The following is a 144,179-nucleotide window of genomic DNA, read 5'->3' on the forward strand; positions in this document are numbered from 1 at the left end:
GTGTAAGAAAATCATGCTTCTTTGGTTTTAATTTTATGTTGGTTCTTTTATTTATTCATATTTCAAATGCTATCTTCTTCCCAGCTTACCCTCCAAAAACTCCTTATCCTACCTCTTGACCCCTTGATTCTATGAAGGTGTTCCCCCTCCCTCGCACCCACTCCCACCTCACCATACTAGCATTCCCCTACACTGGGGCATCAACCTTCCACAGGATCAAGGGCCTCCCCTACCACTGATGCCACATAAGTCATTGCTCTGCTACATATGCAGCTGGAGCCATGGGTCCCTCATGTGTATTCTTTGCTTATTGGCTTAGTCCCTGGGAGTTCTGGTGAGCCTAGTTGGTTGATATTCATGTTCTTCCTATGGGGTGGCAAACCCATTTAGCTCCTTCAGACCTTTCTCTAACACCTCCATTGGGGTCCCCGTACTCAGTACAATGGCTGCTTCATCTTTTTATCAGTAAATCTTTGGCAGAGCCTTTCAGGAGACATCCATATCAGGCTTCATGTTAGAAAGCACTTCTTGGCATCAGCAATAGAGACTGAGTTTGGTGGCTGCATATAGGTGGGATCCTGAGTTGGAGCAGTCTCTGGATGGGCTTTTTTCAGTCACTCCTCCACTCTTTATCTCTGCATTCCCTTTAGACAGGAACAATAATAAGTTAAAATTTTGACAAGGTCAGGTGGCCCATCCCTCTATAGGGGGCAGTGCCTAACTTCTGGATATGGTCACATGGTCTCTACAGGTTTTCTCTTCCCTTTGTTGGATATTTCTGCAAATATCCCTGTTGGGTCCTGGGAACCTCTTGCTTTTCTGGTATCTGAAACGTTCTGTTGGCTATTCTAAGTTCCCCATCCCCCAATGCTATGCACCTCTGTTAAATTTCCTGACCCAATATACATCTCTCCTATCACCTCCCACACCTGACCATGCACCCATATTCTTGTCTCATATGCCTTTCTTTGTCCCAAGTCACCCCTACCCTCTAAATCCTGTGATTATTTTGTTTCTGCTTCTAAGACAGAAGCATTAACTCTTTAGTCTTCATTCTTGAATTCATATGGTCTATATGATTTATCATGGATATTCTGAGTTATTTTTTCTAATATCCATTTATCAGTGGGTATATACAATGTGTGTTGTTTCATGATTGTGTTACCATACACAGTATGAATTTTTTAGTTCCATCCATTTGCCTGTAAATTTCATAGTCATTGTTTTTGATGACTCAATAGTACTCCATTGTGTAATTGTACCACATTTTCTGCACACATTCTTCTGTTGAGGAACATTTGTATTCTTTTCAGCTCCTGGTTATTATAAACAAAATTGCTATGAACATAGTCAAGCATGTGTTTTTGTTATATGTCAGATAATTTTTTGGTTACATGCCTAGGAGTGGAATAGCTGTGTCCTCAGGTAGTACAATATCCAATTTTTTGAGGAACCACCAGACAGATTTCCACAATGGTTTTAACAGCTTGCAATCCTACCAGCAATGGAGGAGTGTTCATCTTTCTCTACATCCTGTCCAGCATCTGCTGTTATCTGAGTTTTTGATCTTAGCCATTCTGACTTGTGTAAGGTGGAATCTCAGGGTTGTTTTGATTTGTATTTTTCCGAGGACTAAGGATGTTGCATGTTTCTTAAGGTGCTTCACGTCCATTAGCTATTTAGTAGTTGACGATTCTCTGTTTAGTTCTGCATCTGATTGATAATAGGGGCCATTTGGTTTTCAGGTGTCTAACTTCTTGAGTTCTTTGTATATATTGGATATTAGCCCTCTCCTGGATATAGGGTTGGAAAGACCTTTTCCTAATTTGTAGGTTGCATTTTTTGTTCTATTGAAAGTGCCCTTTGCATTAGAAAAGCTTTTCAATTTTATAAGGTCTCATTTGTCAATAATTGATCTCTGAACCTGAGATTTGGTGTTCTCTTCAGGAAATTTTATCCTGTGTCTATATCCTCCTTCTGGCTTTCCTTCTCTCTGAGCTTCCTAAGTTCTGTGAATGATTACTTGGGTATTCTGAGCTTTCTGGGCTAGTGTCCGCTTATCACTGAGTACATACATGAGTGTTCTTTTGTGAGTGGGTTACTTCATTCAGGATGATAGCTTCTAGATCCAACCATTTGCCTAGGAATTTCATGAACTCATTGGTTTAATAACTGATGAGAATTCCATTGTGTAAATATACTATACTTTCTGTATCCATTCCTCTGTTGAAGAACATCTGGGAACTTTCCTGATTCTGGCTATTATAAATAAGGTGGCTCTGAACATGGTGGAACATAATTTCTTCATAGATGTTGGACCTCTTTTGGGTATATGGCCATGAATCATATAACTGAATACTCAGGTAGCAGTATGTCCAATTTTCTGAGGAACCATCAGACAGATTTCCAGAGTGGTTGCACCAGCTTAAAACCCTACCAACATGAGATGCAGTGTGGGGATGGTGAGATGCAGTGTGGGGTTGGTGAGGTACAGTGTGGGGATGGTGAGGTACAGTGTGAGGATGTTGAGGTACAGTGTGGGGATGGTGAGGTACAGTGTGGGGATGGTGAGGTACAGTGTGGAGATGGTGAGATGCATTGTGGGGATGGTGAGATGCAGTGTGGGGATGGTGAGGTACAGTGTGGGGATGTGAGATGCAGTGTGGGGATGGTGAGGTGCAGTGTGGGGATGGTGAGGTACAGTGTGGTGATGGTGAGGTACAGTGTGGGGATGGTGAGGTGCAGTATGGGGATGGAGAGGTACAGCTTGGTGAGAGATCCAACAGTAACTGTAGCTGCCGCCTTGCAAGGGAATAGTGGTTTCTGAAGTTTCTTGGTGAACATTGTTATACAATCTTGACCCTTATCACCAAATCTTTCTCTCTGGCTTCCTATCTAGAAATGTATCTGCCTTTCCAGAATGCTTTCACTATAACAACTCTCCATGAGGTAATGCAGATAAAGAGCCTCTGTTTGGACTTTCAGTATCCAAAATGTTATAGTTATCCTCCATAGAATATAGTATCACAGCAATGAAATGTTAACTAACACAGAGTGGCCTATTAGATTCCCCAGCATACAGTTCTGTTGGATAATAAGAGCAAAAGCCTACACTTTTATAGAACTGCTCTATGTAGGACTTTCCAATGTATCATATCAAATGATTCTCACAGGTACGAAAGTGCTCATGTAACAACTGGAAACTGAAGTTGTATTTGCTTTCAGGGCCATCTGGAAAGAAGATTAAACACTTCTCCTCTGATTTTCATTTCCACCAGAAAACACTTCAACAACCTACAATCATTATTTTTAATACAACAGAGACACATTGGTTGTAAAAGCTGTTCGGTGTTGTCTGGTTACATGTTTTGTCTGAATGATTAAAGATGGGATTTGTTTAAATAAAGAAATAAAACAACAACAAAAAAAAAAAAAAAAAAAAAAAAAAAAAAAAAAAAAAAAAAAAAAAAAACCCTACCAACAGTAGAGAAGTTTTCCTATCTCCACATCCTCGCCAGCATCTGCTGTCACGTGAGTTTTTTATCTTAGTCATTCTGACTGGTGTTAGGTGAAATCTCAGAGTTGTTTTGATTTGAATTCCCCTGATGACTCAGGATGTTGAGCAATTCTTTCAGTTTTTCCCAGCCATTCAATATTCAATTGAGAATTATTTGTTTAGCCCTTTTCCCCATTTTTAAAATAGGATTATTAAATTCTCTAGAGTCTAACTTCTTGACTTCTTTGTATATATTGGATACTATCCCTCTGTCAAGTGTAGGTAATACTTTTTCCCAATCTGTTGGCTGCCATTTTATTCTTTTGAAAATGTCCTTAGCCTTGAAGAAGCTTTGCAATTTCACGAGGTATCATTTGTCAATTCTTGATTTTAGAGCATAAGTCATTGGTACTATTTTCAGGAAATTCTCCCCTGTGCCTATGTGTTCTAAGCTCTTTCCCACTTTATGTTCTGTTAGTTTCCGTGTACCTGGCTTAATGTGGAGGTCTTTGATCCACTTGGTCTTGAGCTTTGTACAAGGAGATATGAAAGGATTGACTTGCATTCTTCTGTATGATGACTGCCAGTTGAACTAACACCATTTGTTGAAGAGGCTGTCCTTTTTTATTGAATTTTTTTTAGCTCCTTTGTCAAAGATCAAGTGACCATAGGTGTGTGGGTTCATTTCTGTGTTACCAATTCTATTCCATTGATCTACCTGCCTCTGTCTGTACCAATATCATACAGTTTTTGTCACAATTGATCTGTAATACAGCTTGAGGCCAGGAATGATGATCTCAGAAGGGAGAACAAAACACACATAGAAGGAAATAAAGAGACAAATAGAGAATCGGGGATTGGAGAAAAGATCATCTAGTGACTGCCTCACCTGGGGAACCACCCCACATGCAGCCAACTAAACCCAATCACTATTGCTGACGCCAAGTAGTGCTTACTGGCAGGAACCTGATATGGATACATCCTCAGAGGCTCTGCCACAGCCATACTGATACAGATGATGATCCTTGCTGCCAACCATCAGACTGAACCTGAGGACCCCAATGAAGGTGCTAGAGGAAGTACTAAAGCAGCTGAAAGGGTCTGCAACCCAATGGGAAGAACAAAATTATCAACCAACCAAATTCACCACAGCCCCCAGGGACTAAAACATTAACCAATGAGTTTGTATGGAGAAACCAATAGCTCCAGTTGCATATTCAGCAGAGGGTAGTATTCTCTGGCATCAGGGGGAGAAGAGGCCTTGATCCAGAGAAGGCTTGTTTTCCCAGTTTAGTAGAAAGCTAAGGCACTAAGGTAGGAGAGGGTGGTTGGGAGAGGGAGCACCTTCAATGAGGCAATGGGAGAGGGACAGGTAATGGGATTGAGGGTGAAAGGGGATAACATCTACAATCTAAATACAGAGAATATCCGATAAATTTTTTAAAGAATTAATCAATTTGCATCCTTCTACATCCAATTGCTGCATAAGCCATTTGCTTTCTTCTATATCCAACTGCCAAATAAGCTAGCACCACCATTCAAGAAACATGGTGTCTTATTTCCACTGGATGGTTGTAACTTCTTTGTCAAGTATCAAGTGACTGTAAGTGTGTGTGATCATAAACACTTCCCAGGTTCTAGGGAATGACAGCAATGAACATCCACTACAGTTAAAACATGTCTGTAACAAACAAATGAATAAGCGAATATTGTAGCAACTCTAGTACTACTGAGAAAAGTTCGTCTCTACAGTATTCAGCTATTTATTTTATATGCATGCATGTTTATTCTGCATACATATCTGTGTGACATATGAGTATCTAGTGCCACAGAGTTCAGAAGAGGGTATCATATCCTCACTACTGGAGTTATGGATATTTGTAAGAGAACTGAACTCATATCCCCTGGAAGAGTGACAAATATTCTTAACCACTGAAACTTTTCTTCATTGCCGAAATATACTTTTTGTTTTTGCTTTATATGACTAAGTCCAGTTTTAAAAGTAATTTCACAGGAAACAAAGTCTTTTATAACACCCTCCAGAATCTGCCAATCAAATGAAAGCATATTCTTTAATCATCTTCCTTAAATCACACCAGGTATTCCCATTTTTTTCATAATTTCATTTTCATAAACTCAACTTTCTTTTAAACAACAGGTCTGTGTAAAAGGGGTGTCCTAATCTCTCTTTTACCAAATATGCCTATGTTCTCTCATGTTGACATGTACTTTTTACATTTGTTACAGTGGACAGCTTTCCTTCCTCCATTCTTGTATCCATCTCTACTTTTCTCAGTATATAACACTGTGACCATCCTCATAGGGTTGTAAACTCTGTCTTTCCTAGATTCTCTTGCTCTTTCATATTGACTTATTTAGAGAACAAAATACATGTCAATTCTTAAATTCTTTTCAACATAATTTGTTTTTTGAATGAAAGTGTTACTGAAAAGTAACAAATTAGAGTCAAAATATAAAGACTGTGGCAGGTAACATATCCAGCATGATATGAAACCTTTTGTAAGAAGGGAAAGTGGTAATAAAATGGACAAAATCAGGATGAGAGGAGCATTGGAATAATCATGTAAAATTTACTCAATATATAGTCAACACTAACAGATACTATTTTCTGAACACTGTGTTTGCACATACCATCTAACATATTGAATATACCTAAGTATGAAACTAGTGGGTGTACAGATGTTAAAAGACTTTAGTGTCATAGATGTTTAACACAATTCCACCTGCTAATGGAGAGTCATAGATAATAATTTAAATGATTCTGTTGTGTTTACACTCTTTGGCCTCTAACACTGACTCCATAATGAGTGCAGCAAGAATTAAATCTCAGATAGTCTTAGAGATTACCTAGTTCCATGACAATGATCTAACATAATAAAGACCTTAGCAAACAGAGACATATTAACAAGTCAGGCACATATATGGAAGGCAGTGTGGTTACAGGGTGGTATTCTAGACTCCAGCTGCATTATTGCTCTATATTTCTTTCATAATAACTCTCTTCTTTTCACGTATTTTTATTGCTCTGACTCTAACCTTGACATTAGAAAAATCTCCCCTACATTTTCCACATATAAGACAGAATTGCTTTCTGCCACAGAAGATTAAGATAGTTGGCATTCTTTTATGCTTGCTTAGTCATTTCAGGCAATTACCTTCATCCTATCAGAACTTTAAGATTAAGCTGCCAGTAGCAACCTCATTAGAGTTCACACTTCTAATAAGCTTCTCTACAAATTGTGGAGAAGGCATTCTTGAGGGGGTATAGGGAGAAAATTGTGGACTCAGAAGCAAACAGTAAAGCTCATTTGTTCCAGTCCATGGTTTACAGGTCAAGTGACTTGGGACCAAATGCCAAAATGAAGTGGTGAAGAAAGCATGAATATCAAACGTGCCAAATTGTTACGCTTATTAAACTCTACCATGATACAGAGTTATAAAATGTTATAATATGTTCATTGAATATTTAATAAGACACCAATTTTTCATTTCTTATTTAACTCTGAAGACTTACAGAAAGAAGAAATGATTATTTAAGTTGATAATAAGGGCTTTTTATTAATTTGTTTATTTTAAGCAAAAAATGTTTAAAATCTGTACATTTATCTTTGTTTTGTAAAATAAAGTTGTTTAAAAAAAAGAATCGATATAAGGGACCTCATGAAATTGCAAAGTATCTGTAAGGCTAAGGACACTTTCAAGAAAACAAAACAGCAGCCAACACACAGGGAAAGAATCTTTACCAATCTTCTGAGATCTTCAAATTTCTTCTTCAGATATTTGAAGTTATTGTCATATAAATCTTTCACTTGCTTATTTAGGGTCACACCAAGGTATTTTATATTACTTGTGACTCTTGTGAAGGGTATCTTTTCCCTAATTTCTTTCACAGCATGTTTATATTTTGACTAGAGACAGTCTACTTTTCAGTAACCTTGCTTGAGTTAATTTTTTATCCATCTGAAGTTGTTTATCAGCTATAAAAGTTCTCTGGTAGAATTTTTGGTGTCACTTAAGTATACTATCATGTCACCTGCAAATAGTGATATTTTGACTTCTTCCTTTCTGATTTGTACCTCTTTAACATTGTTTTGTTGTCTAATTGCTCGGAGTCAGGCTTCCAGTACTATATTGAGTGGGTGGGGGAGAGTGGGAAGACTTGTATAGTCTCTGATTTTAGTGGATTGCTTCAAGTTTCTCACCATTTACTTTGATGTTGGCTACTGATTTTCTGTATATTGCATTTACTATGATTAGGTATGGGCATTGGATTCCTGCTCTTTCCAAGTCTTTTAAAATGAAGGGGTGTTTAACTTTGTTCACTGTTTTCTCAGCATCTAAAGAGCTGGTCATGTGGTTTATTGTTTTTTTGTTTTGTTTTGGTTTTTTTTGAGTTTGTTTATATGTTGGAGTACATTGATAAGTTTCTGTATATTGAACCCTCCCTGTATCCCAGGGATGAAGCCTACTTTTTCTTGGTGAATGATAATTTCAATGTATTTTTCGATTCGGTTTGCAAGAATTTTATTGAGTATTTTTGCATAAAGGTTCATGAGGGAGATTCGTCTGAAGTTCTCTTTCTTTGTTGGGTGTTTGTGCAATTTAGGTATGAAAGTAATTGTGGCTTCAAAGAATGAGTTTATTAGTGTTCCCTCTGTCACTATTTTGTTGAATAAATTGGAGAGTATTGGTATTAATTAGGTCTTCTATGAAGGTCTAATAGATTTCTGCACTGAACCCATATGAGCTTTTTTTTGTTTGTTTGGGAGGTATTTGATGACTGCTTCTATTTCTTTAAGATTATGGGACTACTTAGATGGTTTTTCTAATCTTAATTTAACTTTGGTATATGGTATCTATCTAGAACTTTGTCCATTTCCTCCAGATTTACTAGTTTTTTGTTTGTTTGTTTGTCTGTTTGTTTGTTTTTGAGTATAGGCTTTTTTTAATAGGTTATGATAATTTCTTGAATTTTCTGTTTCTGTTGTTATGTCTCCTCTTTCATTTCTGATTTTGTTGATTTGGATACTCTTTGTGTGCCATCTAGTTATTCTGGCTAACAGTTTATCAATCTTTTTCATTTTCTCAATGAACCAGCTCTTGGTTTTGTTGATTCTTTTTGTAGTTCTTTTTGTGTTTACTTTCTTTTCTGCTCTGAAATTGATTATTACATCCTGTCTATTCCTCTTGGATGTATCTGCTTCTGTTTTGTTCTAGAGCTTTCAGCTGTGCTATCAAGCTAGTAGTTTATGCTCTTTCCAGTTTTGTATTTTTGTTTGTTTGTTTTGTAGGTACTCAGAGCTATGAGTTTTCTTCTTAGTACAGCTTTCATTGCATCCCATAGGTTTGGCTGGGTATGCTGTGCTTACTTTATCATTATTCTAAAAAAATCCTAAATTTGTTCTTTATTTCTTCTTTGAATATGTTATCATTGTAGAGCTTTGTTCAGCTTCCATGAGTATATGGGCTTTGGTTGTCTTTGTTGTTATTAAAGATCAGCCTTAATTCATGGTGATCTGTTAGGATGAGTGGGAGTATTTCAATTTTCTTATATCTGTTGGGGCTTGTTTTGTGACCAACTATATGGTCAATTTCAAAGAAGGTGCTATGAGGTCCTGAGAATAAGGTATATTCTTTAGTTTTAAGATGAAATATTCTGTAGATGTCTATTAATTTAAACTGATTCATAACCTCTGATAGCTTCACTCTGTCTCTGTTCAGTTTATGCTTCCATGATCTGTCCTTTGGTGAAAGTGGAGTGTTGAAATCTTTCTGTATTATTGTGTGTGGTGCAATATATGCTTTGAGCTGTAGTAGAGTTTCTTTTATTAATATGGGTGCTCTTGTATTTTCAGTATAGATGTACAGGATTGAGAATTCATCTTGATAGTTTTTTCTGGTGATGAATAAAAGGTGTTTTTCCTTATATTTTTTGATAACTTTTGGTGGAAAATCTATTTTATTCAATATTAAAATGGCTACTCCAGTTTGTAGACCATTTGCATGGAAGTTTTGTTCCCAGCCCTTTACTCTGAGGTAATGTCTGTCTTTGTATCTGAGATGAGTTTCCTGTATGCAGCAAAATGCTGGATCCTGTTTGTGCATCCAGTCTTATAGTCTCTATCTCTTCATTTGGGAATTGAGTCCATAGATATTAACAGATATTAAGGAATAGAGGGTGTTGTTTCCTGTTATTTTTGTTGTTAAAGGTAGAATCATGTTTGTTTTTCTTCTTTTGGTTTTCTTGCTTGATTATTTTCTTGCTTTTCATAGGCTGTAGTTTCCCTTCTTCTGTTGAGTTTTCCATTTATTATCCTTTGTAGGGATGGATTTGTGGTCAGACATTGTGTAGATTTAGATTTGTCCTGGAATATCTTGGTCTTTCCATCTATGATAATTGAGAGTTTTGCTGAATATAGTAACCTGAGCTGGCATTTGTGTTCTCTTAGAGTCTGTATGATATCTGACCACGATCTTCTAGCTTTCATAGTCTCTGTTGAGAAGTCTTATAGAACTCTAAAATTCTAATTGGTATGCCTTTTTTATGTTTCTTTTTTTTTTTTTTAACTGCTTGTAGGATTCTTTCTTTGTTTTGAACATTTGGTGTTTTTGACTATTATGTGTCGGGAAGAATTCCTTTTCTGGTTCAATCTATTTGTAGTTCTGTAGGCTTCTTGCATGTTCATGGTCTTCTCCTTCTTAAGGGTAGGGAAGTTTTCTATGATTTTGTTGAAGATATTTACTGTGCCTTTTAGTGAATATTTTTTGCCCTCTTCTACACCTATTATCCTTAGGTTCAGTCTTCTCATTGTATCCTGGATCTCCTGGAAATTTTGGGTTAGGGCCTTTTTGGTATTTTAATCTCTGACTGTTTTGTCTACGTTTTCTATGTTGTCTTCAACCCCTGAGATCCTCTCTTCCATCTCTTGAAGATCTGTTTCTGATGCTTGTATCTATGATTCCTTATCTTTTTCTTAGGTTTTCTATCTCCAGGGTTGTCTCTCTTTGTGATTTCTTTATTGTATCTATTTACATTTTCAATTTCTTTACATGTTTAGTTTTGTTTTCCTTGAGTTCTTTGAGTCGTTTCTCCTGGTTCTCCTGTAGTTGTTTAAGGGAGTTGTTAGTCATGTGTTACTCGAAGATCTCCATCATCATTATGAAGTATGATTATATGTCTAAATCTTGTGTTTTTCGAATGTTGGGAAATTTACTACTTGCTGTTCTGATTTTGCAGGTTGTCTTTGTTTCCATTGCTTGTGTTTTTGGGGTTTCCTTTTGCCATCTTGTCGTCAATGATTGTAGGTCATCTTTTATTTCTGACTTGTGTTTGTCTCTCCTATGGGTTTGAAGGCCCATAGGCTCAGGAGGGAGACTGCTTCTTGGTGTTCAGCTCTTTTGGGGCAAGCAGTGAGTTCTGATGGCAGTGACTCAGTTCTGTCTTTGTGGGCTCAGGTGTGAGAGTTCTTATGAGGCTGTTCTGGGAGCTCACAAGTCCTGAGTCCCAATGGCAAAGACTCAACTCTTTTCTTTACCCCAAAATACCATTTTCTAGAGAACACCATACTCCCTGTGCTCAGAGAACTCCAGGCATTCTTCTGCTGGACATTTGGTGGGCTTCTGCATCAGGTTCATCCTTGGTCTAGCTGGAAAAGCTCATGTACAACTAATCTGGGAGCTCAGCCTCCTGAGTACAAACTCTGAGTCCTGATGGTGGAGACCAGACTCTCCCTTCAGACTAGAAAAAGCCCTTTTCCAGAGATCAATGTGATCCCTGTGCTCTGAGAACTCTTGTTGTTCCCTCCCTGGTCCTGGGTCATAGGCTCACCCTTGGCCCAAGTATAACAGTTTCTATCCACCTGTTCTGGGAGTTCAGCCTTCCATTGGCAGTTCCTGAGTCCTGATGACAGAGATCCAGCCCTCTCTGTGACCAGAAAAGACCATATTTCAGAGATCACTGTTGCTCCCTGTGCTCCAAGAACTCCCAGTGTGACTTCCCTGGGCCTGTGCCTCAGGCTCACTCTTGGTCCAGTGAAAAACCAATAAGAAGGCTTAAATATGTATTTTTTATAATTAACAGAGATGTTACTAAAAATTTGACTGATTTTACTTGAAAAGTTTCCATTTTAAAGATACTTATCTCGTAATGCTCAAATATTTTCATTATATATCCATAAAATTATTAATATAAAAATATTCAAAATATGAAAATAAAACATAAGTCCTATTTCATTTTTTCCTATATCAATTTAAAAACCAATACTGAGATCTTATATTTTAAATAGTATTTAAAGTTAAGGGCACATATAGTCAGGAATATATGCTAAATAAATTTTCCAAATTGGATAACTAACTTTTCAAATTGCCTTACTTTCTTCAAAAATATGCCTGTAATTAATTACTAATTATAACTTGTTCATTGACTACATAAGGTAAAGTTGCAAACATATCAAATATTTTGATATATTTGTTTAAACAAATAAACATTTGAAAATATACTTACTATTTGTATCTAACAAATTTTCTTGTTTTTAAAGAACTTTAGTAGATGATGATGTGAACTTTTTTCCTTTGAGTTTGTTTTCATTGTGGATTACATTAACGGATTCTTGATTTTTTTAATTGGATGTTCTCTGTATTTGTATTTCAAATCTTATCCCCTTTCTTCTCACTCTCATTCCCCCTTGCCCTCTACAATCTTCCATGGAGGTGCTCCCTCTTCCAACACCCCTCTTTCATGTTAGGGACAAATACAGGAAATAGAGTAGTAGGGATTGAAGATAAATCCAGAGACTACCTATCCAGCGGATCCACCCCATATGCACCCGCCAAACCCAAACACTATTTATGTTCATGGATTTTTCTATATTGAACTATTCTTGCATCCCTGTGATAAAGCCTAATTAATTGTAGTGAATAGTAAATGAGATTATAAGGTTGTTGCTGAAGTAAATTAATACGGCTTTCAGGTTAAAAGGGTATCTAAAAATAAGTTTAAAGGGATCTAAGGAATTCTTTTTTATTTTGTTGGCTTTTGTTTTTTGAACAGGGTTTTTTCATCTAGCCCTGGCTATCCTGGAACTGGCTCTGTATACCAGGCTGGATTCAAACTCACAGTGATCTGCTGACCTCTGCCTCCCAAGTGCAGGGATTAAAGGTGTGAACCTCCTCTTCTACCACTACTAGGCAGAAATTCTTATTTTACATAAGTAATTATGAAGGAAACTATATGTTTACTATAAACAAAATTAATGATTTAGTTTGTAGATTTTTTTTTCTGAAAAGGGATGAAATTGCTACATAGAGTTTTAACCCTGGATAATAAAAGACTTATGTGTGTGAATAGAGAAATGCTTATATTTCTAGTCTCATATTCCTATTAATGACCCTGAATCACTTTTGCCCCATTGAGACTTTGCATACTAGAGTATTAATGGTAGCTGAACTTCCATTCCTAAGTATTCTTTATGCATTACATGCTAAATTTTTTTAAACCTAAGATATTTTGGGATATAGTTTAGTAAAACATCTCTAAGAGTGGTACCACTTAGTTTGGAGGCAAAAAAAAAATGTGGAAATGGATTAAGGTCTGCTCAATACTGGGGAATGGTACATATGACAATAGAAATATAGCTAACTACACATGGCTGGAAAGACCATGGGCTGTAAAGGAAAAACTACTACTACTACTATTTTCCTAAATCAAGATAGGTATTAACTATTCTAAACACTGATTATTAAAGCCATAGATAAGTTTAGATTAACCCTTTTCAAAGAAGAGTCTTTTTGTTTTATTTTTTAATTTTTTATTGGGTATTCTCTGTATTTTCATTTCAAATCACTTTCCCCCCTCACTCGCAAAGCTCCCTCCGCTTGTTTCCATGAAGGTGCTCCCTCTCCCAATCTCCCTCACCACCTCAGTGCCTTGGCATTCTCTATACTGGGGAAACACACTGGACCAAAGGCCTCTTCTCCCATTATTGCCAGACTGTGCTGTCCTCTACTACATATGCAACTGGAGTCATGGGTCTCCCCATGCAAACTCATTGGTTGATGTTTTATTCCATGGGAGTTCTAGAGTGTTTGGTTGGTTTATAATGTGGTTTTTCCCATGGGTTTGCAGACCCTTTCAGATCTTTCAGTCCTTTCTATAGCTTCTTTATTGGGGGCTGATGGTTAGCTGCAAACATCCTCAACTGTATCTGCATGACTTTGGTAGAGCCTCCAAGGAGGCATCTATATCTGGCTCCTTCCAGGAAGCACTTCTTGGCATCAGCAATAGTGCATGGGTTTGGTGGCTACATATGTGGTAGATCTCCAGGTGAGGCAGTCTCTGAATGATCTTTTCTTCAATCCATGCTCCTTTATTTGTCCCTGCATTTCCTACCATAAATGCTTTATTCTCCCTTCTAAGAAGGACTGACGCATCCATGCTCTGGCCTACCTATATTTTGAGCTTCATAAGGTCTGTGAATTGTTTCCTGGTTATTCAGAGATTTGGGGGCTAGTATCCATTTATTAGTGAGTGTGTACCATGTATCATTTTTTGAGACTGTGTTACCCCACTCAGGATGATTGTTTCTAGTTCTGCCCAGTTGCCTAGGAATTTAATAGTTTCAATGTGTCTGTCTCTGTTCAATTTCCACATCCATGATCTGGCCATTGATGAGAGTGGGGTGTTGAAGTCTCCCATTATTATTTTGTGTAGTGTAATAAGTGCTCTGAACTTTAGTAGAGTTTCCTTTTTGAACATGGGTGCCCTTGTATTTGGAGAGTAGATGTTCAGGATTGAGAGTTTATGTTGATAGATTTTTCCTTTGATGAGCAAAAAGTGTCTCTCCTTATCTTTTTTGATAACTTTTGGTTGAAAATCTATTTTATTTTATAATAGAATGGCTACTCCAGCTTGGTTCTTGAGAACATTTGTTTGGAAAGTTTTTTTTTCCCAGTCTTTTACTCTGATGTAGTGTCTGTCTTTGTCACTGAAGATTCTATTTGTAGTAGATGAAGTTTAATACAAAGATCCACAATTAGTTCAAATATAGAGAAGAAGTAAGACTGTGATGTCTAGGAACCCTACTTAGTCCACTTATAATACAACTATTTGAGTACTAGTGAACAGGATACAGAAAGTGATATCGGGAAGATTGTAAAAGCCAAGGGATATTAATAAATATGCATACATATGTATATTTATTAAAGAGTAATAATTAAAGAAGAGTTTATTAATCTGAGTATGTATGTGTTTATGTATAAAAATCTCAGAAAAATATTTAAAATTATTTTGCCTTTGAAAATAAATATAATGAGTACTGTTCCAAAAAAATAATTCTAGGATACTAGCCAATTATTCTCTTAACTTAGAAATGTAATTATATATTTTTCTTCTCTTTGACTGGATAAACATATACAAATTTTCTTTGGATATTTACAGTTCATTTGAGTTTCTAAAATCAATTATTGTTTTAAAAGTATTTAATATATTTGTAAAACCACTTTTTGTTATCACACTCAATCACATTTTAACCATGTAGACATTGATGGTATTACTTTTGTTCTGGAAACAAACCCTTAAATTTCTTCTCTAACTTGAGTCATATAAGAGAAGATGTATCTGATATTCCACAGAAAAAACATAAATGTAACCATCATGATGAAATTTCTATTAATTAGAACTATTTGCCTGCTACATATTGATGGGGAAGGGAAACAGTATACTTATATAATAGATACCAAGCAGCCTCATAACACTCAGTTTTATTAAAATCTTTCTGATCCTGGGGCATAAATTCAGCCAGGCTGAGTAATTCTGGCAAGCAGAGAGAAGATCAAGGTCATCCACAAGATACTGACTTAGAAGGGTCTGAGTATGTGACCAAGTACTCCAGGGTGAATAATTATTAAGAAAAAGAATATTGACAAAAATGTGTGAAAAATACCTATAGCTATCTATTCTCTTGGTTACCTGGGTCTTGGGGGAGTTCTCTGGAAATAGTCACTCAGAACATTTGGTCAAATGAATACACTTATTCTGAAAAACCAAAGGAATACCAATTTCTAGACATCTCCCTAGAAATAATCTATGAGAAGAAATGCAGATTGTTAGCCAAAATTGTGAATGACTTCCAAACTTAGGCCATTTCATTTTCCTAAATCTCTTTGCCTGAGAAGACCCTGTCTGATTAGAAGATATCCAAGTACTGGATAAGACAAAAGATCCAATGAATTGACAAAGTTCATTGCAAAATGAACTTCTCTCCCATAGAAGAAAAAACAAGCAAACTAACAAAATCATTAATTTCACTGTGAAGAAAAGGCCATAGTCAAACAGATTACATTTCCTAAGTTTCACACTTGAAGGTAGATTGGTCCCTTAGAACTAAGTAGTAGAATGTATAATGTCTGCTTCAAGAAAAAAAGCTATCTAAAATAAGTAGTCTACTTTATGTCAAACTAGCAATGGTAAAGAAAGAATGAGCTAGCAAGCACATAGTGAAATGCCCACTGTGACTTTACTTTAGTTGTTTCAGTTGGAGTTCTTTCTACTCAAAATAAACAAAATGAACTTCTAACTCACAATAATTCATAATGTCACACTTCATAACAAAGGATGTGAAATTTTCAGGACATACCGTCTAGACACAGAGGTACTTAATTAAAATGAGGTGACTTGAGTGAACTTAAATACAAAGTACTTGTACGTTTTGTAGAAAGAAGACACTTTTTTTAAAAAAAAGGTATACATATGGAAATGGTATTTGATTGTAAATCAAGTACTTGTAATCTTTAAACAAATCCTTATTTACAAACTTCAGGTACAGTTTGCCTGAATTTGACCTCAGATTTTTCATATCTAATACTCTGAGAAAACATTCAGTAGTTGGTGTTGTGTACTTTACTATGAAATTCTTAGAAAAGTAATACTATGGTTTGAGTAAGTTGGTTATCTACACATGAAAAGACGTAAATATATAAGGGCTATATGTAATAAAATGGATAAATATTATAGATTACATTCTAAATAAGTAGTATATTTACAAATGTTAACTGAAATCCCTAGTCTATTTTGTGACAACATGAATTCATAATGCAATCAATCATTAATCAAAGACATTTAAAACCTGGTTTTAGTATTGTTGCTAAGGTATATCCAATAGTGTTCCTTTTAATTTCTACCAATAGCTACAATGCTTTAAGCTTCATAAAATAAGTTCAAAGAATAGGCCTCCAGCACCTTCCAAAAACATCTCTTTCGTTAATTTGATTTAATTTGTTTGAGACACAAACTCACTATGCTTCAAAGCATAATCTTAAACTTCTAAAGTGGACTACTGCCCTATACATTCAAACAGCTGAGACTTCAGGCATATATTCACTTGTCTTGATAGATTTATTTTAAATTGTTTCTTCAAATTACTGTTACATTGAAATAGGCTTGTCAAATACATTGTTTAATTTTGTTTTAATCCCAATGACTTAACGTGAATATATAACAACACTAGACTTTTAAATTGAAATGTCTGACTTTGAAAGTTTAAAAATCTGGATGGCAAACTCATGGTGATAAAGATAAAAATAAATAAATTGAAATCCAAGCCTTGTAAACAATAAAATATCAAGATGTTTGCAACTGAGAAGTGTAGGAGGCTGTTCAGGTGCTGCTGTGATTCAAATGCTAAATACTGTAGAAATCAGTCTGGTGGTTCCTCAAAAAATTTGACATAGTACTACTCGAGGACCCAGCTATACCACTCCTGGGCATATACCCAAAAGAAGCTCCAACATCTAACAAGGACACATACTCAACCATGTTCATAACAACCTTATTTATAACAACCTGAATCTGGAAAGAACCCAGATGTCCTTCAACAGAGGAATGGATTCAGAAATTGTGGTACATATACACAATAGTGTACTACTCAGCTATTAAAAACAATGAGCTCATAAAATTCTTAGCAAATGGATGAAATTTGAAGCTTATCATCCTGAATGAGGCAACCCAGTCACAAATAATCACTCATGGCATGTACTCACTTATAAGCAGATACTAGACCAAAAAGCTCTGAATACCCAAGAGACCATCCATAGAACTTATAAAGCCTGAAAAGAAGGAAGGCCAGAATGTAGTTGCCTCAGTCTTTCTTAGAAGGGAGAACAAAACACTCATGGGAGAAAATACAAGGTCAAATAGAGGAGCAGGGATTGGAGAAAAGATCATCAACACTGCCTCACCTGGAGAACCACCCCATATGCAGCCACCAAACCCAAGCACTATTGCTGGTGCCCAGAAGTGTTTACTGGCAGAAACAAGATATGGATGTCTCCTCAGAGGCTTTTCCAGAGACATATAGATACAGATAAGGATGCTTGCATCTAGCCATCAGATTGAACAAAAGGACCCCAATAAAATAGCTAGAGAAAGAACTGAGGGAGCTAAAAGCAACCTAGTAAGAACAACAACACCATTAACCAGCCAAGGCACTGAGGTGGAGAGGGTCATTGGGACTGGGAGCACCTTCATGGAAGCAAGTTGAGAGGAAGGAGGGAGAAGAGTGGGGGAAATGATATAACATTTGAAATGTAAATACAGAGAATATCTAATAAAATTTTAAAAACATGAATATTTCATATAGCCTACCAGGTATAAGTCTGAGTACTTTATAGTTGTACATGCCAGATAGTGTTGAAAGTCTTTCTGTTTCTGCTAAGGGAATAGAAGCTTTTTTTCTTCTTCTTTTTTTTTTTTTGTATGTCTCATACATGGTTATTAAGAGTGAGAATTTCTTTATAAGTTATAATTAATGAGGTAGTCATTGAAAGCATATAATAATCCCTAGGCTTGACTTTAAATATGAGGTACTACTACTTTGGCAGAAATAACAAAGTACTAGTGTGGGAAATGTCAGTGAGTGCCAGAATTGTTTTAAAAAAGCATCAAAATAACCTTGCATTGTGAAAGCTTTCAGAACGCACGTGTACCATATAAGCTCAGAATTTTATTTAGGAAATAAAGTTATCATGCCTAAAGGATGTTTTACCTATACAAGGTTATTTATATATCTTGAGCGGTACTATAAGGCTTTTCTATTAAAAAATAATGTCTGTGCGGTTTCCTTAAATCATACAAAACCCCTTTGCTAATTTATGCCTATATATACTTTGTCTATTGTTATGATTACTGTGGTAAAACATATTGAAGAAAGGTAACTAAGGGTGAGAAGGTTTATTTTACTTACAGTGCCATATCACTACTCATCACTGAAGGAGGACGCAGGAAATCAAGAACGGCAGGAACCTGAGAGCAAGAGTTGCTGCAAAGGCTATGGAGGAGTTCCCCTTACTGGTTTGCTCCATATGAATTGGTAATCATGCTTTTCAAGTTTTTTTTTTTTTTTTTTTTTACAAAAACCCAGGACAACCATCCCATATGACACATCTACAGTGAGTTGGATTCTCCTATATGAGTTAGTAATTTAATGTTCTACAAGGTAATAGAACAATTTTATGGTGACATTTTCTCAACTGAGGTTTCCTCTTTGCAAATGGTTTGACATAAAATTAGCCACTTTGCAAACAATGTTAAGGATCATTGATATAGTTACTCTCTGGCAATGGATAAAGAGAAACCTTGTTGATGGTAGTGTTTTATAGCAGATGGCAGTACTTAATTCATCCTAGCTTGATTACTGGCTTAGTGGTCAAAGTACACTTAAGCAAAGAACTTGCAAAAAGTCATATAAAGCAGCCCAGAGATCTGAGGACCATTTTACCACCCACAGATCTACCTTCCAGCTCCAGTGCGCAGCAAAGATGGTCCTCTGATTGTTGCCACAATATGTAGTATGGTAGGATGGATGATGTCACAAAGGGGGCTCCCAGCTTCATGACCAGCCTTCAGTGAGAACCTCCACAAAGTTTAAGTATGTGGCAGTCATATGGGAAAGAAGGAGAAGTAGAGTAGCTTGAGCATTATAAAGAAAGAAGAAACTGGAGACTAGAGGAAAGAGTAGCTTGTTATGAGTAGTCAGCCATGTCTCCTGGGGCCATGATGAAGTCTCAGCCTCACCTACCACTGAGAGCCAAGTCAGGGTCCTTGGTTCATATTATCGCTAAAGAACTTAGAGATGTCTCTTGTGGCAGTCAACAGGGACTGCATGGATGTCCGGGTGCTGTGTATAACTGGTCCCATCCCTCACAAGATGTAATGCTCTAGAGAGCTGGCTCCATCTCTCACAAGTGACATTATTCAGGGAGTTGTCCTGTGCCATGGCCAGGCAGCAGAGACAACTGACTCTTGTGACAGGAAAATAGTCGTGCTGATCTCTAGGTCGTGAGTATGGAAGAGCTGACCTGTCACTCATCTCCCATGGTGTGGGACAGGTGCAAAGGTGATTCCTTGACTTTGCTCCTTACCACCTGTGCTAGTCTGTCAAACTGTCCCCTGGAGTCATGAGCTCCTAGGACAACCCTGACCCTTACCTTGCCTAGACAGCACAGCAGCAGAGTTGTAGATGAACCAGCCAAGAAAATGAGAGCAGGGGAGAGTTGGTCCTGCCACTCAGCTGCCATGAGTCAACCTGAGAGAAAGAGAGAGGTGCCCTCTTTCTGCTCACCATTGACCACCTTTGGCAATCCAGAGAACTGACCCCAGGGTTATGCGAGTGAATGAAATGGCCCTGTCCATTTTTGGCTGCAAATTTTGAGAGAATTTTGGATCTTGTGTGGACAGCACAGTTGTGCTGGTCCTGGCTGAGGGGGGACTGGGAGAGTCATCCCCAGGACAGACCTTGATAGAACTGACCTCTCCACTCTCCTGCCATGAGGTGGCTTTGGTTTGGGGTGATGCCCTGCTTCTCTCACCCCTAACCACCTGAGGCAGCAAGTAGAACTTGCCCAGGGTTGAGAGAGCTAGCTCTTCCACTTGCCAGTATCTCATTGGGGCAGCACAGTACCCCTACCCTGGTGTGTCAGGGGACAGGGTGCTGGTGATCTGGCCCTCTCACTCCCCTAGAATGAAGTGTTGTGAGTGCAAGCAGTTAATGCCCTTATTGTTTTTCTTGCCAATCCACCCCACCCTTGGTGGTAGGGAGAGCTGGTCCTGCCTCCTCCCTGGCTGTAGCATCGAGATTAGGGCCCTGAGCTTTGATTGGGCAGCACAGTGATGCTATTTCTGGAGATGTTCATGGTGGTGAGGCATGAGAGCAGGAGAACTGACTCTGCTTTAAAAAAAAAAAAAGTTTTGATTGAATATTTTATGTATTTCCATTTCAAATGTTCCCTTTCTGCCCACTCACATCTCTCCTCCCCCTCCTTTTGCTTCCATGAAAATGAGCCCACTTCAAACCATTCATTTCCACCACCTTGCCCTGGTATTCCCTGTATTGGGAAAATGGGCTTTCACAAGACAAAAGGCTTCATGTTGTTAGAATGTCTTTTGGTGTCTTTCTTCCCTAATTGCCAAGACTAAAAGAGTATAATAGTGCATTAAATAGAAGTGACAAGGATGTCAAAAGATATTAACTCAAAACTGAAGAGTAAAAGGTTGTCAAAGGACACTGATTCCTTGCCCTAGGGATTTCCTCTGCTGCTCCCAGGAAATCCCACCCAGGAAATCCCACTTTCTTGAGATTTGAGTTCCCAAAATACCACAGAAGGTCAGGATGACCTCTGTGGAATGTTCCAACGCCCTAGGTGTGCCTGGGGGTGTACTGATAAAAAAATGTATGATTCTTTCCCTTATGAATTTCCTCATTCCCCCTGTCCTCCCCCTCCTTTGTGATTTTTGCCTTTATAAGCCTGGTACAAGTTCAGGCCGGGGTCGAACTCCTCTACCCCTGCGTGGTGTATGAGTCTAGACCCCAGCATGCTGGCCTGAGATCTCACTCTTTCACTTTCAATAAACTTCCTCATGCGATTGCAGCAAGTCTGGTCTTGGTGCCTCGCTGGGTGCGCGCCTCTCCTGAGATTTGAGTGAGGGTCTCCCTTCGGAGGTCTTTCAAAACAATGTAGAGATTAAAACATTAAAGCAATACTGAAGAAAAAGAATAAATTAGTACTCTTTGAATCAAAATATACCGAAAAGCTATAGTATGTAAAGCAATATGATATTGACTTAAAAATACATGTAGACAATTTGGACAGAATGAGCTAAAAACAAACCAACATATCCACATTCATATTTGACAGAAGTACCAAAAAGACTATTCAGAGCAAAGTCAGTTGTTTTTTTTTTTTCAAAATTACCAGAAAATACAATATCTACATTATAAAAAAAATAAAAGCTAAACAATTATCTCTCATATCAAATATAAAACCAATGTATAATGGATTAAATAAATAAATATAGTATCTGAAGTACCACAGAAAAAAATTTAAGGCATTGGCATATGTATGAGAAAATTTTGAGGGAAAGAGCTAAATCACAATAAGCAAAACAAAAAATATAGGATTGCATTTACATAATCAAAAATACTTCCCAGAAGCAAAAATATTTATCAATACAATGAACAAATACAAGAGCAAAGTTAATGGTACAACTATAAGGAAGTTTATGTCTAAAAATATAAGATATTCAATAATTTTAATACCCATTAAAATCCAATTTTATAATTAGTGACAGATCTAAACAGATACATTTCAAAGAATAGAATATAAATATCCATAATGGATATTTAAAAACATTCAACATCATCAACTTTCTTAGAAATGTAGGTCAATGATCTGGTAAGTTGGCATCTCACTTATGTTAAAATACCTGTCATCAAGAGCATCAAGTGACAAGTGCTTGTGACAATGAATGTGGTAAAGAAAATCATAATGCACTCAGTAAAAATGTTAATACATCAGTCATGTAAAATAGTATGTAAAATCTTCTAATACTGGAAATAAACAGCCATATGACCCAGCATCCTACTGGATATATATTCAAAAAAGTATGTCCATTGGGTATATAGTCAAAGAAAGCAATATCAGTTCTTAGAGGAGATAGATACAGCACTATTCCCCATAGCTGAGGAAAGGCAAAAACCCTTGTTATACACAAATTGTTGAAGGATTAAGAATGTGTTACATGCACACAATAAAATATTGTCCTACATAAAGAATAAAAAATGATACTAATATCACATGATTTTTAATACGAATAATATTTTTGAATATTGATACAAAGTTTTGTACATTTACGCACAAAAATGTTTACTTTGCAACCATCATTACCACCTTAAAGCTCAACCTGATGCTTTAACTGTCTCTCTCTTACATTCATGTCCTCCATTCATTGTTCAAAATTTTTTGTGATTATAATAAAATTATGTAATTCCCCCCTTCTTACTTTCTCTAAACCTTCCCAATATACTTACTTTCTTATATATATATGGTTTCTTTTTCTTATCAGTGCATATATACGTGTGTGTGTGTGTGTGTGTGTGTGTGTGTGTTGCAGTCTATGTAATGTTACTTGCATGTGTGTTATCAAAGCTTATCATTGTGTTAAATAACAGATTGGTGTGTTCTTCCCAGGGGAAAATTATTTCTCCCACTCTCAGAATTTCTTAATGATCTGTAGTTCTTCTGTGTATGGTTGAGGCCTCATGATTGTTCCTCTTCAGCTCATATTTAAGCATTTACTTTTTTTAATTGATAAACTCCTGCATCCATCTACTAATATGCATGTACACATGGGTGTGGTGCCATCCTTTGAAACATGGGCAACTCTATTCCCAAAGATAGTGATTCTTTAAATCTTCAAATATCAGAAAATATTTTTAAGCCTTGTATGAAAGAAAGTGCAAAAGGACAAGAGTAGCTAGCATATATTTGGGCAAGAACACTGGAAAACACAAGTCAAAACTTCTGTTTACAAAGAAAAAGTGATACAACATGGCGCTAGCATAAAAACACTGACTAGAAGTGGTGCCTCTAAGAGAATCTGAAAATGACTCACTTGATGAAAACTCTGCAAAACATTAAAGAAAGTATTGTTTATTTTATTCTTAAAATACTTTGAAAAGGGTTGTTTAATTATTTGAGAGTTTTCCACATTGTATTTTTTACATTTTCCTCCCCCTTTATTCTTTCTTCTCCCAGATACTCCCACTTCAATATGCCCTCAACTTGGTATTCTCAATTTTTAAGGATTTGTCAAGTTTAATTAGTGCTGCCTATATATTGTTAGGTGCCTGGTCATTCACTGGAGCATATTAGATTTACAAGGACCTAGCATGTTGGATGTACCCTTAAATAAAAATAACTTTCCCTCTACAAGGACCTATAAGTTACCAATACCTACCCAGTTAAGGGTAGGATTTTATGACCCCCTCCATCTCCATGCTTAGATTCTGTCTGTATTTACCATTCACAATTCTTTCCAGGTGCTGTGAATTCACATGCCCAACTTTTTGAAACAGTAGCCGTTTTGTGGTCACCTATCATTTCTGATTTTTTACAGTCTTTCTGGTCCCCCTTCCACAATGGGAATCAGAAACAGGTATATATATACGTGTGTGTGTGTGTGTGTGTGTGTGTGTGTGTGTGTGTGTGTGTGTTTATATAAAGCAGAACAAGCTACAGTCACTTTTTATGTGTACCTTGGACATTTTTTTTTGTTTTTTTATGTCAAATACCATCTATTGAAAAAAATGCTTCCACTAGACAATTGTTTAACCACATAAGAGAAGAGAAATCATATACATTTTACACCAATCCAAAATGAATTGTAAAGATGAAATATAAAACATGAAATATCTACAAAATACTACAAAGGAGAAGTGGTTTCTAGATAATTTTTATGCAGTCACAGATATAAACCATTATTATCATAATCCATAAATTATAATTTATTAATATCCATCCAGTAAATAATTCCATTTTGAAAGCAAAGTAAAAAGACAAGTGAAAAAAATAATGTTTTTTATACATGTATCAGGCAAACAGGATGCTTCGAATGCTTAATAGAATCCATAAATCAAGTAAGTAAATCAGAAAACCCAGCAGGAAAAAATAGACAAATTAATTTATTTTGAAGGAAAGATATCAAAAGTATCAATAAGAACAAAATGGAGTTTCAGTTCCTCAATAAGTAGATTAAAGCTTGAAAGTTTGAAGAGCACTTAAAATTCAAGAACTCAGGATCAGAGGCAGTGTGGACTAAACTGTGGATCTGGACGAATTCTGATGTGTTTCTTGTCCAGGTAAAAGCAGGATTCTAACTTACATACACTGTAGATAGAGAACATCTACTCTAATACAAACTTACAAAAGAACTGAGACTTGTGATCAAGACATTTTTATAACAACCACATTCACAAACAGTGAAAGATCAAAAAAGACACAGTAATTTTCCAAATAGCAGTTGATGTCAAGACTTCATGATTGGGGTGGAGAAATAGCCCTGGCTGCTCTTCCGGAAGCTTGATGTTTGATTCCCAGAAACCTTATCAGTCAGTTCACAAACAGGTATACTTCCAGCTTAATCAAATCTGATGCCTTCTTCTTGCCTTGCAGGCATCCAAATTCACATGTGCACACACATAGAAACACACACAAAAAAATTCAACAAAATACACATGTAATAAAAAACAAAAGTTCAAAAATATAATAAAGAAAGAAGAAAACTGTGGTGTAAGTGTTTGATTTCTATAGACTATAAAAATGTAATAACTAAATAACAAACCACGAACATAAGAAAGATACCATGATTCTTTAATGGTGCTAGGATAGCAGTGCTGGAATTAGGCATATCTTCCAACACTGTACGTGGTTGTTCTGAGTGGTCACTCTAATGTGTTGGAAATTCATCTATTCATGATTATTATTTGTGAATTTATATGTACTTGTACCATTAATTAAGTTAAATATTAGTTAAGAGGCCTATTTTATCTTCTAGATCCAGAAGCCATGAAGAAGCAGGAATACTTCTTGGCCACATGGCTGATCAGAATGGATGCAACTATGATTTTAGACCATGGGCCCCAGGTATGCTCTCTGTGACTTCAAAAGGGTCCTACAGAACCATCCATAATGATTTTGGGTAGCTCTACACTTACACACATCCTGGTTACCCATGTCCTAAATTATGAACCAAATTTAAGTTGGCTTGGATGATGCTACTTTCAAGACTGGTGAAGTAAGATCTGTGGTACTGGAACTAGGAGTAGAGAACCTTCTAAGACTTAACATTTATATATACCTAACTGTATATGATTTAATTTTTATTTTTATTGCATATTCTCTGTATTTACATTTCAAATGTTATTTTCCTTTTACTGTCTCTCCTTCCCCTTCCCCTACACTTGTTTCCATGATGGTCTTCTCTATCCTAACCTTCCCCTTCACCTCAGCAGCTTGGCATTCCCTCACACTAGGAAAACACTGGACCAAAGGCCTCTCCTCCCATTGATGACAGACAATGCTGTCCTCTGCTACATATGCAACTGGAGCCATGGGTCCTTCCATGTGTCCTCACTGGTTGGTGTTTTAGTCCCTGGGAGTTCTAGAGGGTTTGGTTGGTTGATAATTTTGTTCTTCCCATGGCGTCGCATACCTTTTCATCTCCTTCAGTCCTTTATCAGGGACCCCATGTTCAGTGTGATGGTTGGCTGCAAGCATCCTCAATTCTATCTGTATGACTCTGGCAGAACCTCTGAGGAGGCATCCACATCTAGCTTCTGCCAATAAGTACTTCTTGGCATCCGCAATGATGCTTGGGTTTGGTGGCTGCATATGGAATAAAATATTTCGAAATTTATAGAAAACTAGACAGTGTTGTCCTGGATTGTAGTAAATATCAGTGGCAGGATTTTGAAAGCAGTAATGTATTATCACGTTGTCTTTAAGATGATCACTCTCTAAACAGTCATTTATAGCAATCGTGCTCATTTGTGCATAGGAACCATCAAACCTAAATCTGAACTTCAAACCCAAAGCCATGTATAATTTCTCCACTGTGTTATTTTTCTCATTGTTCTTGTTCTTGTTCCAAATTCAACCTGTTACTTGAAATTACAGCAGTAATTTCTGTACATATTATTTTCTGTTCCATATACTTGACAGCATTTTCCCTTCTTCCAAATTCATCTGTTTACCCTACTCTTTTGCATGGGCAAGAAGAGACATTATGCCCCTTCAGGCAGTCTTTCCTATCAATCTTGTCTTGTAGGCCCATTTATAGAAGGAATGAGTTATAGCTCTATAAAGTCCCAACATTTGAGTATAAATTCCAACACATAAACCTGGAAGTAAAGCATAAGTGCCTTGTTCCAATGGTGAATGTTCACTTGGACCATCAGTTACTATTTCATATATCTTCACACTTTCTCAACCTCATTTCTATTTGAAAATTTAAGATCAGAAAAACTATTCAATGCAGGTTATTTACAAAGATGAATTATGTGGCATTTGTGGTAAGAATAGTTTCGTAGGAACCCAAGTCCATTGCGTTCTTCCTTGAATTGTTTTAGGTCTTGTGATCTTGATTGTTGACTACATTCAAAGATTCCTTCATTCCCTGATGTGAGCTTGACTTTACTCACAGCTGAAAAAAAAATTATGGGCAGAAGGAATGACAAGGTTTCCAACTTCCTCTTTGCCACATGGCTAGAAAGTTGCTTGTATTCTTCTCAAAGGTCATGGCTCCTGCCAGCTGACTTTGTCAAGACAGTGATGTCTGTGTTCAAGCAGTTTTTCTCTGACGATCCTTTTCATCATCCACTGTCCTTTGTCTTAAACTCCACCCCCAATATTGTAAATAGTTTCTTTCTTAAACTCTGTTCAAAGAATCAACTAGAGTATGTCAGCTGCTTCCTGCTGGGGTCCTGGCTGACCACAATATTATTAACAATATGTACCTAATAAAGTGTTTTAAAATTGCTACAACACCACCTTTTTATATTCTTACCTAGACTGCCCAGACTGTGAGCTTCTACAAAGCAGGGATGTGGCTTGTTTTCCTGTTATACGGTGCTGTCACACTCAGTGCTTGGGAAAATAAAAACACAAAAGAAGCATTTATTTGATCTGTTGAAAAATGGCATATTATTCTGACTCAGTAAACACAAATGCTTTACAATCAGCTAAAGCCTTGAGCACAATAATGCAGGTTGGGTTGTAATAAAGTGTTTGCAGTGTGGTTGCAAATATATTCCATAAAAAGTGAAGTATAATATTATTAAATACACTGTTTCAGGAAAATTTAAACCAGTCAACAAGTCAAGGCTTAGGGTACACGTGTTGAGTTGAGATTCTGGGAAGGCAGGCTGTTATTGCTTGAGGAATGTGTTCATAAACTGAAGCTTTGTTTTGGAGTCTGTATAGAGAAAGTATTTAGAAAAAAAGTAAGTCAAGGAGAAATTACTAAATAGATTATTCAGGTAAACATTTATTTTAAATAGAATTTTCATAGAACATTTTTAGGGCAACTTTTGAGGGGAATTATTTTATTATCACTGAGATTCACATCTTTCCTGCTTATAGAAGATCTCTGTCTTAAAATTGTGTTTTATGATACTGTCTGTTGTTGAACCATTACAATCTATTCTTCAATTCAAACATCTCTGAGGATCAGGAAGTAACATGAACGATTCAGAGAAAGATGGTACACTTCCAATGGCCAACCAAATATCGTAGATTCTGATGAAAACCTGATTCTGTGATGAGAGAGAGAGAGATAATCAGATTTGGAAAATAGCTCCACAGTTAAAAGTGCTTGCTGTGAAGCTTAATGGCTTAAAATCAGTCTCTGAGATGCTTTATGGGAAAAAAACCTGACTTGTTCAAGTTGTCATTAGATCTCTACACACATGCAGTGGCTTGTACATACGCATCTTCATGCAAAATTTTTCAAATGCAAAATTAAGAGAATTTCATAAGCTTATGAAGGTATTTGATTTTCATAAACTAAGAAAATATGTCATTTTTATTGAAGTGTTTTATTTATACTCCCAAAATTACTTCCCTTCCTGGTCCCTCCTCCCTGAGTTCTTTACTCCACCCCCCTCCCTTGCCATCAGGCCTCTGAAAAGGTGCTCCCCCACCTGCACACCCACCCTCACCTCACCTCCACCAGCATCCCTCTTCCCTTGGGGCATCAAGAAACCAAAACTATACAGTTGGGGAAAAAAAAGGATCTTCAACAAATGGTGCTGTTCTAACTGGAAGTCTTCATGTAAAATAATGTATATTGATCAGTATTTATCTCCTTGCACAAAGCTCAAGTGGAAGTAGATCAAGGACCTCCACATGGAACCAAATAGAGGATCTAATAGAAAAGAAAGTGGAAAAGAACTTAGAACTTATTGCCACAGGAAAATACTTCTTGAACAGAACACCAATGGCTCCAGCTCTAAGATCAAATAATTGACAAATGAGACTTCGTGAAACTGAAAAGCTTCAATGAGGCAACGGACACTGTGAATAGGACAAAATGGCAACCCACCAACTGGGACAAGACTTTTACTAACTCTTCATCCAATAGAGGGCTCATATCCAAAATGTGCAAAGAACTCTAGAAACTAAATAACTGAACTAAAAATTTTTTGGCAATGTTATCATTACTTGTTTTATTTTTATTAAAAAAAATAATGTAAAGATCTAAACAGAAAGTTATCAAAAAAAGAACTTGAATGACTGAGAAGCACTTAAATGTTCAACATCCTTAGTCAGCAGGGAAATGCTAATCAAAAGGAGTCTGAGATTTCACCTCACACAAATCAAAATGGTTAAGATCAAAAGCTCAAGCAAAAGTGCATGCTGGGAAGGATGTGTAGAAGAAGGAACATTCCTCCATTGCTGGAGGGATTGTAAACTTTTATTTTTAACAATCCGTAAAGTAGACAAAACAAATATAATCACGTACATGTTACAGATATGAAAACTCACAATTTGCACTAGTGATTTGCTAAAAGTCACACACAACGGAACATTACCAAAATAAATAATAAATAAATAAAACATGTTTGAAGTAACTTATGAGCTTCCAGAATAGCTCACCTTAACCGGAGCAGCCAGGTTTTCACTTTACTGTAGGCCCATTTTCCAAAGCCTTTCCTCTTTGGCTTGTTTGTGTATTTGCCTAGAACAAATTCAGTCCAACAACTAGTTGAATATAACAGTGGAAAATACCTTCATCAGTTAGGCAAAGAGAGCATTGTTTTTAATTTGACTGCATGAGCCCACTGCCAGCATGTTTTGGACTCCTATAAAAGATTTTCCAGGATAATATAATAACTTCCAAATAAAAGAAAACCCAAGCCTTTTTTTTCTTTATAAAATCATGCATTCATTTTCCAATACAGTGAACAAAACTCAATTTTATTGCTTTTATCATTTTTGTGAGTTTCTTGTTGACAATTAAATTTTGATGAGCATTCTAATTAAAGTGTTAGATAATAAAATAAAAAAGTTCCCGTGACCCATTTCATTTTTAAACATTTATTTATTTATTTATTTATTCATTCATTCATTTTATATATAAAAACACTGCAGATGTCTTCAGACACACCAGAAGAGGGCATCAGATTCCATTACAGATGGTCATGATTCACCATGTGGTTGATGGGTATCGAAATCAGGATATCTGGAAGAGCACTCTGTGCTCTTAACCCTTAAGCCATCTCTCCAGCGATCTATGACCCGTTTTTGTTTTTTGGGGTTTTTTATTTTTGTTTTTTTAAAATTAGGTACTATCTGTATTTACATTTGAAATGTTATCTCCGTGGCCCACCCTGCTTTCATCCCCCTCCCCCTCTACTTGTCTTCAAGAAGGTGCACTAGCTCCCAATCCTTCTCTCCACCTCAGTGCCTTGGCATTCCCCTACATTGGGAAAACTGGATCACTGGACCAAAGGCCTCTTCTCACATTGATGCCAGACACTGCTATTCTCTGCTACATATTAGTTGGAGCCATGGGCCTCTCAATGCTTGCTCAATGGTTGGTGATCTAGTCCATGGGAGCTGTTGAGAATTTGGTTGGTCGACAGTGTTGTTTTTCCCATTAGGCAGCAACCCCTTGCAGCTCCTCCTCTCCCTCCCCCACCGACCGAAGTACCTTCACTGGGGTCTAGGTACTCAGTCTGATGGTTAGCTGCGAGCATGCTCAGAGGCACCCATATCTGGTTCCTGCCAGCAAGCACCTCCCAGCATCAGCGAAAGTGCTCAGCCTGGTGGCTGCATGACCCGTCTTTTTAAATAGAGAAAAGAAATAAAGAAAATGGAAAATGTCAAATAATTCTTCTCCTCCATCTTCAATTATACTACTACTACTACTACTACTACTACTACTACTACTACTACTACTACTACTACTAATAATAATAATAATAATAATAATAATACTATGCAATCTAAAGGCATGTACTACTGGGAATCATGTTTTGAGCTGAAGTAAGAGGAATTGCATTTCCAACCAATAATAACAGTACTAAAAATTGTGTAACATTTCTCATAGTATCTACACAGTTTATGCATAGTTATATCGAAGCTTTCTTTCTGCTGAACAGGTTGTATAAGCTGGAAAGTTTAATACGGGGTGCTATGAGAGAGACGACATTGACGAACTTACACAGCTGATAACCTTTGCACAGCAATGACAGCCTGACAGACATTAGTGCCCTGAGGGAACCGTGGCACAGCTGCTGTAGGTGCAACCATGCACTATGCACTCCTTGCTTGATTTGAAGCCACATCCTCATAATACAGTGTATTTTGTTTTTTACTGTGAACCCAGTTAAAAACTCATTACTGAAGAAGGCTTAGGCCTTAGCCAGAACCTACTACCATCGGTCACCTAATTTCATATAGCACAAAGCTACTTTCTAAATACTTAGGTATATGCTCTAATATGCATGATACTTGCATTCCCTCATCATCATCATCATCATTTAATGTTTTTTACAGACCAATCATTATCCCCCTCCCCATCTACCTTCTAAATGTTCCTCAACTCATTTCTCCTCCCCCATTTCCAAAATGATGTTCCATCCCACCCCACCAAACCTCCTCACCCCATGGGGAACCATAGTTCCTCAGGGTTAGATGTTTCTTCTCTCACTGAGGCCAGACTAGGCACTTCTCTGCTGTGCATGTGTCATGGACCTCATATTCGCTAGTGTATGTTGCCTGGTTGGTGGTTCATTGTCTCAGAGATCCTGAGGCTCCATGTTAGTTGAGACTGCTGGTCTTCCTATATGGTCACCCTCCTCTACAACTTCTTCTAGACTTTTCCTAATTCAAACACAGGGGACCCTGGCTTCTATCCATTGGTCATGTGTAAGTATCTGAATCTGAATCTTTTAGCTGCTTGTTGGGCCTCTGAGTGGACCAAATGCTAGGCTCCTGTCTATGAGCACACCATAGCAATAGTATTAGTGCTCGTCCTTGGAGCCTTCACTTGAAATAAATCCCCTGTCAATGGACATTCTTTCTCTCAGGCTCCTCTCAATTTTTGTCCCTGCAATTCTTTTAGACAAGAACAATTCTGGGTCAGAGTTTTTGACTGTGCGATATCTACACCATTCTTCAACTTGATGCCCCGTCTTTCTACTGGAGATAGACTCTACAAGTTCCTTCTTCTCACTGTTGGGCATTTTATCTAAGCATCCCCCCGCCCCGAGTCATGAGCATCTGTCACCTCCCAGGACTCTGATACATTCTAGATGGTCCCCTTACCTTCTGCCTCCTAAGGTTGCCTGTTTCTATTCTTTCTGCTTGGTCACAGGGCTTTTCTCCTGTCCCCCCTCCAATACCTGATAATTTTCCCATTTCCCCCTCCCTGTCTTCTCTCATTATAAGACTTACATGCAAATTTTCCCCCGGGTTCTGTTGACCTGAAGTTATAGTCAAAGTTCTAATCAGACTCATTTTTTTCTTCCATCTCTACCATACCTGAATAGAAAATAACCATAAAAGGCCATGCATTATGTTAGGAATTAGAGAGTTGGTTTTGTTAACAGGTGTGAAACATGGTAGGTTCTCTATGTTGCAGGGTATGGCCTCATACTGAAGAGTATTGGAAAACAAAAATTGTTCTTAATACGTTTAAAATTAAAGAGTAGGGCAAGGATTTGGGGTACAGTGGTTGCAGTCAGTTTGGAAGGAAGTGGTACAAGATGGTGATGAATATCATCACAATATATTGCACAAAATTATCAAATAATTAATAAAAATATTATGTTTAAAAAGACAATTTTAGTCTAAACTCTCAAAGTTTTTTAAATAAATATAAAAAGATGGTGATTCATTCCATATATTTTCTTCTATAGTATTTGAAAAATTTTAAATCTGTAAAATAAATAAAACAAAGAAGTTTGTATATACACTCAACTAGTTGTTATGTATATAATAAACATTTAAAGAGCTATTCACTCAGAGGACTCAGGTTTTGTAATGAGTATACGGTATGCCATGATTTTTAAAAATCACTTAGTGAGTACATTTGTAATGCAAACTAAGGAAACCAAGAGTACAGAGAAGGATCCCACAGCCTGTAGATCAGCACAGTCTTCCTGCAACAATGTCATTGAATATTGTTGTGTCAATATAAATCACAAAAGTGAAAAAGGAAGAACTCATTCTAAGGAGAAAGAGAATTAGATAATCTTTGGTTGAAAAAGCATGACATGTCAGCTCACTTACAATATTTCCTCTAAGAGAGGAAGTTTTTAGTTGGAGGCAGAGCAAGAGAGACTGCTTGGTAAAGAATGTTCCAGATACAGTATCTAATACAATAATTATCATCTAGGACTTTTGCACTGAAAAGATCTTCCCAGTAATCAGAACTTAATAATGACGAAAATCACAAACATTAAATTTTCATTCACCAATAAAAACACTCGCTGTTCATGATAGACTTAAATTTATGATTTTGAGTGTCTGGCATGCATTAGATCATTTAAAGTGATAACCTGTGTCATGGTTGAGTATACCAAAGTTGTGATAAATAGGATGGTTTAAACAAATCCAAATTATATTCTTACTATCTTTCCTAATTTTTATCCCCCCCAAAAATCAGTAACTCTAAATTTTAACTAAAAATTTATGATGTCTGACTTCAGCGCATCAAATTTAGAATCAATAATTTGTTAAAAATTTTTACCACTTAAAATCTATACGGTTTTAAGAACTGTAGGAGCTGGATATCTGTGGAATAAATTCATGTGTCTAAACTCCAACCATAGAGAATTAATCACAGTAAATTTTTTCCTATAATCGTATCTAAGCATACACGTAAGCAAAACTATAGTTAACATTTGTATCTGAAATTGTCAGATGGCTCCAGAAAAAGGCACTTACTCTCAAGCTGAAAGACAGTGGGTTTAATCAACAAATCCAAATGCTAAAGAAAAAAACTGACCTGTACAATTTGTTTTCTAATTTCCACTGAGACATCTAGTACACATTGATCCATGTATAAACACACACACACACACACACACACACACAAATACACACATTCACAAACTAATGACTAATTGTAATAAAATAATACATATCATAACCAATGATAAATCACCTTAATGCAAAAACGTAGCATGTAGAATCATTATTGGTAAATGTAAGACAAGACAAAGCCAGTCATTTTTGCAACCTTTAGCAAAATAATGTATATAAGAAGCAATTACTGAAAATAATCAAACCTTACAAATTTTTGGTAGAAAATTTGATGACAGAGTAGTCTGAAATCACATCAAGCTACTGATTAATTTTTAGTAGACAAAAGGCAAACTAAATCTACCGTTCTCAAGTATCTTGGAATGATTGCTGTCCTAGTTTTGTGTTCTGCTGTGATTAAAAATTTCTGTGAAAAAAACAACTTAAAGAAGAAAAGCTCATACCAGCTAACAGTTCCCTAATATGACAGGAAAATCAGGGCAGGATGGGACTGAAGCACCTATTCCACATCTAAAATTAGAACGTACAGAGGAAAGAATTCAGGCTCATGATCAGTTTGCTTTCTTCATTTTATGAAGTTCAGACTCTCATGTCTAGGAAATGTTCTCATCACAACTGAGATGATTGTTCCTCACATCAGTCATAATCAAGCGAATGCCCATAGCACCTGTCTTGAAAATTCATAGACTATATTTTTACCATAGAAACTTTTTAAATAAAAACCTCAAATTTTTGTTTAATTTAGGAAGTTATTTAAACACATCTAGCTATAAATATTAAGATTAAATTCCTATAAATACATTTTTGACAGTCATGGAAACTGCCCTATTATATTTGTCATAACATTCCCATTTTATCCTCAGAAAATGCCCAAGAGATGATCAATAAATACCTGAAGTATACTTAATGAGTTCCCAGCTATAGCTAATATAGATTGCATTAAGTCTGTTTTAAGGTAGGATTGGATAGGGTGTTTTCAAATTCTGTACCTTGCCCATAGCTACGGAATGTGCATCTAGAGACAAGGAAATACCTGTGTAAATGAATATTTACACACAGAGAGCCAGACTGGTGATAGGATTATCATATAAACAAGCTAAAGAAGACAGTAGACTACACTGCAGAGAGAAAAAGAGAACTGCTAATGTCCTATGAAGAAAATGAAAACACCAAACTGCATTTTAGTTATTCCTTTAAGGAGACTCTGCAGATTTTGAAAATGACCATGGGAAAGCAAATGTAATGTCCTTAGAAAATATGGTGAGTACTTTCTAAGCAGGTTTGCTAACATGCCTGATAGTGAAAAAAAGGAAAGAAAAAGTTGTTAATTAAGTTTTACTGGAGAAGCTGAAATCTACTTGCAACTAAATGGGAAAGAGTTACAAAAGGCCACACTTAGCTACAAGTAATACATAACAAAAACTCCTCAGGGGAGAGAGGTCTTGTGCTAATCTCTTTTTGGCTCTAAGAGAAAAAAGCATAAAAAGGACTAAGCCTCCTGAATGAAGTCATGTGAGAGCTTCCTTATCCCAGCTAGAGACAAAATCTCCATGGAAACATCTCTTTCCTGCACCCACACACTGCTCTTTCTACCTGCAAAGGCTGCCTGGAATCTCAAGAGAATCCTACGGAGCAATCAACACTTAATACTGAAACAAACCCTAGGGAAGAAAAGAAGAGCAGGCTGACGTTCCAGCATCATCAGGAAGGCAATGGTTTTCTTAGATTTACTCAGTCCCAGTGTTCAGACAGTTTTTTCAAACCTTCACTTCCTTTCCCTCACAGTATAATTTCACTCAGCTTTTAGTATGAAACAACATAGAGAAGGGAGCTTCAAAATGACACATGTTTCTTGGCTATTCTCATTATTCTCTTCAGACCATGGAGCAGTCAGTTACTAAATTCCAGATTTTTATGAACAAAACAATAACGAAAAGCGTGAGAATGATGAAGACAGAGAAAAGGAGAGAGGGAGGAGAGGGAGAGGGAGAGAGGGAGAGAGAGAGAGAGAGAGAGAGAGAGAGAGAGAGAGAGAGAGAGAGAGAGAGAGAGAGAGAGAGAGAGAGAGTGTTTTCTGAACTAGAAAGCTTTATGCATTGAAGCAGTAAGCCAAAATAACAAAGTAAGGTATCTTTGGAATAGTCATCTAAATAATTGGTAAATCAAGATAATCAAGGAAAAAATGTCAGACAACTATTTAAGATTTTAGACTGATTACTTGTACAAAGTAAATAAGGTCAGTAGTAGTCAGAAGCAATATCCTGAGTTCTAAAGAAAATCTTTTTGTAGAATGAGTTAGATGAGTGTTGTCCACTTCCGATCCCTGAATACAACAGGTTTGTATTCAGAATCCAGATGCTTCTTGACTTTTATACATAGGATACGATCTAGTCTAGATATTACTTCTCATTTGCAAATTTCAATTATTATTCATTTCATGTCAATTAAAATAACATATCTTCCCCCAATGTAGGTACTTCACTGTGGTCTATGTACAAACTCTAAGAATAAGAGTCCGTCATGTGCTTTCCAGAAGATAAAAGCTTAGTGTAAAAAGGACTGAGAGTGTTTGATGTAGGAAGGGGGAGTGGTTATATAGGTCTTAGCCAAGACATGTGATAGTCCATGTGGGGGTTGCTAGAAAAGAAGTCTGACACTCATTAACCTATTTGAGCAGATCTTGTACAATCTAGAGGGGAAAATGTTCTTGGCTGTTTTGTATTACCTTCTGTGGGGTTTGCAGATCTCTGCTGGCCATTTTCCTCGAGCCTGTGCCTCCTCTAAGAATTTGATGGCAAAAGAATGCTGTCCACCATGGATGGGTGATGGAAGTCCTTGCGGCCAACTTTCAGGCAGAGGTTTCTGCCAGGACATCCTTCTGTCCAACGCACCATCTGGACCTCAGTTCCCTTTCAAAGGCGTGGATGACCGTGAGTCCTGGCCCTCTGTGTTTTATAATAGGACCTGCCAGTGCTCTGGCAACTTCATGGGTTTCAACTGTGGAAATTGTAAATTTGGATTTGGGGGTCCAAATTGTACAGAAAAGAGACTCTTAATTAGAAGAAACATTTTTGATTTGAGTGTCTCAGAAAAAAATAAGTTCTTTTCTTACCTCACTTTGGCAAAGCATACTATCAGCTCAGTCTATGTCATTCCCACAGGCACCTATGGCCAAATGAACAATGGGACAACACCCATGTTTAATGACATCAACATCTATGACCTTTTTGTATGGATGCATTACTATGTGTCAAGGGACACACTGCTTGGGGGCTCTGAAATCTGGAGGGACATTGATTTTGCCCATGAAGCACCAGGGTTTCTGCCTTGGCACAGACTTTTCTTGCTATTGTGGGAACAAGAAATACAAGGGCTTACCGGGGATGAGAATTTCACCATTCCATACTGGGACTGGAGAGATGCAGAAAACTGTGACATTTGCACAGATGAGTACCTGGGAGGTCGTCACCCTGAAAATCCTAACCTACTGAGCCCAGCATCCTTCTTCTCCTCCTGGCAGGTAAGATGATCTACATATATAGTGTTGTAACAAATGGTACTTCACAGCCACATCTTCATGAAGGTCTGTGTGAGCATTTCTGCCAATATCTTAGTGCAGAAAAGGCGCCTTACTAACACATGTTGATGCTTCTTGGTTCTATTTCTTTTTGAGAACACATCAAAATTGCTATTAAGCAGAAATCTGTATGTTTATTTGTCTTAATAGATAACAGCTTGGTTAGATTTTTCAGCTGCTATAAACAAAGGCTTTTTGGTTCGTCACTGTATTGTTGGCACCTCCAAAGGTATCTGACATAAACAGTAGCTCAGAGTTATTTAGGAATGGATGAGTAACCACATTATCTTAGTACATGGTTCTGATAATAAAAGTAATAGTAATGGTAAAATCCATAAGTATACTACTTTAAAATATAAGTCTCTGGCCATAACCCAGACCTACTAACCAGGATTTTCAAGGGAAAGAGCTGATATAATTTAATAAGTATCAATGATGACCTTAATTGCATTATTACCTATTAGAAAATGATTACATAAACAATCTTCAGTGGCTTACATTTTAAAAGGTGCTGACTCTCAAATAGCTAAGTAATAAAAAAAATTAAAGTCTGTTGAGCATTTAGAATATGTGAATACCTATTGAAGAAATTTATTGTGTGTTTAATATAAACACATTTCTATTTTAAAACCGTAAGATAATGAGGATTTGATAGCAGTGTTGGTAAATAACAAAGGTGGTATTTGCTAATGACTAGAAGGACTGTATGGCTAACTTCTATTATTTTCAGGGAGAAGACTGTCCTTCTCTAACTTTTTCTCTAGGATATAGAAGAAATCATCCGTCTTCCTACTTTAAAAATGTTAGACATAGAATTAAGGGATTGTTATTTTGAGGTTAATTTTTTTTCTTTTCCTATTATTTTTCGTGGGGACAAAAGATAGTGAAATAAATAAATATATGTTAAATTGTTTTACCTTTAAATAGACACAACTGTGAAGGATGTTTTTTCTGCATATCTTTTAAACTTTTCCATTGTAACTGTTTTTCAGTTCATATGGGATAAAAAGACCATATGCTGCCTCACACTTGCAATTTTGAAATACAAATGCCCTCTATCTCTGCTGATTGCACACTTCCAAAATGGAATTTTTCAAAAGGGGCACTGTAAATTACAGCTGTTAATTCCTGGTGCTAATGGTGCCAACTGTTTACTAAACCTAGTGTGTTTTATATTACCGGGTTGTACTGAAAAGTAGCATTGCTGTATATTTTCAGTCATTGTACCTTAATTTATGAACTGCAAAACTCTCATCTAGCTTTTTATTTCTCTGGATACTGCCTTATATTCTGTCAGGCTTGGATGTGTAAATCTCTCAGTTACAATATTAAGATTTGCAATATAGCATTACTTGATGCAGATAAACTGAAGGATTACTCAAAGAATCAAAAGTTGCAGTATATCCACTGAGCTCAGTAAAAAGATATAAATTAATTTTTTACATAGGGAGTCTACAACTATATTATACCCAGATTTAATGTTTGTAAATAATGTCTTGGATATTGAATTCACACATTTTCTCTATCTTCTTTTGATCATAACTTCATAACTCTCTTAAAAAAACAAAAAATTAATAAAAGTTTAAAACCACAACAGTCTGTTTGAGTTAGTACGTCCTGAGGTGTCACTGCTAAAACATTGCCTACATGTGTGTACTGCATGCAGTATTAGGGCTATGGAGAAAAAAGACTTTTTTGTAAAATTAGCAAAATGGGGGGGGAGAAATAATCACTGAAGAAAGAAGCAAGCAAAAATTTTAAAAAGGACTTAACAAACAAAAACAAAAAACAAAAAAACTTTGCAAACAAGTCACCTGATTTTAAAATGACATCAAATAAATAATTTTTGCTCTATTTATTTAATTTCTGCAAGGTCCGGGGACAAAAATGTGCACATTTGACAAATAAGCTGTCTGTTTGTTGGTTTTCTTCATTCATACAACCTTTCTTGATAAAGTTTTAAAATGAATACTTTTCTCTCCTCCTCACTTTCTATTGGGGGAGTATTGAAGAACATGAAAAGGGGGATATTGTCAAAACTGATGATAAACTTAAATTAATGTGTCTTTATGAAACCCCTGTGACTATGCGTTGAAGAAAAAACATGCCATTTCAAAAGGACACTAATCAATGACTTACAGAAATGAAATAAAACAATTAGTTGTTCTGGCCTGGAAAGATGACTCAGAGTTTAAAAGCACTGGTTGTTTTTTTCAGACAACCTTGGTTCAATTCCCGGCACTCAGATACCATACTATTGTCACTTGTAACTTCAGTTCCTAGGGATCTGATGGCCACTTTTGGCCACACTGAGAACCAGGCACATTGTAGAGCCATTCACATGGACAAAACACCCTTCAACACTAAATAATAAGTTGCATGCTTATGTACTTTAGTTCAATTACTGTTAATATTATGATCATCTACAACTCTTGTCATTGTTCTGTAGTTGCTTGAACATCAATCATCCAGTTCCATGCTGGACACACAGAATCAGTTAGTCTATGGTAAAGCTTCAGTGTCTGTGCTCTTTGCTGATTTAAGGAAGAGATTTAACACTGTGGCTCTAGACTGACTTGGAAGTTATTCAACGACCTAGGATGGCCTCCAAATCTCAGCAATCCTCCTGCCTTCAGCCTCCCAAGGGTGTTTGTACTTTTAAGCCTCTTAATGTGGTTCTAATGTGCACTGGGATGCACAGATTTAATTAATATGGAGATTGTTTAGTTTTCTCTTTAATTTTCTTTATGAAAATAGAGTATCCGTAAGAAACACACCATTAATTTGAATGCTTTTGTTTAAACTAAACATTTAAATTAAAAGTAGACTGTTTTGTGTTAGATGGGATCAAATAGCTTCCAAGTTAAAATGAGCTCATTATTACCTTCCAAATTAGCTAGCCTGTAGCCCGTTTCATACAGGCTTTTTTCTACTCTTGCTTGACTTCAGATATCTTTTGACTCAAAAGAAAGGAGTAGTTAGAGGTTTGATAGTATTTACTCACTCTAAGCTAAGAGACCTTTTGTGATATCTCATAGAGTGCTCACATTTTATAGGTCTGAAACATTTGATAGGTCTAAAACAGCAGGAGGATATGTCTAAAGTAACTAGTTGAGGACAGGACCCAGATAGCTATGTCTTCATTGCCATTTATGTAAGCTGCATTGACTTAGGCATAAAGCAGGTCTAAAAACAAACTAATGTGTTTATGTATAATTTGCCAGATCATTACTTTTACTCTTTTGAGTTCTCGTCTGGTTGACAAGGTGTGATTCCCAGAACCCACATGTTGGTTTACAACACTTTGTAATGCCAGTCCTAGGTAATCTAACATCTCCTGTCCTCTATGAACACCAGGTACATACATGATCCATGAACTTTTGTTAATGAAAACATCATGCAAATATTAAAAAATCACATAAAACAGAGAGTCTTGGAAAGACAGGTATTTCTATCTGAGTTAAATAGAATTGATTTTCTCCCTTTTGTTCTGCACTTTGTAAAGATTTATTGCAAAGCTTCTATAATACTCCAGAACATGTAAATAGTTTATTAAACTTATTTCTATATATCACTGTCAGATTTTCCAAGGTAGAAACTATTTATAAATATATTTGTAGCCATATATAGAGGGGTCATGATATACTCACCGAATGAACTTGATAAATCCATGCTTAGTTAACAAAAATAAAAATCAAATAAATTTAAATCTTACCCTAGATAGGTTGCTGAAGTTTCAGCCCATCTTTTACATCACTGGATCCTTGATGCAGAAGACACACCAATGCCAGCAGAACAATTGCTTGAACAATACGTTTTGTGCAGTGCTTACTGGTTTACACGAGAGAAAAAGGGGGAGGGAGAATGTGTACATGAAACCATATGATATAAATCATAATAAATTTAAACATTATGTGAGTTATTATTTGAAATGTTTTTCATGACAAGGGATAGCACATAAAGTCATGTAATTAATGTTAATTGTTTTAGGAAGCTTTAATATGCAATCAGTCATTTCCTATCTCGTTATTCATCCACTTATTTAACTATTCTCAAAAGTATTTTTCAAGTAGAACTATTAAAATTGTCGACAGTTGTTTTGTTTGCAAGGTACTGGATGACATTTAAGAACAAAATACCTGTGTTCAACACTATTAGAGATGTTGTTTATGCAATCAACAGAGAAACTAACCTGAGAAAAAGGTGTGACAAAGGGAACTGTCATGATAGATCAGCATGGAAAGAAATACATTTCTGATGATAGATATATGTGAACTGCAGCCAGGGAATTCACTCATTAGGTGGAAAGCATATCACATGAAAACCACACGGGGAAAAACAAAGTCACATTTTAGCAGAAAGTCATGGGTTTAGGTAACCATGACAACTGCTCCATGAAATAACAGCTTCTCTTTTTTCTCTATAAAAAAGATTTTATAAAAAGTCAAATGGTTTAGTTTTTTTGTTTTATGTTTGTTTAAAAAAAAAAAACTTTAAATACCAGAATAAAATATTTGCTTCTAAAGGCGTCTAAAAGCCAGCAGTTTATTGTTACTTCCTAAATTTAATAGAACATTATCATGACGAGATTTCAGTATTAACATATCTGTTTCTTCAGTCCCTTTCTTTGTTTCTTTGTATTTGCATATTTGACCATGGTACTCCTAGCACAAGCTACAAATCATTTGTGGTTAGAAGGAGAAATAACCAAACTTTCACCAGAAGACCTGGGTTCAGTCCAATTTCTGCCATTTGCCAAACACTAAAAAATAAGCCATTTAGAATTTTGCAGCAACAGAAAGAAATCCCTGTTATTTTTATATTTGATTGTTTTCTATGGTAATAAGAGAACCAAATGGAGTAGAAACATTGTACTATACTATAAAAACTATCACCTTTTTACACATGTAATCATGAACAAGTATTACTTCTCTAACAAACCTATAAGACCCACAGGAAGTTACTTAAATATTTTATAGATATTTTTGTTTCTAAATTATACAATGGCTCAATACAATATTACTATAAAACAATTTAAAACATTAGTTCATGGAAAATTACTTGTTTAGTTTGGTTTGCCACATAGTTTTGAGTCCTATGTATGAGAAGTGCTTTAAATGATACATCAGGATCAGTTATATGTCAGACTATTTGATTCTGAAAAAAGAGGCATTATGCTCTCCACTTAGAGACAGAAAGCTCTGGGTAACCTGCTTGAGACCATGGATATAACAGACTCTATATTAGAAGCTATCTTTCTGAGTATAATCTGCAGGACTGTAGTGACAATGCTAACATTGTCTCTATCCTTGCCCCTTACTCTGAATTAAACAGAAAGACAACAAATCTATTTTTTTACATTGTTTCTGCAACTGCGTATTATATTGCACTATTAATTTCAAATGGCAGTTGGCATTTCAGGAAAAGAAAAGGTTCATCCAAACTCTCTAATGTAACTTAATTGGATGTAGGTGTGTTTTCTGCTAAAAGATCTTTTGGAAGGTTCCTGAGGACTATTAGTCAAAAAGGAATGAAAAAAATAATAATAAAAATCACTTCTTTATGGCCCTGACTTGGTGTCAATTGACAAAGCAAAGCCAACCATTCCTAACAGAAGATGGACTCATTTTATAAAACCATTCACAAGTTCTTAATATAGAAAATAGATGAAATAGACAAAGCTTTAGAATCAGAAATTCTATACTTATGGATTTTCAAATACCTTCACATGCAAAGAAATAGATATTTTAAGGACAAGAGCTGTTTAAATAAGTTCATTTCTGTTTTGCATCTACTTTACTCATATAGCTTACAGATCATTTTATACAATTTTAGCACACACATTTTTCCCTGCATCTGTCATACAAAGTGGAATGTGGAATTTTTGAACTGGGATTCTGTGGCTGTGTAGGCTTCATGATTTGAATAGGTTTCTAGGACTGTATCCATTCTCAGTCTGACCATTTTCAGTCAGTCATGCAATAGTTTTCTTTTTTACTAGCTGCTTTCTTATTCTTAAAGAAGATGAAAGATCTTGAACATCAGGACGTGAATAAATCTGTGTTTAGGTGCAGACAGTGTGGCCTCAGCAGCAGCGTCACACAGGACAAAGGCATGTGGTGAACACAGGCTAGGTTTAAAGCATGTTTTGGAGGGAGAATAGAAAATAGTGCTTGAAAAAAAATCAATGTGAACAAAATAAAGGAGGGCACCATACACAATAAAGCCCTTTGCTTCGGGACTTTAGCTGCAGACTGCTTGGTGTGAAAGTAAAGAGAACAGAATGAATCTTCTACTGTACGTAATATATTTATGGTTTATGAATACTGCATTGGAATTTTAACTCAAACAGATGTATATGGTTAGAATATGAGAATTTTCATGAATATCATTTGTGAGTATGTCGTGAGACTCACTCATAAATTCAGCCAAGGAATATAAGGAGAAAGATAGAAAGAATGCATAAACCTGAATTCTACATCAAACCCACCTTCAGGGCTGAGCTGGTTAGATTTTTGTCAGATATACATAAACTCAGACACACGTGGATAGGCAAATCTCTACCAACAGATTGCCACATTGACTTCCTCATATAGAACTTTTCAAAATTTCTAATTGATATAGAAATGGCCAGTCCCATCTTTGGGCATATTTTTATCTATCCATTGTAGCATACAATGCTAGAACAGGCCTATGTTTTGAGGATTAGTCAGCTTGCTATTTTTGTCTTGAAACTTTGAACAATTTTAGCTGTGGATTTGTGGATCATAGTGACACCATGAGGATATGGCAGTTACTATAGTGGAGGTTTTACAAACTAATTCTGTCTCAAATGTTTACATAAAGTACTCATTTTCATCACAATTTAATGTGTAACACATAAGAAACCTAAGTCATTAAATCTAGGACTGGAAAGCCACCCTGGGTTTGACATTCCGTCCCTTGTCCTGTAAACTCTACTGCCTTTTTTGACAGTGCTATCACTGGTGACTATCCCACTTCATGCTTTTCGGTTTTGTCATCCATTTTTAATGTCTGGCTTGATACACAGCATATTCTTCCTCTTAGAGAATTTTACAACATAGCAGTTTCCTGGACTCCTATATGATTCTCTGACAGGTCATCACCATTACTACTTTTCAAATCACAATTCTTTACATTTTATAGGAAATATTATAAGGAGTTATGTTGTATAATATGTTTTATTTAAGTCATGTGGTAATGTTTTCCATATTAATAAGTAAACTGAGTGTCAAAGAGGGCGACAGATTGAAGATAAAAGACCCTGCTTCCAATACAGACCCAGTTTTTTACCTCCAGCTTTGTTGTGCCATGTGCACTTATTCATTTACTTACTTTTATTGCCATGTGCATTATATGAATATGTACAAATTATATGCATACATACAAGTGTGTGTTTACATGTTGGTAGGTACATGGGTTTCTACAGGTGTACTTGCACATATACAAGTTTGTATGTGCCTGTGCAGACCATAGATTGATGCTGAGTATCTCTCTCAGTTACTCACTATAACAGCATTAGGGCACGGTCTCTGACTGGAACAACCCTCATTAATATGTCTAGTTTTGTCAGCCAGATTGCTTTGGCAACTGTTTGCATCTTGCAAGCACTAACAGGAACTTGCAATCAGGAATTAAGAGGGTGCCAGCAATCTGATCTCCTGTTAAGATTGTGTTACAAGTATTTTACCCACTGAGCCATTGTCTTTTTCTCTTTCCATGCATTTATAACTCCTGCAAAGAAGTTCAGCAGACAATGTTCTTACAGCACTTCTGTGATAAAATGAAGAGCAGATTTCTAGTTCTTCATCTAGTTTTCATATCATTTTGGAAGTCATGATGCAACGGTGTGAAATAAATCATGTTTATTTGAACAGAGGTGTTCTTTTAACATGGAGTTTGTACTTGGAAAGGAAAAGGGAAGAAAAAAAGAAAAGAACTGGACTAAGTGGTGATTTGGGAGCATATCTCGGAGGCAGAGTCATTAGTGACAAGTTACCCAATGTCACATAAAAGAAATGTAGCTCCATTCTATGAATTACAGCTGATAATACCTCAAAGTTTAATTGGGTCCTTTCAAAACACAAATTAGACTACAATAACAATAAATGCCTAGCATCATGGCCTAAGTTCTTCCCTTCACTTTTTCTAACTGCCAGAAAGTTGAATAATAGCAATGATGCACAATATCAACATGTCTCCCACTTGCTTGTCTTAGAGATAACTCATTTGACATAAATTGTTTTTCACAGATCATTTGCAGCAGATCAGAAGAGTATAATAGCCGTCAGGTTTTATGTGATGGAACCCCTGAGGGACCACTCTTACGCAATCCTGGAAATCATGACAAAGCCAAAACCCCCAGGCTCCCATCTTCAGCAGATGTGGAATTTTGTCTGAGTTTGACTCAGTATGAATCTGGATCAATGGATAGAACTGCCAATTTCAGCTTTAGAAACACACTAGAAGGTAATATCTTGTGTTCATTAACTTTAATTTTTTCTTCTTATTTATAATTTCTTTATAGAAATTCTGGGCTTAGAGATATTTATAATTTATAATTTTGCGAGTTTTGCAGTGCTTTGTTTTGCATATACCTATGGTGAAAGTAAACTCAACCAACATAGAATATCTCACTATACTTCAGAAATTTAGTGATACAAAAGTGTACTGTATCCACCATGAAAAAAGTAGGGAAAACTGGCAGATTTCCACAAAAACAAAATAAAACAAAACAAAAAACTAAAACAACAAAAATTTTTAGTTCTAATCTCAAATGTAGGGGAAAAATATAATTCTTAAAAGCCAAAAGTGAGTGACCATGGTCAGAGAATGCTGATTTAGTTTTTCCAATAGTATTTTCTAACATGTTCATAGCAGCCTTATTTGTAATAGCCAAAAGCTGGGAAGAACCCAGATGTACTTCAGTAGATGAAGTGATACAGAAATTTTGGTGTATTATATAGTGGAGTAGTACTCAGCTATTAGAAACTATCACTTTAAAAAATTTCTAGAGAATATCATCCTGAGTGAAGTAACCTAGTCACAAAAGAACAGAAAGAATATGCAGTCACCGATAATTGGAAAGTAGCTACAGAAAGCTCTGAATACCCAAGAAACAACTCACAGACCACATGAATCTCAAAAAAAAAAAAAAAAAAAAAAAAAAGCCAAAAAGTGGAAGCCTCTGTCCTTCTTTAAAAATATATATATAAGTGTATAGCACCCTCTCAAAATGGGGTACACCTAGACCTTAAATCATTAATAACTCGAGAGCTAAGAAGTTAGCCTTGTGGCAATTTTTGGTATTTCAGAAAAAAAATTAAAGTAAAATTTTAAGTAAAATCTTTGCATGTTTGTAGCTTAAAAAAATTATTATGTCTAATCTTTGTACAACAAGAAAACTTTGACCATTTCCATGTTACGTTTTGTTTTACATGTACTTTATGCTCATTGTACCTAGTAAGATTTCAATGCATACTATCAAACCTTTAAAAAAAATCAAGTACTGGCAAACATAAAATCATATAGTTTTATGCAAAAATTCTTTTATAAATATGTACATGTATCTCTGTATTTTTAAAATAAAGTTGTTAAAAAAAGAGTTCTGTGAAGTGTTACAGTACAGAACAAAGAAAATCATAGGTCAAGTATTATTACAAGTATATCACAGGAAATATCATGTAGGTGGGTTACAGAATTGCCAGAGACCTAAGCTAGGACATCCTATATTATCTGACCACATCCTTAGCCTTTTCCTTGTTCAATAGTAGGAGACTATATATAAAATTTTATTTACCCAATGCAAAAGATATTAGCGTATGTACAGAGGAAAGCAATAAATGGCTATTTACTGAATAGACGCACTTCATCAAAGACTGTTTCTCACATTTTTTTCTATTCCCTAATTTAGCATATGCTCACATTTTCCTTCCAACAGTTTATTTATGTGCAATCAGAATAGACCATTTCATATGTCCATTGCATTCAATTTATTTAGAAGTAGGGAAATAAATCTATCAACACATAAGTTTTAAAAGGCAAAAAAGAAAGAAAAAAAAGAAGGAAAGGAAGAATGAGAGAGTGGGAAAGGAGGGAGAGAGAGAGGAAGAAAGAAAGGAAGGAAGGAAGGAAGGAAGAAAGAAAGAAAGAAAGAAAGAAAGAAAGAAAGAAAGAAAGAATTCTCAAGGCACAGATTCCACAAGTGAGCAAACATTGGGGATAATTTCTATCAAAGCTTACAGAAATTCCTACCAGATATTATTAAAAGTTCTTCACAATCTATCATATAGAAAAATCTTTATTTCTTCTACAGAGTGAATCCTCTTTAACCTTTCTCTTTGATTTTTATCATGTTCTTCTACTTCTGGGGTGAGTTTAGTGTCTCTTTTGAAAAGTCAGCAAAAGAACCTCATGGGAAGAACAGCATTATCAACCAACCAAACCCTCCAAAACTACCATGGACTAAAATGCCACCCTTTATGCACACACTGAGAGACATACTGATCCAGTTCCATATGTATCCGAAGATACCAGTGTCTGGCATCAATGTGAAAAGAGGCTTTTGGCCCAGGGAGGGTATGTTTTCCCAATGTATGAGAATGCCAAGGCAATGGGGTGGAGAGGGTGATTAGGAGGTAGTGCACCTTTGTGAAGGCAAATGGAAGGAGGAAGGGGAGTGGTATGGGGAGGGGATAACATCTCAAGTGTAACTACAGAATATCTAATTAAAAATATGAAAAAAAAATTAAAAAAAGAAAAGTCATCAGAAGTAGCCTGATTATGGTATCTGTTCCCCAATAGGCCTTGTCTGGCCTCAGTGGGAGAGGATGTGCTTAATCCTATGAAGAATCTATGCACTAATGTTGGGGATACCCAAGAAGGCACCACACTCTTAAAGGAGTATGGAATGGAGTATGGGGAAGGACTGTGAGTGGGAGACTGGTAAATGGGGGTAACAAACAAACAAATCAATCAATCAATCAATCAATCACAAGTGGCAATAGTTCTAAGAAAGAGAGATGAATAAGGTTAAAATGTTTACTTTTCAGCCCCAAATTTGGCATTGCTAGGGGTAAGCACTGAGTAGTCGATAAAAGAATGTTAAGTGACTGAGAAGCATCCTCAATGGCTACTGCCTGTGTCTTCGGTGTAGAGAAGACAAGAAGTGAGAGAAACAGCTCACTCTGGTTATTTAGCTACAGAAATTGCCACAGTTCAACCATCATGAAGGAACTTTACAAGAGTGTGCAGCCCTAGCTGAGTTTTTCTTTTCTTTTTTCATTCCAAGACACAATTCTAAAGATTTATACCCGTAAGTAATGTAAAAAAAGGAAAGCCACCTTAAAGATAGACTTAAGTGACTAATATTATAATAATAACTATAGTTTCTTTTCTCTTACAACAATAAAATGGTGCTCTAAAAAAGTCATGGCTATGTGCGAAGCACCCTGCCAACCACTCTATATAATATTGTCTCATAGTTTACAATTATCGTCTAAAGATGGCATCATTATGCTCAGCTAAAAAGGAAATGACAGATGCAGAAACACCAAATAATGAAGTTTTGTTTGTTCACTGAGTAATTGGTAGCCCCAAACCTGTACTTATTTTGTTTAAGAACATTGTTGAAGTACATTCTTCCCATTATTCTTATGATCACTAGAGTGCACTGGTTGACTGAGAGTAGACAACATTGTACATAGAATATCAGATACAGTGATTGGGAGGGGGTATCTGTAGAGTTCCAGGTTCTTATATCCCTAAACAGAGAACTGGATAAAGACTCACAGTTAAAAGCACAGTATAGTAGATGAGAAAGACTTTATCAGAAATGGTTCCAAGTAAGGGTTTGAATGTTCAACAACAATGCTGCACAGAGATTTGTGAGTTATTTTCATAGCACTGGCTTTTTTGCAGCATGTTTTAACTGTTACACAGGACCTTTGGGCTATGGCACCCAGCCTTGTTCTTGGCCACAAGCTTTTATTCCCAAACTAACCTGACAGCTATTATGAAAGGACTTTCAGATCTCACTGTTTTCCCTAATCCTTTGTCCTATGTATGAACTATGAAAATGTCTGCAGTCATAAAAAATTGATCCTTACACTTACAGGAAAATCAATGAAGATCATTAAATGGAATAAATCAAGCTCCTAAAGACAAAACTAACAATTTCCCATAAGTTAGGCTTATGTTTAAAATTATATATTTGGGTGTATTTAAAATACTTGTATTTATAGCTATAGGCGAACATCAGAGGAGACATGGGTATCAGCTTTAAGAGGTCAGTGAAGGAACACAACAAAGACTACCCACATACTTAAAAATCCGTATATATTTTACAGAAGTAAATAAATGTTTTGTTTAAAAAAGTAATCATAGAAAATGACATCCTTTCAAAAAATTTTCTATATAAATTAATAATAAGTATTGAATATAACACAGATGTTTTTCTCTTATGATATAGTTAGAAGCTAGATCATGATGTTAACTGTACACAAAGAGAGGGAAGAAATTCTTTAAATAGTGCTGTTATTATTTAGTAAATATTCTCAACCAAGGGCTGTTTATCTTGTGAACCAAACAGTGAAAAGTACATCCCAATAAAGACTCTTCACCAGGATCCTTCCCTCTCCTAAAGTATAATTTGAAGAGGGCATCAGTTTTCATCCTATTGAGCATGATAACTACGAAGAAAAAACCATTACTTGAACAAAAATTTATTTGCCACTGTAATTTTTACGCAAGTAATAGCTTCACATAGCTAAGAGACATAAGAAAGTATAATAAGTATTAGAACTTTGATGCCTGAAATATAATTAATTCAAATTCCAACTCTGACACACTTAGCTTTTATGAGCTTTCATTTATCATCTGAAAACTCATTAAACAGTATCATGCTTCCAGACATTCTATGAGGAGTTAGTTCTGTAAAAGCACACAGAATAGTAAAAACTGAATAGACAGATAGCTGTAGTTTTATTGTATTTTGGCAAAAAAAAAAAAAAGAAGGAAAAATTGTTAAATAGGAGAAAGAACATATCTTGGGAGGAGAGTCCTTGCCTAGCATATGAGGTGCTGGTTGAAATTCCTCAAAAAGTAAGAATCACATTTAAGGATAAAGTCTAGCACTGACACTTTAAAGATGTGGAACACATGATATATCACAATGATTCCCAAATTTCAGTCTTTATTTGAACAGTTTAATCTACCTATATTATAACAGGAAACTATTTAAGGCTATGTGAGAACTGAATCACTACAGAGAGAGGAAATTGGTAGTCTTGACTGTGCAGATTTATCCACTCTTGTTTTCTGGGACTGGCATTTTCCAAGATCAGGATTATCATCAAATACATAATTTTCAGATGCCAGTAAAAGATAAAAATATGGTTCACTGTTTTAGTTACTTCTTTATTGTTGTGAAGATATCATTACTAAGACAGCTTAGAGGAGAAAGAGTTTTCTGGGGCTAACAGTTATAAAAGACAGGTCCATGTTCATCATAGCAGAGAGCTTGACAGTACACAGATACACCTATGTATCACTAGAGTAGCAACTGAGAGAGAGAGAGAGAGAGAGAGAGAGAGAGAGAGAGAGAGAGAGAGAGAGAGAGAGAGAGAGAGAGATAGATAGAGAGAGAGAGAGAGAGAGAGAGAGATTTAGAGTTTCACAAAGCTTCACTTCCCAATCTTTTTTAAACATTTCCACCAATTTATGACTAAGCATTTAAATGTATGAGCCTAAGAGAGCCATTCTCATTCAAACCAAAGTAATAACCTTGTTCAAAAAATTATTCATTATATAAAGTATGAGCAGTTATTCTTGAGAAAAACACATTTGTATCTGTATTAAGCCTCCTGTACCAAGGACATAGAACTTTAAATTCTAAAAATAAAGAATTGCTTCAGGAAACATGTTGTGGAATGGTTGATTATTAAAGCTTGTTTCAAAAATAATTAGTGTTATCATTAATACATTTTCAGAATATTAACACGATATATAAACTATGCAAACTGAATAGGGCACCATTGATTCATCCATCCCATATACTGTCTCCAAACTCAGACAATATTGGTAATGTCAAAAAGTGTATACCAACAGGTGACAAATACAGAGGCAGATGCTTTCAACCAACCAATGAACTCAGAATGGAGTCCCCAATGGAGAAGTTAGAAAATGGACTGAAGAAGCCAAAGGGGTTTGCAACCCCACAGGAAGAACAACAAAATCAACCAACCAGACTTCCCAGAGCATCCAAGACTAAACCACAAACCAAAGAGTACATAAGGAGGGACCCATATTTAAAGCAACATATGTAGCAGAGGATGGACGTATCAGGTATCAGTGAGAGAGGAAAGGTCCTTGGCCCTGTGAAGGCTCAATACCCCAGTGTAGGGAAATGCAAGGGAGGGAGAATGGAGGGAGTGGGTAGGTGGGAGAACACTCTCATAAAGGCAGGAGGAGGGAAGATGGGATAGGGGGATTCCAGAGGAGAAAATGAGGAAGGGGATAACATTTGAAATGTAAGTAGAAAAAATTTTCATTTTTTTGAGAGTGTGAGAGAGACAGAGACAGAGAGAGATGGAGACAGAGAGAGAGAGAGAGACAGACAGACAGAGAGAGCAAGAGAGAGAGCAAGAGAGAGAGAAAGAGAGAGAGAAGAGAGAGAGAGAGAGAGAGAGAGAGAGAGAGAGAGAGAGAGAGAGAGAGAGAGAGAGAGTCTTCAAGAGCTATGGCAATAGCTTAGGTTGTTTGGGGGAAATCCTATAGAATGGCTATGTCCAAAAAAATGATTTGTTTTAAATAAAAACAAAAGAAGAAGAGAAGAAAAAGTAAATTAAAATTTGCTTACAGAGTTCTTTCACTTTTTGCTATTGTTGTATTTTTGTGGTATATTACTGTATAATACACTATGTCTGGCTCTGAAAGAATAAAAAAACCTTTTAAAGGGTATAACTAGCTATTATAAACTTTTTTCCTTTTTTAAATTAATATCTGTCTTATTAAATATATTCTGTATTTATATTTTAGATGTCATCCCCTTTGCCACAAACTCAACGCCCTTCCCTCTCCCGTTGCCTCCATGAGGGTACCACCCTTTCCCCCTCAGTGCCTTGGCATTTCTCTACATTGGGGAAAAAACCTTCTTGGACCAAAGGCCCCTCCTACCATTGATGCCATACAATGCTATCCTCTTCTGCATATCTACCTGTAAGCATGAGTCTCTCCATGTAAACTCATTGGTTGGTGTTTTAGTCCCTGGGACCTATGGGGGGGCATTGGTTAGTTGATAATTTTGGTTATGTTTTTCACATGGGGTTGCAGACCCTGTCAGCTCCTTCAGTCCTTTCTCTAGCTTCTTCACTGGGGTCCTCGTGTTCAGGATGATGGTTAGCTGTAAGCATTTTCCTCTGTATCATGATGACTCTAGCAGAGCCTCTGGAAAGGCATCTATATCAGATTCTTTCCTGTAAGCACTACTTGGCATCAGCAATAGTGCTTTGGTTTAGTGGCTGCATATGAGGTGGATCCCCAGGTGAGGCAGTCTCTGGATGAACTTTTCTTAAATCCCTGCTCCTTTATTTGTCCCAATATTTTCTCCCAAGAGTGTTTTTGTTCTTCCTTCTAAGAAGGACTGAGGCATCCACCTTCTGGCCTTCCTTCTCTATGAGCTTCCTAATTTTTGTGAATTGTTTTTAGGGTATTCAGATTCTTTTCGGCTAGTATCCACTTATCAATGAGTACATACCATTAGTGTTCTTTTGTGACTGGGTTACCTCACTTAGGATGATAGCTTCAAGTTCTATCCATTTGCCTAAAATTTTCATAAAGTCATTGTTTTTCATAGCTGAGTAGTAGTCCACTCTGTACAACAATTTCTGTACCCAATCATTTGTTGAAGGACATCTGGGTTCTTTCCAGATTCTGGCTATTATACATAAGGCTGCTAAACATGGTGGAACATGTGTCCTTCTTAGATGATGGATCTTCTTTTTGGTATATGCCCAAGAGTGATATAGCTGGGCCCTCAGGTAGTACTATGTCCAGTTTTCTAAGGAATTATGAGGCTGATTTCCAGAGTGGCTGTACTAGCTTACAACTCCACCAACTATGGAGGCATGTTTCTCTTTCTCCATATCCTCGCCAGCATCTGCTGCCACCAAAAATTTTTATCTTAGCCATTCTGATTGGTGTGAGGTGGATTCTTGGGGTTGTTTTAGTTTGCATTTCCCTGATGACTATGGATATTGAGCAATTCTTTTTAAGAAATATTTTAATTGAACAACTTTATTTAAAAAAACAAAGAAATGTACAGATTTTAAGCATTTTTGTATAAAAGTATACAAATACATTTTTGTCAGTACTTGCTTTTATTAAAGGATTGATAGTGTGCATTAAGATCTTACTAGTTACAATGAGCAATTTTATTGGATATTCTCTGTATTTATATTTCAGATGCTATCCCCTTTCCCCCAATCCTATCCCACCTCTTCCTCCATTGCCTCCATGAAGGTGCTCCCTCTCCCAAATACCCTCTTCCTTCTCAGGTGCTTCTCGCCATTCGGTATTCCTCAGTTAAAAATTTCTTGTTTACATCTATAAACTATTTTAATAGGATTATATGAATCTCTGGAGTATAACTTTTTGAGTTCTTTTTATATATTGGATATTATCCCTCTATCAGATGTAGGATTAGTAAAGATCTTTTCCCAATTTGCTGGTTGTTGTTTTGTCTTTTTGACAGTGTCCTTTGCCTTACAGAAGCTTTGCAATTTCATGAGGTACCATTTTTAAATTTTTGATCTTAGAGCATAAGCCATTGGTGTTCTGTTCAGGAAGTTTTCTCCTGTGCCATGTGTTCTAAGCTCTTCCCTGCTTTCTGTTCTAATAGTTTCAGTGTACCTGGTTTTATGTGGAGATCTTTGATCTACTTGCACTTGAGCTTTGTACAAGGAGATAGGAAAGGATCGATTTGCATTCTTCTGCATGCTGAGTGCCAGTTGGATCAACACCATTTGTTGAAGAGGCTGTTTTTTTTTTCCATTGAATGTTTACAGCTCCTTTGTCAAAAATCAAGTGACCATAGGTGTGTGGCTTCATTTCTGGGTCTTCAGTTCCATTCTACCTGCCTGTCTCTTATTTTAAACTTTTAAAACACTAAAAATTAAAACATTTAACAATTAAAAATAAGTTTCAAGGAAAAAGTTAAATAAATGCACTGTCCATTGCCTTTGCAGTGGAAGATTGCATTATGAATATACTGACTATTTTTAACAGTTACTATGTAGTGATAACATACCTGTAGAATAAACACATGTACACACAAGTATTGGTGTCTTCAAGTTTCCAAGAAACTAGTCTAATATTTATGGTAATGATTTAAAACTACAATTGAAAATTATGCTGAATCACTTCTGTGAGTTTATAGATATTATCGTGGCTTATAATGAACAGAATTATAAATAAAATAAAAACATCTAGAATATAAATATTCATCAAATCATGGCTACTGCTTGCTGCCATGCTTAACAAGCTCCAACCATTTTTGATTTGTTTTTCTCAGTGAAGGCCAGAGCATCTGACTGTAACAGGCAATGGTGCTGTATCTGTGACTACTTCTTTGAAACTAAAAAAATTATAATTTTCACGTAGCATATTTGCATGTTGAAAAACACTGCCCAAGAATCCCAATACAATGGTCAGTTCTTTGATTTGTTTCCTAGAACTGGACAGTAGTATTGAATCAAATCAAAGATGTTTCCATAGAAAAGAAAATGGCTCAGCAAACAAAGTACTTACTGCTCAAGCATTAAAAACTAATGAATGATTGTTTAACCTACAAAAGGCCAGATGTCTAAATACCAGCACAGCATGGATGAGACAAAAAGGCACTAGGAAGCTCATGACCATATCCCTTCCACACACAGTTTCAAACAAAATACCCTGTCTCAAACTTGTTGCATGGTAAGGCCCAACATACCAACTTATCCTCTGATTTCTACTGGAATACATCTCTGCATACTCACATAATACACACACACACACACACACACACACACACACACAGAGAGAGAGAGAGAGAGAGAGAGAGAGAGAGAGAGAGAGAGAGAGAAAAAGACAGAGAGACAGAGAGACAGAGAGACCAAGAAAGAGACAGACACAGACACAGACACAGACACAGACACAGAGAGGCAGAAGAGACAGAGACAGACAGAGTCAAAGATAGATTTTTAAAAGGAGTTCCAATAAATAAAAATGAAAAGAAATTCCATTTATTGCTTTAAGATTACATCTTTTATTGAAAACACTGGAAATCATATTATTTCCAAAATACATAAAGACTCACTTAATAACTACGTTTTTTGAGATGCACCTTATATCCCAGGTATAAATGATATTAATTATGAGCCCTTAAAACTATCTAACCATTATATACAATCTCCCCAAATCATTGTCACTTGGAAATTGTGTTGCTGATAATCCTTTGCTAAGTCTCTTGTTAAGAGAGTAAATTAAGAAAGAAGTCAGTCAGAGGGCCTAAGAGCCACTTAGCTCCTGACAGGAACTAAAATAAGTTTGTTGTCTTGTTTTGTTTTCTTCCTTTCTATTTCCAAATCACATTGAATTATTAATATAAACATTAATTTGAATTTAAATAAAGCCAAAATATATGCTTCTTTCTACTGAAAATTTAGTTACTTGTTATTTCTTACTTCAAAACTGAGAGGGTTAAGCATGTGTGTTCAGCATCACCTATGATTCTAAATCCTGTCTAATTAAACAAGAAAATATACATATAAAGGTCTTTGCATTGCCTGCCATCTAGTAGTGTATTTTTTTCTTACAACATTTTTTAAAGAAGAGAGACACACGTACAGATTTCTTAAAGCATTTTGGCAATTCTTTTAGAGGTTTGATAGTATGCATTGAAATTCTACTAGTTACCATAAGCATAGAGCACATGTAGAACAGAACGTAATATGGAGACAGTCAGAGTTTTCTTGGTGAGAATAGATTAAACATAATGATCTAATAATTCTATTTAAAAATGGGGTACAAAGCTAAACAAAACATTTTCAATTGAGGAATATCGAATGGCTGAGAAGCACGTAAGGAAATGCTTGACATCCCTAGTCATCAGGGAAATGCAAATTAAAACAACCCTGAGATTCCACCTCACACCAGTCAGAATGGATAAGATCAAAAATTCAGATGACATCAGATGCTGACGAGGATGTGGGGAAAGAGGAACACTTATCCACTGTTGGTGGGGTTGTAAACTGGTACAACCACTCTGGAAATAAGTCTGGTGGTTCCTCTCAAAATTGGACATAGTATTACCTGTAGACCCAGTTATTTCACTTCTGGGCATATACCCCAGAGATGTTCCAACACACAATAAGAAAACATGCACCACAATGTTCATAGCAGCCCTATTTATAATAGCAAAAAACTGGAAAGAACCCAGCTGTCCTTCAGTAGATGAATGAATACAGAAATTGTGCTATATTTACACAATGGACTACTACTCAGCTATTAGAAACAATGACTTTATGAAATTCCTAGATAATTGGATGTATCTAGAGAATATCATCCTGAGTGAGGTAACCCAGTCACATAAGATCAGACATAATATGCAGTCACTGATAATTGGATACTCACCCAGAAATATCTGAATACCCCAGAAACAACTCGCAGGCCATATGAAGCTCAAGAATAACAAAGACCAAATAGTGAAAGCCTCAGTCCTTCTTAGGAAAAAAAATAAGAGTATAGCACCCTCTCAGAGTGTGGTACACATAGACCTTAAATCATTAATTATCCAATAGCTAGGAATATAGCCTTGTGGCATTTTTTGATATCCATAGTAGTATATTTTTTAAAAAAATACAGTGTTTACTGCTAAGAAATTATTTACCAGCATCAGTTTACACAGTGAGATTATAAAGGAAGAAGTATTATTGAAGGTTTTAATGTCAAAATGTAGAAGATAAACAGTTCACATGAAGGAAATAATGTGATCAGAAATAAATGTTTTGAAATGTAAGTTTAGGTTTAGAAAACAAAGACCAATTTCATCACATTCAGTAAATTTCAACACTGATTGCACATGAGAAACACTTTAGGGCTTTTAAGAGTGTAAGTGACTGAGTTCAATTTTAAAACAATTAAATCCAAATCTGTAGGTATCAAAGATAAGCATCAACATGTAAAACAAATAACCCAAACCTCTCTTGAAGAAAATTGGGAGAGAAATAAAAGAGGAAAGTATATGGATTGTCAAATTGAAACTCCCTATTGTCATTCATCTGAATCAGTTTAAATCTCTCATAGGAATGATGCACATGAACTTAAAGACATAACTCTCAGTGCTTGGAACAATTGTTGCTGCCCTTTCCAAAGAACTTTGATTAATTTTTGGTATTAGCGTTTGTTTACATGGTTCTTACGAGTTTGTTGGTTGTTCCATCTATGGGAAGTTTAGGAACAAGCAAGTGTGATATTCTCTTAGCATCCTGTACCTTCCTATATTGTAGCTGGTTTTAAACATGGCAAGTGTACAAACTAATTCCAAGAATACACCAGAAAGAGATGTCTGAAATATGTTGACCAGTTTATATGCAACCTCTGAGGTTTTATGGAGAGGACTATCTTTGTTATTCTAAATATCTATTGGATATTTTTTCTTTTAAATACAGAAATATTTGAAATTCTGGACTTGCTTATAAATAGTCAAAGTAAATTATTTGATTTCACTTTTGAGTCATTTCTAATCTCTTTGATGAAACATAACTTTCTATTTAGAAACGATCACAGAGTTCAAAACAATCACAGTTATGCTTAAGCTTTAGTATTAAATTCGATACTAGTTTGAACTAAGATGTATTACATTAGTTCTTTTACTGGTGTTTCCTCATTAGTGACACTGGGACAACACCAACAAATTGCCAAGTGTCAGGTGATCTTAACGCTCAGTGAGGTTGTACACATGAATGACGTTTGAATGCAGCAAGAAATGAAATTGGCAGAGTAATTATTTCTATTTTATGAGGATAATTTCAGTCGTTAACATCTCCCCTTATAGTTTCAAAGGAACTGTAAAGAAGTAAAATAGTAAATAATTTATTTCCTTGTTAATATCATTTAAAACTTTAATAGTATTTCCCTTGGTAAATACCACTTTAGAAAACTTGAATGGTCGCTTGTAAGTTCTGTTGAGGAAACTGCCTTTCTTATTGCCCAACTCTATTGGATACATGCAGAAAAAAATGCATGTTTTGGGTCAGCAGCTTTGAAAATTGGAACTCATTTTTCATCTAAATCAGAACACAGAAAGGGCTGTTATAACTCAGAAACTACCACGAGTATCAAATTGATGCCTTCATATCAGATAGCAGAATTAATCTTTACATCTTAAGAAATGTTACTAGCTATTTACTATATCTATGACAAAACTAAAGCAAATAAAGTTACCTAAATTCACAAATACTGTACATCTTTCTTGTTAATAACATAGAAGTTAAAGCCAGGTATGCTTAATCCTTTACAGCAGCGTCTTAAAACAGGGTTAGCTAGGCATAGTGCTTTAGGTTCTTGGGAGAAAAGAAAGCACAGAAAATTTGAAGGGAATTTTTTTGTCAGTCATTATTCTAATATATCATTATTTTATTACAGTTGTTTAAAACACATCTAGCTGAGAGGATACTGAGCATCTTCCAACACTACTGTATTTCTCAATTTTTTGTATAATTATTTTTATAAAAACTATACTTTTATTTCCACTTTTATTGTTTCACCTCAAGGCAAAGTGAAAATTTCTGATTTCAAAAAAAAAAAAAAACATTGGGTTAAAAGTTGCCAAAGTGAATGTTGTTAGTAAGTACAGAAAAGTGTATTATGCTAATTTGTTTTTTAATAGACAAGTTAAATTATTTATATTTATGGTATATAATATTTTGATATTGGTAGATGCATTATATAATAACAAAACTAAATTAAAAATTATGTTTGCTATCTTATATACTTACTATTCCTTAGTGTGAATGTTTGAAATCTATATTCTTAACAATTTCTGAGTATAACTTTTACTATGATGAACAGTTACTGTCATAATATCTGTTGACCTCCCTGCCTTATTCTTTCTAACCAACATAAATTTTATTTGACTAATATAGGCCTAAACGTTAGCAACCTGAAAAAAAACTTCAACATAGAATTTGTGATATTTAGGTTAATAAGCAAGTACATAAAAGAAAGTATAATATATTAACACATATGAGCATATGAGTCTATTTTGATATTTAGAAATGGGTATCAATATTAAATCATTAATATAGATGACTTTTAAAAACTACATTATCTTTAAATTTTATGCTATTTTCATTATCTCTGAATTATTTCTCAAAATTTATATCTCTAATAAAAATAATTAAGGTACATTAAAAAATATCTAAGAGTATAAATGAAGTGAATTTTTAAAGCTTTCATTTTATGTTATGATTATGATTGATCTAAAACCTGAAGCCTCTTTTTATACACTATAATCTTGAGTGATGTACTGTATGTTGTTCCCTAGGAAAGACAGTAAAATGTTGAGAAGAAAGCTTAAATTCTGTAATTAAACAGGTTTCTCTTCCAATCCCTGTTTCAATATATAAACATATAAAATTCTTTAGTGTGCTAATCCTTCTAAAATCTATGATAATGCAGAAAACTAATCTGTATAATGGTTCTAAATTATATAAAATTAGTAATGAATTGTACCCCAATACTTGTAGACAAGAAAGAACATTGGAGAATATTATATGTTCATTGAATTTACAGAGAGATGATAATATAAATTTTTTCTTGAAATGTGTTCTAAGTAGATGTAAAATGAATGTTCTACAAAATAAAAACATTATAATCCGATGTACTTAGGGCAATTACAAATGAATGACTAGAAGTTTGATCACCAATTTTATGCTTCTTCTGGAAACAATATCCAATCCAAAATTTAAGTATTTTTTAGAACCAGAAAGCAAGAGGATACAAGTACACTGCAAAGGAGTCCTCTCAGGGTTTTTAAAAATATGCTGATGATCTATTTAATATATTTTGTATTTAAATGAGAGTGAATACTGATTATTACAAAGATTCTTAGGACTTGGCAGTATTCAAAGGACTTAACAGAGATGGTCCATTAGAAAGTCTTTATTGGTCCAGCCTATCCCTTTACTTAATCTACCATACAGTGTACTTAGCCTAATACCTTTTAGTTCTGAATAGATCTGAATGAATATTCAGAATCCCATTATCAAATGAGTTTCCTTATTGGTTTTGTTTATTTAAAATCAGGCATTCCTCTGTAGTTGTAAATGAAATAATATAATCATTTAGATTTTCAATAATTAAGGAAAACTAATTTTTCAAATTTCCCTTTGTGTCAACAGGATTTGCCAGTCCACTCACAGGGATAGCAGATTCTTCTCAAAGTAGCATGCACAATGCTTTGCATATCTATATGAATGGAACAATGTCCCAAGTACAGGGATCAGCCAATGATCCCATTTTTCTTCTTCATCATGCTTTTGTGGACAGGTTGGTTAACATTTCCTCATAAATTATATGTTCATTGCACTAAATTTACTGTATTTCAAAATGACTTTAGTTTTCATACCAAACCTTATAAATTATGGTGGTTTGCTATTTTGAGAGATTTTAAGCTAAGACTAAATTTCAAATAATTTATTAAAGTAATATTTAGTGATGAGAAACCAGTAAGGTGTAAGGTATAGAAAATTTAGGTGTAAGGTATAGAAAATTTTATGTTAAGCTTCAATACAAGTTCAGGTGTCAGAAATAGCCATGTCTTTGGACAGTACAGGGTATCTTTTATTTGATATTAGATTAGAACAAAGGAGTAAATTTCAATCTAATACTTGAAAGTCAATAGCTATAGCTTGACTTTACATAGGAGATGCACAACTCCCAAGTACTAGGTGGATTCCTCATAGGTTATGAGGCTATATGGTTCTATTGCTGAATTTGAAAGCTTGTAGACATTTGTAGTTAAGAGTAAACACATGAATATAGGGAATCTACTGTGTACGGATGGATAAAAAAATGACAGCTTCCACAGAAGAGATGAAAACACATTACTGTTTCCTAGAAATTCGCATGGCTTATAACTTGTTTTCTTTTTACTATTTTTAAAGAAAAGTGATATGTTGATGTGAGAGGATTTAGGTAAAGGTGTTAGTCAATTAGACCTTAGAGATGCAATATCCTGATATTTAACGTTTCAGAATTTTCACAGAAATAACTGTGTTGGGATTGGGTACTACTATCATCAATCACTGGATACAGAGTGTTTTTTATTGGTATTTAGAATTCATCAATGAACATCATTCAGTGGAAGTTAAGACAAATAATGGAGGTATTCTGGGTTTTCCTTTTCTTATCTTTAAAGGTGGCCTTTAAGAGAAGATATGAAGTATATGGAGGTTATTAAAAGTAAACAAGCTATGAAACTAACTAAACAGATGTGTTTTTCTTTTTTCTATAGAACTTACTTTATTGTATTATAATCATCAAAGTACTAGGTTATGAAAGTACATCTTGGATAATTAGTTTTAGTTTAATGTTATCAGTCATGACTTGTTTACTCAGGACTCAGCATGACAATGACAGCATGGCAACATGTAATGTGTAGTTGAGAGAATAAGTGGAGGATTACAATGTGCAGCTAACAGATTCTAACTTTAAAAGTTGAGTAGAAGAACTGGCTGTATATATTTTCTATTGTCCTTTCACAAAATAAATTGTACTAAGCTCTTGCATGTTAAGTGAAATTTACAGAGCATTGAAGCAATGCCAATGTATCTACAATTGATGAGCTTTACAGTATCATTTATATTATTACATGAGGAATGGAGGCTACATGATATTTACTACTTTCACTGCATGTGTCTTAATTTGTATGAACATGCCTATTAATAAATGAGAACCAAGCATACATAATTATTAGTGAATTATATCTGTTTTGGAGGTTAGACACAGTTTTATTAGTTTAAAAAATTTGTTAATACTTAGAAATGGATAAATATAGTAAATTATTTATAGATAAATTCATTTATAGGTAAATTCAATAATTTATATATAAATTCAATAATACCAATTATAGCATTAATTATGAAAACTCAATAAAATAGAAGGGGATGGGCATTTGCTTTCTTGTAACTCTTAAAATGTATTAGAAATGTTTGTTTATTTCTTACTAGTTTCTAATAAAGAGGTTTCAGGTAAGGTATTTATTTTGAAGCCTTTTCTCCATAGGTTGGTTTAATGAGGACTTCTTCCTGGCAATTCAGCTCAAAGTGCTGCCTAGAATTATCATATATCATATGATGTTTTTCCAGCCTTGGCTCCTAGAAAGTCTTCTCATCTTGACACAGCATGCCATGCTGAGGGCTCTACATGCAGTTCTCCTGTCAGCTTTCAATCCCAGCTGGTCTTCATATTCCCTTATGGAAATTGTCTGTGTTCAGGTTCCCAAATCTATGCCTTACTTTGATGTTATTTAGTTTGGCAAAAATGTTTCCAGTTTCAACCTTTGAAAAAGTGATGTCTTCTTCAGGAAATAATGGATTTTTGGTAGGTAGCACAGATGGTAGATAAATGTTTGGGATCAAAAAGAAGTTTTATTAAGACATTGGTTTACTGTTCACCTTACAATTCAAGGTTTTATATGATCAAAAGCAAACACAATTCTACAAACATACATCCAATTATCTGGACATCCTTAAGTAATTTTTATTTATTATATATGTCATATTGCACTTAAACAGGCAACAGTCACTACACCTTTCTCATCTCTACCCATTTCTGTCTAAGTCCTATAATATAAATTAGGTAACATACAGTCAAATGTAGCTCCTCTTCTAATTTCGACTTAATAGTAAATGATATTTTGGAATGAAGAAAAGAACATGATTGAAATTAAGACAGACAGTCATCCTCTTTAGCATATGAACTTACAACACTAAAATTAAGACTGTCACAAAGGAAATATCTAATAGTTATTTCTGTATAGAGTATAGATGTCTTGAAATATAGATACAACTTTAATTGGTGACATTTGGGAGGTAAACATGTTCAGCTAACAAGACCTGTAAAAAGTTTGCAGTTAGAGTGGGTTTATTTTAGCTCTAATTATTACAAAATCTACTAAAGTATTAAAAGTACACATAGCATTTATAAGAAACTAGATGTATACTGAATCCTTTGAATGTTGGATAAATGGACTCATTTCATGTCTACAGATTCTACCATCATATAAGTTAAATCCTATGTCATCATATTATAGATTAAAAGAAACAGAATTTAACAGAATTTAAGTCACCTGCTATGAACCTGCTTCATAAAATACTGAACAGAAGGCATATGCATTAATAGACAAAGAAAGAAAAGTCTTCCATCAGTAGGAAAACTGAAATTACCATTACAGTTGTTGTTTTAACAGTAACCAAGTAATATGTTTGCTACAGAAGAAACTATCTAATTAGAATGAACTACAAAACGTTGGTAACTTGAAACCAGAATGACCAAGATGGGCCTGTTGCCAGTTCTTCATACCAGCTCAGACCAGCCATTTTAACTGATGCCTGATGTCTTTGGGTACATTGGTAAAACAGAGGAGGCAGACAGGCTGAGGCACCAAATGAACAGAAGAAAATGAACAGGATAAGATGTTCACTAGTAGTATTCATGTTTAAAACTCTAGATTCTAAATATGAAAAGAAATTGTGTGATAGAAAAAAACCTTAACTCTGGAATCCGAACCCATGAGAAACTTCTGGCAATGCTCAGTGAATCTTATACGAGATTATAAAAGCTGGTGGACCATTCTGGATGAATGTTTCCTCACGTATTAAATGATGTTAATGAACCTTCTTTAGTATAATGTATTTAAATTTTGCAAATTATAGCTCAGTATACGTAGACTAACTCTTATAAAGAGTAAGGAGTACACTTAAAAGTGGCTACATGGTCTCTATTTTTTTCAGTCCTCTCCAGTAAGATAACAATACTTCAGCAAGTCTCTGAAGCATGCCTTTTGAAGGTAGGAAAATTCTGGCTAAGTGCAAACATGAACTAGTGCATTCTAGGAATAGTGATTCTGACTTGATCCTCAGTTGCAGATAATTCTTTCTTCTGCAGCGATTTATTAGATGTATTTGCCAAAGAGGCTTTTCTTCCACTCTACTCACCAAGTGTCCCCTGGGCTAGCTTACTAAGAAGACTGTCCAAACCATATGCCCTCAAATCAGATGCTGTACCAAACTGTCAACTCAGTAGTCCAAGCAGAAGGGTGGCAGCAAGACAGGTCCCTGGGACTTCAGGAATGAACAGCAGATTGCTTCCCGACTGGTGACAGGAGGCTGAAGCTTGCTCACAAGGGTAGAAATATCAGGGTTATGGAAGGAGGTCATCTTTAAAAGTCAGAGATGTATCTGCAAATCTCCATTTGCCACCAGATCAGATGTCAGAGGGGAACCTGCTCTCTTTGTGTTTCTTTTCTTATTGTTTCTTTTCTTATTATTGGCCTATAACCCAGTTTTAAATGCTTACTTGTTTTCTGAATCAGAATTCATTTCCTATAACAAATTGCCATTGTACCATTATAATCATATTTAACCATATTCCTTCCAGCTGCTTTTCCTGTTAGATTTAGCTCTAAAACAGTTTGTCATTGCTAGATTGATTCATGTGTGTTGCTACCAATAAATCTTGTGTTCTATGCTGACAGTCTATAAATTGATCACCTCTAGCATCTAACACTCTCCACGACACAGAGAAGTCATCCACTAGGACTTCCTAAGGTGTCATGCAATTAAAATTTTGAGCACTATGGGTTATCAATAACATTCTGAGGTGAGATAAAAATATTCACTAGAAACATTGAATTGTAATCTATTTTGTGATAAAGAAATCAGTTGCTCTGACAAGTAACCTTAAATATGTCTTATAATGAAGAAAATCTCTCAACTAGTAGGATCAATGTGATTTAGAATTAAAAGAATTACAGTAGTGTTAACCTAAATATTTCATTGGCAACAGTAGAACAGAAAATAGGTCTTCATTATTAAATCTGAAAATATGTTTTCAATGCTAAATCTGAGAAAAAATCCTAAAATTTTGCATCAAACTCTTTAAAGGTAAGTGCAACTTGATCCTCCCACAGAGAGTTTTCTGCTAAACTCACAGAGGAATGCAAACTATCAGACCCCAGGAGGTCTTAGAGACTATTGAACATGACAATAGGGTATTTAACCAAGTCAAGCAGAAGCAGAGGGACTACAGAAAATGATCTCATCTTCCTCACATAGAGAGGAAAGATCAGAAAGAATTTTTGTAATAACACCAAATAGCAGATCCAAGATCTCAAAGATTCAAATAGGCAGAAAACAGAATCCTTGCGGATTATAAGTCATATGTTTAAGACCATGTGATTTAGTACTAGACATACCTGATTGGAAGTTATCCATGTGTATGATCTTTACTATGACACTTGCTGTTATCTAACCCTTTCTATATTAAAGCAGAAAATGGTTTAAATATTAGTGTCCATATGAATGTATAGCTTTCAGTATTTTGTACTTTTGTTTGTAGTATTGTGGATGGAATTAATGACCTTGTACAATTCAAGTGCTTAATTACCAAATAATCCTCACCATTTAATTGGATCATGGCTTGTGATACTCAAAAGTAAAATACATTTGCAAACATATATTTGATAATATTTAACACAGAGACAGTGTTTAAAACCATAAAACAGTTTAAATTACACAAGGACTTTGTACAATAAAAGAAACAGTCCAAAAACATTAACCTATACCATTATTAAATGCATGAGCAGATACATGTTAGGGAACAGGAGTATCAATAGGAGACAAAGGATGAAAAAACAGCATATGAAGCCCTAAAATCCATTTAAGAACATGAGAAACAAAGCAAAACAAAGAGAACTACTACCACTACCACCGCCAGCAACACTAACAGCACCACCACCAACAAGAACAAAAAGAAACAAAGAAAAGATACCAACAAACATATCTATTGCTCTAAAAAGAGCAATAAAAATGATGTTACTCAGCCTGTTAGTGACCAAGGCAAAAGCAGATTTGGTAGCTACTCAGAATACAGGAAGCCAAAATGAAAGTTCCAGAACAGTTCTTTTTAAAGATTTCTAATGAGAAGTGAGACAGAAAAAAATTGGATAGGGTATATAAGAAAAAGCTTTAGGAAATTAAGTTGTATAAAGAGATGCAGAAGGAAAATTAAAAAATCACCTCAGTATTATATGCTTGACTGTCTTAGCTTCTGTTCTATCGCTGTGAAAAGACACCAAGGCAATTCTTATAAAAGAAAGCATTTTATTTTATACTCATGGTCCTATGGGAGAATGGAGTTCATGATCTTCATCGTGGGAAGCAGATATTCATGACAGTAAAGCAGTAGCAGAAAGTTCTATAACTTAATCTTCAGACAAAAAGCAGGGCGTGGTGGCTTGTGTGGGCTTCTAAAATCTCAAAGCCCCTTTACAGTGATATACTTTCTCTAACAAGACTGCACAGTTCTAACAAGGTCACATCTAATTTTTTCCAAATAGTACCACAACCTGATAACTAAACATTTAAACATATAAGCCTATGAGAGTTTGTTTTTATTCAAATAATCACATTTATGTTTGAGGTTTGAAGACTAGGCACCAATGAATCAGTTCTGTGAGATGTGCCTGACTTCTGCACATTTAGAGAGGAAGATAGAAAATAGGTGCATATGTGCATGCAAATGTTGTATTGAAGAAGTGAGGTGTTTTTATTCTTCTTTATTTATTGTTCTATTCAATAAGATTGATGTTCACCATTTTTAAATCTGATGGCTACTCAGGAAGGTAAGAAGAAAGAAAATTTACAAAAAGGCTTTAGAAAATTATTTTCCTAAAATTATATAATTCAATATATCAGTAAGACTTTGAATGTAAGAAATATACTGATATTGACAATGGGAAAATTCTACAACATAATGTAGTTCTTTACAACCTATTTAATACCATGCAGTAGGGTCCCCTCCTCCCTCCCTCTCTCTCTCTCTCTCTCTCTCTCTCTCTCTCTCTCTCTCTCTCTCTCACTCTTTATATATATATATATATATATATATATATATATATATATATATATATATATATATGTCTATATCTATCTATATCTATATCTATCTATATATATATATAATTTGTAAATTCACACTCAGAAACTAGTAGTCAACTGTCAGAATTTCAATTGACCTCTATATTATTTCGAAGCATCATCTCCTAGGTCTGCTATTATATCAGTTCTGACATCAGGAAAATAAAATTAGAAATATAGCCTCTCAAAAAGTGAATTCAATTTTTTATTGCCATAGAATAGTGCAACAGACTAGGAGCTTAAGAGCAGACATTTATTCTAACACAGTTTCAAGAATTAATGCCCCAAATTAATGTCAGCAAATTGAATTCTCCAGATGATTTCTGTCCATGGTTTGGTCATAGCCATCCTTTTCTTGTGTGCTCATGTAGAATTCTTTTTGTGTGCATCTGTGTCCTGTATCTATTTCTTATCCAGATTCTGGTCATATCTGATTTTGGCTCCAACTAATGAGTTACTTAACTTAATTGCTAGTCTCTGACTTTGTCTTTAAATTGAGTAACACCATGAGGTTCTGGGTATTAGTTCAATATATTATTGATTAGGGTGTGGGGGACCATTTAATATTTTATGATGTTGAACAAATAAAAATTAAACTGTAGACTGAAGGAAGATAGAATGGCAATAGAAAATGTTGAGTTAGAATAGAGATTTTAATAATATCACAGCAAGAGTAAGAAGAAAAATAATTTTTAGAACAGATTTTTAGTTCCAAATAGCAGGTTACTGGTGTCACAATTTATGGGAATTCTGCTAAGAAAATATTAGAAAAAAAATTCATTAGAAGTTAAAAACATTGATCTTTAAAACTCAAATTATGAAAAATTACATGGCTTCAAATTGAAAGCTATTCTTGAAAGAAAAAAATTCTAAATTGTTCTTAAAGGAAAAAAAAACAAAGCCAATAATAATTACTAAAGTACAAAATATCCACAGGAAATATTGATTTTTCATTTCATCTCTGATATATTTAATTTTATAAATTTATGTTATTAATATGATCCTGATGTCTTCCTTGCTTCTGGATTTATCAAAACAAAATTTTTGCATTTACTTTTGGAAAAACAGAAGAAAGTGAGGATGCATTATGTAAATGTTATTTCCATTCTGGCAACAAGGCAGTGTATGGAGTACAATCTGTCACATCGTCCAGAATAACAAAGGGTAGGGAGCTGCTGTTGGATGTGGAAAAAGACATATTACTATGCGCAGCAAGTCACAGAGAAATGCCAATTTTCTTTAATTTCATCTTTATTCAATAGGAGAACAATGTTTATATTTACCAAAATATGGTTTATTTAAATGTGATTTTCCTCCTGAGGAAAAAAATAAAAAAGACAGTAGAACTCCCTTAATCTTAAAAGAAAGACAAGCAACAGACAAAATTCAAGATTGGCGTTGCCATGTTCCCCCTAACAGACTAGAAGTAAAATGTTTTAGGGAAGAGAAATCACATACAATGTCTTAATCACAGTGACCCCTCTTCTCTGAGTTCTACTGACACAAGCCATTAGATCCCTCGCTCACTCCACTAAACTGTGAGCAAACAACTCTGTAAAACACATAGTGTAAAGGGACCCAGCCTTAAAATCCACAAGTGGTCCAGTTCCTTAATTTTAGTATGTCCTCTCTTTCTGCTATTTTTCAGATAGAAAATGTCTCATTTCTCTTGTGTTATATAAGGAAGACTTGTTTTAAGAGAATGTTTTTTATAATTTTAAATATGCAGTTTGTGTAATTGTAAGGTAGAAAAGGCTCTCTATTCTAGGTAGAAATTATCAGTATCTTCCACTTCTAGCTGAGAAGATACTGGCAACTGACATCTGGGTAAGTGGGAGTCAGCTTTAATTAAGGTTGTGGCCACTGGGAAGATGACCACTCTGCGGTGGTCGTCCACGAACCCAAGAATCAATGGGCACCTAAATTGGGCTCGATGTGTTTAAAAAAAAAATAGGCATGACACAAAGTTTTGTGGTTCTGAGAGAGTGTGAAAGAAAGGGAGAAGAAATGTAGATACAATCAAAGAACTAAAAGAAAATGAGGGCAAAATAATGAAAATCAATTATAAGAAATGGTTAAAAATGACAAAAATCTGAGATAATATCTGGTTCTCTTTAGATTAAGAGATCAAGCTTTAATAAATATAACAACAACGTTTTAAACACATGCAAAGCTGTCTGTCAAAACACTACACTCAGGCACATTTTGGAAATAAAAAGAAATTGGAATTACCATTAAATTTAAAATTAGGCTTATTTCTGTCCTTGAGTATTAGGATTTTAATCTGTGTAACTTAATAGCTAGATTTGACAGAAATGAAGTTCTGTGGCCATGACTAAAATGCTGGTGTAAATCTGAAGCTCCTGTATACATGCACCAGAAGGGAATAAGAATAGTATAAACTCAAAACTCAATATTAATGAAGTTGTGTTTTCCAAACCTGATAGATGCTTAATGCTTTGAAGAGCTCGAAACCTGGAATTTCTAGCACATCATCTAATTTTCTGGCTTGCAATTAAACGTAGAGTTGGAAGCAAGTAAAAACACGTTTCTGAAATTGAAACAAACTAAGTTTCTGGGACAAATGTGTTTGAATTATAAGACATAATACAAAAACGGACTGCTAAGACTGAAAAATAGAAGTACCAGGTACAAGGTCAGTGCAAGGAATTTAAAACGTGTTCAAAGGAAAGCATTATTTTGGACTTTTCCCTTTGTTTTGTCATTTATTATTAGGACCAATAATAATAATAATTTATTTTAAATATTAAAATACAAGATTTTGGAAAAATCAAGACAGTATCAAAGTACACTCATGATGAAGTGATTGGGGAGAGGGTTTAATTAGAATCTCTGATGATCACTACAAAGGTTTTTATTCTTCCTGTTCATCACGTGGTAAGCAAATCAATTATGTCTCCAACTGCAGAGTAAGCATCAGGATTTCATTTCAGCTGTCTGTTCTAGAATTTCTCTGAAATAAATTGAAACAATAAAAGGTATAATTTAATGCAAGTAGAACAAAGACAGAAATTCATAGTGTAAATAACTCCAAGACTAAAATATCTTAAACATCTGTTTCTGTTTATTTACAAAGCAATTGCAGATCCTTTCTTCCTCTCTTCTATCCTTCCTTTCACCCTCTCTTACTTCTTTTCTCCTTTTCCACTTCTTCCTCCTTCCTTCTTCCTTCCTTCTCTTCCTACCATCTCACCTACTTTCCTTCCTCCCTCCCTCCCTTAACTTCTTTAGTCTCTTCCTACTATCTTACCTTCCTTCCTTCCTTCCTTCCTTCCTTCCTTCCTTCCTTCCTTCCTTCCTTCCTTCCTTCCTTCCGTCCATCCATCCTTCCTCCACAGCTGCCTTAATATCTTTTTCAACACAGACATCATATGTAAGCATTATCTCCAAGAAGCAGAGTTTGTCAGTTTGAAATATGATTTCTTAAGGACAATGTTTTATCTCTGTCTTATAACAGTATTTATTTGATTCTTAAGCTATTTTGCATAATGCATGTCCTTTTTACCCTGAGTTCTAACACACATTAATATCAAATATGCTGGCTGCAAAAAAAATGGTGTGTTTATTCTTACTTTCCTTATCTTGAGGAAATAAGAAAGTAAGAATATTTCATATTTTATATTTCAACTGCTAGTTTCTTGTTTACATATATGATAGAATTTACTAGTAAGAAAAATAAAAATTTTCCTTGCAATAGGTCTTTCAAAATAAGTTCAGGTGTCTACATAAATATAGAATTATTCATCTTCTTCTTAAATAAATTTAATAGTTTTTGATTTTCATGAAATTTCTTAATTTTGTCAGATTATAAAAGAGTAATCAAATATATTTAATATTTTAATCCTTTTGTGTATATGCATTATTGTATGACACTTAATAATTTTGATAGTCCAATTTCTGTTTTTATTTTTTACTGTGACCAGCTTTTTTCTTTCTTCCTTACTTTTTTCTTTCTCTTGTTCTTATTTAATTTTAATTCTGTTTTGCAACCTGACCACAGTTTTTCTCCTTCCTCTACTCCCAGGTTCCTCCTCTCCCTAATCTCAGTCATGCATTTCTCCTTAGAAAAGGGCCTCCAGGCACATCAACCAGCCATAGCACATCAAGCTGCAGTAACACTAATCATCTCTATTATTAATGCTGGACTAGTTACCCAATAGGGAGTAAAGGTCCCAAAGACAGGCTTAGACCTAGCTAACCAGAATTCATCAGTATCCTTGATTTTTATTATGAACTGCAGCCTAAGGTTGGTTGTTCTCCATTGTTTTTAACCTTCAATTTCAGAACTTTTTTATATTTTTGCCTCTCTTTATTTACATTGAATTTTTATTTACTTACCTGTCTTTTAATAAAGAAGATTAAGCTACTTGATTCTGTTCTTTGTTCTTAAAATATTTTAATATTAGAAATTTATTTCTATGTACTGTTCTAAATTATGTATATACTTATATTTAAGGGGCTGGAGAGATATCTCAGAGGTAAAGAACACTAAGTGCTCTTCAGAGGTATCCTAAATTCAATTCTCAGCAACTACATGGTAGCCTACATGGTAGCTCACAACCATCTGTAATAATATCCAGTGCCCTCTTCTGGTGTGTTCTGAACAGAGTGACAGTGCATTATTTAATTACATATATAAAATAAATAAATGAATACTAAAAGTTTGCATTTAACTACATTTAAATTTACATTTTAATTAACCGAATTACATGTTGTCAAGTACATTGCTAGATAAAAACTTCTTAAAACAGTTAAAGCTTCCAGACAAAAGTTTTATTCTGTGATCCTTTATATTACTGGCTTGAATCAACATTGATGTTTATTTATTTTGCTAAACATGTTCTATTAGATTTTTGCTTATTAGTTACATCTTATTAGGTATGTTGTCTTTTTTCTTTTTCCTCAAGTGCCTCACACACCCTTTTCTTTTTCTTTCTTTCTTTTTTTTTTTTTTTTTTTGTTTTATTTGTATATTCAGGCTTTTTTTTTTTTTTTTTTTTTTTTTTTTGTTGTTGTTGTTGTTTTGTTTTGGGGGAGTGATTTGCTTGGTTTTATTTTGTTCTCATTTTTGAATTTGGCTGTTTTTAGAGTCTCATTAAGAAAGTCTGACTGGCATTGAATTAATTGAATAAATCAGTCTTGCCCTGAACTCACAGAGCTCAATCTGTCTCTGGCATTCAAGTGCTTGAATTCAAGCTACGAAACATCATGTGCATCTCATATGGGATCTTACACTTTTATACAATCAGATAATATTTAGTTCCAGTATTCAGAACACTCAGTAACTATTATGTTGAGCATCTTGAAGTTTATTTTTCTTTTCTTCTCTTTTCTTCATTCCCTCATTCTTCCTTCATTCTCTCTTTTCTCCCCTGCCCCACTCCCACCTCTCTCTCCAGGATCTCACTACTTAGCTCAAGTTAGCCTTCAACATTATTTGCCTTAGCCTTTTGAGTTTGAAGATTACAGGTGTGCTATCACAATTGTCTCTGTTTTATCTCCTTCGAAAAAAACTTTTTCCTTTCATTTTTCAGTTCTGGTAAAATATTCTTGAAATAATTTTAAGAATCAAGATGTACGTGTAGTGCATGGGGAGAGACTTTAAACATACAGCTATCATTTAATTCTATTTAATTTTTAACAAATAAAAATATCATACGATAGAACATAAAATTATATTTAAGTTGGACAAGATGGACCAACAGGAAAAAAAAAAAAGGCTCAGTTGCAAGCACAAGGATCAGAGCCACTCATCCCACACCAAGGTGTCCCATAGAATACCAGTCTGAAAGGCATACTATGTATGTCAGTGCTGTGTTTTCCAGAATTCATAGGTGCTCTGGTCAACTGATTTAGAGACCCTCCTTTTCTTGGCATCTACCATCCCTTCTGGCTCATACACTTTCTCGTTGTGCTCTTCTACTGGCTTCCAGAGCCCTGAGGTGACAGATTTGACTGAGATAATAGCATTTTCAGTCTTGTGTTCCAAGATCTGTCTCTCTTCGTAATGTACAGCTGTGGTAGCTGTGTTTGACAAGATATTTTGTATTGATCATCTCACTGCTATAGAAACAGTAGTTTCTCTTCTATAGATCATTCTTTGTTTCTTATACTTTCGATTTTGCTTCTCTATAATGTTTACTTCTCTGCAATTTTAAAATATTTGTGTTGTGGCATTACCTTTCCTTGATTTTAGAAAAGAAAATTTTAGAGACTATATCTTCAAGAATCCAATTTCTTTTCTTTCTTTCTTCTTTTCTGTCATGTGTAGTTTTGGCTATCTGCTTTTTTTTCCTGGCCAGTTGCATTCGTTCACCTTCACAGGAGCTATCATGGATCCATGAACAGAAAACACACAGACGCGTACACGCACACGCACACACACACACCATATATTCGTAAAATGCCTTGGCTAACTCAATGCCTGGGCACTCCTAAATCTTCCCCTGCTACCCAAAGCCCTGTCGGGAAGTGGCCTGAGGTCAACTTACCTGAAAAAGCCTGTTAGCTTTTCTCTCCTGAGTGCCTTTCACCTTTCTCCCAGTCTGCATCCTAACTGCACAAAGCTCAGTGTCTTGACACTTGCTCAGTCATTGGCCACTGGCCTCTTTATTGATAGACCAAACCTGATCGAGAGCAAGGGACTTCAGCATCAGTAAACACAAATTACAAATTTAAATCAAAGCATAAGATCTCTGCCCAGTTTCATCAGGACCTTCTGCCTGCCCACAGGTCACTGGGTGCAAAGAAGAGATGCAGGAGGGATTTCAGTCCTATGCGGAGGGGTGGGCCAATATCCCCTCTCCACTGTCTACCCTAGGAAAGGCCACCAAGCATTTTCAAGGCGCAGGTGGCAGTGCTGCCTGGAAGTGCACAGTTCCGACCCAAGGCCAGACCCGACCCAGCATCAGAACTCACAGCCTATCCAGAGAGCTGAACACACAGGAACAATCTTCCCCTGAAGACCATGGTCCCACAGACCCACAAGAGAGAAAAGCTCTAGTAAGAGACAACAAGATCACCAAGTTTCACCTATAAGAAGATGGCAAGAAGCAAGCACAAGACTCTAAGAAACAGAAACCAAGAGAACATGGCAACATCAGAATCCAGTTCTCTCACCACTGCAAATAGGGGATATCCCAACTCACCAAAATAACAAGATTTAGACTTAAAATCATATTTCATGATGATTATGTAAGTCCTCCAGAAGAACATAAATAACATACTAAAAGAAGTACAGGAAAGCCAGAAAAACACATGCAAACAAGTTGAAACCCTTAAAGAGAAAACAAAAAATCCACATAAATCATTTAAAGAACTACAGAAAAACATAAACCACCAGGTGAAGGAACCGAAAACATAAATAGAAACAATGAAGAAATCACCAAAGGAGACAACCCTGAAGTTTCAAAACCTAGAAAAGACATTGGGAGCCATAGATGCAAGCATCATCAACAGAATACAAGAGATGGAGGAGAGAGTCTCAGGAGCAGAAGATACCATAGAAATCATTGACAAAAAAGGCAGAGAAAATACAAAAATCAAAAAGATTCTAGCCCAAAACATCCAGAAAATCCAAAATACAATGAGAAGATCAAACCTAAATACAATAAGTGTAGAAGAGAGTGAAAACTCCCAACTAAAGGGCCTAGTAATTATCTTATGCAAAATTGTACAAGAAAACGTTCCTAAGCTAAAAAAAGAGATGACCACATACACACAAAAAGCCTAAAGAACCCCAAATAAACTGCACCAGAAAAGAAATTATTCCCAACACATAATAGTCAAAACAACAAAGGCTCAAAAGAAAGAAAGAATACATAAAGCAGTAAGAGAAAAAAGGCAGGTAATGCATAAAGGCAGACAGGTCAGAATTACACCAGACTTTTCTTTTCTTTTTTTTTAATTAAACGACATTATTTTAAAAAACAAAGATAAATGTACAGATTTTAAACATTTTTTGCTTAAAATTATACATTTTAGTCAGTACTGTTTTTTCAGACATTGAAATAATTTTTACATAAAACCATGTGAATATATTTTTTTAGTCAGTACTTGATTTTTTTTCAAGGGCTTGACAGTATGCATTGAAAACCTAATAGTTACAATAAGCTTAAAGTACATGCAAAACAAAACGCAATATGGAAATAGTCAAAGTCTTCTTGTTTTGTAAATATATGAATATTTTTTTGTTTTCTTTATTTCTTGGACTTCATACAGTCTGTGAGTTGTTTCTGGGGGAGTGCAAGCCTCTGGGGTTAGCATCCCACTATCAGTGACTGCATATTATGTCTGTTCTTTTGTGACTGGGTTATCTCACTCAGGATGATCTTCTCTAGATGCAGCCATTTTCTTAAGAATTTGGTTAAGTCACTGTTTCTGGTGGCTGAGTAGTATTCCATTGTGTATATGTACCACAATTTTTGTATCCATTCATCTTCTGAAGGACATCTGGGTTCCTTTCAGCTTCTGGCTATTATAAATAGAGCCGCTATGAACATTCTGGTGCATATAGCTTTGTTGTGTATTAAAGTGTCTCTGGGGTATATGCCCAGAAGTGGAATAGCTGGGTCTTCAGGTAGTACTATATCCAATTTTCTGAGGTATTGCCAGACAGATTTCCAGAGTGGTTGTATTAGCTTGAAACCCCACCAACAGTGGAGAAGTGTTCCTCTTTCTCCGCAGCCTCACCAGCATTTGCTGTCATCTGAGTTTTGGATCTTGGCCAATCTGACTGGTGTGAGGTGGAATCTCAGGGTTGTTTTGATTTGCATTTCCCTGATGGCTAAAGATGTGGAGCACTTCCTCAGGTGTTTCTCGGCCACTTGGTGTTCCTCAACTAAAAAAGTTTTGTTTAGCTCTGTACCCCATTTTTTAATAGGGTTATTTGATTCTCTGGTGTCTAGCTTTTTGAGTTCCTTTTACACCTTGGATATTAGGCCTCTATCTGATGTGGTGTTGGTAAAGATCTTTTCCCATTCTGTTGGTTGCCGTTTTGTTTTCTTGACGATGTCTTTAGCCTTACAGAAACTTTGCAATCTCATTAAGTCCCATTTGTTAATCTTTGACCTTAGAGCTTGAGCCATTGGTGTTTTGTTCAGGAAATTTTCTCCTGTGCCTATGTGTTCTAAGGTTTTCCCTACTTTCTCATCTAATAGTTTCAGTGTATCTGGTTTAATGTGTAGATCTTTGATCCACTTACCCTTGAGCTTTGTACAAGGAGATAAGAAAGGGTCTATTTTCATTCTTTTGCATGCTGAGTGCCAGTTGGAACAGCACCATTTGTTAAATAGGCTGTCATTTTTCCATTGAAAGTTTACTGCTGGTTTGTCAAAAATCAGGTGACCATATACATGAGGGCTCATTTCTGGATCTTCTATTCTGTTCCATTAATCCACATGCCTATTTCTGTACCAGTACCATGCAGTTTTCAGCACAATTGCCTTGTAATGTAGCTTGAGGTCAGGGATAGTGATTTCCGCAGATGTTTTTTTGTTGTTGAGGATGGATTTAGCTATTCTAGGTCTTTTGTTATTCCATATGAAATTGCACATTGATCTTTCCAATTCCATAAATAACTGGGTTGGAATTTTGAAGGGATTGCATTAAATCTGTAGATTGCTTTTGGTAGGATGGCCATTTTTAAGATGTTGATCTTTCCAATCCATGAGCATGGAAGATCTTTCCATTTTCTGAGATACTGCTCAATTTCTTTCTTTAGAGGTTTGGAGTTCTTGTCGTACAGGTAATTCACTTGCTTAGTTAGAGTCACACCAAGCTATTTCAAAGTTTTTGTGGCCATTGTGAAAGGTACCTTTTCCCTAATTTCTTTCTCCACATGTTTATCCTTTGAGTATAGGAAGGCTACTGATTTTTTTGAGTTGATTTTGTATCAAGCCCCTTGGCTGAACTTGTTTATCAGCTGTAGGAGTTCTCTGGTGGAATTTTTGGGGTCACTCAAGTACACTATCATGTCATCGGCAAAGAGTGATGTTTTTATCTCTTCCTTTCTGATTTGTATCCCCTTGATCTCCTTTTGCTGTCTAAATGCTCCAGCCAGGACTTCCAGTACTATGTTGAATAGGTAGGGAGAGAGAGGGCAACCTTGTCTATTCCCTGATTTTAGTGGGATTGCTTCAAGTTTTCCACCATTAAGTTTGATGTTGGCTGTTGGTTTGCTGTATATTGCTTTTATTATGTTTACGTATGGACCTTGGATTCCTGTTCTTTCCAGGACTTTTAACATGAAGGGGTGTTGGATTTTGTCAAATGCTTTCTCAGCATCTAGTGAGATGACCTTGTGATTTTGATCTTTGAGTTTGTTTATATGGTGGATTACATTGATGGATTCCCTTATATTAAACCATCCCTGCATCCCAGGGATGAAGCCTACTCGGTCTTGATGAATGATTGTTTTGATGTATTCTTGGATTCGGTTTGCAAGGATTTTGTTGAGTATTTTTTCATCAATGTTCATAAGTGATATTGGTCTGAAGTTCTCTTTCCTTTTAGGGTCTTTGTGTGGTTTAGGTACAAGGGTTATTGTCGCCTCAAAAAATGAGTTGGGTAATATTCATTCTGATTCTATCTTTTGGAATAGTTTGGCGAGTATTGGTGTTATATCCTCAATAAAAGACTGATAAAATTCTGCACTGAACCCGTCTGGACCTGGGCTTTTTTTGGTTGGGAGGCTTTTGATGACTTCTTCTATTTCTTTAGGTGTTATAGGGTTATTTAGATGTTTTACTTGGTCTTGGTTTAACTTTGGGACCTTGTATCTGTCTAGGAATTCATCCATTTCCTCCAGATTTTCCACTTTTGTGGAGTATAAGTTTTTGTAGTAGGATCTGATGATTTCTTGAATTTCCTCAGTTTCAGTTGTTATGCCCCCACTTTCCTTTCTGATTTTGTTAATTTGGATACTCTCTCTTTGCTCTCTAGTTAGTCTGGCTAGAGGTTTATCAATCTTGTTGATTTTCTCAAAGAACCAACTCTTGGTTTTGTTGATTTTTTCAATGGTTCTTTTTGTTTCTATTTGGTCTATTTCTGCCCTAATTTTGATTATTTCTTGCCGTCTACTCTTTTTGGGTATATCTGCTTCTTTTTGTTCTAGGGCTTTTAGCTGTGCTGTCAGGTTGCTGATGTGAGCTCTCTCCAGTTTCTTTTTGGAAGCACTTAGGGCTATGAGTTTTCCTCTCAATACTGCTTTCATTGCATCCCATAGGTTTGGGTATGTTGTGTTTTCGTTTTTGTTGAATTCTAGAAAATCCTTAATTTCCTTCTTTATTTCTTCTTTGACCCTGCTATCCTTTAACAGAGCATTGTTTAGTTTCCATGTGTATGTGGGCTTTTTGTTGTCTTTGTTGTTGTTAAAGACCAGCCATAGACCATGGTGATCTGAGAGGAAGCATGGGAGTATTTCAATCTTCTTATATCGATGGAGGCTCGTTCTTTGTCCAATTATGTGGTCAATTTTTGAGAAGGTGCCATGGGGTGGTGAGAAGAAGGTGCATTCTTTTACTTTGGGATAGTATGTTCTGTATATATCTATTAATTCTAGTTGATTCAAAGTCTCTGCTAGTTTTGCAGTGTCCTTGTTCAGTTTCTGTTTCCCTGATCTGTCCATTGGTGAGAGTGAGGTATTAAAGTCTCCCACTATTATTGTGTGGGGTGAAATGTATTTTTTGAGCTTTAGTATGGTTTCTTTTATGAATGTGGGTGATTTTTTATTTGGAGCATATATGTTAAAGATTGAGAGTTCCTCCTGACAGATTTCCCCAGTAATGAGTAAAAAGTGTCCTTCCTTATCTTTTTTGATAACTTTTGGTTGGAAATTTACTTTATTCGATATTAGAATAGCCACTCCAGCTTGCGTCTTGGAGCTGTTTGCTTGGAAGTTTTTTTCCCACCCTTTTACTCTGAGATAGTGTTTGTCTCTTTCCTCAGAGATGAGTTTCCTGTATGCAGCAATAGGGTTTTGTTTATATATCCAGTCTGATAGTCTATGTCTCTTTATTGGGGAGTTGAGACCATTTATGTTAATAGATATCAAGGAATAGTTGTTTCTGTTTCCTTCCATTATTGCTTTTTTGGGTTGAGTTGTGTCTCTGTTTTTTTCTTCTTTTAGTTTTTTTGTTTAGGAGTTTTCTTGTTCTTACTAGGCTGTATTTTCCCTCATTGTATTGGGTTTTCCACCTATAATTCATTGTAGTGCTGGGTTTGTGGTCAGATATTGTGTGAATTTTGATTTGTCTTGAAATATCTTCGTCTCTCCATCGATGGTGATTGATAGTTTTGCTGGGTATAGCAGCTTGGGCTGGCACTTGTGCTCTTTTAAGGAGTGCATGATGTCTTTCCAGACTCTTCTAGCTTTCATAGTCTCTGTTGAGAAATCGGGTGTGAGTCTGATTGGTCTGCCTTTATATGTTACCTGACCTTTTTCCCTTACTGCTTTTAGTATTCTTTCTTTACTTTGGGCGCTTGATGTTTTTACTATTATGTGTCGGGAGGTATTTCTTTTCTGGTCCAACCTATTTGGAGTTCTGAAGGCTTCTTTTATGCTCGTGGTCATCTCATTCTTGAGGGTAGGGAAATTTTCTTCTATGATTTTGTTGAAGATATTTACTGTGCCCCTTAGTTGATATTCTTCTCCCTCTTCTATTCCTATTATCCTTAGGTTCGGTCTTCTCATTGTGTCCTGGATTTCCTGGACATTTTGTGTTAGGAGCTTTTTGTTTTTTGCATCTTCTCTGGCTGTTTTGTCTATGTTTGCAATGTTGTCTTCTGCCCCCGAGATTCTCTCTTTGATCTCTTGTAATCTATTGGAAATGCTTGCTTCTGTGACTCCTGATTTCTTTTTTTGGTGTTCTGACTCTAGGGTTATCTCTTTTAGTGTTTTCTTTATTGTGGCAATCTCTGTTTTAATTTCCCTCTTCCATTCCTTTATTTTTTTGGTTCTGTTTTCCTCTAGTTCTTTGAGTTCTTTGAGTGTTTTTCTTGTTTCTTCTTTAAAACCTTCTGAATCTTTTTGCTTTTTTTCCCTTTCTTGTTTAAGTAACTCTATCAGTGTCTTGAGGCATGATTTCAGGTCTGTGTCTTCTTTTTCTGGAGTGTTTGGAGTTTCGATGTTTGCTGTTATGGAAGAGCTGGGCTCTGGTGTTGCTAGATTGTCTTGGTTCCCTTGGGATATACTCTTTCTGTTTCCTCTTGCCATTTTGTTGTCAGTGATATGTTCTGACATTTCCCTTGTATCTGGTCTGTGTCCCTGGTTCTCCAGTGGTTGAGGTGTCAGATGGGTCAAGCCCTGTTTTATGCCTCAGAGTTGTCGGGTGTGAGCAGAAGTTTCAAAGTTCTGTTTCTGTTTGCTGGATCAGGCACGGCAGGGTAGGGCAAGGCAGGGGTTGCACTTTCCTTGTGTACTCCACAGAGGTCTTTCTGCTCCCCTGCAGCCCAGGTCTCCCACCCACCAATTGCTCAGCCTCTATGAGCTGCAGATCCGGGTGGCAGATAGGCCAGGCTCAGCTATGAGTCTGGAAATCGCCTCCAGGTGGAAACAGAAGTTCTAATTTTCTGTTCCCAATTGCTGGATCGGGCAAGGCGGGGCAGGCCAAGTTACGGTGTGCACTTTCCGTGTGCACTCCGCAGAGATCTCTCTGCTCCCCTGCAGTCTTGGTCTCCCATTCACCAGTTTCTCAGCCTCTATGAGCCGCCGTTCTGCCTGGCAGGTAGGCCAGGCTCTGCTCTGGGTCCGGAAGTCCTACACCAGACTTTTCAACAGAGACTACGAAAGCTAGAAGATCCTGGACTGACATCATACAGACCCTAAAAGAACAAAAGTTTCAGCCCAGGTTACTATATGCAGCAAAACTCTCACCAAAGTTGGAAAAACCAAGATATTTCAGGACAAAAACAAATTTACACAGTATTTGTCCACAAACCCTGCCCTACAAAAGATAATAGATGGAAAACTCCAACATGGTAGGGAAACTACACCATAAGAAAATCCAAAAACTAATCCTCTTATAAAAACACGAACAAGAAAAGCACACAAACATAGCTCTACCTCTAACAACAAAAATAGCAGGAAATATATACTATTATTTCTTAATATCCCTTAACATCAGTGGACTTAATTATGTAATAACAAGACATAAACTATCAGACTAGATATGTAAACAGGATCCAGCATTTTTTTTTTTTTTTTTTTTTTTTTTTTGAATTCAGGAAACTCATCTCAGCAACAAAGACAGCTACTGCCTCAGAGTAAAAGGTTGGGAAAAATGTTCCTAGCAAATCATCCAAAGAGACAAGCTGGAGTAGCCATCCTACTATTAAATAAAATAAATTTTCAACCAAAAATCATCAAAAAGGACAAGGAAGGACACTTCTTACTCATCAGAGGAACATCCTATCAAGATGAACTCTCAATCCTGAACATCTATGCTCCAAATACAAAGTCACCCAAATTTATAAAAGAAACTTTACTAAAGCTCAAATCATATATTTTACCACACATAATAATCATGGAAAACTTCTACACCTCACTCTCATCAATGGACAGATTATGGATGCAGAAACTAAACAGAGACACAGTGAAAGTTACAGAAGTTATGAACTTAATGGATTTAACAGACATCTATAGAATATTTAATGCTAAAATTAAGGAATATACTCAGCACCTCATGGCACCTTCTTCAAAACAGTATAGTCGGTCACAAAACAGGCCTCAACAGATACAAAAAGATGGAAATACAATGCATTCGATCAGATGACAATGGACTGAGGCTGGTCTTCAATAATAAGGAAAACAACAAAAAGCCTACGTACACCTGGAAGCTAAACAATGCTCTACTCAATGAGAGCTTGGTCAAGGAAGTAATAAAGAAATCGAACACTTTTTAGAATTTTATGAAAATGAAAGCACAACATACCCAAATTTATGGAATGCATTGAAAGCACGACTAAAAGAAAAACTCATAGTGCTAGGCACCTACCAAAAGAAACTGGAGAGAGCATACACTAACAACTTGACAGCACAGATGAAAACTCAAGAACAAAAAAAAGCAGATACACCCCAGAGCAAGAAATAACCAAACTCAGAGCTGAAATCAAGTAAAATGAATCAAAAAGAACTACACAAAAAAAAAAAAAAAAAAAAAAAAAAAAAAAAAACACCAAGGGAAGATTCTTTAAGAAAAGCAACAAGATTGACATACCCTTAGCCAGAGTAACCAGAGGGTACAAAGTATTCAAATTGACAAAATTAAAAATGAAAGGGGAAACATAACAACAGAAACTGAGGAAAATCAAGAAACCATCAGATCCTAATACAAAAGCCTATACTCCACAAATCTAGAAAATCTAGAGGAAAATGACAATTTTCTAGACAGATATTAGGTACCAAAGTTAAATCAGGATTAGATATACCATCTAAACAGCCCCATAATGCCTAAAGAAATACAAGCAGTTATCAAAAACCTCTCAGCCAAAAAACCAAAAAAGCCCAGGACCTGATGGCTTTAGTGCATAAATCTATCAGACCTTTATAGAAGACCTAATATCAATACTCTCCAGACTCGTTCACAAAAATAAAAGTAGAAGAACTACTACCCAACTCATTTATTGAAGACAAAATTATGCTCATTCCTAAACCACACAAAGACCCTAAAAAGGAGAAAATTAGACCAATTTCTCTCATGAACATTGATGTAAAAATACTCAATAAAATCCTTGCAAACTGAATCTAAAAACACACCAAAATGATCATTTATTATGATCAAGTGTTCATCCCAGGGATGCAGAAATGGTTCAATATATGAAAATCCATCAATGTCATCCACTATATAAACAAACTCAAAGAAAAAATAAACATCATTATTTCTCTAGATGCTGAGAAAGCATTTGACAAAATTCAACACCCCTTCATGTTAAAAGTCTTGGAAAAATCAGTTATTCAAGGCTCATACTTAAACAAAATAAAAGCAATATACAGCAAAACAGAAGCCAACATCAAATTAAATGGTGAGAACTTGTAGCAATCCCACTAAAATCTGGGACTAGATAAGGCTGACTACTCTTTCCCTACCCATCCAATATAGTACCAGAAGTACTAGCCAGAGCAGTAAAACAACAAACAGAGGTCAAAGGGATACATATTTGAAAGGAAAAATTTAAAATATCACTGTTGGCAGATGATATGATAGTATATTTAAGTGACCTCAAAAATTCCACCAGAGAACTCCTACAGCAGATAAACACCTTGAACAAAGAGGCTGGATATAAAATATACTCAAACAAATTAGTAGCCTTCCTTTACTCAAAGGATAAACAGGCTGAGAAAGAAATTAATGATTCAACATCCTTCACAATACTCACAAAGAATATAATATAAATAGGTGTGACCCTAGCCAACAAGTAAAGGATCTGTCCGACAAGAACTTCAAGTCTCTGAATAAGGCAATTGAAGAAGATTTCAGAAGATACAAAGAACTTCCATGCTCATGAATTGGAAGTATCAACATAGTAAAAATGTCCATCTTTCCTAAGGCAGTCTACAAATTCAATGCAATACCCATCCAAAATTTCAACTCAATTCTCCATAGCGCTAGAAAGAGCAATTTGAAAATTCATTTTAAATAACAAAATAAACCCAGGATAGCAAAAATCATTTTCAAAATAAAAAAATTTCAGGGTAATCACCATCCATGACCTCAAACTCTATTACAGATCAATTTTGATAAAATTTGCCTGTTATTGGTACAGAGATACACAGGTAAATCAATGGAATAGAATCGAAGACCCAAAAATTAACCCACACACTTATGGTCACTTGATCTTGGATAAAAGAATTAAAAACATTCAATGGAAAAAAAAAGGACATCCTCTTCAACAAATGGAACTGGTTCAATTGAAAGACAGCATGCATATGAGTGAAAATTGATCCTTTTATATCTCCTTGTACAAAGCTCAAGTTCAAGTGGATCAAAGGCCTCCTCATAGAACTAGGTACACTGAAAGTAATAGAACAGAAAATGGAGAAGAGCTTAGAACACATAGGCACAGGAGAAATTTTCCTGAACAAAACACCAAAGGCTTATACTATAAGACCAAATATTGACAAATGTGACCTCATGAAATTGCAAAGCTTTTGTAAAGCCAAGGACACTGTCAAAAGTACAAAAAGGCAAACAACACATTAGGAAATGATCTTTACCAATTCAACATTTGATAGAAGGCTAATATCCAATAATATACAAAGAACACAGAAAGTTAGACTCTAGAGAATCAAACAATCCTGTTTAAATTGGGGAAAAGAGCTAAACAAAGAATTCTCAACTGAAGAATATCAAATGGCTGAGAAGCACCTAAAGAAATGCTCAGCATCCTTACTCATCAAGGAAATGTAAATCAAAACAACCCTAAGATTCCACCTCACACCAGTCAGAATAGCTCAGATCAAAAACTCAGATGACAGCAGATGCTGGCCAGGATGTGGAGAAGGAGAAACACTGCTCCGTTGTTGGTGGGGTTGTAATCTGGTAAAGCCATATGGAAATCAGTCTGCTGGTTCCTCTGAAAATTGACATAATACTACCTGAGTGCCCAGATTTACCACTCCTGGTCATATACCCCAAAATAGCTCCAACATCTAAGAAGGACACATGCTTCACCATGTTCATAGCAGCCTTATTTAAAATAGCCAGAAGCTGGAATGAACCCGGATGTTTTTCAACAAAGGAATGGATGCAGAAATTTCGGTACATATACACAATGGTACATATATATTCACCTATTAAAAAGAGCTAGCTCATAAAATTCCTTGGCAAATGGATGAATCTTGAAGCTATCATCCTGAGTGAGGTGACCCAGTCACAAAAGAGCACTCATGGTATGTGTTCACTTATAAGAGGATACTAGCCCAAAAAAATTGGAATACCCAGGAAACCATCCACAGAATTTATGAAGCACAAAAAAAGGAAAGCCAGAATGTTGATGCCTCAATCCTTAGAAGGGAGAAGAAAACACTCATAGGAGGGAACGTAAGGTCAAATAGAGGAGCAGGGATGCAAGAAAAGCTCTACAGAGACTGCCTCACCTGGAGAACCACCCTATATGCAGCCAGCAATCCCAAGCACTATTGTTGATTCAAAGAAGTGCTTGCTTCTTAGAAACACATATTGATGTGTCCTCAGAGGCTCTGCCAGAGTCAAATAGATACAGATGAGGATGCTTGAAGCTCAACATCATACTGAACATGGAGATCCCAATGAAAGAGCTAGAGAAAGGACTAAAGGAGCTAAAAGGTTTGCAACCTCATGGGAAGAACATCATCAACCAGCAGAGGCACTGAGGTGGGGAGGATGATTGGGTGAGGGAGCACCTTCATGGAAGCAAGTTGAGAAGGGAGGGTGGTGGGGAGGAAAGGGTATAACATTTGAAATGTAAATACAGAGAATATCCAATAAAATTGAATAAAAAATCAAAGCATAAGAAACATCTTCTACATATTTCCTTGTCTCTTTTTCCTTTACCTTTCATTTTCATCCCCTTCTCTTCCATGGTCACAATTTGCCTTTCATTCTTCCTTCCTTTCCCCTTCTTTCATACTTTTTCTCTTCCTCTTCTTAAACTATCTTCTTCTCTTTTGTTTCTTCTTTCTCCCCTTCCCTTTCTTTGTTATATCCCCATATCTTTTTATTCCTGAAAACACAATAGGAAATAAGGTCTTAATTTTTAACAATATAAAAATCTTCAGTTTCCGTAATTCCTTCCTTCTTTTTGTGGGCATGCTTTCTAATATTTCTATTGAGCATAGTACTCAAGTCTGAAGTGATGTATTTTTCTTTAGTCATTTTGAATGACTATTTCATAATTCGTATATGTACAGCAACAATGTTTTTTCTGGTCATATATTGCTTCTTCTGTCTTTGATATTCATAATTAGTTGTTTAAAATTAGATTTAAAAGCATATCTTGAAATATCAATCTGTAGACTTTCTCAGTCTTTGACCTTTATTTAATCTTTAGAGTTTGTTCTAACCTTACTTTTTTTGAGGAATTTAACAGTTGGATTGCTAGAGTATTATAATGTCTAGGCTATAGCCAAAACTTTAAGTGGGATGGATATATATATATATATATATATTTGAACCTCAAGGTTAGAAATTCTTAGCATTTCTACGCCTGTAACCATGGTGATAACTTTGCTACTTAGTACAGTGACTAGAAGGCTAATGGTCTTTCTTTCTTCATGTATATGACAATGAAACCATTTTGTTAATGCATTTGAATGCATGTTCTGCCTCTGCTCTATCAGAAGAAAGCTTTACTTTTGTCAATGTAGAATTCTGGAATTGAACATGGGTGTTCAGACCAGTGAAACTGCTTAGACCTCATGTCACTACAGCAGGCAGTCTGTTGACAAAGTCTAAAACTCTTAGAAAGACACAGCGATTCTTTCTAGTGAAAATGCAGGACCCTTTTATAATTCCTAGCAGCTGATCTCTTGACTTTATAATATGAAAAGACCCATAACAAGAGCCAATCTTACAGCTATACTTTTCTTCACTTGCTGATTAATAACCTGTGCTGTTGCTGCCAAAAGTGTATTGGCTTCTGAAGCGATGCTTGACTATTCTTCAGATAAGAAAAGGCCAGTACATCTTCCCACTGCTTACTCTTTCTCATGAGCAGCAATTAACTTTCTGCAGAAAAGCAGTGCTAAGTGGTTTTATGCCTTTCTCAGATTTTTGTTCTCTGGAATTCTAAATAATCCATCGTTTTCAGGCTAACTGGGCTGTTGACACATGACTCATTTATTTATTTATTTATTTTTTAAAATGACTTTATTTTACAAAACAAGGATAAATGTACAGATTTCAAACATTTTTTGCTTAAAATTAAACATTTTTGTCAGTACTGTTTTTCAGATATTAAAATAATTTTTACATAAAACTATGTGAATATATTTTTTAGTCAGTACTTGATTTTTTCAAGGGCTTGACAGTATGCATTGAAAACCTAATAGTTACAATGAGCGTAAAGTACATGCAAAACAAAACGCAACATGGAAATAGTCAAAGTCTTCATGTTTTGTAAATATTTTTTTGTTTTGTTTTGTTTTCTTTATTTCTTGGGCTTCATACAGTCTGTGAGTTGTTTCTGGGGGAGTGCAAGCCTCTGAGGTTAGCATCCCAATATCAGTGACTGCATATTATGTCTGTTCTTTTGTGACTGGGTTATCTCACTCAGGATGATATTCTCTAGATGCAGCCATTTTCTTAAGAATTTGGTTAAGTCATTGTTTCTGGTGGCTGAGTAGTATTCCACTGTGTAAATGTACCACAATTTTTGTATCCATTCATCTTCTGAAGGACATCGGGGTTCTTTCCAGCTTCTGACTATTATAAATAGAGCTGCTATGAACATTGTGGTGCATATATCTTTGTTGTGTATTAAAGTGTCTCTGGGGTATATGCCCAGAAGTGGAATAGCTGGGTCTTCAGATAGTACTATATCCAATTTTCTGAGGTATCGCCAGACAGATTTCCAAAGTGGTTGTATTAGCTTGGAACCCCACCAACAGTGGAGAAGGGTTCCTCTTTCTCCGCAGCCTTGCCAGCATCTGCTGTTATCTGAGTTTTGGATCTTGGCCAATCTGACTGGTGTGAGGTGGAATCTCAGGGTTGTTTTGATTTTCATTTCTCTGATGGCTAAGGATGTCGAACACTTCCTCAGATGTTTCTAGGCCATTCGCTGTTCCTCAACTGAGAACGTTTTGTTCAGCTCTGTACCCCATCTTTAATAGGGTTATTTGATTCTCTGGTGTCTAGCTTTTTGAGTTCCTTGTATACCTTGGATATTAGGCCTCTATCTGATGTGGTGTTGGTAAAGATCTTTTCCCATTCTGTTGGTTGCCGTTTTGTTTTCTTGACGATGTCTTTAGCCTTACAGAAACTTTGCAATCTCATTAAGTCCCATTTGTTAATCTTTGACCTTAGAGCTTGAGCCATTGGTGTTTTGTTCAGGAAATTTTCTCCTGTGCCTATGTGTTCTAAGGTTTTCCCTACTTTCTCATCTAATAGTTTCAGTGTATCTGGTTTAATGTGGAGATCTTTGATCCACTTACACTTGAGCTTTGTACAAGGAAATAAGAAAGGGTCTATTTTCATTCTTTTGCATGTTGAGTGCCAGTTGGAACAGCACCATTTGTTGAATAGGTTGTCCTTTTTCCATTGAATATTTATGGCTGCTTTGTCAAAAATCAGGTGACCATATACATGAGGGCTCATTTTTGGATCTTCTATGCTATTCCATTGATCCACATGCCTATTTCTGTACCAGTACCATGCAATTTTAAAAACAATTGCCTTGTAATATAGCTTGAGGTCAGGGATAGTGATTCCCGCAGATGTATTTTTGTTGTTGAGGATGGATTTCGATATTCTAGGTCTTTTGTTATTCCATATGAAATTGCACATTGATCTTACCATTCCTTGAAGAATTGGGTTGGAATTTTGATGGGGATTGCATTGAATCTGTAGATTGCTTTTGGTAGGATGGCCATTTTTAAGATGTTGATCTTTCCAATCCATGAGCATGGGAGATCTTTCCAATTTTGAGATTCTCCTTAATTTATTTCTTTAGAGGTTTGAAGTTCTTGTCATACAGGTCCTTCACTTGCTTAGTTAGAGTCACACCAAGGTATTTCATAGATTTGTGACGATTGTGAAGGGTACCTTTTCCCTAATTTCTTTCTCCACATGTTTGTCCTTTTAGTATAGGAAGGCTACTGATTTGTTTGAGTTAATTTTGTATCCAGCCACTTTGCTGAACTTGTTTATCAGCTGTAGGAGTTCTCTGGTGGAATTTTTGGGGTCACTCAAGTACACTATCATGTCATCGGCAAAGAGTGATGTTTTTATCTCTTCCTTTCTGATTTGTATCCCCTTGATCTCCTTTTGCTGTCTAATTGCTCCAGCCAGGACTTCCAGGACTATGTTGCATAGGTAGGGAGAGAGTGGGCAGCCTTGTCGAGTCCCTGATTTTAGTGGGATTGCTTCAAGTTTTTCGCCATCAAGTTTGATGTTGGCTGTTGGTTTGCTGTATATTCCTTTTATTATGCTTAAGTATGGACTATGGATTCCTGTTCTTTCAAGGACTTTTAACATGAAGGGGTGTTGGATTTTGTCAAATGCTTTCTCAGCATCTAGTGAGATGACCATGTGATTTTGATCTTTGACTTTGTTTATATGGTGGATTATGTTGATGGATTTCTTTATATTAAACCAACCCTGCATCCCAGAGATGAAGCCTACTTGGTCATGATGAATGATCGTTTTGATTTGTTCTTGGATTTCGTTTGCAAGAATTTTGTTGAGTATTTTTTCATCAATGTTCATAAGTGAGATTGGTCTGAAGTTCTCTTTTCTTGTAGGGTCTTTGTGTGGTTTTGGTACGAGACTTAATGTAGTCTCAAAAAATGAGTTAGGACGTATTCCATCTGATTCTATCTTTTGGAATAATTTGGAGAGTATTGGTGTTATATCCCCAATAAATGTCTGATAAAATTCTAAACTGAACCCATCTGGACCTGGGCTTATTTTTGGTTGGGAGGCTTTTGATGACTTCTTCTATTTCTTTAGGTGTTATAGGGTTATTTAGATAGTTTACTTGGTCCTGTTTTAACTTTGGGATCTTGTATCTGTCTAGGAACTCATCCATTTCCTCCAGATTTTCCAATTTTGTGGAGTATAAGTTTTTGTAGTAGGATCTGATGATTTTTTGAATTTCCTCAGTTTCAGTTGTTATGTCCCCACTTTCCTTTCTGATTTTGTTAATTTGTATACTCTCTCTTTGCCCTGTAGTTAGTCTGGCTAGGGGTTTATCAATCTTGTTGATTTTCTCAAAGAACCAACTCTTGGTTTTGTTATTTTTTCAATGGTTCTTTTTTATTCTATTTGGTCTATTTCTGCCCTAATTTTGATTATTTCTTGCCATCTACTCTTTTTGGGTATATCTGCTTGCTTTTGTTCTAGGGCTTTTAGCTGTGCTGTCAGGTTGCTGATGTAAGCTCTCTCCAGTTTCTTTTTGAAGCACTTAGGGCTATGAGTTTTCCTCTCAGTACTGCTTTCATTGCATCCCATAGGTTTGGGTATGTTGTGTTTTCGTTTTCGTTGAATTCTAGGAAATGCTTAATTCCTTTTTTTATTTTTTCTTTGACCCTGCTATAGTTTAACAGAGCGTTGTTTTGTTTCCATGTGTATGTAGGCTTTTTGTTGTCTTTGTTGTTGTTAAAGACCAGCCGCAGACCATGGTGATCTGAGAGGATGCATGGGAGTATTTCAATCTTATTATATCGATTGAGGCTCGTTCTGTATCCAATTATGTGGTCAATTTTCGATAAGGTGCCATGGGGTGCTTAGAAGAATGTGTATTCTTTTACTTTAGGATGATATGTTCTGTAGATATCTATTAATTTTAGTTGGTTCAAAGTCTCTGCTAGTTTTACAGTGTCCTTGTTCAGTTTTGTTTCCATGATCTGTCCATTGGTGAGAGTGCGGTATTAAAGTCTCCCACTATTATTGTGTGGGGTGAAATGTATTTTTTGAGCTTTAGTAGGGTTTCTTTTAGGAATGTGGGTGCTTTTTTATTTGGAGCATATATGTTAAGGATTGAGAGTTCTCCTGACAGATTTCCCCAGTAATGAGTAAAAAGTGTCCTTTCTTATCTTTTTTGATAACTTTTGGTTGGAAATTTACTTTATTTGATATTAGAATAGCCACTCCAGCTTGCTTCTTGGAGCTGTTTGCTTGGAAGTTTTTTTCCCACCCTTTTACTCTGAGATAATGTTTGTCTCTTTTCTCAGAGATGAGTTTCCTGTATGCAGCAAAAGGCTGGATTTTGTTTATGTATCCAGTCTGATAGTCTATGTCTCTTTATTGGTGAGTTGAGTCCATTTGTGTTAATAGATATCAAGGAATAGTTGTTTCTGTTTCCTGCCATTATTGCTTTTGTGGGTTGAGTTGTGTCTCTGTCTTTTTCTTCTTTTAGTTTTCTTATTTAGGAGTTTTCTTGTTTTTACTAGGCTGTATTTTTCCTCATTGTATTGGGTTTTCCACCTATAATTCGTTGTAGTGCTATGTTTGTGGTCAGATATTGTGTAAATTTTGCTTTGTCTTGAAATGTCTTCATCTCTCCATCGATGGTGATTGATAATTTTGCTGGGTATAGCAGCTTGGGCTGGCACTTGTGCTCTCTTAGAGTGTTCATGATGTCTGTCCAGGCTCTTCTAGGTTTCATAGTCTCTGTTGAGAAATCGGGTGTGAGTCTGATTGGTCTGCCTTTATATGTTACCTGACCTTTTTCCCTTACTGCTTTTAGTATTCTTTCTTTGCTTTGGGCACTTGATGTTTTTACTATTATGTGTCGGGAGGTATTTCTTTTCTGGTCCAACCTATTTGGGGTTCTGAAGACTTCTTCTATGCTCGTGGTCATCTCAATCTTGAGGGTAGGGAAGTTTTCTTCTATGATTTTGTTGAAGATATTTACTGTGCCTCTTAGTTGATAGTCTTCTCCCTCTTCTATTCCTATTATCCTTAGGTTCGGTCTTCTCATTGTGTCCTGGATTTCCTGGACATTTTGTGTTAGGAGCTTTTTGTTTTTTGCATCTTCTCTGGTTGTTTTGTCTATGTTTACAATGTTTTCTTCTGCCCCAGAGATTCTCTCTTCCATCTCTTGTAATCTATTAGAAATGCTTGCTTCTGTGACTCCTGTTTTTTTTTTAGGTGTTCTACCTCTAGGGTTATCTCTTTTAATGTTTTCTTTATTGTGTCAATTTCTGTTTTAAATTCCCTCTTCCATTCCTTCATCTCTTTGATTCTGTTTTCCTCTAGTTCTTTGAGTTCTTTGAGTGTTTTTCTTGTTTCCTCTTTAAAAGCTTCTGAATCTCTTTACTTTTCCTCCCGTTCTTGTTTAAGTATCTGTATCAGCATCTTGAGGTATGATTTCCGGTCTGTGTCTTCCTTTTCTGGAGTGTTTGGAATTCCGATGTTTGCTGTTATGGGAGATCTGGGTTCTGGTGTTGCCAGGTTGTCTTGATTTCCTTGGGATATACTCTTTCGCTTTCCTCTTGCCATTTTGTTGTCAGTGATATGTTCTTGCCTTTCCCTTGTATCTGGTCTGTGTCCCTGGATCTCCACTGGTCCAGGTGGCAGATGGGTCGACCCCTGTTCTATGCCTCAGAGTCGCCGGGTGGGAACAGAAGTTCCTAAGTTCTGTTCCTGGTCACTGGATCAGGCAGGACAGGGCAGGTCAAGGCAGGGGGTGCACTTTCCGTGTGCACTCCACAGAGATCCCTTTGCTCCCCAGCAGCCTAGGTCTCCTACTCACCAGTTTTTCAGCCTTTATGAGCTGAACATGAAGTCATGCTTATAATCATACAGCACAAACATAACACGCACCCTGACTCTTTGATCTCTGAATCTTAAAATTTCTCGGTCTTTTCTTCTGTAATTATCCCTGTGGACAGCAACAACTAGCTTTCTTAAATAGACAGCCAGGGTAGGGCAGTCCAGAGTACTCAGCTGTACACATTGAACTATAGGCAATTAATGAATACTCAGAGAGAAGAAATGGTTTTCTCTAGGGAAGATCACATTAATTTGTTATTCAATACCAAATGGTCAGTCATGAAAATATATATACAAGCAATATCATAAAGACTGAACAAGTTATATTTATGTTATTTAAATGTGTGTTTTGTGTGCTTTTGTGAATGAGTATGTGTGTGTTTAACAAAACATATGAAAAAAAATGCCATGATTTTTTTTTTAAAAAGCCAGGTTTACTAAAAAGACAGGGAAAGACAAGGGGTAAGTATAAGATAACAAATAGAAGAAATACTTTTAAGAAGTAAGTGATATTCACTTAATTAAAGCAATTTATAGAAACCATAAAGAACAACTATGAATTAATTCTAGGAATGAAATATTCATTGATTTACATCATGCTCTGAACTCATTTTCCACACAAATAATTTTTTTGTAATTAATATTATTTTGATGTTACAAATCAGGAATCCTATAGGAGTATGGAGCATTTGAATCAAACCAATCATAACTTATCTAGTCTCAATATCTTCGTAAGAAGATTGACTCTTTGTACAGCTTTTTCTCTGAAAAAGAAAATATCGTGCAGGCAAGTTTCATAAAAGTATACTCTTAGCCACCTGTATGAGCCCAAATACCAAATCTCATTCTAAATAAATTCCTCTTGGCTGTCATTTAGAAATATCATCAGGAATCTGTATTTCTTTTAATTCAGCCTGCAAAGCCACTGAGATAAAAGTAAGGAATAGTTTTAATCCCAAAGTGCATGCTTTAAATGCTGAAAACTACGGAAATAGGATTGAAGTAAGTTTACTAAATGTCCAAAATTAATTCAGGGATTAGGAGACACTGGCTGTTAAAGTGATAAGATTCTCTAAAATAATTTGTTTTCTGTCTACCTCACTTAAATCAGAGGAACTGATGTGATCTAGTCACAAGGCACAGACACTCTTAATGTTTATAATATTTTTAAATATTTTTTTACTTTTAAGAAAATGTCCAAGTCTAAATAATAGTGTTATCCTATAATTCTTTCTAGCTATATTTTCTTTCCTGAGAAACAACACATCCACTGACTTACTTCTACCATTTTGAGAAACATGGATAAAGAACACCTTACTTAAATTTTCGATGACATAATGATGTATACATAGATATGACTGTACTCTTTATGATTGATTGTACTCTTTATGATTAAATTCACACATTTAAATGAAAAAATCTTAGAAATTATAACGAATGAGGAGTAAATATTCACCATCCTCTCAGTAAATGACAGCATTACTTCAAGCCTCAATTCTACCATATGTAAAATATATTGTGTGTGTGTGTGTGTGTGTGTGTGTGTGTGTGTGTGTAAAATTTCTTCTAAAGACAACTGTTTTTTAATAGTGTTATTTTCTTTTAATTGCTTCAAGAAAAATGGATTTGTTTCTCCCCCATTAAGTGATTCCAATATATTAAATGCATGTATGAGTTTTTTTATGTTTCATTCATATATCTCAGTTTTAAACAGAGACCTATTAAATAGTAAATCCACTGGGATATTGTTATAATTTTTGATTGCTTATATCTATTCTTTCTTTACAACTAGAGAGCATCAGTGTTTAAAGCACAAACAAAGTGATGCGTTGGACATTCAGTGAGATAATTCACACCTTTAAAAGAAACACAGACTTTTTAAAGCTAGGAAAAAGACAGAATGCATAAGTGGCTAGAACAGACTTCAGACAGAAAGATGCCTTTAACCTTTGTAGATGTTGTCAGATGGATTCAAGGAGGGTTTTGCAAATAATTGTCAGGTTGATTTTATTTTTCAAAATTACCCTCACCAAGCCCCTTTGTAATAGGCTAAATATTTCTCCATAGATCCTTTTATAAATTTTACTAACTGGACACTTTAAGTTTCATAAATTTCATGACTAGCCACTTAAAAGAAAATAGGCAAAAAATGAGAGCAACTTGCGGCATTTATGAAGATTTCTCCAGGTGATTTTTGTTGAATTTTTGGTATTCTACCCATTGATTCATTATTTATTTTCAATAATGTTCACTTATATAAAGATCATTTTTTGGCACAATAAGTAAAAATCCTTTTTTCATTGTTAGTTCCTTCCCATAATAAAAATTCAAGAAGAGTAAAAGGTTTTCCCTCTTCTTAATGTGTCAGTTTACACATTTTAAACTCCTGATTAGGTGCCACACAGATCAGCGTTATTTCTAAGTAATGACTTTAGTTTTCAATTACAGCAACCAAAGGGGAATATGAAATAAGTAGAAAAGGAAAGAGAATTTATGTATAGATGAAAATCCTCACAACAGGGAAATAATAGTGACAGGTTGGGAGACAACCAAAACACAAAAAGAATGTGTTTTTGAGTCTGTCTTTCCAGTAGTAAGAATGATTTGTTGTAATTGAAATGTCAGCCTGCTGCCTGAATTAATTCATGTTCTAAAGAATTTTTTTACATTTTCTTCTTCATTCATTACAGGAGATTAACCACACTATTTTTGTCATTGAAATTCCAATGATAATAATATCACTGCTGTATAAATTGTTTGTGTTATTTTTACTCTGTACGCTTCTGTAGTTATGTACTGTAAATATGTTGAAGCTTGCATAGAACATTTGCTGTTAGCTGGAAAAATATCGGAATTTATAAGGAATTTTCTCTTTACAAATGTCATTCCTGGTATTGAAACATCTGTGAACTGTTTTTTTTTTTTTTTCCTGTTATTGTATGTCTTCATGCATTACTTGTACCTTTAATCGATTTAGTATAAGTCCTTGATATTAAACCACGCCATATGGACCATAGCTCAAGCCTTAAGAATCAAATTCTGCATCACATTCTCAAATACATCTTTCATGAAGTCAAGTTTTCACACATCCCTTTGTTCTAATAGCAACTAAATCTCCCACTGAATAAAATTTAATCAATGTTGTTTGACAAAATTTATAATTTTTTTCTGTCTAATTCATGTCACTATTCCTGCTTAAAATTTTTAACTACATTATTGGATAAAATACTTTGTATTTACATTTCAAATGTGATCCACTTTTCCCCAGTCCCATCCTCCTCCCACTCCACTTGCTTCCATGAAGGGGCTCCCTCTCCCAATCTTCCTCTTCACCTTAGTGCCTTGGCATTGCCTTTCACTGGGAAAACTCGCCTTCAGAGGACCAAATGCACTTCTCCCATTGATGCCAGATAATGGTGTCCTCTGATACATATGCAAATGGGGCCATGGGTAGCTTCCTGTGTGCTCATTGGTTGGTGTTTTAGTCCGTGGAGGTTCTGGAGGGTTTGGTTGGTTGATAATGTTGTTCTTCTCATGGGGTTGCAGAACCTTTCAGCTCCTTCAGTACTTTCTCTAGCTAGCTCTTTCATTGGGGTCCTGGTGTTCAGTACGATGTTTAGCTGCAAGCAGTCCCTACTGGATTTGTATGACTCTGGCAGAGCCTCTGAGAAGTCATCCATATCTGGTTCCTGCCAGTAAGCACTTCTTGGCATCAACAAGAGTGTTAGGATTTGCTGGTTGCATATGGGGTGAATCCCCAGGTGAGGCAGTCTCTGAATGATCTTTACTTCAAACCTTGCTCCTCTATTTGACCTTGTATTTTCTTCCATGACTGTTTTATTCTCCCTTCTAAGAAGGACCGAGACATCCACATTCTGACCTTTCACCTTTTTGAGCTTTATGAGGTCTGTGAATATTTCCTTGGATATCCAGAGCATTTGTGGGCTAGTATATGCTCATCAGTGAGTGCATACTATGTGTGTTCTTTTGTGACTAGGTTACCTCACTCAGGATGATAGCTTCTAGTTCCATTTCATTTGCCTAGGAATTTTATAAAGTCATTGTTTCTAATAGCTGAGTAGTACTCCATTGTGTGTATGTACCATGATTTCTGTATCCATCCATCTGGGTTCTTTCCAGATTCTCACTGTTATAAATAAGACTGCTATAAACAAGGTGGAACATGTGTCCTTGTTATATGATAAATAATTTGGTAAATTTTATTGACAAAAATATATAGATCTACAAAGAAAATAAAGAATATATGCAGTAGAACAACTAATGACTACAATTTTTTTCTTTATTCAACAGCAACTACAAGTATCTTCTGTCTATTAGTAGGTTATTAGGTAGAGGAATAATTACAGAATTTCTATGGATTCCCACAAAGCAAACACATGCTGTTTACTTATGAGGCTGTAAAGGCTTGATTTTACATATGAATTGTCATATGTAAAGTAGTCTGTAGTGAATAGTTACTAACACAATCAAGAAGCTCATCATCATCATGAACTTGTCCATTGTAAATCTCAGTGTTTGGAAAGGACTTAGTATAATCTACTATAAATGGATAAGAAGTAAGGAAGCTAATGATGTATAGAAAATTGGTAGAGTACTTGGAACCTCTGTGTGAAGATAAAGTGGGTTTTATTTTTGTCACTCTCAGTGGAAATGTTATGTTAAGAGTGTGCCTTTACTAAATACATCTTGAAGCTATTTACCCTTTATTACAATTAATGATAATTAAGAATTTCAGAAGAGGCTCTGCCAGCATCTGACCAAGAGAGATGCAGAAACTCACAGCCAAACATTGGAGTGAGGCCAGGGATCCCAACAGAAGAGTTAGGGTAAAGACTAAAGGAGCTGAAGGACATTTCAACCCTATAGGAAGAACATCACTATCAACTAACTGGATCCCTCAAAGCTCCCAGGGACTAAACTACCAACCATAGATTATATATGAGCTGGTCCATTTCTATTAAAAGGATGTTTTTCATAAATACTTTCTGAATATTTCCCTAATGGGTTCCATGATTATTGAAGAAGACTAAGAGAGAGAAGCAATAGGACTGTTATTTCCCATGCTGACAGAGGCTCATGCCTCTCATCCACCCCATAGTCCCCATTCAAATAGACTGTTTATTTACTAGATAATCAATTCTCCTAATCCCACAAATTTGACTCTCAACACACTTCTGTACCAGGTAATATGACTGACATTCCATTGCCTAATCTATTCCTGTAAAAGCTCATAGCATCTAAAAACTATTTAGCCTCAATTGCTTTATTGCAAGTATGTGTTATAGCATATGTATGGGCGTATACATTCCCTTTTCATTCTGAGCAATTTATGGTTCTGGGCTCCTTTATTCTTGAGCTGCAGTTTGTTTTGGCTGCCTTCTCTTTTTCTATTCTATTGCAAGACTTCTATCATTCACTTCTTGAAAGTATCTTCAAATGTCACTCAAAGATCCTCTTATCTCATACATCACTACCCAAGTAATATCTGTCTGTCCTTTCACTGTTCACCTAATGTATAAATCATTCTGATTATTGTTTGCCATTCGTGATATGCTGTGTTGAATTGTGGGCTCAACTTCAGCTTCTTGGAAGATAAGAGCAGCTCTTCAGTGGGTTTTATATTTCCAGCATCAGGCCTCAAACTAATCACATTGCTACCTGGTGAGGTTCAGCAAATGGTTCAGTCAGAAAATATTTAAAATCATCAGCACATCTTAGACTTTTTTTTCACAATTCTGATCATCAATTATTAATTCCTAAAATAGTTAATATTCACTTTATTAATTTGAAAATATTGGTGGTTTTCTAATAAAATGCATAGTTTCTGTAGATTTCGTTTACATTTTATAAATGAGTATAAGTGATTCTCTAGTTTGTGAGCAAACACCATGTAAATATACAGTATATAGTAATCAGTGAGGTGATTAATTACTCTATTTGAATTCTGTACATATGATATTAGACAAAGGATTGAGAAGCAATAGTGAACGAATATTCAGTATCAAATACATGTTCAAAAAATTGTAGCAATGTAATAATCAAGGAAGAAAGAAATAAGACTTATTGAAGTTCTTGCAGAAGTAGTATTTGATATAAGCCTTATTGAAGCAAAAGCTACAATAGCAAAACATATGTATTATAAAGTCTTGAGGAAGAAAATCTCAAAATCAAATTATATATCTAATACCAATATCAATAACAGTAATCTTTTATACTAGAAGTTACTCTTTTTTCTTACTTACAGTCTTGGAGGTTAGAAATCTGATGAAAGAGGCAGCAAGGTTGTTTCTTCTAAGGCCTTTTTGGTGATGAAAGGTAACTTCACAAAGTTTTTCTTCTGTCCCTTTCTGAGTCAAAATCTCCTCTACTCTTGAGGATGTTGTCAGTCTGTGATGGTCATGATTCATTTTATGTCAATCATTTTTTAAGAACTCATTCTCTAATGTAATCACCAAGGTACTAGGAGTTCCTGCATTATTTGAATTATGTTGCAGTTACTGTTACACCAAAAAGAATTAGCATCAGCATGGGTTAAGTATGTTACTCATTTTCCTAGGGTTATTATTACAGTACTCTGAACCAACATTTCAGTGTCAGACCTTCAGAATTTCTTCTTAACCCTCTACAAAACACTTACCTTGCAAATTTTTATTTTGTGTGTATGTATGCATGTGTGTGTGCACATGTGTGCATGTGTGTGTTAATATTGTGCTCATGTATGTGGAAGTTAGAGGCTGACACTGGGCGCGTTCTTCACCTTTCACCTTAGTTTCTGAGAAAAGTTCTCAATAAATCTCAAGTACATCAATTGACAAGACAAGCTGGATATCTATTCTTAGGAAACAGTTTCAGCGAACATGATAAAATATATTTAAGACTGAAACAAAGGGTTCATTTTGTTCCCAGACTCTCTTCTCATAAGCATACATGACACTACACCTTACAATATAATTTAAACCACACTTTCCTTCTGAATGGCAGCTGGGGATCTAGACTCAGTTCATCATGCTTGCATAGCAAGTATTATACTGACTGATATTTTTTACTACATTTAAAAGTATTTCTTAGCTTTCTAAATAATTAATTTTCTGGGGAACTAGGAAGCTACCTAACCAGCACGTGGCCGGACACCCATGCACACACAAGCAACACTAAACAGACTCAGCAGGTATGGGATGAGAGAGGAGAGAGGGGAGAGGGGGGTGGAAAGAGAAAGAGGGGGTGGAGTAAGGGAAAGAGAGAGAGAGAGAGAGAGAGAGAGAGAGAGAGAGAGAGAGAGAGAGACTCACACATACAAATTTGAAACAAAATATCTATATTTTGCACTTTTTTCCTTACTCATAAACCACAGAACACATATTTTCTTCTCACCTGTTCAGCCTATAAAGCATTGTTTCTTTTAACAGACCATATTTCTTCTTTTTCTTAACTCCTTTCACTCACACCCACCTTCTGTGAATATGGACCATCTAGAAAATTCAGCTTTGAAAGTCATTTCCTGGACATTCACAGGCCTTTCTACAAAAAAAAAAAAAAAAAAAAAAAAAAAAAAAAAAAAAAAAAAATTTAAGCTCCGCATTGGAAAATCACGTCAGTGTCTATCTCTGAAACCCTTTTCTCTGTACTGAATTCAAGGGCCCCATGGTTCAAGGAGGAAAAGTTTCAATTATGAGAACACACACACACACGCACACACACACGCACATACACACACACACCACATCTTTAGATGTTCAATGTCAGTATATCACAATTATGAATTCATCTCTTTTCTGCGATCTGGAAGATACTTAATGATAAAAGTTTATTTTTTGTGGAAGGATTAATGACTGAAGATATGTAGTTTAGACTTTTAGACTACACACACAAACAAGTAAAAACAGTTTTCTACCACTTGGAGCAAAACATTAACATTTTAACTGTTCACTTTGTTTCCTAATTGCTAAATAATGTCTTGCATGTTACCATAAAAGTATTAAACCTAGATGTAGATGTACATCACAAAATCCAATATAAAATCCCAGATAATTTTAGCACATTCCAGTTCAGTACATTATAGCCAACATTACACATTATTTCAATATTCTATTTCAAAATCCCAGAGAAAATGTTTTACATTTAATGTAGAATTCATACTATGTATTAACACCTGTATTTCATCGACCACTTTCCAGCATTATTCTTTTTATGAGTTTTATTTATTTATTATTTTTTTACAACTTTATTTAAAGAAGAGAGAGACATGCACAGATTTTTTAAAGCATTTTGGCCATTAATTTAGAGGTTTTATAGCAAGGCATTGAAACCCCACTAGTTAACATAAGCATAAAGTACATGTAGAACAGAATATAACATGAAAACAGAGTTTTCTTGGTGTGTATAGATTAAACATAATGATCTTCAAATATCAAAAATTGCCACAAGGCTATATTACTAGCTCTTGGATTATTAATGATTTAATGTCTAGGTGTACCACACTCTGAGAGGGTGCTATACACTTATTTTTTTTCTATGAAGGACTGAGGCTTTCACTATTTGGCCTTCGTAATTCTTGAGCTTCATATGGCCTGTGAGTTGTTTCTTGGGTATTCAAAGTTTTCTGGGGCTAGTATCCAATTATCAGTGATTGCATATTTTGTTTGCTCTTTTGTGACTGGGTTACCTCACTCAGGATGATATTCTCTAGATGCATCCACTTTCCTTGGAATTTCATATTGGCTATTCTCTTTATTTACATTTCAAATGTTACCTGTTTTCCCCCCACTCCCATAACCCGCTTCCCCTCTACTTCCTTTGATGAAGATGCTCGGGCTTGCAACCCCTTCAAACACCTCACCTCTTTGGCATTCCACTACACTGAGAAATCTTGCCTTTGCTGGAAGAAAGGCCTCTTCTCCCATTGATGCCAGACAATGCTATCTTCTTCTATATATGCAACTAGAGCCATGGGTCTCTCCATGTATGTTCCATGGTTGGTATATTAGTTCATGAGAGTTATGGTGGTTTTGGTTGGTTGATAATGTTGTTCTTCCCATGGGGTTGCAAAACCTTTCTGCTCCTTTAGGCATTTCTCCAGTTCCGTCATTGGAATTGCCGTGCTCAGTCCAATGGTTAGCTGCAAGCATCCTCAACTGTATCTGTGTGATTCTGGCAAAGCCTCTAAGAAGGCATCCATATCAAACACCTGCCAGTAAGCACTTCTTGGCAACATAAATAGTGTCTGGGTTTGTTGGCTGCATTTTGGATGGATCCCCAGGTGAGGCAGTGTCTGGATGATCTTTTCTCCAGTCCCTGTTCTTCTATTTGACCTTGTATTTCCTCCCATAAGTGCTTTGTTCTTGCATCAAAGAAAGACAAGTCTTGCATATATGGCCTTTTTTCTTTTTGAGGTTCATAAGGTCTGGGAATTGTTTCTTGGTATTCAGAGCATTTTGTGACAAGTATTGACATATCAGTGAGCACATACCATGTGTGGTTTTTTTTTTTTTTTTTTTTTTTGTGACTGGGTTACCTCACTCAGGATGATAGTGTCTAGCTTCAGTCACTTGCCGAGGAATTTCATAAAGTCACTGTTTTTAATAGCTGAGCACTACTCCACTGTGATAATGTATAAAAATTTCTATATCCAATCCTTCATTTAAATACATCTGAGTTTTTTTCTAGCTTCTTGCTCTTATAAATAAGGTTACTATGTACATGGTGGAGCTTGTGTCCTTGTTATAAGTTGGAGTATCATTTGATATATGCTAAGGAGTGTTATAGCTGGGTCTTCAGGTCCAATTATTTGAGAAACCTCCATACTGATTTCCAGAGTAACCTTAGTTTTGATCATAGCTATTCTGACTGGTGTGAGGTGGAATTTGCATTTGTCTGATGACTCAGGATGTTGAACATTTCTTTAGGTGCTTATTAGGCATTCAGTATTTTTCAGTTGCGAATCCTTTGTTTGTCTCTGTACCCATTTTTAATAGGATCATTTGATTCTCTGAAGTCTAACTCCTTTAGTTCTCTGTATATATAGTATATTAGCCCTCAATCAGATGCAGGATATGTAAAAATATTTCACCAATCTGTTGGTTCCCATTTTGTCCTCTTGACAATGTTCTTTACCTTACAGAAACAATGCAATTTCATGAGGTCCCATTTGTCAATTTTTGATCTTAGAGCATGAGCCATTGGTGCTCTGTTCAGGAATATTTCCCCTGTGCCTATGTGTTCTAAGCTCTTCCCCACTTTCTGTTCTATTAGTTTCAGTGTACCTGGTTTTATGTAGAAGACTTTGATCCACTTGCACTTGAGCTTTGTACAAGGAGACAAAAAGGAATTAATTTGCATTCTTCTGCATGCTGACTGCTAGGTGAACCAGCACCATTTGTTGAAGAGGCTGTCCCTTTTCTGTTGAATGTTTTTAGCCCCTTTGTTAAAAATCAAGTGACCATAGGTGTGTGGGTTCATTTCTGTGTCTTCAATTCTGTTGTAATGATCTACCTGCCTGTCTCTGTACCAATACCTTGTGATTTTTTATATGTAATACTGCTTGATGTTATAAATAGTGATACCCCCAGAAGTTCTTTTATTGTTGAAAATAGTTTTCACTATCCCGAGTATTTTGTTATTCCAAATGAATTTGGAAACTGCTTTTTAAAAAAATTCTATAAAGAATTGAGTTGAACTTTTGATGAGGATGGCATTGAATCTATAGCATGCCTATTTTTACAATGTTGGTTCTTCCAATCCCTGAGCATGGGAAATCTTATCATCTTCTGACATCTTCAGTTTCCTACTTCAGGTACTTGAAGTTCTTATCATACAGATATTTCACTAGCTCGGTTAGGGTCACAGCAACGTATTTTGTACTATTTGTGACTATTTTCAAGGGTATCAATTTCCTAATTTCTTAGCCTGTTTATTTTTTGAGAAGAGGAAGGCATCTGATTTATTTGAGTGAATTTTATATTCAGCCACTTTGCTGAAGTGGTTTACCACCTGTAGGAGTTCTCTAATAGAATTTTTGGGATCACTGAAGTATACAACCTTATCTTCTGCAAATAGTGATGGTTTAACTTCTTCCTTTGTAATTGTATTAGTTTGACTTTTTTTCTCTTTGATTAATCTAGCTAGTAAGTTCAGTACTATATAGAATAGATATTGGGAGAATGGGCAACCTTGTCTAGTTCCTGATTTTAGTGGGATTGCTTCAAGTTTCTCACTAGTTTGATGTTGTCTACTGGTGTACTGCACATTGCTTTTACTATTTCTGTATGTGCCTTTAATTTCTGATCTTTCCAAGACTTTTTTTCAAGTATCACAATGTTTATTGATAGATACAAGCATATAAAATCAGGGCAGGAAACCTTACTGATGTGCTCCTGCATTAAATATTTTGAAAAATGTGACAGTGGAATGAATTTTCACAGTGGTTAGGTCAAAAGCAGTTACACCATAGCAACAGTATGTTTTGCACAATTTAAGGCTTTGGCTGGTTCTTTAGTCAGCTTCTTCCTCTGATTCTTCTTCTTCAGCAGTATCTAGCCAGGTTAGCCACTGATTCACCTGGAACAAAGCCTTGCCTTTTCCTGGAAACTCTTGAGTTATGTCTTCCTTCAAAGCTAAGAAAGCTTCCTCTTCAGTAATTTCCATGTCATAGAAATGAACATAAAATTGAAGTAACATGCCTTTGGGAAGCTGCTGTTGTAACAGTGCACCTGCAAAGCATATAGGGCACTGACCTGTAGATCCACATGATCATGAAGGAATTTTTGCATCACAGGCTTAAAAGAGAGCAACAGGTGTTTTTCCTGTTCTAACTGTTCTTTGGAAGGAGCAGAGGAAGAATCTGTTTCATTGCTGGGTAGGCTAACTTCACTAGAAATGTACTGCAAGAAGCTGGTCATTGAGATGTTCACAAATGCTTTATCTACATGAAGTTTGGGAGAGATGTTATCTTTAATCCATTGATATATAGTTTGAGGGGATGGATCCTGCTTAATTTGCTTTAATAGTTCCTTCTCCAATTTAAGGAGTGGGAATAAGAAACTCAGTCCCTTTCCTTCCAAAATCTCCAACATTCGATCCTTATTCTGATCAATTTCTGGCAGCATTTTCTGCATATTGACCTTGCCTTGTTGAAAAAGTTCAGTTAACCATTCTCGGTCTTCTAATTTAGCTAATTGTTGAAAACAAAGTAAGAAGAGAGGGAAGTGGGTACCACTCTCCAGTGGTTGAGCTAGTTCTGAAATGCTCACCAACTCTGAAATTATAGCACGAGCTGCAAACTGTGCCAAGTAAGATTTCACCAAGGGGATGTCAAACTCCAGTTCGGGGCACTGCTCCAATACATCCAGAAAAGCCTGCATAAAGTTGTCACTTGTGGCTATCCCTTCCTGTTTGAGCAAACTGATCAAAGAGCTTGCTTTTTCTTTATCTTCATCACTTCTATCAAGTCACAGGATGATTACTTTGTTTAACATCTCAGGAAGAAAATGTGGAGCTCTCATTTCTCTCACACCACTGACAGCATCGTTGGCATTTCCACTGTTCAGATGATATTCACAACAGCTTCGGTCAGTTTTAGTAGTTCTTCCTTTGATGGTGGTGGTTTTTTGCTAGTCTTGGCAGGCTTTTCCTGGATAAGTGGTAGATTAGTTTTGAGACCAAGTTGAGGTGTCTGTCCCAGAGGTGGCGTTTGAGTGTGTGGTGGCTGTGCAGTGGGAGGAATCATAGTTATCTGGGGCTGAAGCTTTGGCACCTGATTTTCATTCATTAGAAACTACTGAGCAGGCCTCAAAGTAATCTCATCTGCATTAAGCTGGCCTTTCTTAGAAAACCGAGGTGGCATATCCTTCGACTGTCCTTGCAGCTGGGAAAAGAGTCCCTGACTCTGGTTATGGTAGAGCTGGCTTAGCCCCTGGCTTTTCATAAACTTGCCCCCCATCTCTCCAAACTGTGATTGTGTGGGAGGCATGATGTGTCCCCCAAGGCCTCACAATTCTACGGTATCCTGCAGCAGGAAAGGAATCCTGGCTGGCCATTCCTTACTTGACATTAAGGAACACATTCTGTCAAAGTACTGATCCATTAAGGACTTGGCTCGTTTGTGGTTTAATCGAGATCCCACTGTCCTCATTATCTGACAGAGGCACTCCAAATCCTCTCCCATATCTGTGAGTTGGACTCTCTTCTTTTCCAAAAGTGTTTTGATGCACTTATGAAGGATAAATTCATGAATAAGATCAATCTTGCCAAGTTCTCCAATGAATTTGATGTTCCCCAACATCTTGATCTTAGCAATGGCTCCTTGTTCCTCCTCAGGGAGGAGGGGATTTTCACGCTTATCATAGACATCAACATTTCTGGTTCGGTTTTCATATTCATCTTGCAATTTGGAAACCAAGAGGCATCTGAATGTTGTGCTTTGCTTCTGTCCTGGTTGACCCTCTGCTGCTGGCCCATCAAAGTTTGGTGCGTCTTCTGCCAACTGCAGACACAGCTGAGCATACAGCGAGCTAGACTTTGGCTCTTCCAGGGCTTTGTCCACAATCAGCAGTATGACCCCTTTAAGAATGAGTTTAGACTCTATACCCACATTGAGGAGCTCAAGGCATAGCTTGTCAAACTTCTCAGGAGTAAGCTTATTGAGTATGCCTTTAACGTTCCTGAAGATTGCATCATGTCGTTCTTGTTCATTTGCGGAACTGTTTGCTGCGGAGTTGTCATCTCGTCTAGTGCTTCCTGCAGGAATCCATTTCTGAGCGTTTTGCCCTGGGTTTTCCCCAGAAACTCGCTGTTGCCAGCAGTCTTGGGATAGTGCTGAGGTGCACCCCTACTTCCTCCTCCCCCAGAAGAAGCACTGAAAGGAGAATCATCCCCTTCTGCAATCGCACTCTCCGCTTTGGCGGCTTGACAACGAAGAATCTTCAAGAGAATAATATTAATGGGTAGGGTGGGGAGGGGAGGGGATGGTGGAAATAAAAAGCCTTCACTGAGAACTCAGCAGCTGCCACTGCAGATGCCTCCTCTGGATCAGGTCATTGGGGACAGGGAGGGAGGGGGAAGGGTAACTGAAAACAAAAAAGGGAGAGGGAAGGGGGAGGAAGGAGAAGGGGCCGGGTTGAAACTCTCAGCTCAGAGGAGTAGCTGCTACAGCCACCACCTGGTACCCACTGCCACCTCTATAGAGCTCCAGCTTGCTGCTGGCGCTTAGGCATGTCTTTTCCGAGACTTTTAACATGCAGGTGTGTTGAATTTTGTCAAACTTTTTCTTAGCATCTAATAAGATGCTCATGTGGTTTTTCTTCCTTCCTTCCTTCCTTCCTTCCTTCCTTCCTTCCTTCCTGCCTGCCTGCCTGCCTGCCTGCCGGCCTTCCTTCCTTCCTTCCTTCCTTCCTTCCTTCCTTTCTTCCTTCCTTCCTTCCTTCCTGCCTGCCTGCCTGCCTGCCTGCCTGCCTTCCTTCCTTCCTGCCTGCCTTCCTTCCATCCTGCCTTTCTTCCTTCCTTCCTTCCTTCCTTCCTGCCTTCCTTCCTTCCTTCTTTCCTTCCTTCCTTCCTTCCTTCCTTCCTTCCTTCTTTCCTTTCTTTCTTTCTTTCTTTCTTTCTTTTTTTCTTTCTTTCCTTCCTTCCTTCCTTCCTTCCTTCCTTCCTTCCTTCCTTCCTTCCTTCCTTCTTTCTTTCTTTCTTTCTTTCTTTCTTTCTTTCTTTCTTTCTTTCTTTCTTTCTTTCTGAGTTTGTTTACATAGTGGATTACATTGATGAATTTCCATATACATTGATGAACCATCCCTGCATCTCTGGGATGAAGCCTACTTTTTCATGGTGAATGATGTCTGTGATACGTTCTTGGATTTTGTTTGCAAAAATTTTATTAAGTATTTGGATCAATGTTTATGAGAGAAATTGGTCTAAAGTTCTCTTTTTTGTAGGGTCTTTGTGTGGTTTTGGAATGAGGGTAATTGTGTCTTCAAAGAATGTGTTGAGCAGTGTTTCCTCTGTTTGTGTTTTGTGGAATAGTTTGGAGAGTATTGGTGTTAGGATTTCTTGAAAGTCTGATAGAATTCTGCACTAAACCAATCTGGTCCTGGGCTTTTGTTTTTTTGGGAGGCTTTTGATGACTACTTCTATTTCTTTTGGGGTTATAGGACAGTTTATATGGTTTTCTGATCCTGGTTTAACTTTGTTACCTGGTTTCTGTCCAGAAAATTGTCCATTTTCTCTACATTTTTCAGTTTTTCTTTTTTTGAGTGTAGGCTTTTGTAGTAGGATCTGATGATTTCTTGAATTTCCTCAGATTCTGTTGTTATATCTACCGTTTCATTTCTGATTTTGTTAATTTGGATTCTCTCTCTTTGCCCTCTAACTAGTCAGGTTAAAGTTTTATAAATCTTGTTGATTTTTTTAAAGAACCAGCTCCTTTTTTTGTTGATTCTTTGTATAGTTCTTTTTGTTATTATTTGGATGATTTCTGTTCTGAGTTTCATTATTTCTTGAAATCTACTTCTCTTTGCTGTGTCTGCTTCTCTTTCTTCTAGGCCTTTCAGGTGAGCTGACAAGCTGTTAGTGTATGCTCTCTCCAGTTTATTCCTGGAGGCACTCAGAGCTATGAGTTTACCTCTTAATACTGTTTTCTTTGCAATCTATATATTTGGGTATGTTGTGCTTCCCTTTCCATTATTCTAAAAATTCTTTGATTTCTTTCTTTATTTCTTCCTTGACCAAATTATCATTGAGTACAGTATTGTTCAGCTTCCATGTCTCTGTGTGATTTTTGTTGTTTTTGTTTTATTAAAGACCAGTCTTAGTCTAAAGAGATCTGATAGAATACATGGGAATATTTCCAATTTTTATATCAGTTGAGACCTGTTTTGTGACTGACTATATGGTCATTTATGGAGAAAGTATCATGAGGTGATGAGAAGAATGTATATTCTTTTGTTTTAAGATAAAATGTTCGATAGGTATCTGTTAAATCCATTTGCTTCATAACTTCTGTTAATTTCAGTTTTTCTCTGTTCAGTTTCTGCTTCCATGATCTATCCATTGATGAGTGTGGGGTGTTGAAGTCTCCACTATTATTTTGTGTGTGGTATAATAGAATCATTTGAGCTTTAATAGAGTCTTTTTTTTTTTTTTTTTTTTTTTTTTTTTTTTTTTTTTTTTTTTTTTTTAGTGCATGTGGGTGCCCTTGTGTTTGGAGCATAGTAGTTCAGGACTAAAAGTTCATAGAGATAGATTTTATTTTGATGAGTAAAATGTGTCCTTCCTTAACTTTTTTGATAACTTTTGGTTTACAATCTATTTTATTTGATATTATAATAACTACTCCAGGTTGTTTTCTGGGCACATTTGCATGGAAGGTTTTTTTTTTTTTTTTTTTTTTTCTCCTGCCTTTTACTCTGAAGTACTGTCTGTCTTTGTTCCTGAGATGAGTTTCCTGTATGCAGCAAATGCTGGATCCTGTCTATATATCCAGTTTGGTAGTCTATGCCTTTTTATTGGGAAATGTGTACATTGATGTTAAGAGATATTAAAGAATATTCATTGTTTTTTTCCTGTTGTTTTGTTCTTAGAGTTAGAATTATATTTGTTTTCTTTTCTTTTGTTATATTTGTTACAAAAGAATTATTTTAATGCTTTTCCTCAGGTGTAGTTTCCCTCCTTGTGTTGGGCTTCTCTAGTATCCTTTGTAGGGCTTGATTTGTAGACAGATATTGTGTAAATTTGGTTTTGTCCTGGAACATTTTGGTTTCCCCATCAGTAATTACTGAGAGTAGTAACCTGGCTTGCTTTTGTGTTCTCTCAGGGTTTGTACTGACAGCTGTCAAGGATCTTCTAGCTTTCTTAATTTCTGATAAAAAGTCTGGTGTAATTCTGATCAGTCTGCCTTTATATCTTACTTTTTGAACACTTGGTCATTTGAATATTATGTGGCAATGGGGATTTCTTTTCTGGTCCAATCAATTTGGAGTTCTGTAGGCTTCTTGTATGTTCATGGTTATCTCTTTCTTTTTGTTAGGGAAGTTTTCTTCTATAATTTTGTTAAGATATTTACTGGGCCTTTTAGTTGTGAGTCTTTACTGTTCTGTACCCATTATCCTTAGGTTTGGTGTTGTCATTGTGTCCTAGATTTCCTGGATGTTTTTGGCTAAGAGGTTTTTAAGTTCTACATTTTCTCTCAGTGTTCTCTGGAAAATGGTCCTTTCTGACTCATAATGAGGGCTGGGTCTCTGTCATCAGAACTCAGAATCTGCCCACAGGAGGCTGAGCTACAAAATCAGCTGCACAGGTGCTTTTCTACCAGCTGTCATTGTTCACTGTTAGAATGAATCCCCCCCGCCCCCTTTGTGTGTATGTGTGTGTGTGACTATTTCCTATTCTTAGGACTGTTTTGTCTTATTGCCTGAATAGTGATCATGTGGTCCCATAATAGCTATATGAGAAGTTGGAAATAGTCTTTTTAATTTTATATCATGAAAGGCAGGCTCTGCCCCAGAAACCTTCACCTTTCCCAACTATAAGACAAAGATTGAAACAGCTGATACTTACATACAACTACAACAACTAAGTGATTAAGTTCTAGTCATTTGTCAATTTAGTTTTATTTGTTTTTTACTTTAGTCTCTCTTTACATTTCTAAAGTTATATTAACTTATGGTTATGACAAAATTTCATAAGACCCAATGTTGAGTTCTGAAGCCCGTGTACTATTATAAAAGTTTAATTTTCATAAGAAAACTTTTGAAGTTGTCCCCACAGTTATTTCTGAGGAATGATTCTCTTCAGTCCATGGTAATGGTAATGTGCCCAAACTTGAAAATAGTCAGCATTTGAGCAAGTCGTGTGATGTCTTCTAAGACATTATAATTTAGACCTTATGAATAAAATGTATCTGAGTCTGAGTAACCCCTCCCTCTGTAGTATTTTTGAACAATGGCTCCGAAGACACCGCCCTCTTTTGGAAGTTTACCCAGAAGCCAATGCACCTATCGGCCACAACAGAGAATCCTACATGGTACCTTTCATACCACTCTATAGAAATGGTGATTTCTTCATTTCATCTAAAGATCTAGGATATGACTACAGCTACCTACTGGAGTCAGGTAAGGCTCTGTTGCCTTCAAATGAACTGTGTAATCTAATGAGGATGACCTTTTTAAGACAGTAAAAAAATATTATGTATACAATTTTTCTCCAAAACTTTTAAAGAGACAATTTTATACTGATTTATAATCATGTAAACTGGACTATACTTCAAAAATTTTAAATTTTATATCTGTTCCATTTACTATAAAACATTTTGTACAGCTAAATTATTGAAGAATATAGGATGATGAAGGTTTTGAGCCATAATTCCATCATCTAACTATTTTATGACATAGGGATATTATTTCAATTCTGTGAATACATTTTATTTGTTATTTAAATAATAATAACTCAATTGATTGTTCTGAACCATGTTAAAGAATTCAGTTTATTCAGGATAATGTAGAGTTAACAGTTTGTGCTCTTCCAAAGGGAGACTCTGGTAGGATTACCAATACAATAATGGAAACTTTCAAAACCGACTAATAATGGGTTTCATAGTACTTCTTTAATGTTAATCCCTTTGGCTGAAAGCATAATATAAAGCCTTAGGACTAAAAATACCTACTGACTTGGAATTTCCTGTTAGAACTAGCATTTTTCTGCATAAAACTATATGAATATACTTTTGGTCAGTACTTGATTTTTTAAAAGGTTTGATAAAATGTAGCCTTGTGGCAATCCTTGGTATTTAAAAATTATTATGTTTAATCTTTATACACCAAGAAAACTTTGACTATTTCCATGTTACGTTTTGTTTTATATGTACTTTATGTTATATTGTAACTAGAACTATATTATAACTAGTAAGTTTTCAATGCATACTATCTAACCTTTAAAATTATTGAATTCTTCTAATGGTTGTTATGGACAAAGAAAATAACATTGAAAAAATTGAAATGTTTTTTAAAAGTTTTCTCAAATTGTATGAATTTTATAAATGGGGCATTTTGGAGATATAATCCAAGGACCAGTTTATTTGTCATTGCATTTTTTGGACATAATTTGTAGAAATTTGCAAATAAGTTATATACTAAGTGAAGAAAAAGGAGATTATTACAAAAAAGCTTTTGAAACCATTTTAACCTGTGAAGCAAATAAATTATTGTATAATTCACTGATATTTTAATAATGAAAAAAGAAGCCCAAACACAAGAAGAAGTCCATGTTTTTGTTATGACATAATGATAAAATATGAAACATCAGAGTAAACATTTTTTAGGGAAATATGATACTTAGACTTGAAGCTCCAAACAGGTACCCAGACCAAGATCTATATGAAAAAGGAGGATCAACACTCCTAATAGCTAAATATATATGTTTCCTAAGTATGTTAAAATAAAAATATTAATTTGAAATGCTTTACTGATTTACTATGTTGTTTATAAAGCTATCAATTTACACAGCTAACATTAGAGAAGTTGATTTTGAAATAAATAATAGAAATTGCCTATTTTATACCTTATGAAGCATTTTATATTACTGTTTCTTTATATATTCAATGTACTCAAATTTTATCTCTAATACTGCTAACCTTCAAGATTTCTAAAAACATTATTAATTTTTTTCAATAATGTAGTTCATAAGGGTCAATATTCATCATTCAGGTATTCATATGTAGAATTACTTAAGCATTTTGTTGTAGAGTACAGGTAATATCTGAATTTGTCAAACATTTTCTTTTGTAAACAGATTTAGTGATGTTTCAAAAACTGAAAAGTAAGTGATTTTTCTTTCAGGGGTAACTGACAAAAGGATAGAAACATCAAAATATAATTTATTTTGGCTGATGATTTCAGAGGTCTTGATGTCTTAATAATAGAGAATACATGTTAATGGTTGCTGTGAATGTGAGACTTACTTGTATAATAATTTACATGATTTACTTTATGTTCCTCTTTCTGGAGAATGTCTTCTTTGACAAGGTTAATGACCTTTCGTTAATCAGAAACTGCTCTAGTCTGGGAGGCAAGGCAAGGGTGTTTCTAATGTACTAAGCAAAATGACAAATGCTATGACCTTCAGACCACCTAGTTAAAAAAAAAAAACACAAAACTCTAAAAAAAATAGATTCAAGAATTTTCTCAACGATGCAAAATATAAGAAAGCAATGTGAATTATATATGAGGGTTCATGGACCTAAAAGAACAGGAGGAACTGCACTGTGAACCATCCTGTCAGAAAGAAGTTAAGGAAAGAGATAAAGAGATTTGCAGGATGGTGATCTCAGAGATTGATCTCATCCAGCTAGCTTATTGTCTGTGCTTACCAAGGCAGGCAGATTTCTAAACTCATTTGCCATGTTTAAAAAAAAAAGTACTGGTTGTTTGAAATCAAGAGGCTAAGGTATTAAAAGGTTGATTCATGAGATAAAAAAGGAACTAGGAGAAAATTACTAAATTGATATGTAAATAAAAGACTGAGATTTGGTCTGGAATAAAGCTATCCAGAGAGAACTTTCTAAAGAGCCAACATTGCTCTTTTAGAATTTTTCTAACAGAATTTCAGACCTTGGTCAGAACACCCAAGATTTTTTTTTTAAAAGCAGCTTTTCTGACGTTGGTCAAGAAACCCAAAAGTTATCCTAGAGGCAGTTCTTTTAGGATTTTTCTACCAGCATTTTTGACTTTGGTTGGAAAGTCTGTGAGGTATCCAGAGAGGTTTTAGAATTTGTTATAGCAAGAGCTGGGCTGTCTGGAAATCTCTGGAGAGCTGTCTTAAGCAGAAATCAGAGCTGTCAGCTTATACCTGTGATTTGTGGACATTGAGTCTTCCAAACACCACACTTAGGATGCCCTCTCCAAATTGAGACTGTTGCTTGGCATGGAGAGATGACTTGGTGTTTAAGGGCACTAGCTGGTCCCTTTGACTCCCAGGACATAAAACAAATAGTATTTAATATGTAACGCGTTACAGGAGGAAGAGACATTTAAAATGGACTATGTATGTAAATAAATAGGAGTAGTTGAATTTAGGTATCTTAGTCCTATTATAAAATATATTTTTAAAATGTATTTAAGAGTGACTCTCGGTATTACTGAAAATAAATGTCACATTTTCATTGGTTTCAAATTTTGATTATTTAAATTAACGTCACCCAAATCTAGAGATTTACATTTTTCTATCAATCATTTCTTGACATTTCTGGTGATGATAAACAACTAAACAAACAATCCATTTTCATTAAAAACTATCTTCATGATGTCCAAAGGCTTTAGAGATGGATAAGATGAATTTCAGAGACAAGCAAAAAACAAAATGATTAACCATATCATTGATCATCCTTCAGAGTTTGATTTTTATTAAATAATGTGATATGCTATTTTAAAGACTAGACTTTTCCAATCACCAAAACAAAGACTTCACTTTCTATACTGATGCTCTCATGAGGCTAGTGCCACAAGTCAGCCACTGTAACTCTTGTAGTTATATGTGTAAAAGTTATTTCCATGTTTCCAAATAATGTGTAAATAGTAATATGTTTTATTTTATGAAGTCTATCTCAGGGTCTTCCTATATAAATAATGAGTTTACCTCTCTGACAAACCTATTTTATTTGTACCATTTCAATATGGTACTTATTGACATATTTAAGACACATTTTGAATTTTTGTTATGTTTCTACATTTAAGCAGTCTCATAGCTATTTCTTACATTATTTTTCTCTTGGACTCAATGATTCATGCTTTTATTTTAATATATATGTATGTATGATATATCATGACCAATACCAGATTTATAAAGTAAACTATAAGTTTTACTTCAAAACATAGTCGATAAGGGCTAATTTATAATTCATTTTCCACTGATATCCTTTAAATATTTTTACAGATCAACCTAATATTTCTTCAATACCTATTTTGAGTACAATAATACATTCAGTAATGGAGTAAGCATTTATTTTCCTCATAGGGCTCCGACATGCTACCTAATTTCAGAATAATTTCATTGTAACCAGCGGCTTTTCCACCCACACCCTAGTCCTCAAATAACTAAGTGCAGCTTCAGCTCCAGGGGCTCATTCACCCTGTTTATTTGTTAATAAATGCCTAGGCATTAAAATAGGCTTCTCTGATGAGCCTTTAACTCAGTCATCTTGGTTATACTATATTCTATGCTTGCCAAATAGCTGGTTACCTCATCCAACTTCCTCCAAGTCCAGGTGGTGAATCATCCTGTGCCTGTTTCCCAGAGTCCATCTCTCTCTGCTGGACGTCCTACCTTTAATCTTCTGTCAGCTTATTGGGCACCAGATTTTATTGATAAGTAATGCTTCCACATATTACATGAAGTGTTATCCTTATACATCATATTTGGGTCTTCAAGGACTCAGTATCATACAGAATATATATATATATATAATCTAATACAATGTGATAGTAGAAGAAATGCTATATCTATAATGTTTAGATGTTTAGGGCTTCTTAGACTAAATAGAAAAATTCTTATAAGAAACTCATGAAACTAAAAGTGCAATTTGACTTTAGTAAAAACTTTAGGGGAATCACACAAGTACATTATTTTTAAAATATTTATGTGAGATTATCTGAACTAAAAGATTCAGGGGTAGAAATTAATTTTGGTGGCAGGAGGCACAATTGTTCTCATCCCAACCTAGTTTTAATAACTTATGAGGTTTGAAGTAATCATAGATGATCAAAGGTTAAAAGTTTTTCTTACTTGAACTTATTTTTAATACTCATGACTAAAATATATTGTCTTAAGACTAAAAATTATAGGGATGGAGAGGTGTCTCAACAGTATAGAGTTTGTTCTCATTAAAGAGGACAGAAGTTCAAATTCAAGTACCAACATGGGCAGTTCATAACTACTTATAGCTTCATCTTCAGGGGCTCGTTCACCGTATTTTGACCTTGGTGTTATTTACACATGCATGCCCCCCCCACACACACAATTTGAAAGCTGAGATCTTTGCAAGGAGTGTACATATGTCTTAGTGTTCTTGAGAAAGCTCTGAGACCATTAAGCTTTTTCTAGCAGTATAGTCGGTGTCACACAAATAATAATGTAAATTATCAAACAGATCATCAACAGTTAATAATACACCTTTGTTTTGTATATCAGCAGTACTATTACATAATCATCAGAGGGACTGTGTAAAATTGTAACATTAATACCTAACAATATTACACATCAGGGTTTATATGCAGGTTTCACAAGGTCCCCAAAACAGAATTGTTTTCTTTTTGTCCTAGGGAGTAAACTGAGCCTTAGAAGGAATAGGTTAACTTTCCCCAAGCTTTTTTATTTACTAAGCAAAATAGCTTGCATTCAAACCCAAGCATCTTACTTCTAAGTAGCATGTTAAAATGCTGCTGATAGTGCTGGTGATATCTGTGAAAACAACATGATCTCTTTCTATTTCAGATCCAGGCATTTACAGAAGCTATATTGAGCCCTACTTGGAACAAGCTAGTCATATCTGGCCATGGCTTCTTAGTGCAGCTCTGGTGGGAGCTGTTGTTGCTGGTGCTCTGGCTGGGCTCGGCAGTAAGCTGTGCCATCAGAAGAAGAAGCAACCCCAGGAGGAAAGGCAGCCACTCCTCATGGACAAAGATGATTACCACAGCTTGCTGTACCAGAGCCATCTATAAATATCCTAGGAAACAGAGTGGGACCAAAAGGTCTGACCTCACTCTACCTATTTGTTTGTGTTTCTACAATTTTAAACTAATATAAAACATAGACCATAGCTGTTTGTCTGACTGGTTTTTGCTCAGACCCATGGTTTTTACCAAGCCCTAGTTTCTAAGGAAAGACTGGTATTTGCTAAAAAAATAACTTACTTGTATCTAAATAAAATTTCTCTTACAACTAATTGGGCTGGATTTTATAAATACATCTTGATAATTTAAAATAAAATAATAATAAAACTATAATAAGTGATGCCTATAAACTTAAGGCACATTTTTGTTTTCCTTATTTTATTGTAAATTTCCAAGACAATACAATTTTGCTCTCTATTCCTCCTTCCCTCTCTCTATCCCTCCCTCTCTTTCTTCCTCCATCTGCCCCTCTCTTTCTTTCTCTAAGCACATGTGTGTGTGTGTGTGTGTGTGTGTGTCCAAGTTAACTGATTCAGACAATTTTAAAAATTTAGGAAAGATAGAAATGCTGTATACCCCAGAGAAGCTCCAACATACAACAAAGACACATGCACCACAATGTTCATAGTAGCCCTATTTATAATAGCCAGAAGCTGGAAAGAACCCAGATGTCCTTCAGTAGATGAATGGATACACAAATCATGGTATATTTACACAATGGAGTAATACTCAGCTATCAGAGACAATGACTTTATGAAATTCCTAAGAAAATGGATGCATCTAGAGAATATCATCCTAAGTGAGGTAACCAAGTTACCAAAGTACAGACATAATATGCAGTCACTGATAATTGGATACGAATCCCAAAAAGCTCTAAACCCTCCAGAAACAGCTCACAGGCTATATATATAAAGCTCAAGAAAAACAAAGGTCAAAAAAAGAAAGAAAGAAAGCCTCAGTATTTCTCAGGAAAAAAAATAAATGTATAGCACCCTCTTGGAGTGTGGTAAACCTGTATCTTAAATTATTAATAATCCAAGGGCTAAAATGATAGCGTTGTGGCAATTTTTGGTATTGACAAACCATTATGCTTAATCTATATTCAACAAGAAATCTGTTTCCAAGTTATCTTCTGTCTTACATGTACTTTATGGTTATGGTAACTAGTGGGATTTCAATGCATGCTATCAAACCTCTAAAAGAATTAAGTACTGACAAAAATATTCATATAATTTTATTCCAAAACACCTTTAAAAATATGTATATGTATCCCTTTTAGTTTTTAAAATAAAGTTCTTAGAAAAAATCAGTAAATAAATTAATAAAAATAACAAAGCCCTCTGTTGATGTCCAGTACTGGAGAAAATAATTTTCAAAATTAACTTTTTTTCTAAAACTTTACTAAACTAAAAGTCAAAACCAGAAATGTCCCTTCCCTAATGTAAAATAATTACTTTTTACAAAAAATCTACGTCCACAGTAACTTGTGTTCTGTGAGAACAGATGTTCTCTTGCTACTGATTTAGTAATTATTCTTCTTTCCTAATCATTAATAAAATAAATTCAGAAATAAGTGAGCATTTCTATTCTTTTTAATTGAACAACTTTCTTTTAAAAAACAAAGATAAATATACAGATTTTTAAACATTTTTGCACAAAAGTATATGAGTACATTTTTGTCAGTACTTGATTTTTTTTTTAAAGGTTTGATAGTATGCATTAAAATCTTACTAGATACAATGAACATAAAGTACATGTAAAGCAAGGTGTAACCTGTAAATAGTCGACGTTTTCTTGGTGTGTAAAAATTAATCATAATGGTTTTTCATTTTTCTTTTAGTATTGTATATTGGAGCGTCTATGGGGTAAATGCCCAGAAGTGAAATAACTGGATCTTCAGGTAGTACTATGTCCAATTTTCTGAGGAATCACCTAACTGATTTCCAGAGTGGTTTTACCAGTTTACAACCCCACCAACAGTGGAAAAGTGTTCCTCTTTCCCCACATCCTCACCAGCATCTGTTGTCATCTGAATTTTTGATCTTGGCCAATCTGAGTGATGCGAGTTAGAATCTCAGGATTGTTTTGATTTGGATTTCCCTGATGACTAAGGATGTAGAACACTTCCTTAGATGTTTCTCAGCCATTTGATATGATGAGAATTTATTTATCCTCAAATGAGAATTTATTGTTTAGCTCTGTACCCCATTTTTTTAACAAGATTATTTGATTCTCTGGTGTCTAACTTCTTGACTTCTTTGTATACCTTGGATATTAGGCCTCTATCAGATGTGGGGTTGATAAAGATCTTTTCCCAATCTGTTGTCTGCTGTTTTGTTTTCTTGACACTGTCCTTAGACTTACAGAAACTTTGCAATCTCATTAAGTCCCATTTGATGATCTTTGACCTTAGAGCACAAACCATTGGTGTTCTGTTCAGAAAAATTTCCCCTGTGCCTATGTGTTTTAAGATTTTCTCTAATTTCTCTTTTAATAGTTTCAGTGTACCTGGTTTAATGTGGGGATCTTTGATCCACTTACACTTGAGCTTTGTACAAGGAGATAAGAAAGGGTTTATTTTCTTTCGTCTGCACTCTGAGTGCCAATTTAACCAGCACCGTTTATTGAAGACACTGTCCTTTTTCCACTGAATGTGTACACCTTCTTTGTCAAAAATCAAGTGACCATATGTTTGAGGGTTCATTTTTGGATCTTCTATTCTATTCCATTTTTCAATGTGCCTATCTGTGTACCAGTACGATCTGTTTTTTCACACAAAAGCCTTATAATATAGCTTGAGGTCAGGGATTGTGATACCCGCAGATGTTTACTTGTTGTTGAGGATGGATTTGGATAATCTAGGTTTTTTGTTATTCCAGATGAATTTGCACATTGCTCTTTTCAACTTTATGAAGAATTGAGTTGGAATTTTGGTGGGGATTACATTGAATCTGTAGATTGCTTTTGATAAGATAGCCATTTTTACAATATTGATCCTTCCAATCCATTAGCATGGGAGATCATTCTACCTTCTGAGATCTTCCTTTATTTCCTTCTTTAGAGATTTGAAGTTCTTGTCATACACGTCCTTCACTTGCTTAGTTAGAATCACACCAAGGTATTTCATAGTTTTTGTGACCATTGTGAAGGATATCTTTTCCCTAATTTCTTGCATACTATCATGTCTTCTGCAAATAGTGATATTTTTTCTTATTCCTTTCTGATTTGTATTTCTTTAATTTCATTTGCTGCCTAATTGCTCTGGCCAGAACTTCCAGTATTATGTTGAATAGGTAGGGGGAGAGTGGGCAGGCTTGTCTATTTCCTGATTTTAGTGGGATTGCTAAGTTTCTCAACGTTAAGTTTGATGTTAACTATTGGTTTTCTGTATATTTCTTTCATTATGTTTAGGTATGGGTCTTGGAATCTTGTACTTTCCAAGACTTTTAAGAAGAAGTGGTGTTGAATTTTGTCAAATGGTAACTGAGCATATAGTGAGATGACCATGTCATTTTTTTCCTTGAGTTTGTTTATATGGTGAATTATGTTGGTAGATTTCCATATATTAAACCATCCCTGCATCCAGGGATGAAGCCTACTTGATCGTGATAAATGATTGCTTTGATGTGTTCTTAGATTCAGTTTGCAAGGATTTTTGTTGATTATTTTTGTATCAATGTTCATAAGGGAGATTGGTTTGAAGTTCTTTTTCCTCGTAGGGTCTTTGTGTGGTTTAAGAACGAGGGTTATTGTCGCCTCGAAAAATGAGTTACATAGAGTTCCATCCGACTCTGTTTTGTGGTATATTTTGGAGAGTATTGGTATTAGGTCATTAATGTCTGATAGAATTCTGCACTGAATCCATCTGGACCTGGACTTTTTTTGGTTGGGAGGCTTTTGATGACTGCTTCTATTTCTTTAGGTGTTATGGGATTTTTTAGATGGTTTACCTCGTCCTGGTTTAACTTTAGTTTCTGGTATCTGTCTAGTAATTCTTACATTTCCTCCAGATTTTACAGCTTTGTTGAGTATAGGCTTTTGTAGTAGGATCTGATGATTTGTTAAATTTTCTCAGTTTCAGTTGATGTTATGTCTCCACTTTCCTTTCTGAGTTTGTTAATTTGGATACTCTCCCTTTTCCTTCTAATTAGTCTGGCCAAGGGTTTATCAATTTTGTTTATTTTCTCAAAGAATCTCCTCTTGGTTTTGTTGATTCTTTGAATGGATCTTTTTGTTTTTATTTGGTCAATTTCTGGTATGAGTTTAATTATTTCTTGCCATCTACTCCTCCTGGGTGTATCGGCTTCCTTTTGTTCTAGAGTTTTTAACTGTGCTATCAAGTTGCTAGTATTTGCTCTCTCCAGTTTCGTGTTAGAAGCACTCAGAGCTATGAGATTTCTTTTCAGTGCTGCTTGCTTTGCATCCCATAGGTTTGGGTACGTTGTGTTTTCATTTTCATTAAATTCTAAGAAATCCTTAATTTCTTTCTTTATTTCCTCTTTGATCTTGCTATCATTTAATAAAGCGTTGTTCAGATTCCATGGACTTTTTGTTGTCTTTGTTCTTATTAAAGACCAGCCTGAGACCATGGTGATCTGATAGAATGCATGGGTCAGTTTTGGAAAAGGTATTGTGAGGTGCTGAGTAGAATGTATATTCTTTTGTTTTAGGATGAAATGTTCTGTAGATGTCTGTTAATTCCAATAGGTTCATAACCTCTGCTAGTTTCACTGCCTTTCTGTTAAATTTCTGCTCCATGGTCTGTCCATTGATGATGGTGGGGTATTGAAGTCTCCCACTGTTATTATATTTGGCATATAATATATTTTGTGCTTTAGTAGAATTTCTTTTATGAATGTGGGTTCTTTTGTATTCGGAGCTTAGATGTTCCGGATTGAGAATTCATCTTGATAAACTTTTCATGTAATGAGTTAGAAGTGTCCTTCCTTAACTTTTTTGATAACTTTTGGTTGAAAATCTATTTTAATCAACATTAGAATGGTTATTCCAGCTTGTTACTTGGAGCCATTTGCTTGGAAGGTTTTTCCCAGCCTTTTACTCTGAGATACTGTCTGTCCTTGTCTCTGATATGAGTTTCCTGTAGGCAGCAAAATGCTGGATCCTGTTTATGTATCCAGTCTGATATTCTATGTGTCTTTGTTTAGAACTGAGTCCCTTTATGTTAACAGATATTAATGAACAGTGATTTTTGTTCCTGTTATTTTTGCAGTTAGAGGTAGAATTATGTTTGTGTGTCCTTATTTTGGTTTTCTTGCTTAGTTACTTACTCACTTTCCTAGAATGCAGTTTCTTCTTTGTGTTGGGATTTTCATTGATTATTCTTTGTAAGGCTAAATTTGTGGCTAGATATTCTGTAAATATAGATTTGTCCTGGAATATCTTGTTCTTTCCATCTATTGTAATTGACATTTTTGCTTGGTATAGTAACCTGGGCTGGCATTTGTGTTCTCTGAGAGTCTGTATGATATCTGTTCAGGATCTCCTAGTTTTCATAGTCTCTGTTGACAAGTCGGGTGTTATTCTGAATGGTCTATCTTTATATATTATATGTCCATTTTTCTTACTGCTTTTAGTATTCTTTCTTTGTTTTGAACATTTGGTTTTTTGACTATAATGTGTCAGAAAGGTTTTTTCTATGATTTTGTTGAATATATTTACTGGGCCTTTTAGTAGATATTCTTTGATTTCTTCTACACCTACTATCCTTAGGTTTGATCTTCTCATTCTGTCATTGATCTCCTGGACACTTTGAGTTAGGAGCATTTTGGTTTTTGCCTTTTCTCTTACAGTTTTTTTCTATGTTTTCTATGTTATCTTTGGCTCCTGAGATTCTCTCTTCCATCTCTTGTATTCTGTTGCTGATGCTTGCATGTGTAACTCCTGATTTCTTGTTTAAGTTTTCTATCTTCAGGGTTGTCTCTTTTAGTGCTTTCTTTATTGTTTCTATTTCTGTTTTCAATTCCATCATTTGTGTCTTAGTTAGAATTTTATTGCTTTGAGTAAATAATATGACCAAGGCAAGACTTTTAAATAACAACATTTAATTGAGGCTGGCTTACAGGTTCAGAGGTGCATTCAGTTATCAAGAAAAAAGCATGGCAGCATCCAGGCATACATGTTGTAAGAGGAGTTGAGAGTTCTACACGTTCATCCAAAGGAAGCCAAGAACAGACTAAGCATTCTCAGGCCGCTAGGAGGAGTGTCTCCAAGCCTATACCCAGAATGACATACTTCCCCCAACAAGGCCACAACTTCTAATAGTGCCACTTTCTGGGCCAAACATTTGCAAACCATCACATTCCACTCCCTGGCCCCCATAGCCTTGTTCAAACACATGAGCTTATGTGGGCCATAACTAAACATAGCATAATAAAAAGTACATTCAGTTCAACTTCCAAAGTCCCCATACTCTGTAGCAGTATTAACAATGTTAAAAGTTCAAAGTCTCTTCTGAGATCTAGCCAATCACTTAAATGTAATCCTAGAATTAAGTCAGGCAACCTGCTGGGCTAACTCTGCCATTTCGATGTCTGGTGTCAAAGCAGTCTTTATATCTTCAACTCTTTTCATCTTTGTTGTCTGCAAAATACTTCTTTCTGCTGGGCTGGTTCCACTCTCTGTTAGCAACTTTCCTTGGTAGGTATCCTGTCACTCTGGCATCTTTAACATCTTTGGGTCTCCAAAGCAATTTCAATGTTACAGCTTCTCATTTCAATGTCTGGGATCAACACATGATCTCCTGGACTCCTCCAAGAGCTGGCTTCACTTCTCTAGCTCTACCCTCTGTAGCACTTCAAGCTCAGGTTGATCCACTATACCTTTGCTGTTATTCTTGGTGATCATCCCATGGTACTGGCATCTCTAATATATTGAGGTCTTCTTTCACAACTAGGCTTCACCAGTAGCCTTTCATAGATGCCCTTCATGCTGCCAAGCCTCAAGTCCTTTGCATGACCCCTTCAAACATGGATTGTCAACTACAACTGAGGCTTCACTTTCACCAGTGGCTTTCCATGGCCTCTCACAGTCACAAGCCTCAGCTGTTCTTCATGAAGCCTTCATGCCTTCAAAGCCAGTACCAGCTGAGTGGTTCTTACACATTACCAAGTACAAATGCATCATAAAGTACAACCTTGACTATATCTGAATCACAGATTTTGTCTTCTCAGAAAACACTTCCCAGAAGATTTAACCTCAGTGATGCTGGTCTTTTCTTAATCATCACTAATTTCTTAGCTCCAGCTCACCAGCATTAATTGTCCCAGTACTCTCCTTCTCCTCTTAAATATAAGACCAGAACCACATGGCTGAAGCTGCCAAGTTCTGCTGCTTGCAGGAGCTGAAACATGCCCCCCATGTTCTATTACATTGTCACTAGGTTCCTCTTTTTTAACTATTTCAATACCTAAGCTTTGCTGTCCTGGACCTTCCTCTGTAGATTTATCTTGAATTTGGAGAGCTGTATGTCAATCTTCTGGGATTAAAAGTGTGTACCACCACACCTGGTTTTTTAATTCTTGGGATTAAATATTTTTACTAAGTTGTCTGGAGATAATTTATCTGGGTGGGGTCTTGACCCATGGTCCTTACATCCTTAATTCGATTTAAAATTCTTGAATGCAGGATTTAGCTCCATTTTATTTCTTGGTGTCCCTTTAATACTCAAACCATGTGTTTTGTATCTTTTCTTTCTCAACTTTCTCCTTTTCATTAAAATGCTCTTCATAAGGGTGAGCTTTAGTAACCACACAACAGAATGTTCACCAAGCAGTTTTGAGACTTCTTTTTTCAAAGCAATTCAACTAAATCTCTTCATCTTAAACTCAGGTAGCTCTTTGTACAAGGGCAAAAAGCAGACATGTTCTTCACCAAAATACTACAAAAACAGTCTCTTGACCACATACTGATATTCTCCACTAAAACTGTTTCATCCAAGTCACCACATTTCAAATCACTCTTAGTAACAAAGTCTTCCATATTCTTACAAGGATAGTCCATTAAGCCCCATTTAAAGCCTTCCACAGCTTTCCAAATTTAAAGTCCCAAAATCCACATCCTTCCAAACAAAAGCATGGTCAGGCCTATCACAGCAATACCCCAGTCCCTGGTACCAACTTCTGTCGTAGTTAGGGTTTTATTGCTGTGAACAAACACCATGACCAAGGAAAGTCTTATAATTAACAACACTTAATTGAGACTGGCTTACAGGTTCAGAGGTGCCTGTAAGGAAAAGATGACAGAACACCAATGAAAGGAAAAGTTACAGGGCACCAATGTTGTGAAAAGATGACGTCCCGGGTTTCAGCACCAATGTTAGGGGAAAGATGAAGAGAGTGGGGGACATGTGGCCCATGGAGGTGCAGCAAGGCCTGGGAGCAAGGCACATGCCTCTGAGAGGTCCATGTTGGGAATCCCTTCCCCCTGAGGGACCGGCCACACAACGGTATAGTACAGAACAGAGTTTATTCAGGTCATGGGAGAGTTAAGAGGGTGGTAGAGGCAGAGAGAGAGAGAGAGAGAGAGAGAGAGAGAGAGAGAGAGAGAGAAAGACAGAGACAGAGAGAAGTAAAGGCCGGCCATGAGCTCATGGAGGGAGGGGGGAAGGGAAGGGGAAGAAGAGAGATAGGGTGGGAGAGCAAGAAAGCCAGGAGGCAAGAGAGGCCAAGAGAGAGAGGAGAGGGCAAGCACCCCCTTTTATAGTGTCAGGTCACTAGGGCGGAGCATACCTGATTACTGCCAGGTAATTGAGGGGTGGGGTTTACAGAATCTCAACAGTGCAGTTTATTACCATCAAGACAAGAGCATGGCAGCATGCAGGCAGCCATGGTGCAGAAGGAACTGAAAGTTCTACATCTTCATCCAAAGGAAACCAGGAACAGTCTAAGCATCCTCAGGCAGCTAGGTACAGTGTCTCCAAGCCCAACCCCAGAGTGACATACTTCCTCCAACAAGGGCACACCTTCTAATAGTGCCACTCCCTGGGTCAAGCATATGCAAACCATCACAAACTGTTTGGTTGTATTTTCCTGTAGTTCTTTGAGTGATTTCTCCTGTAATTGTTTAAGGGAGTTATTTATGTGTTTCCTTGAAGATCTCCATCATTATCATGAAGTATAATTTAAAGTCTATGCCTTGTTTTTCTAGTGCGTTTGGCAATCCTTGCTACTTGCTATGGTGGGAGATCTGGATTCTGATATTGCTGCATTTTCTTGGCTTCTCTTGCTTAAGTTCTTTCGCTTTCCTCTTGCCATCTTATTATGTGTGATTATAGGTGATATTGTCACTGACTGGACCCTGTCTCTTCTGTGGATCTCAGGGCCTGTGGATTCAGGAAAAAACTAGTTTCTGAGTGTTTGCCTCTTTGTGGGCCATCAGTGAGTTCTGATGGCAGTGACTCAGATCTTTCTGTGCTCAGGCGTGGGAGCTATTGTGAGGCTGTGCTGGGAGCTCAGCCCTCTGTCCACAGGTCCTGGGTCCTACTGGTGGGGGTCCTGGCTCTTTCTCTAGGCCAAAAAGGACCCTTTTCCAGAGAACACAGCATTCTCTGCTCTCTGAAAACTCCAGGTGTCATCTCCCGGGGCCTGTGCATTAGAATCACTTCTGGTCCAGGAGTAAAAACACTTTTGGAGCTGATCTTGAGCACCACATTTACAGGGCAGATCCCGAGATCAGATAACAGAGGCTGGGCCCTCACTTTGGGCTGGAAAGGACTTTTCCAGAGATCACAGAATAGCCACTCTCCGAATTCTGAGAACTCGTGGTTAGACCTCACTGGGTCTGTGCTCTAGGCTTTTGCTGGTCCTGGTGGAAAAGAGCCTGTGTGGCTGGTCAGCAAGCTCAGCCTTTCCAGGCAGATCCAATTCAGGCTGACAGAGTCCTGGCCCTTGCTGTGGGCAGAAAAGAAACCTTTTCCAGAAGCATAGCAAAATACTCTCTGTGCTCTGAGAACTCCGGGCACAACCTCACCAAGCTTGTGCGCCAGGCTCTCTGCTGGTCCAGGTGTAAAAATGTCTGTGCCTCTCTACTGTGTAAATTTCATAAATTGCTTCATATTTTATGAAATGGTCCTGTTGCTATATCATTTTGTTAAGAAATAAATAACTGACATTCTTTTCTCTTTTCCCCTTCTGGGATTTATGTTTTAAAATTACCGTTAGTGTTCATCTTTTTAAAATTAAATTAGTCATATGATTTTCACAATCTTTGATGGATACAAGTCATTTGAACCAGTGTCTCCACAAAGCTGACAACAAGCATAAGTCATTGATGTTCAATAGCCTTTCAATGTTTGTATAAACTTTCATTTACGAGAACATTTTGGAAGTTTATATAATAGGATGTAAATTACAAACAAGCTATTAATATCATTGTAGCCTTAAAATTACCCAGCTAGTACAAATGACATATGAACAACATAAATACTTTTAATATTCTATCTAAGTTTTAAATACTTCAAATTTATTATTTTGGGGCCCTTTTGTTTTTTTATATAGACACATTCTAGAATGGAATCGAAAGAGATTCACAATTCTCAACTCCTAAGAGATCTACTGTGGGCAGTGATGGCTTCTGTTTGAGGGAGCCCTAGTAGAGTCATCAGGCTACAGTAGAAGGATCTAAACTCAATGTCACATGCATACCATCAATTATAGTCAATGATTTATTAAATTTAATAAAAAGGGAAAAGACATGATGCTGAGGACGCAGTGAGGAAGTGGTTCATCTGTGTAGAGTCTCATGGGAAAGTGGAAGGCAGATGATATACATTGTACCAAAGTTTCAAAAATAAAATACCCCCAAAGCTCAGAATACCCAAAAATCATCCACAGAACTTATGAAGCTCAAAGAGAAAGAAGGTCAGAAGGTGGATGGCTCAGTCATTCTTAGAAGGAAGAACAAAACATTCATTAGAGGAAATAAAGGGACAAAGAGAGGAGCAGGAATTGAAGAAAAGATCATCCAAAGACGGCCCGGGAGATCCACCCCATATGCAGCCACTAAACCAAAGCACTATTGCTGATATATATAGCTGGCAACAACCTGATATGGATTCCTCCTCAGAGCCTCTGTCAGAGTCATACTGATATAGAGGAGGATGCTTGCTGCTAACCATCTGCCTGAACACGAGGACTACAAAGGACTGAAGGAGCTGAAATGCTTCGCAGCCCAATGGGAAGAACAAAATGATCACTAACCAACCCCACTTTAGCTCCCAGGGACTAAAACACCAACCAATGAGTTTGTTTGGAGAGACCCAGGTGCATATGCAGCAGAAGGTAACATTTTCTAATATCAATGAGAGGAGAAGACTTTGGTCCAGCGAAGGTTCATTTACCCAGTGTAGGGGAACAGCAAGGTCCTGACATGGGAGAGGGAGGTTGGGAGAATGTGCATCTTCATAGAGGCAAAGGGAGGAGGAAGAGGAATGGAATGTGGGAAAAGGGATAATATCTGAGAGATAAATGCAGAAAGTATCCAAGAAAAACATCTCTACCAAAAAAATAAATAAAATAAAATAAAATAAAAATAAGAGTGGCCTAAATTTCAAAAACAATAAAATAAATAAAAAATAAAAGTAAAATATTTATAAAATGTAAATTGAATGAAGAAAATATGGGTTGAAATGAAAGAGCATGTGGAATTATCTTCAGTCATTATATCTGACTGAATGTGAATTTATTACTAGCCAATTACACCAGTAGATTCAAGACTTACCTTAATTATAAAGTTGCCAACATTGGGCTCACCTTGGAATATGCCTCTTAAAAACTGTCTTAATAATTCATAGTATTCAATTTCAATTTGTTTTGCCTAATTTAAAATATGTGCATTATCTTTTGTTAAATATTTCTCCATCCTGTTTGTTCCATAGATAAGTAAAACAACATGAGAAAATAAAATGCTGAGTAAATGTAAATATTTAGTTAAATATAGTTCTTAATGAATTAGGTTTAATAAAGTTATATTTTTCTTTCTTAGTTTTTTTTTTACAAAATTAAAATAAATGTTCAGAAATACAAAATATTGCTTTCTAAATCAGAGATCTATATGTAACATGAACGGGTTCTTACTGCTGGTTTTTATTGGTTCTCCAGTCTCATATAGGAGTCTGTATTTCAGGCATATAGTACTGTACTAGGATGAAAGTGGACTATTTCAATGAGAAATGCTTTCTTTTTTTTTCTGTTTTGTATTACATGTACTTTATGCTCATTGTAACTAGTACGATCATAATGCACACTATCAAACCTTTAAAAAAACAGAGACGAGGATCTGACTAGCCAGGGGCCAGAGAGATCTCTGCCATGTGCGCGGAAAGTGTGCCCCTGCTCTGCTTGATCCAGGAACCCAGGAACCCCGCAGCATTGGGCCCTTGGATCCCAGCCGTTGGATTTTGGGGTGCTCAAAAGGGGCTTGGACCATTTGACACCAAGAGCAGCAGAGCTCCAGCGACACAGGCCAGGTACAAGGGAAAGGCGAGAATCAATCACTGACAAAAAGATGGCAAGAGGAAAGGGACAAAACCTACCCCAGGGAAACCAAGACAACCTGAAACACTAGAACCAACTTCTCCCATCACAACAAACAGCAGAATGCCAAAAACTCCAGAAAAAGAAGACTCAGACACGAAATCCTACATCAAGATGATGACAGAGATCCTTAAACAAGAACAGGAGGAAACCCATAGAGAATTATAATCTTTTAAAGAAGAAACAAGAAAAACACTGAAAGAACTCAAAGAACTAGAAGAAAACAGAACCAAATAGATGAAGGAATGGAAGAAGGAATTTAAAACGGAAATGGACACAATAAAGAAAACACTAAAAGAGACAACCCTAGATGTAGAAATCATAAAAAAGAAACCAAGAGTCACAGATGCAAGCATTTCCAACAGACTACAAGAGATGGACGAGAGAATCTCGGGGCCTGAAGACAACCTTGAAAACACAGACAAAACAGTCAGAGAAGATGCAAAAACCCAAAAGCTCCTAACCCAAAATGTCCAAGAGTTCCAGGACACAATGAGAAGACCAAACCTAAGGATAATAGGAATAGAAAAGGGCAAAGAATATCAACTAAGAGGCACAGTAAATATCTGCAACAAAATCATAGAAGAAAACTTCCCTACCCTTAAGAATGAGATGACCATGAGCATAAAAAAAGCCTACAGAACTCCAAATAGGTTGGACCAGAAAAGAAATTCCTCCCGACACATAATAGTCAAAACACCAAGTGCCCAAAGCAAAGAAAGAATACTAAAAGCAGTAAAGGAAAAAGTTCATGTAAAATAAAAAGGCAGAACAACCAGAATCACACCCGATTTCTCAACAGAGACTATGAAAGCTAGAAGAGTCTAAACAGACATCATGCAGACCCTAAGCGAGCACAAGTACCAGGCCAAGCTGATATACCCAGCAAAACTATCACCATAGATGGAGAGATGAAGATATTCCAAGACAAAACTAAATTTACACAATGTCTGACAACAAATCCAGCACAACAACAACTTATAGGTTGAAAACCCAATACAATGAGGGTAAATACATCATAGTAAAAACAAGAAAACTCCTAAACAAGAGAACCAAAAGAAGGAAGATACACAGGCACAATTCAACCTACAAAAGCAATAATGGAAAGAAACAGCAAACACTATTCCTTGATATCTATTACCATAAATGCACTAAACTCCCCAATAAAAAGATATAGGCTATCAGACTGGACACATAAACAAAACCCAGCATTTTGCTGCATACAGGAAACTCATCTCAGAGACAAAGACAGACACTATCTCAGAGTAAAAGGTTGGGAAAAAATTTTCCAAGCCAACGGCCCAAAGAAAAAAGCAGGAGTGGCTATTCTAATATTGAATAAAGTAAATTACCAACAAAAAGTTATCAAAAAAGATAAGGAAGGACACTTTTTACTCATTACAGGAGAAATCTGTCAAGATGAACTCTCAATCCGTGCCAAATACAAAAGCACCCATATTTATAAAAAAAACCCTACTAAACCTCAAAAAATACATTTCACCCCACAAAATAATAGTGGGAGAATTTAATACCCAACTCTTACCACTGGACAGATAATGGAAAAAGAAACTGAGCAAGGACACTGTAAAACTAGCAGAGACTATGAACCAACAGGAATTAATAGATATCTACAGAACATATCATCCTAAAAAAAAAAAAAAATACACCTGCTTCTCAGCACCTCACAACAGTTTCTCGAAAAATGACCACATAATTGGACGCAGAACTAGCCTCAATTGATATAAGAAGATTGAAATACTTCCATGCATCCTTTCAGGTCACCATGGTCTAAGGCTGGTCTTTAATAACACTAAAAACAACAAAAAGCCCATATACAAATGGAAACTATACAATGCTCTATTAAACGATAGCATGGTCAAAGAAGAAATACATAAAGAAATTAAGGATTTTCTAGAATTAAATGAAAATAAGATCTCTCTGCTCCCTGGCTAGTCAGAATTCGTTCTCACCTGGTTCTTGCCAGTCCTGTGTGTCTGGATCTCTGCTCTTCCTGGGGGCGGGTGTTCCGAGTGCCTATTGTCTTTAATGGCATTTCATAATGGGTGTTGGTTTATACTAAAAGTAATGTGATGTTAATGGCACCTCAAAACAAAATACGGTAAAACATTTTTACCTTGTAAAAATCTAGTGTTGATTTTTTTATTAACTAGATAACAAATGTTAAAATGCTTAAATATATTTAGCAATATAAACAATAATTTTACTTTAGTTTTAAAATATTTTATTCTTTCTGAATGACAACTACTTTAAAATCTGGCTCATAAGTAATAGCTGTAGTATCTTTTGCAGAGTATATACCCCCCAATTCTAAGTCAATAAACTATCATAGTTTCCTGAATATCTACTGCAGTGCTATTCACAATAGCTAAGTTGTGGAGACTCCCAGATGCTTATCAACAGACAAACAGATAGAGAAACTGTGACATAGATACATTGTAAAGATTTATTCATTTATAAAAAAGAATTAATTTATGTCATTTGCAAGAAAAAAGATAATTTCATGGTTCCTGGTGATGAATGAAATAGGTCACACTAAAAATAATCACATTTTCTTAATACACACACACACACACACACACACACACACACACACACATATATATATATATATATATATATATATATACATCTGACTGTATACACTCATTTTCAGGAGTAACTATTTTGTTTTTAAAAATGGTATCACAATGAAGCTTCAAAAGGATATTGTAGGTAGTTTAGGGGGTGTCAGTATGAGCAAATGACAAGTTATACATGCATAAAATATATAACATTTATAATGTATACAATAAATATATACCAATATATAGTACAATAACTATATGCTAATTATATAAGAAAAAATTCAAGTAGTTATGTATTTTACTTGTAAAAACTAAAATGAAATTAGAGTAAATTTAGCCAACAGATATTGGGCTGGAATTTGGAACTATAAAGATGATTAAGACCCAAAAAACCATGAGTTTTCCTCTCAGTACTGCTTACATTGCACCCCATAGTTTTAGGTGTGTTGTGTTTTTGTTTTCATCAAATTCTAGAAAATCCTTAATTTCTTTCTTTATTTCTTCTTTGACCCTGCTATCATTTAATAGAACATTGTTTAGTTTCCATATGTATATGGACTTTTTGTTACCTTTGTTGTTCTTAAAGACCAGCCTTAGACCATGGTAATCTGATAGGATGCATGGAATTATTTCAATCTTCCTATATCTATTGAGGCTTGTCTTGTGACTGATTATATGGTCAGTTTAGAAGATTTCGTGAGGTGCTGAAAAGATTTTTTTTTTTTTTTTGTTTTAGGATGATATGTTCTGTAGATATCTATTAATTCCAATTGGTTCATATCCTGTGTAATTTTACTGTGTCCTTGTTCAGTTTCCGTTTCCATGATCTGTCCATTGATGAGAGAGGGGTATTGAGGTCTCCCATTATTATTGTCCGGTGAAATGCATTTTTTGAGCTATAGTGGGATTTCTTATATGAATATGGGTGCTCAGCACAGTCCTCCCTGCTCCCCGGCTACTCAGAGTGCTGTCTAACTAGGCCTGTGTTCCTGGATCTCCTCTGTTCCTGGAGGCAGATGACCTGAGCGCCTCTTCTGCATGCGCGGGTCACCAACTAGAATCAGACACCTTAAGGCAGGGTTCCTGCTCCCCTGTACCAATCAAGGGGGGCGCACTTTCCAAGCACTCAGAACAGACCTCTCTTCTTCCCGGCTACTCAGAATGCTGTCTCACCAGGCCTGTGTCCCTGTATCTCTCTTGTTCCTCCTGACAGATGGCCTGAGTGCCTGTTCTACAAGCACGGGTCACTGTCAGGTCTGTGTCCCTCTGTATCACAACTTTTAATTTAGACCTCCATGACTTAAATCCTTATTTCTCATGCAAACTCATATTGTTTCAATGACTTCCACATATATATTTTTTTTACTTTACTATCATTACCATCATTACTAATAACTTGTGTGGGATTTCTTTTGTGTGACAGAAAATCTGACATATGTTTGCACATATATCATCATTCCATGGGTAGTGGAAGTTATTGAACTGGTGGAATACTTAGCAAATAAGAACACTTGTGTGCAAGCAAAGAAAAAAACATAATCCAGATTCCAACGTCTATACACAAAATATGGCCATGTTTACATGCTCACCTATAACCTCAAAGCTATACAGGAAGTGTGATAGGGCCAAAAATAAAATCACTTGAGTTTCTGTTCATCTGCCTAAGCTCCAGCTTCAGTGAGAAGCTCTGTCTTCAATGAATAAGTAGAAATCGACAAAGAAGGACACTGAAAATTCTTCCTTGGTATGCATAAGCACACATACATACATACATACATACATACATACATACTCACAGAAAGAGAGACAGAAAAAGAAAGTCAGAGACAGACATCTGATGCCATTTTCTGGTATGCTTGAAGACAGTAGCAGTGTATTCACATACATAAAATAAAATTTTAAAACTAATAAACAAACAAACATATGAACAAGACAGTTGGCCTGTTCTGAGAAGAGGAGATATCCTAGTGCAGTGTTAATAGCTACTTTACTTTCAGGCTATGGCATGGATCCTGAAGCTTCATTAGTTCTCACTTGCTCATTCAATTATTTTTTTCTGCTAGTGGCAAATGAAATTTGCAGGTTTGAGTTATTGGACTTAACATTCCAAATATTTCAAAGCCCATATTATCATCTATTACTAGACATTTTACTTCAAGCTGTTTCAGAAGACCCAGCCAGAAACTGTCCAACAGTTTACAATCACCCCATTGAGGAATTGCACTGAAGGAAGCTGAATGAAACCAATTTTTGAATGCTTTCAAATTTTGAAACTTTGGTAAATATGTTACTGTCAACAGACAAAACAATATGAGTAGAAAAGGGGCATTTTGAGAAAATTAATCTTCAATACTGAGATTTGAATCAAAAGCTCCTTGATTTATACACACACACACACACACACACACACACACACACACACACACACCAAAGTGATTTTCCCATTTATCTTCTGCGTTCTTCCTACTGGGCAATTTTACAACACTATTGCTATAAATGCATGTTGCCATGACACCATTTTGATAAAAAGCAGATAATGTTGATGAAGAATGTATGCACATAACTGATGTTTTTTCTCCTAAATGCATTGAACTTGACCTACTGAAATGCTCATTACAGATTGTACGACAGTCTTGTGAAAAAAGGGCAAGGCATCATTTTAAGGAAGCAGGTTTTTGGAAATTAAATGACTTGAAGGATTCTACATGGTAGGAATTGATTTGAAAAATTTCAGAACCCTTTAATGAAATAACCTGCTTACACACTGCATCCTGTCATCACTATTCAATATCCTGCAAACTGGAACACATAAAATTCTAATTTAACTCAGTAATAGATTCTAAAGTAGAAAGTAAATAGTATTTCTGTAATATAAAGAACTTTTATTTTGGAATATAAATATGGAAAAATCTTATACTCTGAATCAAATTCTCCTCATTCTGCTTAAACAAAGTCATCATCCTATTCCAATTTTGTGTACAATATGAAGTGTATTTTTAAGATGAATTGGTCATCAAATTGATGAATAATAAAGCATTTTACTCATTCAGCTAATGGTGAACTACAGATTCTTTGAAATTTATAGTGAACACAGAAAAACAAAATAGGATTATTTATAGAGAAAATTCTGGCTTTTAATTCACTAATACATAAATCAATTTTCAGATGATAGCAGGCAAATTGATACAAATATCTCATTTTGCATATATGCAAATATCAGACAAACCTGGATGTACTCTATAATTCTTCATTCAATTGAGAGAACACATTTGAAACAATGAGGTGGGGGTGAGCTTGAATCAGGAGTGGCTGCCAGAATGTGAACTCAGGTATTATGGTAACATTTATAAAAGCTAAAACTGACAGTGATCAAAAAATTGTATGTAGATTTTATAATGAACATATTACACATTACTGTTTTTTCTTGACCTAAAATTTACTTAGGTTTGACTTTCTAAATTTGATAAATATTTCGTGTTTTAGTTTTATGAAACAAATATAAAAATTGAATAAAATTAATCACCTCAAAATAAATAAAACTAAAATCTTAGATTCGGCACATAAAGGTTAAAAAATGAGAATATACAGTTCTCAATGACTTGTGCTACAGAAAGGAACATGTCAATGTTACGGTGGAAAGCATAGCCATTCAGAAAATGGCTCAAATAAACTTTTATTTTGGTTGTAAGTCTAGACTATATCATAAGGTCAAGCCACCTCTCTATCTCTCAGAAAAACATTTGTTCAATAGTAATCTCTTATCTACTTTAGATGCTTAACTATTCTGATTATTTGGCTTTTCTTTGAGTTGTAAAACAGTAACAAAAACAAACTATCCTCTGCTAGAAATTCTGGGTGATTTTCTACCCAGGATACAAAATTAATTGGCAACTGAGGAAATTTAATTTTTCCCCAAATTAATTTTCTCTTCAAGAGCTTTTGTAGCATTAAATGACACAGCATTCACACTATGTTTTAGTAAAAGGATTATGTTTTCTTCAACTGAAAGGTAACCACAATAATACTGTGAAGTTTAGAAAATGATAATACAAAAGCTGGTTGCATTTCATTTTTATTGAAACATACTTTTAAAAAAAGAGGCTGTAAATATGTATAGACACTTAATGCTTGGTCATGGCATTATGTAAAGTTCCTCCATTGTGATTAAACAATAATAACAGAGCTGATGTTTGTCTAAATTTCCGTCCAATATTCCCTACATACTACATGGTAACAGATAAATACAAGAGGTGCTTATTGACATAGTGACATTTTTGAACAAACTTTTCACACTGTCTCACTAGCATTAGTCCTCCACTTCATTTTCTGTCTTTTCCTGCTATGGCCACATGGTTTCTCCCATTGTTTGTAGGTCATCTTTTGTGATCTTACATAACATTTAAATATTAAAGTCTGAAAATCAGTATGGCTTTGAAAATATGTAATTCAAGGTATCTTTGCTAGAGTAAAAGTCATCTGTGCAAAGAGCCACAAAGCAGAGCCTGAACACAACCATTGGGATTCGCTGCCTGCCTGCAGATAGCTGAGCACACAAAAGAGACCAAAAAGTGCTCTCCCACCAGAGCCTGTTGGTGAGCCTATACACTCTCTCTCCAATTACTATCTGGGGAGAGACCTCCAGAAATCCTCAGGGCTCAGGTATCATGGTACTGCTTGGTTCATTACCCTTCAGGCTTCCATATACACCCAGAGCTAGAGCTGGTTCATTCCCATCAGAACTCATATTCACTGCCCATAGAGAGCTGAACACCCAGAAATGTTCTCCATTCAGAGACCATGGGCTCTCAGATGCACAGGAAACACAAGCTCCATTCATAGACAAGAAGATCAACTAACATCAGAGATAATAAGATAGCAAGAGGCAAGCACAAGTATATAAACAATAGAAACTAAGACAACCAGGTAACATCAGAACCTAGCTCTCCCACCACAGCAAGTAGTGTATATCCCAACACATCAAAAAAATAATAATTGGATTTAAAATCATGCTGCATGTTGATGATAGAGGGCCTCAAGAAGCACACAAATAATTCCCTTTAAAAATATAGGAGAACACAAATAAACAAGTACAGGTCCTTTAAGAAACACAGGAAAATACAAGCAAACAGAAGAAGAAATTGAACAAAACTATCCAGGATCTAAAATTGCAAAAGAAAACACAAAGAAAGACAACCCCGGAGATAGAAAACCTAGGAAACTCGTCAGCAGTCAGAGACACAAGCATCACCAACAGAATACAAGACATGGAAGACATAATCTCAAGGGCAGAAGATAACATAGAAAGCATTTACACAATAGTCAGAAAAATTTTAAGAATTAAAAAGTTCCTAACATAGAACATCCAAAAATCTAGGGCACAATGGGAAGACTGAACCTAAAGATTATAGGTATAGGAGAGAGTAAAGACACCCAACTGAAAGGCCCAGTAAATATCTTAAACAAAATTATAGAAGAAAACTTTCTTAACCTAAAGAAAGAGATAACCACAAAAATACAAAAAGCTTACAGAACTGCAAATAGATTGGACAAGAAAAGAAATTCCTCCAGAAACATAAAATCCAAAACATCAAATGTTAACTAAGAAAGTATACTAAAACCAGTATGGGAAAAAGGACAAGTAACATATAAAGGCAGAATTATATCAGACTTCTCAGCAGGAACTAGAAGATTTTGGACAAATTTCATACAGACCTCAAGGAAACACAAATGCCAGGCCAGGTTACAATATCCAGCAAAACTCTCAGTTACTATAGGTGGAGAAACCAAGATATTCTAGGACAATACCAGATTTATAAAATATATGTCTACAAATCCAGCACTTCAAAGAATAATATATGAGAAACACCAATATAAGAAGGGAAACTACACCCTCATAAAAGCAAGAAAAATAATTCTCTTGCAACAAAATAAAAAAACACAAACATAAATCTACTTCTAACAAATATAATAACAGAAAACAACAATCATTATTCTCTAATATCTCTTAATATGAATAGACTCAATTCCCCAATAAAAAGACAGACTACCAGACAGGATACTGAAACAGGATCCAGCATTTTGCTGCATAGAGATAAAGCATCTCAGCAACGAGACAGATCCTTCATCAGAGTAAACAGTTGGAAAATTTTTCAAGAAAAGGACCCAAAGAAACAAGCTGGAGAAACCACCCTAATAGCGAATAAAATCGATTTTCAAACAAAGGTCATAAAAAAAGACAAGGAAGAACACTTTTACTCATCAAATGCAAAGCTTGTAAGATGGATTCTCAATCCTGAACATCTATGCTCAAAATACAAGGGCATCCGCATTCATAAAAGAAACTTTACTAAAACTCAAAGCATACATTGCACCACACATAATAATAGTGAGAGATTTCTATACCCCCTGTCATCAATGGAAAGATTGTGGAAGCAGAAACAGAACAGACACAGTGAAACTAACAGAAGTTATGAACCAAATGGATTTAACAGACATCTATAGAATATTTCATCCTAAAACAAAAGAATATACCTTTTTTCTCAGCATCTCATGTTACCTTCTCCAAAATTGATAATATATTCTGTTCAAAATAGATCACAAAGTATTCAAGAACATTGAAATACTCCCATGCATCCTGTCAGGCAAGGATGTGGAGAAAGAGGAACACTCCTCCAAGGTTGGTGGGGTTGTAAGCTGGTACAATCACTCTGGAAATCAGTCTGATGGTTCCTCAAAAAATTGGACATAGTATTTCAGCTATTCTACTCCTGGGCATATATCCAAAAGAAGCTCCAAAATCCAAAAAGGACACATGTTCCACAATGTTCATAGTAGCCTTATACATAGTAGCTAGAAGCTGAAAAAAATCCAGATGTCCTTAAACAGAGGAATGGATGTAGAAATTGTACATTTATACAATGGAGTTCTATTGAGCTATTAAAAGCAACGACTTTATTAAATTCCTAGTCAAATGGATGAAATGGGAAATTATCATTCTGAGTAAAGTAACCCAGTCACAAAAGAACACATATGGTAGAACAGAGCTCGGACCATCTGCCACCAGCACCAGCAGAGACCCAGAGATAAAGGCCTGGTGAGAAGGGGCTCCAACTAGTCAGGGGGCAGAGCGATCTCTGCCAAGAGCACACGGAAAGCGCACCCCTGCCCTATCTGACCAGGGACCAATAACCCAGCATTGGACTCTCTGTTCCTAGCCAGCGGCTTTGGCACACAGAACAGGGCTTGGATCATCCGCCACCAGGACCAGCAGAGACCCAGAGATAAAGACCTGGTGAGAAGAAGTTCCAACTAGCCAGGGGACTAAGAGATCTCTGATGAGCCACACACGGAAAGTGCGCCCCCTGCCCTGCCAGATCCAGGAACCATGAACCCAGCATTGGGCCCTTTATACCCAGACGGTGGCTTCTGGGTGCAGAACAGGGCTCGGATCATCGCAAACCAGGAACAGTGGATATCCCGGGACACAGGCCAGGTACAAGGGAAAGGTGAGAACCAATCGCTGACAACTTGATCGCAAGAGGAAAGTGAAAGAGCATACCCCAGGGAAAACAAGACAACCTGGAAACACTAGAACCCAGCTCTCACATCACAGCAAACAGCAGAATGCCAAACACTTCAGAAAAAGAAGACTCAGACACGAATTTCTACCTCAAGAAGATGATAGAGATTTTTAAACAAGAACGGGAGGAAAAGCATAAAGAACTAGAAGATTTTAAAGAAGAAACAAGAAAAACACTGAAAGAACTCAAAGAACTAGAAGAAAACAGAACCAAGGAGATGAAGGAATAGAAGAAGGAATTTAAAACAGAAATGGACACAATAAAGAAAACACTAAAAGAGACAACCCTAGAGGTAGAAATCCTAAAAAAGAAATCAGGAGTCACAGATGCAAGCATTTCCAACAGACTACAAGAGATGGAAGAGAGAATCTCAGGGGCCGAAAACAACATTGAAAACATAGACAAAACAGTCAGAGAAGATGCAAAAACCAAAAAGCTCCTAACCCAAAAGTCCAGGAAACCCAGGACACAATGAGAAGAACAAACCTAAGGATAATAGGAATAGAAGAGGGAGAAGAATATCAACTAAGAGGCACAGTAAATATCTTCAACAAAATCGTAGAAGAAAACGTTGGTACCCTTAACATGAGATGACCACGAGCATAAACGAAGTCTACAGAACTCCAAATAGGTTGGACCAGAAAGGAAATTCCTCCCGACACATAATAGTCAAAACACCTAATGCCCAAAGCAAAGAAAGAATACTAAAAGCAGTAAGGAAATAAGGTCGTGTAACATATAAAGGCAGACCAATCACAATCACACCCGATTTCTCAAAGAGACTATGAAAGCTAGAAGAGCCTGGACAGACATCATGCAGACACTAAGAGAGCACAAGTGCCAGCCCTAGCTGCTATACCCATCAAAACTATAAATAACCCTAGATGGAGAGATGAAGATATTCCTAGGCAAAACTGAAAACCCAATACAATGAGGAGAACTACATCCTAGTAAAAACAAGAAAATTCAAAAGCCAGAAAAACAAAAGGAGAAAGAGGCACAGACACAATTCAACCCCCAAAAACAATAATAGCAGGAAACAGAAAACACTATTCCTTCATATCTATTAACATAAATGGACTCAACTCCCCAATAAAAAGATTACACTATCAGACTGGATACATAAACAAAACTCAGCAATTTGCTGCATACAGGAAACTCATCTCAGAGACAAAGACAGACACTATCTCAGAGTAAAAGTTTGGGAAAAAAACGTCCAAGAATACGGCCCCAAGATGCAAGATGGAGTGGCTATTCTAATATCGAATGAAGTAAATTTCCAACCAAAAGTTATCAAAAAAGATAAGGAAGAACACTTTTTACTCATTACAGGAGAAATCTGTCAATCCTTAACATATATGCTCCAAATACAAAAGCACCCATATTATTGAAGGAAACTGTATTAAAGCTCAAAAAATACATTTTACCCAATTCAATAATAGTGGGAGACTTTAATACCCCATTCGCACCAATGGACTGATCATGGAAACAGAAACTGATCAAGGACAGTGAAAAACTAGCAGAGACTATGAACCAACTGGAATTAATTGATATCTACAGAACATATCATCCTAAAACAAAAGAATACACCTTCTTCTCAGCACCTCATGGCACCTTCTCAAAAATTGACCACATAATTGTACACAGAAGGAGCCTCAATCGATATAAGAAGATAGAAATACTCCCATGCATCCTTTCAGATCACCACGGTCTAAGGCTGGTCTTTAATGACAACAAAGACAGCAAAAAGCCCATATACAAATGGAAAGTAAACAATGCTCTATTTAATGATAGCAGGGTCAAAGAAGAAATAAAGAAAGAAATTAAGGATTTTCTAGAATTCAAAGAAAATGAAAACACGACATACCCAAACCTATGGGATACAATGAAAGCAGTACAAGTGGAAAATTCATAGCTCTGAATGCTTCTTCAAGGAAACTGGAGAGAGCATACACTAGCAACCTGACAGCACACTTAAAAGCTCTATAACAAAAGGAAGGAGATACACCCAAGAGGAGTAGACGGCAAGAAATGATCAAATTTAGAGCAGAAATAGACCAAATAGAAAAAAAAGAACCTACCAAAGAATGAACAAAACCAAGAGCTGGTTCTTTGAAAAAATTAACAAGATTGAAAAACCCTTAGCCAGACTAACTAGAGGGCAAAGAGAGAGAGTATCCAAATTAACAAAATCAGAAAGAAAAGTGGAGACATAACTGAAACTGAGGAAATTCAAGAAATAATGAGATCCTACTACAAAAGCCTATACTCTAAAAAGCTCAGAAATCTGGAAGAAATAGATGAATACCTAGACAGATACAAGATATTAACGTTAAACCAGGACCAGGTAAACCATTTAAATAATCCCATAACACCTACAGAAATAGAAGCAATCATCACCAAAAGCCTCCCAACCAAAAAAAGCTCAGATCCAGATGGCTTCAGTGCACAATTTTATCACATTTATTGACGACATAATACCAATGCTCTCAAAACTATTCCACAAAATAGAATCGGATGGAAGTCTACCTAATTCATTTTCGAGGCTACAATCACCCCTGTTCCTAAACCACAAAAAGACCCTACAAGAAAAGAGAACTTCAGAACAATCTCACTTATGAACATTGATGCAAAAATACTCAACAAAAAACCTTGCAAACAGAATCTAAGAACACGTCAAAATGATCATTTACCATGATCAAATAGACTTCATTCCTGGCATGCATGGATGGTTTAACGATCAGAAATTTATCAGTGTAATCCTCCATATAAACAAACTCAAAGAAAAAAACCACATGGTCATCTCACTAGATGCTGAGAAAGCATTTGACAAAATTCAATACCCCTTCATGTTAAAATACTTGGAAAGAACAGGAATCCAAGGCCATTCCTAAACATAATAAAAGCAAAATACAGCAAACCAACACCCAAAATCAAACTTAACATTGGGAAACTTGAAGCAATCCCACTAAAATTATAGACCCGAGAAGGCTGACCACTCTCCCCCTACCTATTCAACATAGTACTTGAAGTCCTTGATAAAGCAATTAGACAACAAAAGGAAATTAAAGAGATACAAATTGAAAAGGAAGAAGTAAAAATATCACTATTTGCAGATGACATGATAGTGTACTTAAGAGACCCCACAACTTCCACTAGAGAACTCCTACAGATGATAAACAAGTTCAGCAAATTGGCTGGATATAAAATAAACTCAAAAAAATCAGTAGCCTTCCTATATTCAAAGGACAAACATGTGGAGAAAGAAATTATAGAAAATATACCTATCACCATTGTCAGAAAACTATGAAATACCTTGGTGTGACTCTAACTAAACAAGTGAAGGACCTGTATGACAAGAACTTCAAACCTCTAAAAAGGAAATCGAGAAAGATCTCAGAAAATGGAAAGATCCCCCATGTTCATAGATAGGAAGAATCAACATTGTAAAAATGGCCATCTTATCAAAAGCAATCTAAAGATTCAAAATCATTGAGTTGGAAAGAGCAATGCGCAATTCCATCTGGAGTAACAAAAGAACTAGAATAGTGAAATCCATCCTCAACAACAAGAAAACATCTGTAGGAATCACCATCCCTAACCTCAAGCTATATTACAATCAATTGTGCTGAAAATTCCATGGTACTGGTACAGAAATAGGCATGTGGATCAATGGAATAGAATAGAAGATCCAGAAATGAGCCTTCATGTATATGGTCACCTGACTTTTGACAAAGGAACTGTAAACATTCAATGGAAAAAGGACAGCCTATTCAACAAATGGTGCTGGTCCAACTGGCACTCAGCATGCAAAAGAATGAAAATAGACCCTTTCTTATCTCCTTGTACAAAGCTCAAGTGTAAGTGGATCAAAGATCTCCACATTAAACCAGGCATACTAAAACTATTAGATGAGAAAGTAGGGAAAACCTTAGAACTCAAAGGCACAGGAGAAAATTTCCTGAACAGAACACCAACGGCTCGTGCTCTAAGGTCAAAGATTAAGAAATGGGACTTAATGAGATTGCAAAGTTTTTGTAAGGGTAAGGACACTGTCAAGAAAAAATACTGGCAGCCTACAGAGTGGAAAAAGATCTTTACCAAACCCACATCTGATAGAGGCCTAATATCCAAGGTATACAAAAAACTCAAAAAGCTAGACATCAGAGAAACAAACAACCCTATAAAAATTGGGGTACAGACTTAAACAAAAATTTCTCATTTTAGGAATATCGAATGGCTGAAAAACATCTAAGAAAGTGCTCAACATCCTTAGCATCAGGGAAATGCCAATCAAAACAACCCTGAGATTCCACCTCACACCAGTCAGATTGGCAAAGGTCAAAACTCAGATGACAATAGATGCTGGTGAGGATGTGGAGAAAGAGGAACACATCTCCACTGCTTGTGGGGTTGTAAACTGATACAACCACTCTGAAAATAAGTCTGGCTGTTCCTCAGAAAAATGGACATAATACTACCTGAAGACCCAGCTATTCCACTTCTGGGCATTTACCCCAAGGATGCTCAAACATACAACAAAGATACATGCACCACAATATTCATTGCAGCTCTATTTATAATAGCCAGAATCTGAAAAGAACCCAGATGTCCTTCAGTAGAAGAATGAATACA

General features: G+C 35.9%; 1 protein-coding gene and 1 pseudogene across 2 annotated transcripts; one reads left to right on the forward strand and one right to left on the reverse strand.

Moving 5' to 3' along the window:
* Window positions 1-36,599: 36,599 nt before the first annotated feature.
* TYR (tyrosinase) lies at window positions 36,600-116,876 on the forward strand (the record flags this gene model as incomplete). Its single annotated transcript, XM_080911699.1, has 5 exons — window positions 36,600-37,418; window positions 45,749-45,965; window positions 60,935-61,082; window positions 111,097-111,278; window positions 116,650-116,876. The coding sequence occupies 5 exons, from the start codon at window positions 36,600-36,602 to the stop codon at window positions 116,874-116,876; spliced, it is 1,593 nt and encodes a 530-aa protein (XP_080767825.1).
* Window positions 104,612-107,416, reverse strand: LOC308416969 (eukaryotic translation initiation factor 4 gamma 2-like; annotated as a pseudogene). Its single transcript has 3 exons — window positions 107,350-107,416; window positions 106,191-107,084; window positions 104,612-106,157 (listed from the first exon to the last, which is right to left on the reverse strand). The product of its transcript is annotated as a eukaryotic translation initiation factor 4 gamma 2-like (transcript).
* Window positions 116,877-144,179: the final 27,303 nt, after the last annotated feature.

Source organism: Micromys minutus (assembly GCF_963924665.1).
Source record: "Micromys minutus genome assembly, chromosome: 2".
Lineage (NCBI taxonomy): Eukaryota > Metazoa > Chordata > Mammalia > Rodentia > Muridae > Micromys > Micromys minutus.